This window comes from Stegostoma tigrinum, chromosome 14 (assembly GCF_030684315.1).
Source record: "Stegostoma tigrinum isolate sSteTig4 chromosome 14, sSteTig4.hap1, whole genome shotgun sequence".
Classification (NCBI taxonomy): Eukaryota; Metazoa; Chordata; class Chondrichthyes; order Orectolobiformes; family Stegostomatidae; genus Stegostoma; species Stegostoma tigrinum.
The window spans coordinates 68,343,251-68,487,429 of NC_081367.1; the positions used below are offsets into that span (position 1 = coordinate 68,343,251).

The 144,179-nt window shown below is 44.7% G+C and overlaps 2 protein-coding genes across 8 annotated transcripts in view; one reads left to right on the forward strand and one right to left on the reverse strand.

The window, feature by feature from the left end:
* Window positions 1–289: 289 nt before the first annotated feature.
* On the forward strand, window positions 290–84,133 carry hltf (helicase-like transcription factor). 7 transcript variants are annotated; one of them, XM_059651215.1, is made up of 25 exons: window positions 290–427; window positions 2,373–2,601; window positions 5,902–6,068; window positions 8,210–8,343; window positions 10,004–10,104; window positions 12,493–12,567; window positions 15,884–16,075; window positions 19,703–19,801; window positions 24,773–24,860; window positions 25,739–25,832; window positions 31,914–31,993; window positions 33,503–33,571; window positions 37,465–37,563; window positions 41,446–41,543; window positions 41,686–41,829; window positions 44,755–44,893; window positions 47,253–47,388; window positions 50,033–50,212; window positions 51,004–51,128; window positions 58,827–59,005; window positions 61,156–61,281; window positions 67,240–67,352; window positions 73,066–73,246; window positions 76,145–76,225; window positions 78,940–84,133. In XM_059651215.1, exons 1-25 carry the CDS (start codon window positions 384–386, stop codon window positions 79,084–79,086), a joined length of 3,120 nt encoding a protein of 1,039 aa, XP_059507198.1. In that variant the 5' UTR covers window positions 290–383; the 3' UTR covers window positions 79,087–84,133. The 7 variants fall into 7 exon arrangements, with proteins under 7 accessions (XP_059507198.1, XP_059507197.1, XP_059507202.1 ...); XM_059651214.1 differs by having other exon boundaries at window positions 9,992–10,104; window positions 78,940–84,132; XM_059651217.1 differs by lacking the exon at window positions 290–427 and adding an exon at window positions 436–542 and having other exon boundaries at window positions 9,992–10,104.
* A 10,706-nt stretch (window positions 84,134–94,839) lies between these two features.
* LOC125457393 (glycogenin-1-like) overlaps window positions 94,840–144,179 on the reverse strand; it is an 85,690-nt gene continuing 36,350 nt past the window's right edge. The window contains exons 5-7 of the mRNA XM_048541551.2: window positions 111,882–112,008; window positions 100,899–101,121; window positions 94,840–95,687 (exon numbers count right to left, since the gene is read on the reverse strand). Coding sequence (XP_048397508.1) covers window positions 95,523–95,687; window positions 100,899–101,121; window positions 111,882–112,008 — 515 coding nt within the window. The 3' untranslated portion in view covers window positions 94,840–95,522. The remainder of the gene's footprint in view (window positions 95,688–100,898; window positions 101,122–111,881; window positions 112,009–144,179) is intronic.

Below are 144,179 nucleotides of genomic sequence, written 5' to 3' on the forward strand. Positions count from 1 at the left end.
TTTTGGTTTTGAACCGGGGTAGACAAAGTCAGAAGTGACACGACACCAAGTTATAGTCCAACAAATCTACTTGAAACCACGGTGTGAGGCTGGATGAACACAGCAGGCCAAGCAGCATCAGAGGAGCAGGAAGGCTTGATGTTTCACGTCAGGACCCTTAAGACCCTTCAGTCCTGACCCGAAACGTCAGCTTTCCTGCTCCTCTGATACTGCTTGGCCTCCTGTGTTCATTCAGTTCTACACCTTGTTATCTCAGATTCTCCAGCATCAGCAGTTCCTACTCTCTCCATTTGAGATCACAAAGTTTGAAGCGCTGTTCCTTCGTCAGGTGAAGTCGGGGCAATGCCTCGAAAGCTTGCGATTTCGGATAAACCTGTTGGACCATGACCTGGTGTCGTGTGACTTCTGACTTTGCCCTGGCTCAGAGGTAGGGACACTGCCACTGCACCACCTGTACGAATAGTACCATGCTGTCTTCATGAATGGGGATCACTAGCTGGTCAGCCGCCACAATGTATCGAGAGGTTGTATCTCGTCCATGGGTGAGTGTCCCACCCACTCCTTGCCCTGATACGTTGCTGCCTGGTGAAGGGCTGCTCTGTGTGGCTGAGAGCCGTGTCAATCAGCAGGAACCGCGCCAGCCAGGGCGAAAGTGAAAGGAGCTGGGTTTGTGGAGTGGCCGGGCTTTATGTTTGGCCTTTGTTTTTATACGAAAGATACCCTTTGCAAGTCACTGGCAGGAGGGAAGATTTGATTTTGGTCTGAAGATTATTTGCAGAGGTAGAATAAAGCTTTTCTGCGCGCGTTGCGGTTTAAGAGCAGCAAAAGAAAAGTGTTTGGAGAAGGCTTTATTGCAGAGCTCTGCACAAAACCTAGAGCGCTGGCTAGAAATGCAGTGCTGGAAGCTCAAAGCAATCTGCCTTCACATCATGCCGTCCTATTTTTGCATAAAAGGTTTGTAGTCTCAGGTAAATGTCAGGAGCAGGGGCTGGCTGCAGGCGGCATGGAGAGAATGACTCACCAACAGCAAGCCTTGTTTTTGGGGCCTGACATACTCAGCCACAGCCAAGGGGAGATTTTGTTGTTGTGTTTTTTTCTTGAGTGCATGACAACATTTCCAGAAAAAACACCCACCAACACAGCGTTCATCGTCACTCCCAGCCTCAATATGTTGTTGCTTTTTAGTCAGGAGCCTTTTACTCCCCGGTCTGTTATCTGCATCAAATCCAGGCGCTGGGTCAAAGATGCAAATTCAAAGGGAACAAAATATACTGTTCAGGGAGGTCTCTGTTTAGCAAAAGTGTTCGAATCTGCTAACATTATCGGGTCCGTTTAGTGAAAAATAGTCAAGTAAAACTTGTGTTAACTAGTGATGGGTTTATGATAATCTGCTCCACGGTGGACCACCTACCTACATAACTTAAAAAAAACTGAAAGAACTGCGGATGCTGTAAATCAGGAACGAAAACAGAAATTGCTGGAAAAGCTCAGCAGATCTGGCAGCACCTGTGAAGGAAAAAGTCAGAGTTAACGTTTAGGGCCCGGTGACCCTTCCTACATAAGCTTTTCCGTGCCTAGGTATGTGAGGCACTAGTAAGACTGCCTGGCAAAATGGGTTTTATCTGCAGGATACCATGCTATGCCAAAACATGGCTGAATAATGGTTATGCAATCTGTGTAAACTACCTGCATGCTAAATTCTACATGCCAGTTCTGAAGATGGGTCACTGAACCCAAAATGTTAACTCTCTTTCTGTCTTCAGATGCTGCCAGACCTGCTGAGTTTCTCCACTATTTCTGTCTAATTACATCAATGTGCTAATTGTGTTCTAATGCTATTAGGGAGAGTGTAAGTAGGTAGCAGTTTCTTACTTGAAGTGCTAATTTTGAACGGCTGAATTTCACTCCATTAAGCAGTATAACAAAGACGTTTTTTAACCCTCCATTTTTCTTTCTTGGACGAAGTCAGAAGTCACACGACTCCAAGTTATAGTCCAACAGGTTTATTTGAAGTCACAGCAGAGCACCTTCGTTTATTTTTTCTCTTGTAAAGTGTAAAATGCTCTGTGCTTCCAGATGATGTGTAAAGCAAGACTAACTCAAGCTGTCAGATAGGTGCCACCACTTGCTGATTACAGTGTGTGCTCAGAGATGTCATTCTACTGTGAGGGATCATGCAGCATTTCCAAAGCAAACATATGTGGGAATCTGTTTCTTTAATCTTGCAGGAGCTCTTAAAACTGAGAGTTTATGATGGGCACAGCAACAAAGATTTGCTAGGCTCGAGGACAGAAGAGTTTTCCGTCAGTTTAAATACCTTGTCATTTCTCTCGAGGAGGGTTACAAATCATGGTTTTCTTTTGTTCCCGCAGCATGTTGTTCTGGCGGAATTGGACTAATTCCCAGTATCTGGGTGGACGAACTGCATCCCAGTTTTCTGATGGCAGTTTTCTATTTGCTCCGGATCCTGAAGAGTCATTATCTCAGATGATAAATCGTTCGTTAACAGATGACACTGCGTCACCAGATGAGGATCTGGATTCTGTTTTATTTGGAAACCTCCGTGGGAATGTGGTTGGGATGCGTTATTATACAGGAGTGGTAAGACTTGTCCCTCCAATCTAGCGTAATATTAAATAGCTGCGTTTAAATCTTCAATTTGCCATACCTTCAGTTACCTATTTATTATTGATTTAACAGTTGGGATTCAAAAACCTAAAAGTACATTTATATAATACCTCTCCCACAGCAAAAAGACCTAAGTTGCGTCGTGGGAGTATTTTAAAGATACTTAGCCCCATAAACCAACATAGGGCCAGATGACCAAAGCAGTAGATTTTAAGGAGTGTCTCAGTGGATGGAAGGGAAGAAGAGTAATGGGCAGGTTACTGAAGAAATGGTCAAACTTAGACAGCTAAAGGCACTTCTACCTATTGTGGACCAATTAAAATTGAGGGAGGAGGGGCTATGGTAGTGCAGCGATGGTGTCCTTTATCTCTGGTCGAGTCGACCCTGGTTCGAGTCCCACTTACTCCAGAGTACTGACATCTCCGAATAGGTTAAGTTTGAAAAGAAAGTATCACCATTTAAAATAATAGGTTCAAGAGGTCAGAAATAGATGAGTGCAGGTACACCAGAGGGTTGTGGGGCTGGAGTTGATGATAGAGATAGGGAGGGGCCAGGCCATGGAGATTCTTGAGAATTGCGATAAGAATTTTTAAGCGGCCATGTTGCTTGACCCGACATCCGTGCTTCCTGGAGTGATGGATGAGTGGGACTCTGTACGAATATGGATGGGGATAGCAGAATTTTGGACAATGTCAAGTTTGTGGAAAAGTAGAATATGGGAGGCCAGCTAAAATTGTGTTGGAAAAATCAAGACTAGGAGTAAAAACAGTGAAAAGGGTTTGAGCAACACAGGAGTTGAACTGGGGGCAAAGTCAGGCATTTCACAGGTAGATGGATTAGGTCCTTGTACTTACATGGACATGTGCCTGTGATCTCATCTCAGGATGAATTCTGTCTACCTGGGTTGCACCATCTGTTTTAGTCTTGGAAAATGCCAGGGAGAAGGATGGAACCAGGAGCAAGGGAACAGAGTTTGTGATGGGAACCAAAGAGGGTGCCTTCAGCCTTCCCAATATTTAACTTCATGAAAGGCATTGCTTATTAGACATTCCAGACAAATTGAAGATGTTGTGCATTTTGAAAAGTAAATGGGCTCAGTTGTCTGCTGTGAAATCTATAGTTTATTATTTGTGAACAATCTCACTGATCTGATTACAACTTTATAACGATAGGAACAGGGTCTTATTTTCCTTTTTCTTAGAAGACAATGATCTGTCCATTAATTCAATTTACTTACCTCTGATCCAGACCCCTGAATACTCAGACCTTTACATCTCAATCTAAACATTCCACCTACATTCCTTCAATTTCTCCAGTTTGTTTGTGCATGACGAGTGGGATGGGGAAGCCATGGGCCTCCTGCAGTGCCACAATGATGCCACCCGAAGGTTGCAGGAACAGCAACTCATATTCCGCTTGGGAACCCTGCAGCCTAATGGCATCAATGTGGACTTCACCAGCTTCAAAATCTCCCCTTCCCCCACTGCATCCCTAAACCAGCCCAGTTCGTCCCCTCCCCCCACTGCACCATACAACCAGCCCAGCTCTTCCCCTCCACCCACTGCATCCCAAAACCAGTCCAACCTGTCTCTGCCTCCCTAACCTGTTCTTCCTCTCACCCATCCCTTCCTCCCACCCCAAGCCGCACCTCCATCTCCTACCTACTAACCTCATCCCACCTCCTTGACCTGTCTGTCTTCCCTGGACTGACCTATCCCCTCCCTACCTCCCCACCTATACTCTCTCCACCTATCTTCTTTTCTCTCCATCTTCGGTCCGCCTCCCCCTCTCTCCCTATTTATTCCAGAACCCTCACCCCATCCCCCTCTCTGATGAAGGGTCTAGCCCCGAAACGTCAGCTTTTGTGCTCCTGAGATGCTGCTGGGCCTGCTGTGTTCATCCAGCCTCACATTTTATTAACCAAGTTTATGCGACCTGTCTTCCTAATTTAACTCAGAGTGAAGTGTCGTTCTGGTTAATCTACCCATGTCATCTCCCAGGCTGGTTTTTAATCTACCTGAGATGAAGTGTCCCACGTAGATTGCAGTGTCCCTGATGAGGTCAGAAGAAGTGTCTGGACAACTGTAGCACCCATTCCTTTATTTTTGAATTTCGGCCTCATTGCAATGAAAAGACCAACATTTTTATTCAAGATGTTTTTGTATGTGTGTCAATTTTTCATGAATGCAAAGAACTGGTGAGGACTTTGCTGTTCTGTGGAACCAGGTAACTTCTCAGACATCTGATGAAGGTATCAAAACAACCAATGAAGTACATTTTTAGTACATAAAATCAAGACTGCTCAGTTTATTTAATAATCGGCGTTTCTCGTGGATTCTGACTGTGCCCAGTGTAAATGGGTTATAGCCACTCGCTAAAATAGGTTAATTAGAAATATCTAGGCTGATGAATTCTATTTCAGAACTAATAAGGAGCGAGTCTCCTGTATGTTGCACCATGCTACGTATGGATCTTGCAGAGAACTTTTGTCAATTTTTCTTCCTTCCCGAAGCATGAAGGCATTATCAGAACTAATCTTCTCAGTCCGTGATAGTCTGGGAATAAATTGTGAATGAAATGGTGTGCTTTCAAAACAAGCAAAAACAGAGGTTGCTGGAGAACTGCAGCAGGTCTGTCAGCATCTGTGCTGACAAAGCAGAGCTCAGAACTGGACTCAAAAAGAACAGCATTTTCTGATTTATGGCACCTACAGTTCTTTCGGCTTTTAATCTTGAAAAGTTAACTGTGTTTACTCCATCCAGATGCTGCTGAGGTTCTCCAGTTATTACTGTTTTTGTTTATTTCAGATCTTCAGCATCTGCAGTTCTTTGCTTTATTTGAGGGCTTTGTAGTTTTTTTTTGGCTACACACTTTTGCTGGTGTAATTTCTGTGCTGATTGTTTGCTTGAAAATTAATTGCTTAAAGGGCAGTTTTAAATCATTCTTTGGAGATGTGTTGCGTCACAACTCTGGAGCAGATGGGACTTGAAACAAGGCCTCCAGGCCCAGAGGTGGGGAGACAACTGTTATGCCACACGAGTCCTGAGACTGGCTTTGAAAACAATGTGGTTAACTGTAAATGACTGTCCAATGCTGCCAACAAAAGCTGTGGTTATGAACCTCATTGTTTTTTGGTGGATCTCTTGTGTCGATGGTGTTGGGGCTTATAGATGCATGCCCTTGTAAAATGCATGTTCAGGGAGATACAACAATGTAACTGATCAATCTGGAAATGTCATTTCAGTAATAGTCAAATTTTAAAATTTGCGTCAGGTGAACAACAACGAAATGGTTGCCCTTCAGCGAGAACCGAACAATCCGTACGACAGGAATGCAGTGCAAGTAAACAATGTGAATGGGATTCAGGTGGGACATATCAAACGGGAATTAGCAGCCCCTCTGGCTTTTATCCTGGATAATAGACTTGCCAGAGTTGAAGGGTGAGTAGACATGCTGAGTTCTGAGCTGTCACAATGCTAAGAGTCATTGTTCCGAGTGAGCCTTTTGCAAATTCTAGTAAATGTGGGCTGTATTGAGCTTCAAATGTTAATTATAAGTTCTACTATCAAAGCTATGGAAGGGAGATTTATTAATCTGTACTGCTTAATTTGGAACTTAGAACTGTGGGTGCTGAGAGTTACTGAAGTAAACAATTGGGATTCTCTGTGCATTTCGTGCATCAATGTACTGCATTGTGAGTGATTAGATATTGGCAAGCTCCAAGATTTGCAAGTACAGGCTAGATATAAACTCGCTTTCTCACATACTGCCAGTTTGACTTCAGTTGTTATCTTCCTTTAGAATCAGAAAGAAATGTGTTCAGGATTTCATCAACTCATCGAGGCTGATCCTCCAGTTCAGGGTGTGCTGCACTGTTGCAGTGACTATACTTTTGATACAGTGTCACAGAGTCATGCAGCATGGAAACGGACCCTTTGGTCCAACCAGTCCATGCCAAACGTAAGCCGAAACTAGCCTAGTCCCACCTGCTTGCACATAGGCCATACCCCTGCCCCCAAACCTTCCCTATTTGTGTACTTAGAGAAGTGACTTTTACACATAATCGCACCTACATCCCCGGTTGGCGTTCATTCCACATGTGAACTACCCTCTGTGTAAAACAAAATAAAATTTACCCCCATGTCTTTTTTAAAATCTCTCTCTTCTCACCTTAAAAAATTTGCCCCCTGGCTTTGAAATCCCCCATCCTAGGGAAAAGACACCTAACGTTTAACCCTATTTATATCCCTCACAATTGTATGAACTTCTATAAGGTCACCTCTCAACCTCCTTTGCTCCAGTGAAAAAAGACCCAGCCTTTCTTTATAAGCCAAACCTCCCGTACCCGGCAGCGTCCTGCTTAATCTCTTGTGAACCCGCTCCAACTTAATAATATCTTTCCTAACCTTTTTAAGTGTTTTGTATGGGCATTTAAAGAGCATTACATTCTTACATAGTACACCCAATATTATTCCCTCAATTAAGAATAATGGAAAAGAACTAGTCATTGATCAGAGCTTTATCTCTGGAATCTTTCTGTGTGTAAAGTGTCAGCTGTGATTTCCTATATAACAGCACTGACCAAACTTCATGAATGCAACTTGTAAAGTGTTTGTGGACAGCTTGAGAAACATGCAGAGATGTTAAATGTGCAAGTTCCTTGCTTTAAGCAACACCGAAATGTTCCCCCAATATTTTTTGTCTGCCTTGTGCAATGAGATGACAAACACTATAAGATTTACAATCGATGCTCCTGAGTAAGTTGTTTGTCGACGTATTTTGCATGTTTTTCTGCAGCAGCTACTCTAAGTCTGGGCACCAGCCTCCGAAGTGCAATGTTTTCCCCTTCCTTAGCAACCGTCCATTGTAGCCTCTGTGAGTAGAGCTGCTTTATTAATGTTGCCTGGGCTATGTAATTACGGGCAAAATCTACTGTAGTTTAACGAGGGAAAGTTAAAGGGACAGGGGAAAAAAAAGAATAAACAAAGTGGTCTCCTGGAGGAAAAAAGACCAGAGTGGAGGCTGGGGGTGAATGTGAAAATGATCCTTAGTAAAAGCTCAAAAGGAGTCATAACTATTCGGCAATGTGATTTTTATTTAGTGAATCTAAGAAGAAATCAGGCTGGCTTTAAACAGGCTACTTATCTGCTATCTCAGTTCCTGTGCTGCGAGAAAATGATATGAATTAATACATTGGTTCAGGTCTGAATCTGGCAGTAAGTGACTGAGGTGCTGCTTTTTAGGTGCCAGAATAGACCAGTGACTTGTGATTCAAATGGGGGCTCATTACTCTAACATTCCCAGTCAGTCTGAGAAACATTTGAACTCCTGTATTGCAGTCTTGGTTTCAGGAGAGAGAGCATGGCCTGTCTGCTCTGTGGCTGCACTATGTTGTGCTAATGTCTCTCGCTCCTTAGGTGTCCAGGCCAGAAGTGGAATCAGTAGCTTTTCTAGGATGTGCCAGTGGTTTTGTATGCCTTTCATTTAAGTCTTGAAGGATCTGCACAGTTTCAGTTGCCATTGTGCTGCAGTGGGAGCACGGTCTGCGTCATTGCAGTGTCTGTATTTCTTTTCCAAATAGAGTGGTTCCTTACGGTGCTAACAACGTGTTCACCATGCCAGTGCAACTTTCATTCTGGGGCAGAGAAGAAAACCGTGATGCTGTCCTGGAAAGGTTAAAGAGACATGGGTTTAAACTGGCACCTCCCACAAAAGGTAAATTCAGGTTAACTTAAAAAGAGAACCAATTTTTTGTTTGAATAGAAAAAAAATGGACGGTTAAGCCATTTTGGGACGCTGTGACAAAGTTCTTTGCCTTCTCCAATCTCACTACCTTAAAGTACAATCAGCAGGGAGTCGTCAGTGTGGAGCAAGAGGACAGGATCCACAGTTTCGGTCGAAGCACAGACATTGTGGTTTAGATGAGAACTCATTGCCCCATACTGAAGATGCTTTTTCCCTCTCCCGGTCCTGCTTCCATTCACAGTGGAGTCGCTCCTACCACTAAGTCACATCTTCGTGTCCTTTCACACTCCAGGCACTTTCTCCCTCTGAGCAGCTTCTCCCTTACTGCCCTAATTCAGTTCTTAAGGTGGTCATAGGCACTGGATGGATCTCCAGAAACGATCAGCCTTCCAATCTTCCACTCTTGGTTCAGAAGAAAGAAAAAAAAAAGTGCATTCCTGTAGCACATTTCAGGGCGCTTTGCAGCCAGTAGAATTTTGTTTTTGAAGTCCGCTCCCTGATGTTGTTTGGGAAATATGCTAGTATTTGTATGCACAGGAACTTCCAGAAGCAACAATTAATTAATTGAGCAGTTGCTCAGTGATTAGCACTGCTCCCTCACAGCACCAGGGACTCGGGTTCGATTCCACCCTCGGGCGACTGTCTGTGTGGAGTTTGCACATTCTCCCTGTGTCTGCTTGGGTTCTCTCTGGGTGCTTCGGTTTCCTCCCACAGTCCAAAGATGTGCAGGTTAGGTGGATTGGCCATGCTGGTCCACGTGTCCAGGGATGTGTAGATTAGGTGTATTATAGGGCTATGGGTCTGGGTGGGATGCTCCAAGGGTCGGTGTGGACTTGTTGGGCCGAAGGGCCTGTTTCTACACTATATAGCGATTCTATGATGATAATTTGTTTCCAAGGATGAGAGATAAACAATAGACGTGACACTCCAGAAAACACCTCTTTTATTACTGGGAAAATTGCAGTGAGATCTCTTATTTCCCTTCTAAGAGGAACCTCACTTCAACATATTCAAAGGCTACACCCTCAGATTATACCAGTTCTGAAGAAGAGTCTTTGAACTCAGCGTTAACTCTGTTACACACTCCCTGTTGCCGCCAGACCTGCTGAGTTTCTCCAGCATTCTCTGTGTTTGTCTCAGATTTCCAGCGTCCGCAGTATTTTACATCAGACAATATGCTGCTTCCTCAGCACTGCACTGCCAGGTCGGGCTAGGTTATGTACGTGAGTCCCAGAGGTGGCTGTGTGTTTGGCAAACTTCTCGCCTCTTGCTTCCATTAAACCTTCGCCGTGATTACTCCTGTGCGTGGATCTGCCTTAGCATTGTTGGAGAGGCTTCAGCCATCTCGCCTGAACTCTCTGGACATAATGTCCCATTCAATCCGTTCTTACTTTCAAAAGCTCCATGTCAGCCACCTTCAGTGATTTCGATCATCACTGCAGCACATGTCCTCTGCTATATCCCTATATGAGAGTGGCACTTGACTGAAGCAGTTTGTGGAGCTGTTATACTGTCATAAAAATGTAAGTTGCTTTTGAATTGATAAAGTCCATGGTATGAACAATGTTGTATATGGTTGGTCTGAACAAGCCTCATTTATAGAGCAATTTGGTTGGAGGTTCCTTTTTAGGTGGTGGGATTGCTGAGGCGTGGTCTGGAATGAGATCTGCGAGACCTGGTCCCAGTTACAAAGCTCCTGTGCACACTGCTGTGCAGATGACAGTGGAACAGGTAAAGTGTTTTGTTAACTGCTTCGCTGCTAACCAGATAATTTCGTGCAGCACCTCTTTCAAACCCGCTGGCCATATCTAAATTGAATGAAAACGTATCTCTCTAGGTCGGAATTTCCGTGGAAGTTGTGAGTGGGTCAGAATTGTAAGGTGTTACCAGGTTTAGCGGATGCGTGTGCAATGGGGTAGCGAGATGAACGGAGTCTGGGTGTATGGTTCCTCAGGCACGGGGTACCTTGGTGCCAAGATCGATCCTGTGTGTCCCTGGATAGTGAGTGTCGGTGAAGTTTGTAGTGTGCATTGCAGATGAGCCTGTGTCTGACCCCTAGCTGACCCAACATTGGCCCAACAACCCAACCTCTGGATACAACGCATCATCCTCCGACACTTCCGCCATCTACAATCCGACCCCATCACCCAAGCCATTTTTCCATCCCCACCCCTGTCTGCCTTCTGGAGGGACCACTCTCTCCGTGACTCCCTTGTTCGCCCCAGACTTCCCAACCCCACCACATCCGGCACCTTCTCCTGCAACTGCAGGAAGTGCTACACTTGCCCCCACACCTCCTCCCTCACCCCTATCCCAGGCCCCAAGATGACTTTGCACATTAAGCAGATGTTCACCTGCAGTTCTGCCAATGTGGTATACTGTATCCACTGTACCCGGTGTGGCTTCCTCTACATTGGGGAAACCAAGCGGAGGCTTGGGGACCGCTTTGCAGAACACCTCCGCTCAGTCCGCAATAAACAACTGCACCTCCCAGTTGCGAACCACTTTAACTCCCCCTCCCATTCCTCAGATGACATGCCCATCATGGGCCTCCTGCAGTGCCATAATGATGCCACCCGAAGGTTGCAGGAACAGCAACTCATATTCCGCTTGGGAACCCTGCAGCCTAATGGTATCAATATGGACTTCACAAGCTTCAAAATCTCTCCTCCCCAACTGCATCCCAAAACCAGCCCAGTTCTTCCCCTCCCCCCTCTGCATCACAAAACCAGCCCAGCTCATCCCCTCCCCCCACTGCATCCCAAAACCAGCCCAGCCTGTCTCTGCCTCCCTAACCTGTTCTTCCTCTCACCCATACCTTCCTCTCACCCCAAGCCTCACCTCCATTTCCTACCTACCACCTCATCCCACCTCCTTGACCTGTCCGTCTTCCCTGGACTGACCTATCCCCTCCCTACCTCCCCACCTAACTCTCCTCTCCACCCATCTTCTTTTCTCTCCATCTTCAGTCCACCTCCCCCCCTCTCCCTATTTATTCCAGAACCCTCACCCCATCCCCCTCTCTGATGAAGGGGTCTATGCCCGAAATGTCAGCTTATGTGCTCCTGAGATGCTGCTGGGCCTGCTGTGTTCATCCAGCTTCACACTTTGTTATCTTGGATTCTCCAGCGACTGCAGTTCCTATTATCACTCACCCAAACAGGGAATGTTGATTTGGTGATCAACTGGCAGTTTGACTTTCTTTATATAAACTCCACTAATAACTTGTCCCTGGTGAGATCACAGATTTAGCAAGACGTTGCTGGGTACGGAAGGCTTGACTTATAAAGAAAGGCGCATAGTAGGTTGAGAGATGACCTTATAGAGGTTTGTAAAATCATGAGGGGTATAGATAGGGTTAATGATAAGTATCTTTTCCCGAGGATGGGATATTTCAAGACCGGGGGCACGTTTTTAAGGTGAGGGGAGAGAGATTTAGAAAAGACATAAGAGCAAATTTATTTTACGCAGAGGGTGGCTCGCATGTGGAATGAACTTCCTGAGGAAGTGGTGAATGAGGACACAATTACAACGTTTAAAAGACATTTGGATAAGAATGCGAATAGGAAAGGTTTGGAGGGATATGGGCAACGTGCAGGCAGGTAGGACTAGCTTAGTTTGAGATTATGTTCGACATGGACTGGTTGGCCCAAGGGGTCTCTTTCTGTGCTGTATTACTTTATAAAACTAATGATCGGATGAGGGATGTCCTAGACCCCAACTCAGTGTTAATGGCTCCTTTACCCCAAGGGTCCAGGGATAAAATAGAAAAGTATCATAATTAGAAAAGTTTGAGAACGCAAGTCTGTTTTCTACCTTCAGTGGGTTTTGTCCTACATAGAGCCATGGAAAGCAGGAGTAGGCCATTCAGCCCTGCACAATCATCCAATAAGATCATGGCTGATCATCCAACTCTGACTCCTGTTCCTGCTTTCTGCCCCATGCTCTTTGATGCTTTCAGCCTTAAGAAATTGGAATGAAAATTTAAGTTTACATTTAAAATGTATGTTGCGTAGTTTTCTGTACTTGTACGAATGTTAAAACTAGCGCAGTTCTGTCCCCACGGAAGCTTGCTAACTGCTCCGTCAGAAATAGAATGACAGATTTTTGTTCTTGCAGCTCAAGAATGAATTTGACAAGTTATTTGAAGATCTGAAAGAACATGACAAGACTCGGGAAATGGAACCAGCTGAGGTCAGATACACGAGTATTGCAGTGTAGCTTTTGGACAAGATTATGGGTCATATAGATCGTCAACAAACAAGCCAATGGGGAATTCAGGAACAGGCAACTTAGCAGCAGTGCTGTTAGATATGGAGTTCCAGGATTTTAATCCAAAGTGTATTTGTATTTCCGAGTCAGAATGGAGGGAAATGTGCACGTCATGGTGTTCTAGTATATCTACTAGCCTCGTCCTTCTAGAGGGTATTGCTTGTGAGTTTTCAACGTTCACTCTAAGGAGCTTTGGTATGTTATTGTAGTGCATCATGTCGGTGATATACACAGCTGCTGTTGTGCGTCAAGTTTCACTGGGGTAGTGAGATGTAAATCGAGCCCCACTGTACCCAAAGTCGTCGCAAAAGTTAAAGATTTTAAGAGAAATGCCCAAAATGCCCAAACTACCTGATTTTCAGACAGAGGATGATCAAAAGCATGGGCCAGGCATCTGTGTTTCACAATAAATCATTACTTACTACAAGCCATTAGGTTCTAGCTGTAAGTAAACAATTAAACTAAATTAAGCAAACACTACAAACCAAAAATCTAACCCCCTAATAAACTCCTCCTTTCACATACACAGACAAACCTGAGCTGGGGTTTAGGGAAACCTGGAAAAGCATTTCTGTAGTCTTTGTTCACAAAATCTATTGGATTGATTCTCGTTGATCTGAAATTTTCTCCTTGAATTTCCTTTTTCTGATTACCTCCACTGGTTTGCAGGAGGCACAGGGTGGCTGCTTTCCTTTTGAAATGTCTCTGATATGTGCATTCCAAATTCACAACTGACTTGAAGGAAAGGTAGACAGGTTTTCTTCAGATTTAAAGTGGCTTTCTACAGAGAACTGTGTTTTTTGGCTGCTGCAGATTTGTTATCTTCTGATCTGATAAAACTTCCCGCTATCTTGTTCAACTGTTGTGCTAATTGGCAACCTCATTATTGGATTTTTAAAAGTTTAATTAATTTATTCATTCACGGGATAAGGGGTGTTGCTGGATAGGCAGCATTTATTGCCTACCCCTAATTGTCCAGAAAGATTCAGCCACATTGCAGTGGGTCTGGGGTTACATACGCCAGACGAGATAAAGATAGCAGTTTCCTTCCGTAAAGGACATTCATGAACCAGATGGGTTTTTCCAATAATCGACAACGGACTCACGGCTATCATTAGATTCCTAATTCCAGATATTTATTGAATTCAAATTCTACTAGCTGCCATGGCAGGATTCGAAACCTAGGTCCCCAGAACATTATCTGGGTCGCTGGATGAACAGTCCAGCGATAATACCACGAAGCCCTCACCATTGGCCTTTAGTCAAATTGTCTTTAGTCTACAAACCACAAACAAGGTTCATAAAATGTTTCAAATACCTTACTTCCAAAACATGCAGCCACCTTTGTAAATCCCTGGGTTTCAAACCAATTCTTTCTCATTTCAGTTCACAATCTTAAAAAAAGCAAAAATGAAAAGACATGGCCTCTGTATGGTTGTCTGTGGTGCAGGAGTTGAATTTCTACTGTATATCTTGTTGATGGCGTGCACAACTGGTACTGAGTGTTGACGGTGGGGGGAGTGTATATTTGTGGATGTAGTGCCAATCGAGCGGGCTGCTTTGTCTGGGATAGTGCTTGTTGAGTGTTGTTGAAGGTACACCCATCCAGGCCAAGTGGGAGAGTTCCATTATACTTGTGACTTGTGCCTTGTAGATGGAGGACCAGCTTTGATGAAACAAGAGATGAATTAGTTGCTACAGGTTTCCTAGCCTCTGACCTGCTCTTGTGGCTGCTGTATTTATGGCTAGGCCAGTTCAATTTCTGGTCAATGGCAGTGTCCAGCTGTTGATGGAGTATTCAGCATGGTAAGAATATTAAATGTCAATGGACTGATGGTTAGACTTTCTCCTCAAAGGCTAGCCACCATCTACAAGGCAGGAGTGTGATGGAATGCTCCCCACTTGCCTCGATGGCTGCCACTACAACAACAGTTAAAAAGCTTGGCACTATCCGGGGCAAAGCAGCCCACTTGATTGGCACCACATCCAAAAACATCCACTCCCTCCACCGCCGACGCTCAGTAGCATCAGAATGCGCCATCTACAAGACGCACGGCAGCAATTCTTACAAGCTCTCCTTAGACAGCACCTCCCAAACCCATGATCACTGGCATTTAGATGGACGAGGGCAGCAGAGACACAGGAACACCACCACCTGCAAGTTCCCCTCCCAAGCTACTCTCCGTCCTCACTTGGGAACGTATCACGGTTCCTTCAGTGTCACCGGATCAAAATCCTGGAATTGCCACACTGGCATTGAGGGTGCACCTACAGCACGTGGACTGCAGCAGTTCAAGAAGGCAGCTCAGTGCCACCTTCCCAAGGGTTAGAAATGCTGGCCCAGCCAGTGGTGCCCACATCCCATGAGTCAATCAAAAAAGAATATAGACCTCGCTTTAAAGTGTCGTCTGAAAGGCAGACCCACAACAGCCTTTTATATGTAGTACAGTAGCACAATGTTTACCTAGATTATGGATTAGGATATAAATGAATGACTCTGTTATTTGGAGACTGGGGTCGAATACAACATCTTTTTGACTTTTATTGCTGTATTTTAAGCTTGAAAATCCTGTAGCTAGGTGATTGCAGACACAGAGAGTGGATGTAAATTTCTGAATTCTCCACCTGATTGAATCGCCATGATATACGTTTGAGAAAACTACACTGGCTTTGGTGTTGCTACAGACAATTGGCTTGTCTTTTCATGGGAGAAAAATGTTTGGGAAATTTCATGCATAGAGTTCAAAGAATCATACAATACATGAAAAGGCCCTTTGGCCCATTAAGTCTGTACTGCCAAAACTGCACTGAATCTACATTAGTCCCACTAGTTATAATTGTGGCATACAGATTTCCCCTTTTTCTTGTTTATCTGTCGGATTCTTGTTTTCGCTATCGCATGCCAATGTTTGGTTTCCCATGTGGACATATTAGGACTGACTTTTACAGTCAGCGCAGGGAGCATTTGGTGGGAATTTGCAGATCTTGGGCATATTTTCTGTGCGTACATTTAAAATATGATGCAGATGGACCTATGACATCCTCAGGAAGTACTGCTGCATTTGAGCACTGTTTGTGAGATTAGCCTTCAGAAAAGATTCAGCACCACGAGTGACCCGGAGTTTTGAGGGGTTGGCGCTGCGAACGTGTATTAGTGCTTCAAGATTCACAAAGGTGGCCTTTCCTCTCCTGAGCCATGGATTGAATGTTTGTAACAACTTGCTTTTTGTGTTGCCAGGCTGTCTGTACGCCCTTGCTCCCTCACCAGAAGCAGGCACTATCCTGGATGGTACTGAGAGAGAATAATGCGGATCTGCCTCCATTCTGGGAACAAAGGAATGACATGTATTATAACCTTCTGACAAACTTTGCAGAGAAGGAGAGACCCGAAAATGTTCGTGGAGGAATCCTGGCTGATGACATGGGCTTGGTAACTATATCTTTGTAAATGTAACTTAGGGCCTGCACGCTTCTTTAAAATTGTTATCCTATACCTGAATTGCCAAAGTGAATTCTCCCCCCCCCCCCCCCCACCACCACCACCACCACCCACACCACCATCCCGGTTGACAAAGCACAGGGAAGGAGAGAGCCATCCATTGACGGAAACAAGCGGGGCAGGAGATGTAGAAAGTTTGGATGGAGGGAAGGTGACTGTACTGAATGGGGAGAAAACGAAGTCTTAATAGTTTCAGTCAGCAAGTGATAATCTCTCCACAGTCAGGAGCAGCTGATTCTACAAATTAAGGAAGAAATACTTGTCTTTGTCTAAAAAAAAGTGGAAGCACTTCGCATTGAAATTTAATTCCACAAACACAGAAACAGGAGTAGCTAATCAATTCCTCCTGACTTGCTCTCCAATTTGGTGAGATCATGACCGCTTTGGTTTTTAGCTCATTTACAAATTCTGGCCCCCTTCTTTAAAACCGTTGCTGAAGAAAAGTAGTCAATTTCAGGGAGGCAGTGATGGTCTAGTAATATTGTTGCCAGACTGTTAATTCTGAGACCCAGGTAAATTTTCTGGGACTGGATTCGAAACCTACCACGGCAGATGGTGAAATTTGACTTCAATAAAAATCTGGTGTTTGGAGTCTAATGATGACCATGGAACCATTGTTGATTTGTTGGAAAAACCCATCTGGTTCACTGATGTCCTTTAGGGAAGGAAACTGCCATCCTTACCTGGTCTTGTCCACATGTGACTCCAGACCCACAGCAATGTGGTTGAATCTTTCTGGGCAGTTTGGGATGGGCATTAATTAATGGCCTAGCCAATGATCCCCTCATCCTAGGAATTAAGTTTTTAGAAAGTTTAGCAGTTTTCTATTGATTGAACCTCAATAATGTATTTTTGAGATGGAGTTCCGGAGTTCCATTAAGCTGTATGTGATGAAGTTTTATTTGGCATCACCCGTGACTGGCCTGGCTTTATTTTTAAGTTTATGCCTTCTCACTTTGGATTTTCCCACAATAAAGGAATTAGGTTGTCTTCTAAAAGATACTGGCAAGCTCGATAAACGTCATAAACATCTGAGGACAAGGGCAGCAGATCCATGGGAACACTGACACCTGCAAGTTCCCCTCCAAGTCACTCAGCATCTGGACTTGGTAATACATTGCCATTCCTTCACTGTCGCTGGATCATAACCTTCTCCCTAAGAGCCTTGTGGGTGAACTTGCAGCACATGGACTGCTGTAGCTCAATAAGCAACTCACCCTCACCTCTTCAAGAGTAACTAGGAATGGATGATCCATGTCGATCCAACCAGTACTGCCCATGTCCCACAAGTAAATTTTTAAAAAAAGCTATATCGCCTCTTAATATTCAGGGGAATATAAACCCAGTCTGTGCGATGTGCCTTGACAGTTCTAGCAATTTTAGCAGGGTTGTTTTCTGGTGAATCTGGTATGCTGATTTCAGGGCTAAATGATTTGTGTTTTCTTGACAGATGCTTCATGGCACGCTGAGTAATTTTCTTTTTTGGCCTGAACCTCCGTTTTGCATCTGGATATATAAACAGTATTTCTGTTATTCAGTTCTGTGGTCAGAATCATTCATAACCCAATGTCCTTTGAATGAATGGCTGACTACATTTGTCCAGGTTATTTTTAGAACTAGTGAATGGTTCTGGCTGTCTGTCAACCGGATTACAGAGTAATTTTTAGTCTTCACAACATGAGTTAAACGGATATCATTAGCTAGTACCTTTGAAGGGCTTTCTTTTGTAGATTTTTAATTCAGGAAAATAAAAGAGAGGCCCCAGATTCTTATGGGACTTGTCTGGATTGGTGTGGAAAGTATGTTTCCCCTTGTGGGAGAGTCGAGGACCAGAGGCTATCATCTCAGAAGAAGGTTTTGGGGAAAAGGCAGCGAAGTGGATTTGAGGATTATCAGATCAGCTATGATCTCATTGAATGGTGGAGCAGACTGTGATGAGCTGAATGGAGCAGAAGTTGGCCAGTGTCTTAATCTTTAACCCCATGTGCTATGAAGGTTCCGGCCTTGTGTGATGGTGTGCAGTTTGTACGTTCTCCCCGTGTCTGCATGAGTTTCCTCCAGTTGCACCGTTTTCTTCCCACAGTCCAAAGATGTGTAGGTTAGGTGGATTGACATTACTAAATTGCCCATAATGTCCAAGGATGTACAGGCTAGGTGTGTTAGCCACAGGAAATGCAGGATAACAGGATAGGATCAGGATGGTGTGTCTGTGTGGGCTACTCTTCGCAGCGTTGTTGTGGACTAGATGGGCCGAATGGTCTGCTTCCGCACTGGAGGGATTCTATGAAACATAATATCAGCCTTATTCCATTGTTAACACCTGTATAGGATGGGCTGAAGGGCTATAAGGTAATGGTGATATTCAACAACTGCATGAGAAAATAGATTGTACAGGATGGGCTAAAGGGTTAAAATTATGGATGACACTCGACAAGCTGCAAGGCCTTGAATGAGTCCTGTTAATATTGCTTTGTGAGCTGAAGATGATACCTGCAACTTGTTTTCCCATAGCTGCGTTTTGTGTACCAGCTAGCAGACTTTTTCTTTCAGCATCTGTTTTCTTTCTCTTGGCTGTTCGTTACACCGAGTAAGAGGGAGAGGGTTTCATTTCAAGTTGTTGGACTTAGCCTCGGCTCAGAATTGTGAACAGTGCCAGGGACGAACCTAAACCTCCAGACCAGCCATCAGTTGAGGGTTTCCCAACGGGCAGGGGGGAGTGAGACTTGTTCTTTTTCTAGAAGGGCATGAGATTTATCGCGATATTTTTTCCCCCATTTCTCTTCCATTTATTATTTATTATTACTGAATAAACATTCATGTTAAAGCAAATTGCTGTTAGAAGAGCCTTCTCTTATATTTAACCGAAACTGAAAAGAGCCGCTTGGATACATGCTGTGATCCAAGACAACACCACCATGAAAATTAGGAATTCCGAATGAAGAAAAGTCTGCCTGGTTTGTTACTTATCACCGAGGTAGTCACATGGGCCAGTGAGACTGGAAGTGCTGGGTTCTAGAGAGCTGAGCATCCAAATGGAAGTAGTGGATAACGCACAGTTCAAGAACGTGATTCTGACAGTGGGTCATTTGGGAAGAGTTCGAGCTGGTCAAAAATGGAGCGACTGTGCAGCCAGTCAGTGTTCCCTCTTTGGATGAGGTTGTGTAAAGCCATAAACAACCTGGGATGTACCACAGGCAGCAAACAGGCTACACTGAACCTGCCTCCAAGGTGCAGCATTGAACCGCAATGCCAGTGGAACAAACAGGCTAGATGTGAGCTAAGCAATTCAATGAAATATGGCAAGCAACCTCAATATCCTGTGGGACTGATTGCGTTCCAGAATGCAAGAGTCAGCCTCAGAAGTTCTGATGTTGTTTCTTCTGCCCCTTTTGGGTGAAGCTGCTTTCTTTTCATATCTCTGAATTGGAGGAAGAGTTGGATAGCAGCTTAATCACTGTGTTTTGATTCATGGCCACAGTTTGCTGATATTTGGGAGAAAAATCTTTGATAACGGTTTTCCATGTTGTAAAGCGGATTTTTCTTTCTTCACTTTTCTAGGGAAAAACACTGTCGACTATTGCAGTAATCCTTACAAATTTTCACCAGGGACAGCCACTCCCCACCGAAAAGTTCACACAAGGACCAGTGATAGAAGAGGTAAGAGTTAAAACAGATGCCATGTTTATATATATTTGCTTGATGAACAATTGTGGAGAAGAATTTTGCTTCTTTTTGCATGAATAATTTAGATGAATATTCATTAAGTTATGGTTAGCAACTACCAAACAGATTCATTAAACAATAAATGGGTCAGTGCTGTAGATTCTGCTGCTGTATCCCCTAGAATGGTGGGGGACAGGTCAATACACTGGTTCCTCCTGAAACACAGATAAATGTTTTTCCAACTGATTTGTCCCCTGTGATGGATCAGCTGTTTATTACATTTGATGGTTTGCAATCACTGTTCAACCTCCTTCAGTTGCAATCCAAGCTGGAGTGTAAGAGCATGTTCTGCTGTTTGTCTGATCTTTCATCAAACATTGTTTAAAAAAGGCTTGGACAGGCCTCTGGGACTGAGTGTGATGAATGCTCCTGAGTAACCAAAAGTGGACATTTCTCCTGTCTCGGACGAACAGGAGAATCTTGACCTCAGTACCTTTCTACAAAAGCTCAGTGGACTCGGTTGCTAATATTGTGTGACCTAACTGTCGTGTGTGTAGTTGCTGCACCTGAAACCCAGCCCACCTGTGTTCAACTACGAACCCTACCCCTTCCTGTCTCCTACTGCTACCCATTCCTGCCCTGGTGGGGTTGGGGAATTGGAGGACAGAGACACAGACAGAATTGAAGGTGAGACAGCTGAGAGTGGACAATGAGATATGTGCAGAGAGCAATACTACAGAACTGGCATGATTTACCAGCTTCCGAGATGTAGGAAACAGGACAATGGGGTCTATAAAATCATGAGAGGTATCAATATGGTAGGTAGGCAACAGCTTGTCCCCAGGGTACGAGAGCCTAAAACTAGAGGGCATTGGTTTAAGGTGAGGGGGAAAGGTGCACAAGGGTCCAGAGGGGCATTTCTCTCACATGGATGGTGATGAGCGTCTGAAATGGGATGCCACAGGTAGTGGTGGAGGCGAGTACAGTCTTGTCATTTAAGAAACATTTTGGACAGGTACAAAGATGGGATAGGTATGGAGGGATATGGGCTAAATGCACGCAAGTGGGACTAGTTTAATTGTGGAAACTGAGCAGCATGGTTAAGTTGGACCGAAGGGCCTGTTTTAGATGCTGTAAACCTTAATGACTCTGTTATCCGGGTAAGCGTGAGATGCTGCATTTTGGGAGATCAAATGCTAAGGAAAAGTATACTGTTAATGGCAGGACTCTGAACAGCATTGATGTACGGAAGGATCTTGGGGTTGAAGTCCGTAGCTCCCTGAAAGTGACCATGAAAGTCGAAAGGGTGGTGAAGAAGTTATATGGCATGCTTGCCTTTATCGGTCGGGGAACTGAGTACAAGAGTCAGGATGTCATGTTGCAGCTTTAATGAGCCTTTGGTTAGGCCACACTTAGAGTATTGTGTTCAATTCTGTTTGCCACATTACAGGAAGGATGTGGAGGCTTTGGAGAGGGTGCAGTAGAGATTTACCAAGATGCTGCCTGGGTGAGCTATAAGGAGAGGCTAGAAAAACAGGGGTTGTTTTCTCCTGCACAAAAACAAAGTTGCTGGAAAAGCTCAGCAGGGCAGCCAGCATTTGTGAAGAAAAAAATCAGAGTTAACGTTTTGGGCCCAGTGACCCTTCCTCAGAACTGGCTTCAACAAGTCCAGAACAATCCTCTGAGGAAGGGTCACCGGACCCGAAACATTAACTCTGATTTTTTTTCTTCACAGATGCTGGCAGATCTGCTGAGCTTTTCCAGCAACTTCTGTTCTTGTTCCTGATTTACAGCATCCTTCCTGTTGTTTTCTGTAGAGTGATGGAGACTGAGGGGAGACTTGATAGAAGCCTATAAATTTATGAGACGCACGGATAATGTTGATGGTGAGAATCTTTCTCTCAGAGTTGAAATGTCTAATACTGGGGGGCATACATTTAAAGTTAGAGGGAGAAAGTTCAAAGGAGACGTGAGAGGCAAGTTTTTTTACACAGAGAGTGGTAGGAGTCTGCAACATGCTGCCAGGGATGGCGGCGGAGGCAGATACCATAGGGAAATTAAGTCACTTTTAGATAAGCACACAAATGTGTAAGGAATGGAGGGATATGGACCAATGGCAAGCAAAAGGGATTAGTTTAATTTGTTATAACAAAGTGTGGAGCTGGATGAACACAGCAGGCCAAGCAGCATCTCAGGAGCACAAAAGCTGACATTTTGGGCCTAGACCCTTCTTCAGAGAGGGGGCTGGGGAGAGGGAACTGGAATAAATAGGGAGAGCGGGCATGGCGGATCGAAGATGGAGAGAAAAGAAGATAGGTGGAGAGGAGAGTATAGGTGGGGAGGCAGGGAGGGGATACGTCAGTCCAGGGAAGACGGACAGGTCAAGGAGGCGGGATGAGGTTAGTAGGTAGGAAATGGAGGTGCGGCTTGAGGTGGGAGGAAGGGATGGGTGAGAGGAAGAACAGGTTAGGGAAGTGGAGACAGGCTGGGCTGGTTGTGTGGTGCAGTGGGGGGAGGGGACGAACTGGGCTGGTTTTAGGATGCAGTGGGGGAAGGGGAGATTTTGAAGCTGGTGAAGTCCACATTGATACCATTGGGCTGCAGGGTTCCCAAGCGGAATTTGAGTTGCTGTTCTTGCAACCTTCGGGTGGCATCATTGTGGCACTGCAGGAGGCCCATGATGGACATGTCATCTAAAGAATGGGAGGGGGAGTGGAAATGGTTCACGACTGGTAGGAGCAGTTGTTTGTTGCAAACTGAGCGGAGGTGTTCTGCAAAGCGGCCCCCAAGCCTCTGCTTGGTTTCCCCAATGTAGAGGAAACCACACCGGGTACAGTGGATACAATATACCACATTGGCAAATGTGCAGGTGAACATCTGCTTGACATGGAAGGTCATCTTGGGGCCTGGGATGGGGGTGAGGGAGGAGGTGTGGGGGCAAGTGTAGCACTTACTGCGGTTGCAGGGGAAGGTGCTGGATGTGGTGGGGTTGCAGGAGAGTGTGGAGCGGACAAGGGAGTCACGGAGAGAGTGGTCTCTCCGGAAGGCAGACAAGGGTGGGGAAGGAAAAATGGCTTGGGTGGTGGGGTTGGATTGTAGATGGCGGAAGTGTCAGAGGATGATGCGTTGTATCCGGAGGTTGGTGGGGTGGTATGTGAGAACGAGGGGCTTCCTCTGGGGGTGGTTGTGGTGGGGGCAGGGTGTGAGGGATGTTTTGCGGGAAATGCGGGAGACGCGGTCAAGGGTGTTCTCGACCACCGCGGGGGGGAAAGTCGCGGTCCTTGAAGAACGTGGAGATCTGGGATGTGCGGGAGTGGAAAGCCTCATCCTGGGAGCAGATGCGGCGGAGGTGGAGGAATTGGGAATAGGGGATGGAATTTGTGCAGGAGGGTGGATGGGAGGAGGTGTATTCCAGGTAGCTGTGGGAGTCGGTGGGCTTGAAATGGACATCAGTTTCTAGCTGGTTACCCGAGATGGAATCTGAGAGGTCCAGGAAGGTGAGGGATGTGTTGGAGATGGCCCAGGTGAACTTGAGGTTCCACCCCATTCCTCAGACGACATGTCCATTATGGGCCTCCTGCAGTGCCACAATGATGCCACCCGAAGGTTGCAGGAACAGCAACTCATATTCCGCTTGGGAACCCTGCAGCCCAATGGTATCAATGTGAACTTCACCAGCTTCAAAATCTCCCCTTCCCCCACCGCATCCCAAAACCAGCCCAGTACGTCCCCTCCCCCCACTGCATCCCAAAACCAGCCCAGCTCTTCCCCTCCCCCCACTGCATCCCAAAACCAGCCCAGCCTGTCTCTGCCTCCCTAACCTGTTCTTCCCCTCACCCATCCCTTCTTCCCACCCCAAGCCGCACCTCCATCTCCTACCTACTAACCTCATCCTGCCTCCTTGACCTGTCCGTCTTCCCTGGACTGACCTATCCCCTCCCTACCTCCTCACCTATACTCTCCTCTCTACCTATCTTCTTTTCTCTCCATCTTCGGTCCGCCTCCCCCCTCTCCCTATTTATTCCAGTTCCCTCACCCCATCCCCCTCTCTGATGAAGGGTCTCGGCCCGAAACGTCAGCTTTTGTGCTCCTGAGATGCTGCTTGGCCTGCTGCGTTCATCCAGCTCCACACTTCGTTATCTTGGATTCTCCAGCATCTGCAGTTCCCATTATCACTTGTTTAATTTGTTGTCATGTTTATCACAACATTGTGGGCCAAGTGCTTTACAGTTCTATGTTTAATGTTCTCTTTTCACCACCGTTGCCATGATTGCTTTCCTGTAGTTAACACAGAAGAACAGAAGGCGACCCCTTGCAACAAAAATTGAAATTAATTTGTTCAGCCACACTCTGTATTTTGTTGGTTACAGCTCATGGATATGGTCCTGTATTCCAACAGTTTAGACATCCCCACCCACTGTCCCGTTTATGACTCACAAAACTGTTGAACTCCTTTTCATATGGTGGGCATTCTTTGACCCGCACCATATTTTGCACTGTGGCTTTGGCCACTGACAGGGTCAACGATACAAATCATCAGCATTCATGTCTGCCTTTTATAAACAGATGGACTAATCTTTTAAGAGTAGCCATTTTTCTAAGTTAGCCCGATCTGTGTACTTACGGGTTAGAGTATTTGGACAATGCAGTATGGCCACCATTCACATTGAGATGGGGTGGGACACCGGTGAGCTGTGGCAAACCCTGAAGTGCCTGCACCATCCTGCCTCAGTGGGGTCACATGCCCTGGGAAGGGACTTCAGCAGCAACATGTGCAGTCCCTCTGCCCACCTCCAGGTGGTGTCACCTTGACTGCTGCTCTTTTGTTGCTCTCCCCCAACTTCTGCCCAGCCATCTCTAACCATCACCCCTCCCTTCCTTTTCCTACCGGTCTGAGTAGCTGATGCGTTTTGACGGTGCCGGGATAAGCAAATGCTGAATTGTTTTCTATCCTTTTAAATGTAGGAACCACCTGGGTTAGCTGATGCTTTGGGGCAATCGTCTGCACATCAAGCTAACAAGGAGCTATCCGGTACTTTCAAAACACAAACAGGTAAATGTGTTGTCTTTACCACAGTCATGAAAGGTAGTTCCTCTTTGAAGTTGTTAGGGGTTTATTGATGTAGGAGACATGCTTTCTATGCACAGTCTTTGGTTCTTGTTGTAACATTCTCCTTGATAACAAGATGGTTGAGGAGCAGAGACACCTTGCACTCTATTATGCTGCCTCACAAGGTAACTCTGGTTGTAAATCTGTAAGGTCTTGTCATTTTTCTGCTGGGTGCAGGCCTTGGAGCCAAGTAAGGATTCTGTGAGCTGTGAAGTACGATATCATGATGGGTGTCTGGAAGTGGTTACAATGCTGTAGTCAGACTATTGATAAACTACAAAAATTCTGATCGAGACGTTCTCAGTTGTTAGCTAGACCCCTCTCATTAGTTTGTGTTTCTTTTTTTCTTACGGTTCATGGTTAAATGTAGTTGTTTAAAAAAGAAGTTGATACCCATTCATACGATCGGACAGTCATGGAGATAATAGACTCTGTACTTGTTAGTTCACTGACCAGGCAGCGAGGACTTTAAAGTGTTGACTTGAACTGTCATGTTTGAAGGAAATGAAAGGCTTTCTAGTAATGGTGTGCTTTGAGTGTCTTATTGGGAGTAGCTTCTCTCTTTGACTCCAGTACTGCAGAATACTCTGTGGATGTGAGTAAGTTCATTTGAGAGGCTTGTGAACTTGGGATTTGGGTGCATGTATGCCTGTCTTAGTGCGCTACAACTGCATTGTGCTACACCATCAATCTAGTGGTGATGTATGTCTTGATGGCAGGAAGGTCCCATCTCTGTGATGCAGTGCAGTTAGCCAGTGCAGTCCATTTCGACCTGAGAATGTTAAATATCTGTTCCCTTTTCATCATTGCAAATGATGTAGGTGCTGACAACAGGAACCCGGCCACTGTGATTAATACCACAGGAAACATTAATTCCTCGGGATCGAAACCGCTTGCATCTTCATATCCCAAAAGGTAATGGACTGTCATTTTAACCAACATCCTTGCTTCTTGCTACTTCGTTCTGCATTTGCATACTGAAGTTACAGCTTTTAATTTGCATAATTTTAAACAGTTTGTTTTTACATTTCACGGTTGTCTACCTTTTGTAAGGCAATTACTGGAACAAAAACGGAAGCTGCTCTAAAAGCTCAGCAGATCTAGCAGCATCTGTGAAGGGAATAAACAGAGTTAATGTTTCAGGTCCAGTGACCCTTCCTCAGAACTGGACCCGAAACATTAACCCCGTTTTTACCATTCACAGATGCTGCCGGATCTGCTGAGCTTTTCCAGCAACTTCTGTTTTTGTTCCTGACTTATAGCATCCTGGGTTCGCTCGGTTTTTATTAAGCTATTTACTGGAGGTGTGCTAGACAACAATCAACTCTGTTAAGCCTTTACATAATGTGAATGCTGGCGTCTGGAGAGCTGTCATACTGGACTGGGGACTGTTGAGTCTGTTTCCCTCTCCACAGATGCTGTCAGACCTGCTGAGTTTTTCCAGTAATTTGTGTTTTTATTTCTGTCCAAGCCTTTGTGTGCTGAATATCCTGGAAGTCCCCAAGCAACTTTCTTCCACACTCCTAAGAATGTAGACAATGAGGTGACTTTTTTGAAACATACAAGGTTTTTTGGGGACTTGACAGGTGATGTGGAGAGGTTGTTTTCCCTCCTGGGAGAGTCTCAGATCAGAGGGCATCATCTCGGAATAAGAGGTCACATGTTTAAGATAGTAATAGTGAGGGTTTTCTTCTCACAAAGGTTATGAATCTGTGGGACTCTTTACTGCAGAGAACTGTTGAGGCTGGGTCAGTAAGTATATTCCTAGGAGTCAGATTTTTAATCAGTAAGGGAATCAACAATTAAAAAGAAAAGGCAGGAAAGTGGGGTTGCCAATTCTCAGATCAGCCGTGATCTCATTGAATCCTCTCATTGAGGCCAGGCGACACAGTGGCTCACTAGTTAGCACTGTGGCCTGCCAGCGTGGGGGACCCAGGTTCAATTCTACCTTCTGGCGACTGTCTGTGTGGAGTTTGCATATTCTCCCCGTGTCTGCATGGGATTCCTCCGGGTGCTCCGGTTTCCCCTCTCAGTCCAAAGATGTGCAGGATGGGTGGATTGGCTGTGATAAATTGCCCGTAGTCCAGCAATGTTGGGAGTTTTCTATAGGCCTCCGAATAGTTCCAGAGATGTAGAGGAAAGGATAGCAAAGATGATTCTCAATAGGAGTGAGAGAGACAGGGTAGTTGTCATGGGGGACTTCAACTTTCCAAGTATTGACTGGGAACACTATAGTTCGAGTACTATAGATGGGTCAGTTTTTGTCCAGTGTGTGCAGGAGGGCTTCCTGACACAGTATGTAGATAGGTCAACAAGGGGCGAAGCCACATTAGATTTGGTACTGGGTAATGAGCCTGGCCAGGTGTTAGATTTGGAAGTAGGTGAGCACTTTGGTGATAGCGATCACAATTCTGTTATGTTTACTTTAGTGATGGAAAGGGATAGGTGTATACCACTGGGCAAGAGTTATAGCTGGGGGAAAGGCAATTACGATGAGATTAGGCAAGGTTTAGGGAGCATAGGATGGAGAAGGAAACTGCAGGGGATGGGCACATTAGAAATGTAGAGCTTATTCAAGGAAAAGCTCCTGTGTGTCCTAGATAAGTATGTACCTGTCAGGCAGGGAGGAAGCTGTAGAGTGCGGGAGCCGTGGTTTACGAAGGAGGTGGAATCTCTGGTCAAGAGGAAGAAGAAGGCTTTTGTTAGGATGAGATGTGAAGGCTCAGTTAGGGCGCTTGAGGGCTACGAGGTAGCCAGGAAAGACCTAAAGAGAGAGCTCAGAAGAGCCAGGAGGAGACACGAGAAGTTGTTGGTGGATAGGATCAGGGTAAACCCTAAGCCTTTCTATAGGTATTTAAGGAATAAAAGAATGACGAAAGTAAGATTAGGCCCAATCAAGGATAGTAGTGGTAATGGAGTCAGATGAGATCGGGGAAGCGCTAAATGAATATTTTTCAACAGTATTCACTCTAGAAAACGACAATGTTGTTGAGGAGGATACTGAAATACGGGCTACTAGACTAGGTGGGATTGAGGTTCACAAGGAAGAGGTATTAGAAATCCTACAGAGGGTGAAGATAGATAAGTCCCCTGGGCCGGATGGGATTTATCCTCGGATCCTCTGGGAAGCCAGGGAGGAGATTGCCGAGCCTTTGGCATTGATCTTTAACTCATCATTGTCTACAGGAATAGTGCCAGATACTGGAGGACAGCAAATGTGGTTCCCCTGTTCAAGAAGGGGAGTAGAGAAAACCCTGGTAATTATAGACCAGTGAGCCTTCCTTCAGTTGTTGGTAAAGCGTTGGAAAAGGTTATAAGGGGTAGGATTTATCATCATCTAGAAAATAATAAATTGATTAGGGATAGTCAGCACAGTTTTGTGAAGCGAGGGTCGTGCGTCACAAACCTTATTGAGTTCTTTGAGAAGGTGACCAGACAGGTAGATGAGAGTAAACCGGTTGATGTGGTGTATATGGATTTCAGCAAGGCGTTCAATAAGGCTCCCCACAATAGGCTATTGTACAAAATGCAGAGGAATGGAATTGTGGGAGATATAGCAGTTTGGATCGGAAATTGGCTTGCTGAAAGAAGACAGAGGGTGGTAGTTGATGGGAAATGTTCATCCTGGAGACCAGTTACTAGTGGTGTACCACAAGGGTCAGTGTTGGGTCCACTGCTGTTTGTCATTTTTATCAATGACCTGGATGAGGGCGTAGAAGGATGGGTTAGTAAATTTGCAGACGACACTAAGGTCGGTGGAGTTGTGGATAGTGACAAAGGATGCTGTAGGTTGCAGCGAGACATAGATAAGCTGCAGAGCTGGGCTGAGAGGTGGCAAATGGAGTTTAATGCAGACAAGTGTGAGGTGATGCACTTTGGTAGGAGTAACCGGAAGGCAAAGTACAGGGCTAATGGTAAGATTCTTGGTAGTGTAGATGAGCAGAGAGATCTCGGTGTCCATGTACACAGATCCTTGAAAGTTGCCACCCAGGTTGACAGGGCTGTTACGAAGGCATGCAGTGTTTTAGCTTTTATTAATAGAGGGATCAAGTTCCAGAACCAAGAGGTTATGGTGAAGCTGTACAAAACTCTGGTGCGGCCGCACTTGGAGTATTGCGTACAGTTCTGCATTATAAGAAGGATGTGGAACCTTTGGAAAGGGTGCAGAGGAGATTTACTATGATGTTGCCTGGTATGGAGGGAAGGTCTTTCAAGGAAAGGCTGAGGGACTTGAGGCTGTTTTCGTTCGAGAGAAGAAGGTTGAGAGGTGACTTAATTGAAACATATAAAATAATCAGAGTGTTAGATAGGGTGGATAGGGAGAGCCTTTTTCCTAGAATGGTGACGGCGAGCACAAGGGGGCATAGCTTTAAATTGAGGGGTGAAAGATATGGGACAGATGTCAGAGGTAGTTTCTTTATTCAGAGAGTAGTAAGGGAATGGAATGCTTTGCCTGCAACGGTAGTAGATTCGCCAACTTTAGGTACATTTAAGTCGTCATTGGATAAGCATATGGACGTGCATGGAATAGTGTAGGTTAGATGGGCTTGAGATCGGTATGACAGGTCGGCACAACATCGAGGGCCAAAGGGCCTGTACTGTGCTGTAATGTTCTATGTTCTATGTGCAAACTGGCTGGGTTAGCCTTGGGAAAGAATGTTCCAGATGTTGGGGAACTAGGGGCCACAATCTAAGAATAAGGGGTAAGCAGTTCAGGACTGAGATGAGCAAGAATTTCTTCGCTCAGAGTTGTGAACCTGTGGGGTTCTGTACCACAGAAAGCTGTTGGTCAAGAGGGAACCTGATGTGGCCCTTGTGGCCAAAGAGATCATGGGGAGAGGGTGGAATTGGGATACTGTGATTGCACGATCCTGGAGAATGTTAGTGCAGCCTTGGAGGGCCAATAGGCCTCCTGCACCTAATCCCTGTACTTAGGGGAATAGGGTGGAGGTGGTGGGTCTGGGTGGGGTGCTCTTTGGAGGGTCATTGTGGACTCAATGCGATGAATGGCCTGCTTCCACACAGTACAGATTCTGTGAATGGCAGAGCAGACTCGACTGGTTGCATGGCCTAGTTCTCCTATGTCTAGCGCTGCACAGGGAGTCACTCACATATGTATTAATGTGGAACATTTTCTACAGGTATCAAGCCATTTGAAGTTCAGAGCAAAGCCGAAACAAAACATTTACATTGTTTCCCAGCTGATCATTGCTTCAGATCTCTTCCCTTTACTCTGCAACACATCATGCCCATGACGTGTTTGCTTGAGTGCTAGAAAACTACTGACTCCCTCAGCCTGCATTACCATTCTCCCCTCTGTGTGCTTCACTTCCCATTCCAGAGAGTTGAGTACTAAACCCAGGCTGGCATTCCCAATACAAAACGGGGAAATGCTGCACTGTCAAAAGCACCATCTTTTGGATGAAATACTTCCCCAGGGCCAAGTGTCTTTTTTTTATTTCTTCACAGGATGTAAGTGCCCAACACTTACTACCCATCCCTAATTCACAAGAGGGTAGTTAGGAGTCAGCCACATCATTCTGGAGTCACATGTAGGCCAGGCCAGGTCAGAATGGTAGATTTCCATCCCTGAAGGATATTAGTGAACCCAGTCGGTTTTTCCATTAATCCACAGTAGTTTCTTTTAGGCAAGATTATTCCAGATTTTTATTGAATTCAAATTTTGCTATCTCATATAACTCAAATTCATTGGGATTCAAACTCATTTCCCAGAACATGAACTTAGGGCTCTGGATAAATGCCAGTCCAATGAAGTTACCACTAAGCTGCCCATCTCCCTTTGACAAGGTGTAGAGCTGGATGAACACAGCAGGCCGAGCAGCATCAGAGTAGCACGAAGGCTGACGTTTTGGGCCTAGACCTCCCTCCTTTTCTTCAGTTGCACCTTGTTATCTCAGATTCTCCAGCATCTGCAGTTCCTATTATCTCCCATTAACCCTACCTTGCACAGGTGAATGCCTAAGATCCCACTTTTTTTGACAAAGGGAAGAGAAATGGTTTTGATGTCCTAGCCAACTCTAATCCCTCAACCCAACACTTCACAGCAATATAATAAAATGTGAGGCTGGATGAACACAGCAGGCCAAGCAGCATCTCAGGAGCACAAAAGCTGACGTTTCGGGCCTAGACCCTTCATCAGAGAGGGTCTGATGAAGGGTCTAGGCCCGAAACGTCAGCTTTTGTGCTCCTGAGATGCTACTTGGCCTGCTGTGTTCATCCAGCCTCACATTTTATTATCTTGGAATCTCCAGCATCTGCAGTTCCCATTATCTCTGATACCACTTCACAGCAATATATTGTGAATTATTGTCTTGCTGTGCACAAGGCACAAGTTTACTCCATCGTGACAATACCTGCTGACTCCTTTGAAACTACTGCGTGAGCTATAAAGGATAGGACCTGAGTTCATTATGTATATAAATGCAAGTCTTAGTTTTTCTTTTCATTGTGTTGGAGGGCTTGAACTGTAAGAAAAGGCTGAATAGGCTGGGTCTATTTTCCCTGGAGTGTGGGAGGCTGAGGGGTGACCTTAAAGAAGTTTATAAAATCATGAGGAGCATGGATAGGGTGAACAGCCTTTTCCTTGGGGTGGCAGAGTCCAGAACTAGAGAGCATAGGTTTAAGGTGAGAGGAGAAAGATTTTAAAGCAACCTAAGGAGCAACTTTTTCACACAGAGGGTGGTGCGTGTATGGAATGAGCTGCCGGAGGAGGTGGTGGAGGCTGGTACAATTACAACATCAAAAGGCATCTGGATGGACACATGAATAGGAAGGGTTTAGAGGGATATGGGCCAAATGCTGACAAGTTTGACTAGATTAATTTAGGATATCTGGTCGGCCTGGACAAGTTGGACAGAAGGGTCTGTTTCCCTGACTTTTCCATAACTGTGATGGTTTCTGAAGTTTTTATACTCCTTTCTTTCTGCTTTTACTTTTTATATATGCATTATCAACTGGAGTGCTGTTTTTGTGCAGGAAGAAAACAGAGAATGTTAAATACACGTACAGCAGTGATTCTGAAAAGGATGAAGAATGTATCTCCACAAAAAAGAAAGGCAAGTCTGTGAGCACGGCTCCATTTCATTCACTAAATCTATTGGCCTTGTTTGTCAGGGCCCTAACTAAATGATTTAACCAACATGAACAACAGGTTATTAGGTCACTTTGTTGTTTACAGTGGGACTATGCTGTATGTAGCTTACTGTTTTCTGTTGTAGATTTTCAGTCCCATTTTTCCTGATCTGGCGGGTTTACTCTCGATATCACTAACCCAAGGTAGTTCTAACAGCGGAATATATCCTGTGTTGTTTATTGAAAGAAATTACACTATAAATGACACTGCATTATGCTTATCTGTACAGTGCTGATAATCCCACCTGAAGCCTTTCACATGGACTTAAAATTGTAGAGGTACACAGCAGACCATAGAGCTCTACACCTCCATGCTGAGACGTTACTAAACTGAGATAATAAAATGTGAGGCTGGATGAACACAGCAGGCCAAGCAGCATCTCAGGAGCACAAAAGCTGACGTTTCGGGCCTAGACCCTTCATCAGAGAGGTCTCTCTGATGAAGGGTCCAGGCCCGAAACGTCAGCTTTTGTGCTCCTGAGATGCTGCTTGGCCTGCTGTGTTCATCCAGCCTCACATTTTATTATCTTGGAATTCTCCAGCATCTGCAGTTCCCATTATCTCTGATACTAAACTGAACTCGTCCCGTTTGACTCATATCCCTCCAAACTGTTCCTATCCATGTACCTGTCAGGTGACCAGCTTACTCCGTCTCAAATCCCAGCTGTTGATCTGACCACTTCCTCAGCAAGTTAGTTTTACTGTGTGGCATTTTTAAAAAAGAAAACTACTCTTTCTGCATTAAGAAGTTATGTATCCAAACCTTGCACTACTCAGTCTCCAGCAAGTCATCAGTTTAACCACTGGCAAATATCACAAACATGTCATCTACCGTGGCCAGTCTAATTAATTAAGTAGGATTTTCTTGTGGTTCCTAGGAAAGAGTTTTTTTCTGTTGTTTTAATTAACTTTGGCTTTTACTTTTAACCACTTTAACGGCAGCCAGTCGACTGTATGGTATTTACACAGCACAATTCCATAACCATCACAGATTCAGCTGATAAATAGACACAGTATCTCATCTGATTCATTTCGAGAGTCCCTGTGACCACTCAGTCCATTCCTGCTGAGTTAAAGTGCTTGATGTTAAATCACCTTCATAGAATCAAAGAGCCATGGAGCTTGGAGGCTGACTTGGAGGTCCATTCCTTCGGCAAAACTCAGAAACAGTTTTAAACCAGCGACCTTTGAATCATTATGACATCACTAGTCTTCTTACATTTTCTCCACATTTAATTTGATTTTTATTTATCTTCATTTGGCTCAGCCAGAAAACTTTAGGCAAACAGCTGCACTGTGTTATAACAGTATTACAGCAACACCTATAAAAGTGTTTAATTTATTGTAAATGTATTTTGAAACATCCGAAGTTGTGAAAAGCACTCGTTAAGTGTTACAAGCTCTTTCAAAAGTTGTGGCTTTCATTTTTGCAGTGAAAACACAACAGAAAAGTGCAGCGGCTAAGCGAACAGAATGGAAACCCACAAGTAGCAGGAGAAAAGGTGAATCATTCAAAGTACAGCCTGATTAAAAAAGATATTTTGCACGTATTCATTGAAAATGATATCTCTTGTCGGAAAGATCTCCGAGTAAATTCTAAAGAGGGTAACTCCCTCTCTCTGTTTAGCTAAGATTTGAGAACCATTGAGCCTGTAGCACAGAAGAAGGCCCTTCGCCCCGTCAGATCCCAGCCAGTCAGAAGCAAGCATGGAATCCCTACAGTGTGGAAATGGGTCCTTCAGTACAACAAGTCCACACTGACCCTCAGAAGATCCCAACCAGACCCATCCCCCTATAACCCACCTAATCTACACATCCCTGAACACTGTGGGCAATTTATCATGGCCAATCCACCTCACCTGCACATCTTTGGACTGTGGGAGGAAAGCGGAGCATCTGGAGGAAACCCACATGGACACGGGGCGAATGTGCAATCTCCACACAGACAGTCACCTGAAGGGGAATCAAACGCATGCCCGTGGCATCGTGAGGCAGCAGCACTAACCACTGAGCCACCATGCCCCCTGTCCCTCTTCATCCAGGGTTCATTGGATTTGTTGGTCTCACCTTTTATGTTTATTGGAAGTTGTGAGAAGTATAAACCTGTTTTCATTCCTGGGGATAGGACCGTCCTCAGGGTGTCTATTGCTGACCTGTACTTGTCCTGAGAAGGTAGTGACGAGCTGTCAGTTTGCATTGCTGTGGTGTATGTGTGGGTCCTGTAGATGGACCAGGATCTGAAAGCTGGAAACTTCCCATCCCCTGAAAGGATGTGGACCCTGGAGGCTCAGTTGGTAAAGGCCACTCCTGAATGGTGGGAACTGAACAATGGGATACTCAACGCTGAGGGGAGACAAAAGTCCAGGTCTTCCACCCGAGTTTTAACAGTGAGACAGGAATCTTGCTAACCAATGGTGAGTGACCCATTTGCACGCATTAACATCTCCTCTTTAGTGAATCTCCCCTCATTAGTATGATGTTTGCTATTTTACCAAGCAGTGGAGAGAAACCAGATGATGACAGTCCCCAGAATGAAAGCTGAAGCAGGTACCTGTCTCTCCAGCGTACTCCTACAGCTATCCATCCTGGACAGTATTCCCCAACATCTTTTAAGGCACGCTCCATGACCCATAGCCTCCTGCAGTCTGCACTCTCAAGGTTGGCATTGGCAAAGTACCAGCCTCGCCACGTCACCAGGGCACATTGAGGGCTCTGTTCTGGTACATTTCAGCACTTTGGAGCACACTGACCCATTCCAATGCCACACTCCTGCCAGGAGCAGGCCACCTGTCTCATGCATTGGAACCAGGTGTATCACTGGACTCTTAGCAACTCACTTTGTGCCTGTTCACTTTGGATGCTCACAACATCGCTTTTTATCACAGGCAGGAGGCCTGGCAGCTTGCCGTGTTTGACAGCAATGAGTGGTCAAGTGAGCCTGTTGTCAGTCTCGGTGCTGGTCATTTGCCAGTCAGAAAGGGGGCTTCTGTATCTGGAGGAAACAGGAAGTGCCAAGGGCAGGGCGGGTTAGTAGATAGGTGGCGGTGGTGGTGGTGGGTGGATGAGGTAGTGGGGGGGCTATTGGATTAGTTGAGAAACGTAGAGAGAAGATGCTGCATGCAGTATTGAGCATGAACCTTTGCTGGGCCGTAAGTGCAGAAGCAGAGTCAGAGCGAATGTGAGGTTGCAGAGAGAAGATGGTGGGGGGCACCCACCCCTGTGGTAGTGTTTAAAAGTCATTTGGACAGATACGTGAATAGGAAAAGCTTAGAGGGATATGGGCCAAATGCAGGCAAATGGGACAGGGTTTATCTAGGATATCTGGAAGTGCACATACCTGGAAAGTCTTTAACCACCTTCTGGCATCACTGTGTGCTTCTCAAAACTATGGACATCGCACTGACAGTGGCTAATTCAGACCAGACCAGCAGTGTTTGATAGTGTACAGCAGGCAGTTGGTCATCCAGCACAGAAACGAGCCTTTCATTTCAATTCGTCCATGCTGACCAGATATACTAGATAACTCCAGTCTCACGAGTTTTGAGAAGATTTGTAGCTCAGGTTGAGTTTCTGGATGTGAGTTTGCTCGCTGAGCCGGAAGGTTAGTTTTCAGACGTTTCGTCACCATTCTAGGTAACATCATCAGTGAGCCTCCGATGAAGCTTCACTGATGATGTTACCTAGAATGGTGACGAAACGTCTGAAAACGAACCTTCCAGCTCAGCGAGCAAACTCACATCCAGAAACTTTAGTCTCATTTACCTGCATTTGTCCCATTTCCCTCTAAGCCTTTCCAATTCAGGAATCTGTCCAAATATCTTTCAAACATTGTATTGTACCAGCCTCCACCACTTCCTCTGGCAACTCATTCTGTACAGACACCACCCCCTGTGTGAATACATTGCCCCTAAGCCCCTTTTAAATCTTTCCCTCCTCGCCCCAAACCTATTCTGTCTAGTTTTGGACTACCCTACCCTGGGAAAAAGACTTTAGCTATCCGCATTACCTGTACCCCTCATGATTTTATAAACCTCTGTAAGGTCACTTCTCAGCCTCCGATGCTCCAGTGGAAAAGTCCCAGCCTATCCAGCCTTCCTTTATAACTCCTACCTTCCAGTCCCAATAACATCTTGTGAATCTTTTCTGCACCCTTTCCAGTTTGATAACTTCCTTCCTATAACGGGGTGACCAGAATTGTGCACAGCATGCCAGAAGGCCCTGAACCAAGGAGCGTTTCACTGTTGGAGAGGGTAAAAGCAGCTCTGGGGGTGTCTGATAAACGCTATTGAGGTGAGAGTGGGAATTGCATGAGGTGACTCACAGGAGCTCATAGTAGATGAAGTCCCCATGACATTCCTTAAGTTTGACTCTCAACTGATTTCTGGTAAATTGAAACATATTGAAACATAGAAAATAATCAGAGGGTTAGATAGGGTGGATAGGGAGAGCCTTTTTCCTAGGATGGTGACGGTGAGCACGAGGGGGCATAGCTTTAAATTGAGGGGTGAAAGATATAGGGCAGATGTCAGAGGTAGTTTCTTTACTCTGAGAGTAGTAAGGGAATGAAACGCTTTGCCTGCAACGGTAGTAGATTCGCCAACTTTAGGTACATTTAAGTTGTCATTGGATAAGCATATGGACGTACATGGAATAGTGTAGGTTAGATGGGCTTGAGATTGGTATGACAGGTCGGCACAACATCGAGGGCCGAAGGGCCTGTACTGTGCTGTAATGTTCTATGTTCTATGTTCTAAAATTCAGCCCATTTGATGTATTTTTCAATCCTGTTAATGTCATTCATAAACACTGGGCTTGAAACTTTAACCCTGCTTTGTCACCACAGATGATGCCACCCAGCTGGGTTTCTCCAGTGTTGTCTGTTTTTGTTAATGGCAGTCACAGATTTGAATTCATGGTTGTTTCAGGATGTGTAGTTTTTATTTTGTTGGCTACAATTTACAAAATACTACATAAAGTAGACGTGGAGAAGATGTTTCCACTAATAGGAGAGACTAGGGCCCCAGGGCACAGTCTCAGTGAAGAGATGACCCTTCAGAACTGAGATGAGGAGGAATTTTTTTCAGCCAGAGGGTGATGTATCTGTCATTCAATGTATTTAAGTCAGAGATAGTTAAGAAGGGAATCAAGGTTTTGGGGAGAATGCAGAAGAACGGTGTTGAGAAACATATCAGCAGATTCAGATTCAGTTCTGCTCCTGTATCTTGTGGTCTGATGGCTTTAGAGGGATGTGCTAGAGCAGATGGTTTCCTTGTAAACTGAAATCCCTTTTTATTATTGAAAGAATATTTGTGAAAAAGAAAGAAATAACTGGTCTCCTTGTAATAACTGCTTGTTGTAGTTTAAATGTAATTTTAAAATTTGCTCGGCATTACAGACAGCAAGTCGCAGTCTGGTTGTGGCCTAATGGACGATATTGATTTTGCGGCTGCTCTTGGTGGCGGGTCAAGTTCCACTTTAAAAAAGATCAAGAAAGGTAATATTTGTGGGGGTAACTTGCATTTATTTTTATCATCCTTTCCTTGACAATTCTTTAGTTGTGCGTAAATTACTACAAACTACCTTTAATTCAGCTAATCATTAAGAAATCTCACAAACAATCAAATACTGAAACAATTATTTAAACTTTACTGCATGAAGCAGCGAAATAAGACCTCTCCAGTGAGCAAGTTAAGCCTCGTAACCTAGTTTAGCAATTACCTGATTAATGGTAGAATTTAGCCTTGATCCTAACATACAATGTCTTGTCTTTGAATATGTCCGGGTTTCGATTTATGCAGAATGGCTCTCCACGTTTCTGCTGCTGAAGCTGAATTCATAAAGGCTTTTCTGCCTTGTTAAACTCGGAGTGTGATATTATTTCTGAAACTTCTGAAGTCTGTAGCTTGCTTGCTTTTTGGGAGTGAAAACCAGCTGTCCTCAACCTACTTCACTGTTCCTTGTTAAGTTCGATGTTCGGTTTCTGCTCAAAACATGACCTGTCCTGCTGTTAATTCCTTAAATTCATCTGCAAGGCAATCCATTTCATAGAATCCCTACTGTTTGGAAGCACGCCGTTCGGTCCACCGAGTCCACACCGACCCTCTGAATAGCATTCCAGTCAGACCCAGCCTCCTACCCTATCCCTACCAACCGTAGCTAATCAACCTAACATCCTAGGTGTGAAAATCCACCTTAACCTGCACATCTTCGGACTGTGGGAGGAAACCGGAGCACCCAGAGGAAACCCACACAGACACGGGGAGAATGTGCAAACTCCTTGCAGATGGCCGCCTGAGGGTGGAATCGAACCCGGGTCCCTGGTGCTGTGAGGCTGCAGTGCTAACCACAAATCACCAGGCATACTGGTGTAAGGCAGCCAGCGGTTGTTTTGTTCTTTTTACGAATCTATCTGCCTCTGCCTTAAAAATATTTACAGAGACAGCTATAATCCCACAGCTGCCCGGCTGGAGCTGTGCCTTAAGTCCCTGCTCCATGAGACTGGGTGTGGAGATTGAATATTGCTCAGTTCTTTATCACACGTGGCAAAGACTGTATTTGTGATACTCTTCTGCCATTTGTTCTGGAGTTTGGAAATAATAAATGTACCAGTGAGTACATGTTTGCTTTCTCCACTCATTTCTTCAGCCCTAAAATTGTTGCACTGTTTCCTCCCTCTTGTCTACATCCTTGAGAGTATTCCTTTAATTCTTTCCTTCCCAAAGCCTCCAAGTGATGCGACTGCAGAGATGCCCAGGTTGCCTTATAATGCTACTGTAAAGCATGTCTGCAGCTGTTAGGGGGAGACGGAGACCAGATGGTACAGGTGGCCCTGACTTATGAACACTACTGCTCATGAATGAGCATCTGTATTCCTATTAAATTTAAGGATCTGACATGCAATCGTTTAGTTGTATTACGTTCTGACTTGCGTACAAACTGACTGGCAGACTCACTGAGGAACGGAACCTGTTCATAACCCAGGGACAGCTTTGTGGCTCAGTGGTTAACATTGCTACCTCACAGCACCAGGGATCCGGGTTCAGTTCCGCACTTGCGTAACTCTCCCTGTTTCTGCGTGGGTTTCCTCTTGGCACTCCGGTTTCCTCCCACGGTCCAAGGATGTGCAGGTTAGCTGGATTGGCCCTGGGAAATTGCCCATAGTGTCCAGGGTTGGCCAGTTAGGTTAGCCATGTGACATACAGGGATAGGGTAGGGGGATAGTATAGCCTGGGTGGGATGCTCTTTGAAGGGTTAGTGTGGACTTGTTGGGCCAAATGGCCTGTGTATGGATTCTTTGGACAGCTTGTAATTCACTAGACTGGTAACACAGAGGGCTAGGTTAATGATGTAATGTTCAAACCCTATGATGTCATCTGGCGGGGTCTAAATCTGTTTTGTACAAACGTTGAATTGAAAGCTGATCTAAGTCACGCTGACCATGAAACTATTATCAATTGCCGTCATAACCCATCTTGTTTGCTCGTGCCCTTTCAGACCAACCTTAATCTAGTCTGACTTGCACGTGGCTCCAGTCTAGAGTAGCATGGTTGGCACTTAACAACGTCTTGAGAGTACCTGGCCAGTCATTTAGTTATACTTAACAACATAGCACACCTATCAGTTCCCTGAGGGCAGCTAGTGATGGATAATGGATGTCGGCACTGACAGCATCGTTTGAAAGACCAAATAAAATGGAAACATACAGCTCAGAAAGAGACGTGTTTAGCCCCTCATGACTCTGCTAGTTTTTTTTTATCCATTTATGGGATGAGGGTACCACTGGCTTGGCCAGCATTAATACCCATCCCTAATAGGGCAATTAAGAGTCAACCATATTGCTGTCAGACTGGAGTCACTTGTAGGCCAGACCATATAAGGACAGCAGTTTCTTTGCCTGAACGACATCAGTGAGCCAGATGGGTTTTTCCCAACAATTCACAGTAGATTCATGGTCATCGTTAAACTCTTAATTCCAGATTGTTTTAAAATTGAATACCATCATCTGCTGTGGCAGGATTCGAACTCAGAACCTCAGAGTATTCGCTGGGTCTCTGGATTAACAGCTCAGCAATAATATAAGTAGGCCATCACTTCTCCCAATTATTCATTTGATTACAAATTCCCTGACCCTACAAATTTTTAGTTCTATCCGATTTCATTGAAAATTGCTGTTTAAATCTGTGATTAGCCATCTTTTCATTCTAGATCCTAACTCGCCACATAAAATAAAGGATCCTCTTGAGCCCTTTTTTTCCCCTCTACTCCATATCCTTTTGCAACCTAACTGGAATGTCTTATTTTCCTTTGTAGATTTCCTACAAGCTTCATGTTACAAAGTTCTCAATATTTGCTGATATTCTCAATTATGATGGGACAATGTCTCAGAAGAAAAGTTAACATGTGCAATATTTTCAGTACCTTTAGATGGAGCTAGTGGAGCATTCACAAATTCCATTTTCCAATACCCCATGTTTCCCTGCATTTCTAAAGTGCTCTTAATAAGCAGCAAGATGTATTTAAGTCCTTAGACTGAGGATGACCATACAGTGAATGTTGAGCTATGGGTTTGAGTGAAGATTGGTGGTCAGGGTAGGAGATTAAACGAATGAGTGAATGAATGCCAAGGATACTTTAGAAACAAGGTGACAAAGTGGAGTGAACTGGTCATGTTATAAAGCCATAGTTTTATAATGAATACTCAATAATGTATGGTAACAGAAAATTGATGTTGGACAGAAATATTGCTGTCTTTTTAAGCCTTTTTTTTCAAAATCTTCAGTTTAATTCATAAGACACTTAAAATAGTAAAATGTTGTAAGGTGCCTCACAGCAGTTGTTGAGCAAAAATCAACAGTGTGCTACATAATGAAATATTAGGGCGAGTGATGAGAAGCTCGGTTAAAGAGGTAGATTTTAAAGCTGTTTAAGCATAGAGGGGATTAATTCCAAAGACTGAAGCCCAGGCAGCTAAAGGGAAGGCCATCAAACCCAAGTAATGATAACATTATTTTATGCTGAATCTGCTTCCTAACTTATAGATGTCATCAGACTTTGAAAAACTAGTTTGTTAAAATGTATTCTAATGTTTTAAAAGAAAATACTGGAAACACTTAGTAGCTTAGGCAGCATATGTATAGAATGAAAGTTGCTCATGTTTTCAGTTCAAAAACTGTTCACATTTATGGCTGTTGAAATTTATTGTTGTTTGATCATGCTAAAGCCTGTTTTTATGTTGCCTTTCTTTCCTGAACTCTGAAGGAAGCCCATCAGCTTGAAATGCTAGCCCTACTTCCTCTCTTCAGTGGATGCTGTCTGACTTGCTAAACATTCTTGCAGATTTTCAGCACTCACAGTATTTCAATTTTGTCTGTTTTAGGCTGTCCAAGCACACAGACCAGCACTATTACAGCAGCTAATATAAAGGCGAGATCGACCCTGATTGTGTGTCCTCTCTCTGTGCTCAGTAACTGGATTGTAAGTACACTGTGGCAAGTTTGAATCTCTCCCTACAAATCTGGTTGACGTCTCTGTCAATTTCTTCCTTTTATGGTAACCAGTCCAGAAGGGACAATGACCGAACAATTGAAATAACTTCAAGTGCAAATCTATCTTTCAGGACCAGTTTGAGCGTCATTTATGCCCTGATGTGAAATTGAATATGTATCTTTATTACGGCTCTGAGAGAAATAAGTCTGCATCATTCCTTGCTGAACAGGATATTGTACTGACCACCTACAATACGCTAACAGTTGATTATGGGGTAGGTTGTGAATATTCATTGGTGAGTTGTGAAATCCATTGCTGTACTGGTCTGTGTGCTTTTTGTGCTTATCAAGTCAAAAGCCTCAGAACTTAAGAATGTTACCTTTTGCTTTTTGGACTGTTGAGCGGTCCTGGATTCTGAAATGTTCCTTTACAAATCCCCTCTGTCGGTAGCCTTCGGAGGTGTGACTGTTTCTGCTGTTTCACACACAGCAGAAACCACTTTTTCATACAGCAGTTTGCATTTTTAATGCGACTTTGTGTGGCATGATCTGCCTGCACTGCATGCAGAACAAAACTTTTCCCTGTGCCTAGACACGTGTGACAATAATAAATCAAATTCAGGAAGGAGGGCCAGAAGGAGTTAGGAATGGAGTTCTGGAGGGCAGGACCTAGGCAGCTGAATGCCCACATGCTGAGGGCAATAAGAGGAAAGCATGAGAGGAGTTTGCATATTGGAGAGGCTGTGTCAATAAAGCATGGGATTTGGTTGAGAGACGGTAGGGCTGGCAGAATGATGTGGAGGGGTAGGTAAATGGAGGGAATTGAAGACCAAGTTATTTTACATTTGAGGCAATGGTTTGGAGCCTAATCGTATTTCAGATTGGGTGGTGGGCAGGTTTGACAGGTTCTGGGATAAGACGGGGAGAGTTTTTGGCTGAACAGCCATTGGAGTTGAACGTAGCACATGGTGCTGAAGGAATTGAAGGATAGGGGGAAAAAGTAGGAACAGTCTTGGTATTGGATGATTTGCCAGATTCATAATGAGTAGTGGAGCAGGCTTGAAAGGTTTAAATAGCCTGCTCCTGCTCCTGTTTTCTAAGTCGGGGGCAGGTTACAATAGATTCAACAGCATGAAATATTGTTATAATGTGATAATCAACAGATTTACTGTACAGAAAATGTGGTGTTGGAATCTTGGCTTCGGTCAAAGAGGTCATTCAGCAAACAGATTGTATTCGTGTTAAAGGTGAGCAGGAAGTAGCATTGTTTTCCCTACCCACTCCTCCTTGACAAAGGAGTTCCTGTTAATTGTGTTGGGTATCTCTGCATCACAGGGTTTATATGACCAAAAGAGACTTACTGATATAATAGCAGGAAAATTGAGAATCTGTGGGGTGTATTTGAGGAAGTTAGCACAGCAAAAGCAATAGGAACTGACATTAACTGCAGGTCAGGAATATTTTAATGATTTCCGCATGGGTTATGATAATGCAGTACTTCAACTGAATTAATAATGCAAGAGGTCTGCAATCAAAGTAGTTTCCATTATGCTGTGCTTCACAATGTTCAGGTAGGGGAGAGTTACACATTCAAAATGAGGATTGACCTGCTATACAACATGATGTTTAAAAGCTTGAAGCAGCATTGTTTCTAATAGATAATTAAACACTCTGTGCAAATAAAAACCAAAAGAACTGTGGATGCTGTAAATCAGAAACAAAAACAGAAGTTGCTGCAATAGCTCAGCAGGTCTGGCAGAATCTGTGAAGTCAGAGTTAACGTTTCGGATCTGGTGACCCTTCCTCAGAAGTGTGTGTGTGTGTGCGCGTGTGTGCGCGCACTCTTTAAAAATATCATATTGGCTGCTTTGGGATAACCTGAGGCCATGAACAGCCCTATATAAATACAGTTTGTTCTTTAAGAACAGCCACAAAATTAATTCCAAGCGTAGTTGAGTTTACCCATAGCAAAGGGCTAAAGTTTATTCAAAGCTTTGGCAATGGTCAGTACCTAGGGTTGTGGATGACATTGTTGGCTTGCTCGCTGAGCTGGCTTGTTCTCAACCAGCCCTGCGTGCAAGTCAGCAACCTCACGATTAAAGCTTATGTCCAGAGGGGAAGTTTATAGGAGACACCTTTGATGTAGCTAACTGAATCGTTCACTGTCCTTCAAAGCATCAATGACAATAATGTGCTATTTTAATAATGACCAAGTAACACTGAGTATCCTGTTCCACCTGTCTGATGTAATTGTGACTTTTCAAAGTTACAGAATCTGACAAAATGTTGGGATCGATTTCACTGTTGCACGGGTGTACAAGCGTAGATGAACTGCTTGTTATACAAACAGCTGGGTTTCATTTCTCGCAGTTTGTACCACAATTAAAATGGAGTGGTCTGTACACTTGGTGACCAGACCACTACCCCAGGTGGCAAGTGGGAAATTTAACCTTTAGATGCTGCGGGCTTGAAGATTAAAACTTCAACTTTGTTGCTTTACGTAAATATGACTTGTACAATTAATCATGTAATCATGGAATTCTGGATCTTAAATTCCAATTAAATCTTTATTTGAGTGTAACAGGAATTAGGAAGGACTGGGCATTATATATATGATTGGGATGACTTGGATAGCAAACAGTAAGCATAACATAAGATTGCGTTACATTAGTAAATCTAGAAGACAACTTGAATTAGTTTAAACGTAAGTTTGAAGTGACACTTAAAGTTTTGAATACCTGTTTAGAATAGTGGGTTGGGGAAGACGGAGACTGGGGTAGCTAAAACATACCTGAAAGCTGCTGAGAGAGTTAAGGTACTAAGAGCTGGCTTTAATGTATTTTTATTTAAACGCATCAAAACAAGACTAGCCTTGCTCATTCCAGTGTTAGTAAAATATTAAGTGTGTTGAGTCTCAGTTACGGAGCTGTTAAAAATGTTCTAAACTGTTTTAGAGCACTTCAGTCTCGACAGTGCTGAACAATTCAGGCATCTAGAGTAAAGGTGCCCCCTATAACCTTCCCTATGGACATGAGGCCTGTCCTTCAATTTCAGTTTTTTAAAAAATCCCAATGCCGCATTGGTGCAGGGGGTTTGTCTGAATGCATGATGTAGCTGTGCAGTTGTGGAGTGTGAGAGAGTTGCACTGGATTTTTATTTTCTATCACCCCACAGTGATTGTGCTAAACTTGCCCTTACAGAGTGGGAGTGCCAGCCCCCTGCATAAAGTGAGCTGGCTCCGTGTGGTATTGGACGAGGGCCACACCATACGCAATCCAAACGCCCAGCAGACCAAAGCTGCGCTCACTTTGACTGCTGAAAGGCGATGGGTCTTAACAGGTAAGACTGAGAGATGTGTATCGCACTGACCTGGGCTGGACTTTGTGGTGGAATGGTTGTGAGCCTATGGCTGTTGGTGTTTGCTGTGTTTCGAATACCAGACAGACCAGAAGTTTTGGCCACTGTACATAATGCAGTTACATATGCACATGGCAAAATTACTACCTTCTTGTCCAAAAGCCAGCATTGGCATCTTGCAGGGAGACAAGGTTTGTATGGGGCGGTTGGAACATAGGTGCAATATTCCCCATGATCAGGGACTGCAGACTATGGCGGGGGGGGGTTACAGTTTCAGGGTACAGGGAAGGCCATTTTAGTCTGAGATGAGGAGAAATTGGTTCACCTAGAGAGTGTTGCTGCTGTAGCGTTCTCTGCCACGGAAAACGGCTGAGGCCAAAATCATAGAATTGAATCCCTGCAGTGCTGGTGCAGGCCATTTGGCCCAGCAAACCTGCACTGACCCTCTGAACAGCATCCCATCCCCCACCAAGCCTATCCATGTTAACTCTGCGTTTCCCATGGCTAACTCACCTAGCCTGCACGTCCTTGAGCACTGGGCAATTTAGCACGGCGAATCTGCATGGCATGCACATCTTTGGACTCAGTTTTTTCAAAATTCATTGGATGAGGCATCATTGGTTAGGCCAGCATTTATAGCACCGAAGGGTCAACCACATTGCTGTGGCTCTGGAGTCCCATGTAGGCCAGACCAGGTAAGGTTGGCAGTTTCCTTCCCTAAAGGGTGGGTATTTCTGACAATCAACGTTAGACTCTTAATTGCATTTTTAAAAATTGAATTCAACATTGATTCAAACCCAGGTCCCCAGAACATTAAAAAAACTGAAAGAACTGAGAATGCTGTAAATCAGGAACAAAAACAGAAGTTGCTGGAAAAGCTCAGCAGGCCTGGCAGCATCTGTGAAGTAAAAAACGAGTTAATGTTTTGGGTCTGGTGACCTTTCCTCAGAATTAAGTTCAGTGACCCTTCCTCAGAACTCGGACCCGAAACATGAAGTCTGTCTTTTCCTTCACAGATGCTGTCAGACATGCTGAGCTTTTCCAGCAACTTTGTTTTTTCCCCAGAACATTGCCTGGATCTCTGGATTTACAGTACAGCGTTAAGACCACTAGGCCATCACTTCCACATGAGTTAATCAGAGCAGCCGGAGGAAATCCACACAGACGCAGGGAGAATGTGCAAACTCCACACAGACAGTCGCCCGAGGTTGAAATTGAACCCAGGTCCCAGGGGCTGTGAGGCAGCAGCATTAACTGCTGAGTCACTGTTTTACCCCTCTGAGTGTTTTCAAGAGAGAGTTCTTAGGGCTGAAGAGATCAAAGGGGTGTGCAGGAACAAGGTACTGGGTTGGTTAATCAGCTGTGATTATATTGAGTGGCGGAACAGTCTAGAAGGGCTGAATGGCCTATTCCTGTGCCTATTTTCTGTGTGTTGGACCGGACCTGTCTGACATCTGTACACTAGGCTTACTCATCACCTTGCTCATTCCAGTGTTAGTAAAACATTACATGTGTTGAGTCTCAGTTGCTGAGCTGTTAAAAATGTTGTTGAGGGAGCTGCTTGTGTGTTCACAGTAGCCGCTAGTTTATTTGTGGTTTTTTTATCAATGCTGCAATTCCTGAAGCTGTCACTAATCAGATGCGTTGTTTTGCAGAAAGCCTTTCATTTGATCTCCATTGTGTCACTGAGCACAACATCGTCTGAGGGGCACCAACACCACCTCTGTGTGGCTCAGCTGGTGGTGGACACAGCTTCCAACCATAAGTTTCCAGGATCAAATGCTGCTCCGGAGAGTTGGGACAGACTGGAGATGTGCTGGCCAAGTGATGCTGCCACTGGGCTAGTAATCCAGAACCTTTGATTAATGTTCTGGGAATAAGGTTTCAAATCCTACCTGTGCACTATCATTGTTACAGGTGTAAGGCACTGTGTGTTTGCCAGTCCATGCATCTTCAGGATGATTTTCCTCAGATCTTGGTTGTCCCCCTTCTTCGTTTGTCGCGACAGCAGTCTGCGCTCAAACCTTGCAGCACGTCAGGATCCACATATTCGAAACTGAGACTTGTCTGTGAACATGACTGACCTGGGTCAAGAGTCAGTTAGCACAGTTGGCTGGATTGGCAGGTTTGCAGTGCAAAGTGAAGCCAACAGCATTGTTTCAAACCCCGCCCCGACTGACATTACTCCCCCCAGGCAGGGTCACCCTGGGATAAACCACCACAGTGCCCTCTCTCTAATGTGAAACTTCACCTGTGGTGGGCTGACCTTTTAACCACCTTGAAAACAACTTTAGATTAATTTGAAATATGTAGCTATTCAATTGATATGATTCTGCTGCAGGCACACCAATTCAAAACTCCTTGAAGGATCTTTGGTCCGTCCTTTCGTTTCTGAAGTTGAAACCATTCACAGACAGACAGTGGTGGCATCGGACGATCCAGCGGCCTGTAACCATGGGGGACCAACACGGTCTCAAGTAGGTATCTTTGAACTTGAATGTTGCTGAAAAAGAATTGTTTCTTCGAAGCATTTCATCTTCCACTCATCAGGACAATTTGCAAGAAATACTGACGTACAGGGGTGGGACATTTTTCTACAGTAAAAGAGCGTGCTTTTTGATTGACAGGTGGACTGCAGTCAAAGCAGTGCCCTGATGAATAAATTAGAAAACAGCAGAAGCGTCGTATCAAACTTGAAACCTTAACTCTGTTTCTTTCTGTCCAAAGATACTGCCAGACCTCCCAAGTTTGTCCAGCGTTCTGCGTTTGTTTCTGACTTTCAGAACCCGCAGTGTTTAGCTTTTATTTTAGCCAAAGGAAGTATCTCCTGGAGAGGTTTCAAAGTGCTTGGCGAGCAATACATTACTTCATTGTCAGGCACTGCTGGGCATGAAATCATAGCTGCCATTTTGCATGCAACTAGAGTTGTTCGAAAAGACAAGACCCCTGTTTTTAGTGATGATAAGGGAAAGGAATGTTTCTTATGACACTGGGAGAACTCTACTGTCCTTCAAGTTGTGTCTTGGGATTTGTCCATCCATCTGTATTATTGAAGTGGCCCACACTGCTTCTGATTGATTTATTGTTGTCTTGTGCATAAAGATACAGTGAAAAGTGTTGTTTTGTGTGCTATACAACCAGATAGACCTCTAAAGTACAGTTCAGAAGTCTGAAAACAGCGGGGAAGAAGCTGGTCTTGAGCCTATTCAAACTTTTGTATCTTCTGCCCGATGGAAGAGAGTGTAACTGGGGTTGAAGGGGTCCTTATGGATTTCACTAAGGCCTTTGGTAAGGTTCCACATGGTAGGCTGCTCTGGAAGATTAGATCACATGGAATCCAGGGACAGCTGGCAAATTGGATACACAGTTGGCTTGATGGTAGCAAACAGAGGGTAATAGTGGAAGGATGCTTGTCAGACTGGAGGCCTCTGACTAGTGGTCTGCCTCAGGAGTGGGTGCTGGACTCATTGCTGTTTGTTGTCTATAATCAATGATTTGGATGAGAATGTGCAAGGCATGATACAGTATCGTGGACAGTGAGGAAGGTTATCGGAAACTGCAGCAGGATCTTGATCTGATGGAGAAGTGGGCTGAAAACGGCAAATAGAGTTTAACATAGATAAGCGTGAGGTGTTGCATTTTGGCAAGGTAAACCCAGGTAGGAGTTTCATGGTAAATGGTAGAGCCTTAAGGAGTGTAGTGGTGTTCAGGTGCACGGTTCTCTGAGAATGGAGTCACAGGTAGACAGGGCAGTGAAGAAAGCTTTTGGCACACTGGCCTTCATCAGTCAGGGCATTGAGTATAGAAGTTGGGAAGTTATGTTGCAGTTGTACAGGACATTGGTGAAGCTACACTTGGAGAATTATGGTAACAAGATGTAAAGCTGGATGAACACAGCAGGCCAAGCAGCATCAGAGGAGCAGGAAAGCTGATGTTTCGGGTCTGGACCCTTCTTCAGAAATGGGGGAGAGGAAGGGGATTCTGAAATAAATGGAGACAGAGGGGGAGATGGATGGAGAGAAGGTGCTGGGGTTGCTCAACGGTTTTGGTTATCAGTCGTGGTTTGACCTGGTGAGAGGATGTTTCTGCTTTGGGACAATTCAGAACCCAAAGCCAAAAATACAAGATACTGACAAATTAGTCCAGAAATTGTAGGAGGAACTTAGGAGGAGGTCCAATTTTCTTTTCTCAGAGGCAGGCTGGAAAATTGGATCTTACTGCTTCATTGCTCTTAAACACCAGGTGAACAGTGTGTTTGCCTTTGAGGTGTGCTGGATAAACAAATGAAGGTAATACCATTAGAAAGCTGTGGTGATGTGAACAGTCAGTGAGTATAATCTTGGAATAGTCACATTCAGCAGAATGTACATTCCACACAGACACACTTTTAATCAGTAAGGGAATCAAGGGTTATGGGAAGAGGCGGAAAACTGGAGTTGAGGATTATCAGAGCAGCCATGGAGTCACTGAATGATGCAGTAGATTAATGGGCCGAATGGCCTACTTCTGCTGCCTCCTAGAGACGTACAACACAGAAACACACCCTTCGTACAACTCATCTATGCGACCAGATACCCTAAATTAATCTAGTTCCATTCGCCAGCATTTGGCCCATATCCCTCTAAACCCTTCTTATTCATGTACCAATTCAGATGCCTTTTAAATGCTGTAATTGTACCCACCTCCACCTCTTCCTCTGGCAGCTCGTTCTATACACGCACCACCCTCTGTATGAAGAAGTTACCCCTCAAGACCCTTTTAAATCTTTCCCCTCTCACCTGAAACCTCTACTGTCTCCGTTTGGACTCCCCATAACCTGATAAAAAGACCATGGCTATTCACCCTATCTGTGCCCATCATGATTTTGTGAGCCTCTACTAGGTCAACACTCAGCCTCAAAGGCCCAGGGAAACCCACAGCCTATGCACCCTCTCAGCCCCGACAGCATCCTTGTAAATCCTTTCTGTACCCTTTCAAGTTTGTCGACGTCTTATGGTCAGATGGCTTATTGTTGCTAGTGTGACTGTAGTAATAAATTTTGCGCTGGTGACATGTCAACGATAGCGTAACTATTGCATTCCGTGTGAAGCTGCAGGACTTTAACACCTTTTTGTTCCTCAGACGGCTGCAAGCGCTAATAAAAAACATTACCTTGCGAAGGACCAAAACCAGCAAGGTAAATGGTAAACCTGTAATTGAGCTCCCTGAGCGCACGGTTTTTGTGCAACATATAACCCTATCCGATGAAGAAAAACAAATCTACGAGTCTGTGAAGAATGAAGGCCGGGCCATCATTGGCAGGTGAGAATCCAGAGAAACACTCAGTCTCCAGTTCAGAAAGTGGAGACTCTGCAATATTATCTCATTGTGCGTGGAACAATATGTGACAATTTTATTATTAAATGGATGTTTTATTTGTGTAGTAGTGACAACTATGTGGGAGCCACAAAGAGACAATTCAGTATGTAGAAAAAGACCCAGTAATACTTGGAAATGAATGTACTGGTTGCATTGGAGCACTGATCTAAAATATACAAGACAAGAGGGACCAGTATGCATCATTTACCAGTTTTACTGGTGTTTTCCTCCTGAGATTGTTCCTGAATAAGCGCCTTATTTTGATAGGTTTGATAGAGTGATTTTGATTGCTTAATTATTTAATCAGGTAAATCAGAATGCTTGAATGGAAGATTGATTTTAATGGGCAGAAAACCATGGGTTTGAGATCAGTCATTTCTCCGTGTGGGTACTTGGCAGAGATAAACATTTCATCTTAAATTTTTTACTGAAGCTGGACTTCATATTTTTAAAGATGTACTTCAGCTTCAGTGGCAGTGCTCATGGATTTAAAAAAAAACAACCTCGCTCTCCTGCAATTGTCTGAAATTCTCAATCACTGATCTCTCTCGTTCAGTCCTGCTGTTCTCTCAGTGCCGTTTTGTTGAGCACTTTGGGAAGGCTGCAGTTTGGCAGCTGCCTCGCCTCGCTACATGTAGACACTGGAGACACTGCACTGACTGAACATGTCATTTTGCTGCTTTGAAACATAAGTCCACCATTTAACGCTCACCCCATGTTCCAACATTTTTCAGATATTTCAGTGAAGGATCCATTTTCACACATTATGCAGATGTCCTCGCCATCCTCGTCTGGCTGAGACAGTTGTGTTGTCATCCTCGTCTGTTTGCAAATTCTTCAGCTGTGATGGGTTCCTCAGGTATGTCGGAGCCTCTGTCATTACCCTTGTGTCAGTAAAACAGGAGATTGTTTGTTTCAGAAGCTTTCTATTCACGATTGGAGTTCATGAAATTGAAGGGATAGTGGCAGAGTGAGTACAAAATGAGCCAACAGTTTTCCAGCCGTTGGATGGTGACTGTTCATAGTTGTGTGCCCCAGAGGTCTTTTGGAATTGAGTGATTTATTGTCGCGCATACCTAGGGAGATACGGTGACAAGTGTTCTGTCGCCATAATCCGATGCCATTTCAAGTTACAAAGGAATAAAAAGAAAGTATTTAAGTAGAGTTCAACTTCGTCGTCCCAAACGCAGCTCCATGGGCGACACGGTGCCTCAGTGATTAACGCTGCTGCCTCACAGCACCAGGGACGCGGGTGCTCCTTCCGAAAATTTTACTTGCATCCAAGCAACTTTGTGTTTCTTCAGTATGGGCATTTTCATTTGACACAACATTTCACTATTTTAAGGCATTTTCCAAATTCATTCATAACTCTGCTGTCAACAGAAAATATGAAACAAAGTTTTGGGGATTATTTTCTCATAAGACAATAAGGTCCCATAGAAGAGATTAGCACGTAAAAATTAAAGTGCATGAGATTGGAGCATTATCCTGACATAGATGGAGAACTGGTTGGTAGACAGCAAACAAAGAGTAGGTATAAACAGGAATTTTTGCAAATAGCAGGCAGTGACTAGTGGGTTACCAGAGGGATCAGCACTTGGACCTATTCACAGTACCCATTGATGACTTAAAAGAGGAAACAGATTGTAACATCTCCAAGTTTGTAGATGACACAAAACTGATTGGGAGGGTGAACTGTGAGTCAGATGCAGAGATGCTTCGTTGTGATTTAGACGCATTGAGTGACTGTACAAATGCATGACAGATGAAGGATAATGTGGATAAATGTGAGGTTCTCTGTTACATTCCAAGAAGGAGCACAAGGCCAAGTGTTAAAACAGTTGCTCTATTACAGAGATATTTGCTCTACAGGTCAAGTTAGACCAAGACGTTCCCCACCCAAAATGGCTGATAACATCGTCATTACGTCATGTGATCAGACTCAAATTGATAGTCCACCATACTTCCACCCTCTGGCAACTATCAGTGTGGAGTTTGCACATTCTCCCTGTGTCTGCGTGAGTTTCCTCTGAGTGCTCCCCAAAGATGTGCAGGCTTGGTGGATTGGTTATTCTAAATTGCCCGTAGTATCCAAGGACATGTAGATGGGTTAGCTATGGAAATGCAGGATTGTAGAGATGATGGGAATGTAACTGGGTGGGATGCTCTTCAGAGGGTGTGGACCTGTTGGGCTGAATGGTCTATTTACACACTGTCAGGATTCTGTTCGATAGCTTCCGCAGTGTCTCTACAAGGAGGACAGCAATGATGACGCCAGTGCCTCAGGAGTTCCTGGCTCGTTATGACATCACCAGAAGCTCCTGCTTCGCGCCTGCCAAAGCCAGGAGTCCCTGTTCTAGCCACCAGGACTGCCTCCGTCAACAACCTGAGACCACTGCCAAGAGTTTTTTACTAGGACTACACTGCTTTCACACATCTTACTGATCTGGATTTCAGAACGTAGCACAGAACTATGAAATTTATAGATGAGCAGAAACACTTGGAACAGTCGTCAACAGCAGTGAGAATTGTAGATTTCAGCATACAGACCAGTAAAGTGGGCAGATATATAAATGGCAGGTGAAATTTGTCTGAAAATGTGAAATGCATTATGCCTCTCTTCATCCTTCCAATGTGCAAGGATTAGAATAACGATACCTGGACTCAAAGGGTTCAGATCTGAGGAGGGATGAGACAAATTAGCCCTGTTTTTCTCTAGAATTTAGAAGGTGCAAGGGGTTGGTCTGATTGAAGTCTTCAAGATATCAACAGGAAAAGACAGGATAGGTAAAGATAAACTATTTCCACTGTTCGGGGATGCTAGAATTAGAGCGCATAGCCTGAGAATTAGATTGATTCCCTACAGTGTGGAAACAGGCCCTTTGGCCCAACAAGTCCACACCACTCCTTGAAGCTTCCCACCCTTACCCAGCCCCTTTAACCCACACATCCCTGAACACTACGGGCAATTTAGCATGGCCAATCCACCTAGCCTGCACATCTTTGGACTGTGGGAGGAAACCGGAGCACCCGGAGGAAACCCACGCAGACACGGGGAGAATGTGCAAACTCCACACAGATAGTTGCCCGAGGCCGGAATTGAACCTGGTCCCTGGTGCTGTGAGGCTGCAGTGCTATCCACTGAGCCACCGTGCCACCCTAAGGCGCCACGTTGCTCAGGAGAGAGATTGGGAAGCATTTCTACTCAGAATGCTGTAGATATTTGGAACTCTTCCACAAACAGGAGTGGATACTGGATAGTTTTAAATCTGAGTTAGATACAAGTCATTAATGGATATGGGCCAAAGGATGTGGAGTGAGATCACAGATCAGCCAGGATCTAATTGAATGTTGGAACTAATGAGCAGTTGAATGGCACACTCCTCTTCCTACATATCGTATAATTTTTAAAAAGGGGTTGTGGGAACAGTGTGGCCTGGGGAGTTTGCAGGTAGAAATCCTTTTTAAGGTAGTTGAGAAAATAAATTGTGGTCTTCTGGTACAGTGGGTAACATCCCTGCCTCTGGACCAAAAGCTTCAGGTTCAAGACCCACTCCAGGACTCAGTGGTCAAGGAAAGTGCATTTGTAATCTGACACAGCAGTTTCTAGAACATAGAACATTACAGCACAGTACAGGCCCTTCGGCCCTCGATGTTGTGCCGAAGTTCTGTATCAACTTGTAAATCCCTTGAGTGTATACCAACGGCAGGAGGTAAGGATGGGCGATATTCCTGGCCAGCCATGTGGTGGAAGGTCACGAGATCCAATACCACTGGATTCTCAAATGGCTGGACCAGCTTTTCCGGGTATTCCCTTACCTCCCACCGGCTCACGAAGGGGTCATGCCAAAATTCGAGCCTCAAAGTGGAACCCCTGTAGGAAAAGGTTTGGGACGCAGTACCCTAGGGTCCTGACCCAAAACGTCAGCTTTCCTGCTCCTCTGATACTGCCTGGCCTGCTGCGTTCTTCCAGCTCCATACTGTGATATATCCTACAATCACCATTCTTAGCTACAAGAGTGTGAAAGTATGTGTTGTCATGACAATGTGAACTCCACGTAAGGGCCAGTTCATCAGTGGCTAAAGGAGTGGCGGGGTGGTGGGGGGGGGGGGGGGGGGGAGTGGGGGTGGTCGGCCAAATTGGTACAGGCTGGGGGGCAGCCCCAATTCCATTTGGGGTACATCTAGGAATTGCTTCTTTGCCCTGCCCCTGGGTTGGAGCAGCCTTTGGGTTAAGGACTCAGGAAGACTGAGAAGATACTGGTCAGCCATGGCGTTAACGCCCCACTCCTGTTCCTGAGGTTGAATTGAAGAGATATTTTTAATGAAAAGAACAGAATTTTGGGATTTATAAGTAGAAGCACAGAGTACAAAAAGCAGGCAGTGACGGTAATCTTTTATGGTGTCCTAATTAGACCCATGTTGAAGGATTGGGTCCAGTTTTGTGTGCCATGCTTACAGAAGAATATCAGGGCCTTGGAGAGGTCAGGCAGCATCTACACAGAGAGAAGCAGAGTTAATGTTTCAAATCCAGTATGACTCCTTTTTGGAACTAGGGTGCATGATAAAAGTTATCTTTTGTATTGTTGATAAAGGGGAAGGAGATGCAAGGCAAAGGGATGGTGAGAGTGCCCAGAGTAAAAGACATGGGGAATATTAATGGCACTATTAATCTAGACGAAGAATGGTGTTAATGGTAAGTGTGAAGAGAAAACACATGCTAACACATGCATAGCAGAGGAGGGAAGAGGAGGAGGAGGTATGGGGTGTAATCAGAATGGTGGACAGTATAGACAATAGACAGACAATAGACAATAGGTGCTGGAATAGGTCATTCAGCCCTTTGAGCCAGCACCACCATTCATTATGTTCATGGCTGATCATCCACAATTAGTATCCTGTTCCTGCCTTATCCCCATAACCCTTGATTCCTCTATCTTTAAGAGCTCTATCTATCACTTTCTTAAAAGCATCCAGAGAGTTGGCCTCCACTGCCTTCTGGGGCAGAGCATTCCATATATCCATCACTCTCTGGGTGAAGAAGTTTTTCCTCAACTCTGTTCTAAATGGCCTACCCCTTATTTTTAAACTGTGTCCTCTGGTTCTGGACTCACGCATCAGCGGAAACATGCTCCTTGCCTCCAGAGTGTCCAATCTCTTAATAATCTTATACGCCTCAATCAGATCCCCTCTCACCCTTCTAAACTCAAGTGTATACAAGCCCAGTCGCTCCAATCTTTACAGTGGGTACATGGGTTTGAGTTGTTGAACTCAGTGTTGTGTCCTGAAGGTTGCAAAGTGCTGAAGTAGAAAATTGGATGCAATTTCTCCAGCTTCACTGCAGCAGGCCTAGGACAGGAATGCTAACGTGAGAGTTAGGTGATGTATTGAAGTAGAAAACAATTGGAAGGCCTGGCACACAGTGAGGAATAGCGCCACGTACAGAGGATTGCAATCATGTGGAATAACTGAGCTTGTCATTTTTTGAGCAAAGAAGGTTGTAGGTTTTATAGTGTTATTATAGATTTTAGATCATTGTAGATTTTATAGTATCTTTCAAGTGTTTGTAAGCAGAGGGCGGAAATTTGAAGAGTTCTGAGCCGAGGTAAGGAGAATTTGTTTGGGGTACGATGAATTTTCAGGATCTTGGACGTCTTGCCTGAAGAAATGGTGGAATCCGATCTACTTGTAACTTGCAAATGTGAATTACTTACTTGAAGGGGTGGAATTCCTCATGGGAGAGGAAATTCAGGGACTATCGCTTGGCCCTTTAAGAACTGATAAGGTATGACTAACCAAATGGTCTGGGTGTGATGTTCTTTGACCATCAGGTGCCACATTTTACAGGCAGATTCACTGTGAAATGCCAGAAGACTTTGAAACTGCTGTGCATATAAATAAACAGCAAAACAACTTGCAGATGCAATAAATTTGAAACAACACCAGAAAATATCAGAAACATTTCACAGATCTGCCAGAATCTTTGGAGAGAATAAAGGAGCTCTATGCACGGATGCTGTTTTGAGTTGCTGAATGTTTTAGGCATTTCCTATTGTGGTAGGAGTGTACTTTCATTAGGCGAATAAAGATTCTGTGACAGTGTTTGTTCATGAGCTGAGGATTCCGATTCTGACCAGCCCCAATCAGCTGATTGTTCAGTCAAACACTGCTTGTGGACTCCTGCTGTGTGCAACATGGTTGGTACATTTTCTACATCTGTAGGAAATGCTTTAATATGTTTACAGACAAGGTGAAGAGCTATCTAAGTGTTAGTTGTACAAAGTCTTGATTTCGGTGCCCCAATCCTGATACAGTGTGTTCCTCTGAGAAAATTGCAACCCTACCAATGTTGATTTTGGTTTTTAATTGCCACTGCTTGTCTGCAGACACCTTCAAGAATGGGTTCCCAATTAGTTATCCTTACCTTATGCCGATGAAGCCACTAGGCAAATGAGTGTAATTTCTAGCCAAGTTCAGCTAATTCAACACAGACACCGAGATCTAGCTTATCTGGGGTGCTCTGTCTTGTACTCACAAATAATACACAGTGACTTTTTTTTTCCAAAATAAGAACCAAAAGAATTGCGGATGCTGTAAATCCAGAACAAAAACAAAGTCGCTAGAAAAGCTCAGCAGGTCTGGCAGCATCTGTGGAGGAGAAAAAAAAAGTTAACTTTTCGGGTATGGTGACCCTTTCCTTTTTTTTCAAGGTGTTTCCCAACCCTCTTAAGAAAAGCAAAGAGAGAGTCGAAAGGGTGACTAAAGCTGTGGTGGGATTTAAAGGAGCTCTTGAAGGGAAACAGCCCGGCATCTGAATTTCGGGTGGGGTTTGAGAGTGTAGGACCTGGGCGACATTTTGATGCAGTCAATGGGATGGTAACAGGAGGGTGACGTGTGGTCTGGTTTTGTCGGAGGAAAGTCTAGAATTTTGGCGTGGCGGGAAAGGTCTAAGAATATTTTTTAAAAATATTGCTCATGGGTGAGTGGACGTTGATGTGAGAGAATCCAGACAACAGACCCTTTACACATAGATCAGGTTAAAGTTTATGGGAGGTAGAGGATAGGTTAGAGTAATTCATGCGTTTACTTAGCAATCGCAGAGATAAGAAGCATCATAAAGATAAGCATCGGAGAGTTCTGGAGATTTTTCCTTTTAAAATGTAAAATAAATTTCAAGACTATTGACTATGTAACTAGTTAATATAAAAAAGCAGGTTTGACAACATCAATACAGAGAGAAAAGAGTTAGCATTTTGAATCTGGTATCACTCCTTTTTGGAAATAGAGGGGGAGGAAAAAAGTTTTCTTCTTTTGTGTTGTTGAGAAGCGGGGAGGAAATGCAAACAAAGTGATGGTCAGAGTGCCCAGAGCAAAAGACAAGGGGACTATTAATGGCAGTAGAGAAGCAATCTAGATGAAGAATAGGTATTAATGATTAGACTAGATTCCCTACAGTGTTGAAACAGGCCCTTTGGCCCAACAAGTCCACACTGCCCCTTGAAGCATCCCACCCGGACCGATTCCCCTATAATCCACACACCCCTGGACACTAGGGGCAATTTAGCATGGCCGAGCCACCTAGCCTGCAAATCTTTGGACTGTGGGAGGAAACCGGAGCACCCGCAGGAAACCCACGCAGACACAGGGAGAACTTGCAAACTCCACACAGACCGTTACACGAGGCTGGAGTTGAACCTGGGCCCCTGGTGCTGTGAGGCTGCAGTGCTAACCACTGAGCCACTGTGCCGCCCCAGATGAAAAATGAACATGAGATGATTGGTCAGCACTGCTAAAACACTTGCTAACACACCATGTAGCAGGGGAGAGAAGAGAAGGAGGCAGTCAGGGCTATAATCAATATAGGCCAGTGTACAGTGGGTACATGGGCTGGAGTAGTTGAACTCAATGTTGAGTTCTGAAGGTTGTAAAGTGCCCAAGTAGAAAGTTAGATGCTATTTCTCCAGCTTCACTGCAGAAGGCCTAGGACAAGAATGTTAGCACGAGAGTTAGATGGTGTATTGAAGGAGAAAACAATTGGAAGGCCTGGCTCACAGTGAGGAGGACGGGGCAGCAGAACACCCCGAGCTGCAAGTCCCCATCCAAGCCACTCACCATCCTGCCTTGGAAATATACCGCGGTTGCTTCACTGTCACTGAGTCAAGTTCTTTGAATTCCCTCCCGAACGGCATTGTGTGGCTAAGTCCACAGCAAATGGACTGCAGTGGTTCAAGGAGGCAGCTCACCTCCACCTTTTAGGGCAACTAGGGACAGGCAGTAGATACTGGCCCAGCCAACAGCATCTACATCCCATAAGTGAATACAGGTAGATAGTAACCAAATTAAATGCTGATCCAAACAAGATCATTTTGTAAACTGATAAAAGATTATAGCAACTGACTGTGCTGTGATGGAAAAAGTGAGCTGCCTGATTGTGCAGATGATTTAAATTGGGATGGTAGGTGATTCCGTTCAAAGATCAAGGAGCATTTCTGTCCCATTGTGTCTGTGTGTGTCTCTCTTTTTCTTTCTCTCTCTCATTTTATTTCTCTCTCTCCAGACAATGCCACACCTGACGAACTGCGGGAGAAACTGCTGAACAAAATGAAACTGGTTTTGAGTTGTGGCTCTGATGAAGAGTGTGCCATCTGCCTGGAATCACTGACCTTTCCTGTGATTACCCACTGTGCCCACGTTTACTGCAGACCGTGTATCTGTCAGGTCATTCAGAGTGAGCAGGTCAGTTATGCAGACTCGTCTTTCGTTCCTGAATTTCAAAGGTTTCTGTGAATGTTTGTGTTGACCTTAGGGTTTGGAATTTGTTTGGAGATCCTCTTGATTGGCTGTTTGGAATCCCCGTGAAGCCTCCATTCATATGCGTATCTGTAGAGGTTTGTTTGAGTGTTTTTATTTCATTCGCAGGATAAGGGCATCACTGGCTGGGACAGCGTTTATTGCCCATCCCTCATTGACAAGATTCAGCCACATTGCTGTGGGTCTGGAGTCACATGTAGTCCAGACCAGGTGAGGATGGCAGTTTCCTTCCCTAAAGGACATTAGTGCACCAGATGAGTTTTTCCAACAATCGACAATGGATTCGTGATCATCATTAATTCCAGATTTTAATGAGTACCGAGTCCACTATCTGCTCTGGTGGGATTTGAACCTGGATCCCCAGAACATTATAATAAAATGTGAGGCTGGATGAACACAGCAGGCCAAGCAGCATCTCAGGAGCACAAAAGGGTCTAGGCCCGAAACGTCAGCTTTTGTGCTCCTGAGATGCTGCTTGGCCTGCTGTGTTCATCCAGCCTCACATTTTATTATCTTGGAATCTCCAACATCTGCAGTTCCCATTATCCCCAGAACATTACCTGGGTCTCTGGATTAATAGTCTAGTGATAATTCCACTGGTTGTCTTCCCCTGAGTGTTATCTGCATTAGGCTTGGCTGTTTTGATACTGCTTTTTCGTAGCTTTGCACACAGTAGCTCTGTTTCATGCTGGTTTTAAGTAAAGTTGTCATATGTTCCCTTTTTTATTTGTTCCTGAGTTAGGTGGTTGTTTCTGACATTACGGATATGATGGGTCAAAGGATCTTTCTCTGTGCTATAGATCTCCATGACTTTAATACTGCTCAAGCGTTTGCTTCTGCGGTGCACCATAAAAACCTTAAAAGGTTTAACAAATTTTCATTAAAGCTCTGTAAAGGGAGCTATTTGTGAGGTTGCTCCTACTTTGCTCTGTGTGTTAGAAAGGCCTTACTATTGAACTGTATGCTCGCCAAAGAATTTATATTGCAGTGTTCATGCTGCAGTATTTAAAAAATGATAGTCTTGATGCATCTGGCTGAAAAATTTTCTCAGACGTTGATGTGTGCCACAAGAAGGAGACAAGATTTGTCTACAGCATGGAAAAGGACCTGTCAGCCCCACATGTCCATGTCAGTTCTCAGGATTGTATCCTTTCTTATTCCATTTTCCAGTATTTGGCCCATAGCCTTGTTTCAGATAGTGATCTAAATACTTTTGAATGTTTTGAGGGTTGTCGCCTTAACCACCCTTTTAAAGCAATGAGTTTCAGAGGCGCCACACCCCCATCCTCTGGGGAACTTGTTTTGCTTTATACCGTTTCTGTCAACCCACTCCATACCTTGAAACTGTGCCCATTGGTTGTTGAGCCCTCTACTGAGAGGAGAGGCTTCTCCATCCTCCTACCCTGTCTATGCCCTCAGAACTTTGTACACTTCAATCAGACTCCAACCCTATCTAAGCCTTCTCTCTGCTCTGAAGAGAACAGCCCCAGTCTCCATTGACATTGACCAAAAAGGGAAACGTAGCAAAGTTTTTATTAAATGGGATGAGCGTGCCAGTCGATAAATATTCCAGATAAACCAGAGGTTACGCATAACTGCAGTAAACCCTGAGCAAGTGAAAGTTTTGAGACATCCAGCTTCCCTAAAAAAAATCGATGTGAAAACATCAACATACCACCTAAAATCAATGTCAAAAACATGTGGGAAGTAGCAGAATCGTAATACAGGGGTACTTTATTTACAGCATAAACACTTGGACATTGCAGTCAATTGTGGTATTTGAAGTGTATAATTTTGACAGAGTGCTTTGATAAGATGGTAGTTAAAACAAAGATCGGTTTCTTAAACAGCAGTGTTGACCCAATCATTAAACACTGGAGTGTGTGCTGTGCTGTTCTGTTGCTTCTGCTGTCTGGTGTAAGTGATGAATCTTAAGGCAGTTTATAGGTTTGGTGAAAGCCGTTTATTAGTGTACGGATGACAGCCTTGACTTCTGTGTGTAAATTAAGTGTGTCTGATCTTTGGCTATGTCCTGTTATATTTGCCTCCTGATCTGTTTTTCTTGTCGGCGCTAGCCCACTGCCAGGTGCCCCTTGTGCAGGGCAGAGATTCGAGTCGAACAGCTGGTGGAATGCCCCCCTGGAGAGACAGACGTCACGGCACCTGACAAATCCCAGCAGGCCTGGGTCTCCAGTTCAAAGGTCAGCCAGCAGCCCTTGTTTCTTAAAAAGCCTCTCCATTTGTGGGCAGGAGAAACACAGACATCAGGGAAGGGGAGATTCTGTGAGAGCACGGATATTATCCGTGGAATGTCAGCCTGCAGACATTCGCAAAAAATCCAGCAGCTGCAACATGTATGGGCAGTCTGCATCCATTCAGTAGGAAAAGAGGGATTGAATTGTTTACAAAGTGTGGGGCTGGATGAACACAGGGTCTAGGGTCTAGGCCTGAAACGTCAGCTTTTGTGCACCTAAGATGCTGCTTGGCCTGCTGTGTTTTCCAGCTCTACACTTTGTTATCTTGGATTCTCCAGCATCTGCAGTTCCCATTATCTCTGATTGAATTGTTTACGGTTAGTTTTAAAGTGACCAGCCATGAGAGAGGATTTTTCTTTCACGTCACTTTTTTGAAAAGGAGGAGGGACTTGATTCCACACAAACGGGGTGAAATTTTACAGTTACAGCTGAGTTTCTAAGTTTTATTCAAAACATCGAAGGCAGGAAATGCCTGAAGTGTTTTGAGTCGAGTACTAACTTTGATATAATTGCATAACTCATTTTATGAGTTCAGAGGAGATTTACCCAGTTGTTGCTGGGTATAGAAGGTTTGAGTTATAAAGAAAGGCTGGGACTCTTTTTTTCATGGTAGCGTAGGAGGTTGGGAGGTGACCTTAGCAGATTATAAAATCATGAGGGGCATGGATAGGGTTAATGGTAGGTGTCTTTTCCCTCAGGTTGGGGGTTTCAAGATTGGGATATGTTTTCAAACAGATTTTGAAAAAGGACGTGGGGGCAGTTTTTTTAACACAGAGGGCTGTTCTTGTGTGGAATGAACTTCCCGAGAAAGTGATGGGTGTGGGCACAATTGCAATGATTAAAAGACACTTGGATAAGTTCATGAAAAGGAAAGGTTTGAAGGGATATGGGCCTGGAGCAAGCAGGTGGGACCAGTTTAGTTTGAGATTATGTTTGGCATATGGGTCTGTTTCTGCACTGTATGACTCTATGACTGGCACTTGCCTGCTCTTAAGATTCAGCCGATTTAGGTTTGTGGGAACGAAATGGAAATTTCTGAAGAAAACTGCACTCCAAAACTTTTGCTTTTATTTGGAAGCCAGCTTTATCCCCCACTTGCTCATTGTTCTGCATTGGGAACAGAGAGCGATTGGGGATAAAAAGAAACTCTTTCCATTTATTGTATTCTCTTCATTGCTTTGACTTCATTTATTTTGATAATTGAAGAAAGGTTATGAATTGCAGGCATGAAATTGCTAGAAAAAGCTGCAAGCCCGAGGATTGGCAATATTTTAGCATTTAAAGAGGATGAAAAGTTTGATAAAGAATGTGAAAATAGAATATGAGAGTTAAATTGTGAAGAGTGTTTATAATATTTATAAATATGTAAAGAGAAAGAGATTACTGAAGACAAATGTCAGAAGTTGGGAAATGATAATGGGGGACAAAAAAAAATTGAACCCATACTTTAGTTCTGTTATCACAGAAGGCAGCACCTGTGAAATGTTAGGGAGCCAAGAATCTCGTGCGAATGGAGAATTGAAGGAAATCAGGATGAGTAAGAAAACGGTCCCAAGGAAAGTGATGGGTTGAAGGCTGACCAACCAACAGGACCTGATAATCTAAATCCCCAGAGTGCTAAAGGATGTGACCCTGGCAATATTGGATGCACTTTTGGTCATTTTTCAAAATTCTGCAGACTCTGGAGAAGTTCCTACAGATTGTAAGTTGGTAAACGTAACCCCAATAGTTTAATACGAAAGAGTAAGAGAGGGACAATTGGAGAATTACAGACCAGTTAGTCTGACATCAGTAGTGGGGAATGTGTGCGAGTCCATTCTAAAAGACATGATTGCAGAATTTTGGGAAGCATGAACTAAATCGGACAAGGCCAGCATGAGTTCATGAAAAGCCACTTGTGTGTGACAAATCCACGAGAGTTTTTTGAGGATGTAACCAGTGGGTGAGAGGTATTTGGATTTTCAGAAAGCTTTTGATGAGATCCCTCATGAATGGGTGGTTAGTGGGGAGAATTAAAGCACATGCGACGGGATGGGAAGTAATACTATTGAGAATTGGGTGACAGAAAGGAAACAGAGTGGGAATAAATGGGTCGGTTTTCTGGTGGCTGGGTGTGACTAGTGGTGATCCGCAGGGATTAATGATTGAGTCCCAGCTATTCAGCTTTTATATAAATTACCTGGATAAGGGAACTGAATGCAACATTTCTGAAACAAAAAACAGAAATTGCTGGAGAAAGTCAGCAAGTCTGGCAGCATCTGTGGAAGAGACAAACAGAGTTAATATTTTGGGCTTGGTGACCCTGCTTCAGAACATTTCTAAGTTTGCTTATGAGACAGAACTTACGAGTTGTGAGGAGAATGCAAAGGGAGCTTCAAGGTGACTTAGACAAGTTGAGTGAGTGGGAAACGCCTGGCAATTACACTGCAGTGTAGCTAGATGTGTTGTTGTACATCTTGGTGTAAAAAACAGAGGCAGAATATTATTTATTGGGAAATGTAGATATACAGAAGGTTCTGGGTATCCTTGTACAATAGTCAATGAAAGTAGATAGGCATGTGCAATAGGCACAAAAAGTTGCTAGAAAAACTCAGCAGCTCTGGCGGCATCTGTGAAGAAAAAAATCAGAGTTAATGTTTCGGGTCCAGTGACCCTTCCTCAGAACTGGTAAAATCCACATTTAGGCCAAAATCGCCTCATCCCCTGTCCAGCCCTCCCCCTCATCCCCACCTCCTTGACCTGACACAACCCGTCCATATTCTCTCACACCTATCCACTCCTCCCACCTCACTGACCAATCCCCACCACTCCCTATCTGCACTCACCTATCACCATCCCACCTACCTTCCTCAGCCACACCCCTCCTCTGTGTATTTATTTTTGAGCACCCTCCCCCGTTCCCATTTCTGAAGAAGAGTCCTGACTCAAAACATCAACTTTCCTGTTCCTCTGATGCTGCCTGGCCCGCTATGTTCCTCCAGCTCCATACTGTGTTTTCTCTGGTATATTGGAATTCATTACAAGAGGATTTGAGTTCCAAAGTCTTACGGCAATTAAACAGGGTCTTGTTGAGACCACATCTGGAATGATGCATGTAGTTTTGTTCATCTTCCTTATGATGTACTTGGCATAGCGGGACTGCAGCAAAGATTCACTTGGCTGATACTGGCAATGGGCAACACTGTCCTATGAGGAGAGATTACCTTGAATGGGCTTGCAGTCTTCTTTGTTTGTGAAGGTTAGTGGGTCGTTGGGGAATGGAAATACTGAATGAGTGGTCCTGCAGTAACTGTTCGTAATGAGATTTAGTTTGAGTTAAATCTGAAAGGCCCAATGATCGTAGAATTATAAAGCAAACAGGAGAGCATTCCACCCATAGTGCCTGTGCTTAATCTTTACAAAAGCTGCCCGTTTGGTTCCACTGCCCTGCTGTTGTCCCATAGCTTTGTAAATCTTTCTGCTTTTGAGTATTTATTCATTTTCTGCTGGCAAGTTACTACCAAATCCTTCAATATTCTGCCAGGCAGTTCATTCCAACTTGCATACAAAATCTGCATTTGAAAAAAAATCTCTCTCATCTCCCCTCTGATGATTTTGGAGAGTAAATAGGATCTCTGTCTCCTGTTCCCGGATTCTTCTGCCAGTAGAGCATTGTGTGTTAACTGCCCTATTGAAAACCCTGATACTTTTACAGGTTGCCCGTTTGCCTTCTCTGCAGTAAAGAGACCAATCCATTTATGCACTATCTCTACATAACATGAGGAAGAGCAAAATGGGATTGAGAACAAAGTGGCACAGATTGTTACAAGACATGGGAGTAGAAGTAGGCCATTCAGCCCTTCAAGTCTGCTCTTCTGTTCATTGAGGCCATGGCTGATCTGATCATCTTCAACACCACTTCCTGCCTTTCCCGAATAACCCTTGATTGCCTTTCTTGACCAAAAATCTGTCTGTCTCAGTCTTGAATATACTGAATGACCCAACCCCTACAGCCCTCTGCCTAAAGGATTCACTATACTCCGAGAGACAAAATTCCTCTTCATCTCTGTTAAGTGTGTAACTCCATATTCTGCGATTATGCCCTCTGATCCTAAACTCTCAAACAAGGGGAAACACCCTGTTAAGTCTCTAAGAATCTTGTATGTTTCAATAACGTTGCTTCTCCTTGTATATTTCAATGAGTACAGGCTCAACCTACTCCACCTCTCTGCAAAGGACAGTCCCTCCACACCTGGGATCAGCCTAGTGAACCTTCTGTCGACTGCCTCTAATGCCAGTATGGCCTTTCTTAGATAAAGGAACCAAACTGTACAGTGTTTCTGCTGTGGCCTGACTAGTGTTCTGTATAGTTTAAGCTACACCCTTTACTTCACTGTAAGTTATATGAAGGTAACTGGAAGAGATGAAATATCTGGCCCTGCCTCGCCAACTGCTTAGCCTACAAGAAGGAACAAGTGTGAAAGGTGCAAATATCTATTTCAGAAGAAAAGGGGACACTATTATGACACCTCCATGATGTTGTGTATAGATCGGTACTGTACATGAACTTAAATAGTACTCTTATTGTAATGAAATGTTCCAAGCACTTCCAGAACTCTTAAAAACAAGACTTGACACACAGCTGCATATGACAAAAGATGGCCAAAGGAGTAGGTTTTGTGGAATGTCTTACTGAGGATAGAAAGGAAGAGAGACTTGGTGTGGGATTTCCAGAACTTTGAACCTCAGCTCCTGAAAAGGAACTGATTGAGTACTTATGATTAAAATCAGGGATGCTCACAAGGCCAGAGTTAGATCTGTGCAAATAATGCAGAGGTTTACTGGGCCGGGGGAGATCATAGGTAAGAAATATCCCAAGTTTGGAAAAACTTGAAAGCGAGGCTGAGCCTTTTTTTAAAATTTGAGGCATTGTTTGAACGGGAAGCAGTGGAGGTGAGCAAGGTACAGGATGATGGGTAAATAGGACTTGGTGAGATTGAGGCCACAAACAGTAGAGTTTTAGTTGACTTGAAGCTTAGAGAGTTGACTGTGGGAGACCATCCAAGTTTAGCTTGGATTAATTAAATTTAGAGGCTTTTGAGGGAAAAAAAAGGATGAGGTTAGTATGTTAGGAAGCAGAAAAGGAATTAGCCAAGATACCAATAACTTGTCTTTATGACGTTATAGTGATGCGTCACCTGGTCACATTGAGATCAAACATGGCACCAGATTGACTACAGCCTGGTTCAGCCTCAGATTATTACCCCTGCAGAGGAATGGTGTCAGGAGCCAGGGAATAGAGTTTCCAGCATGACCAAAGACAACGGCTTTGGCCTTCCCGATATTTAGTCGGAAATGTTTCCTCATACGGCACCAGATGTCAGTCGAGCATTCTGATAATTTAAAACTTTGATAGACATGGCGATGAGACAGGTCTGGGTGCTGACAGTGGACACTTGGAAACTCTGTTGTGTTTTTAGATATTATCTCTGAGGAATAGCACACATGAGAAATTGTAAGGGGTTGAAGGAGAGCTGTTGGGGATTACCAGCAATAATGGCGAAGGAACAGGAAGACAAGCTGTTACAAGCAATACACTGATCATAGTAAAACCAGAGGAGAATGTAACTTGTGGGTACTGTTTTGTTTTGATTAATTCCTGGGACACGGGCATCAGTGGCTGGGTTAGCATTTACTGTCAATCTGTAGTTGCCCATGAGGAGGCGATGATGAGCTGTCATCTTAAGTTGCTGCAGCCTATTTGGTGTAAGTGAACCCACACAGTCGTTAGGATGTGAACATTTAGATATGTGGTAATTAAAAGGAAGTGCTGCTCCGAAAGAACACAATCTGTACATCTTCAGGAAAGTATCTCAACTAGCCAGCTGCTACTGACCTGTATAATGTTGTCGTGTGTAATTACAGGTCGATGCCTTGATGCATTCTTTGATTGAGCTTCGAAAGCAGGATCCCACCGTCAAGAGTTTAGTAGTCTCTCAGTTCACAGCTTTTCTTACTCTTATAGAAACTCCACTCCGGTAGGTACAGACCCACGTATGCTCCGTGTTTATTTTTCCCTTGTGTTTCCTTGAATTGAAACTGCTGGTATTGTTACATTGGGAAGTCAGGCAGCCTAGTACTGAAGGGTAGATTCCCTAGCTACTCAGTAATCATGAGTACTGCAGTTTTAATAAATGAAAGTGTTGGAAGAGATGCTATCATTTCGGGAAAGGCAGGTGAATAGCCCATTGCAGCTCAATGAGAAGTAAAAATCCCAAACAGTAAATGGCATGGCACCCAGAGCGAATAGGTGGCACAAGTGAAATTGTCAGTCTCTAGTTGCCCATGAGGAGGCGATGATGAGCTGTCATCTTGAAATACTACAGCCCCGTTGGTGTAAGTGAACCCACAAAGCTGTGGGGATATGAACATTCAGATATGTGGCAATTAAAACGCCTTGTCCAGCAACAATGTCTTGGTGATTGTTTTTTGAGCAGCTTTGTTCTTCATGTAGTGTTGTGTTGGGCCTTTGGCATCATTTCAGGAGGTTTAGTTGGGTGCTGAGCCATGTACAGCAGAGATTTGTGTCTTGCTTAAACATTTCTGAAGACTTTGGTGACTCTACAAATCAGAGCCCAGATTGGTGCCTGGTTTAAACGATAAGATTAATGCTTCCCAACTGTTTTCTTTCCCATAGTGACCTCAGTTTAAGGTTTGGAAATGGGTCCTGCCCACAGAGCCGGGTTGGGGGTAGGCAGGAGTGGGGACTGGTGGGTGGATGGGTGGGAGGGAGAAGAGTGACAAGGGGAGGAGGGGCAAGTAATGACCTCAGAGTGGGGCATAGAGTTGGTTGGGGAGGGGGCTGTTTAGATACAAGGGTCTTCAAGCAAACAACACGTACATTGCTATAACGTGAAACTCCTAGTTACAATCAGAGGGATGCTGCTTTAAGACGAGGGAGAAACGAAAGGTCTTAGAAGGGAGGGGATGTTGCTTTGAAGGGAGGGGGGAAGGGTTGGGTGAAAGTGAAGAATGGATTAGTAGGGGACGGACAGGTGGTAGGTAGGGACATGTAGGGGAGGGGGAGGTGCCATGTAGAGGTGGGTGGGGGGTGCCGTGTAGGGGAGGGGCAGGTTGTTGGTGGGGGGTGGCATCTAGGTGTGGGAGAGGTCGGTGGGGGTTGGCATGTAGGCATAGGAGAGGTCTGGGGGGTTTAGACATGTAGGAGTGGGAGAGCTGGGCTGGGGGTCCAGGTGGAGGGTCATATGGAGGGGGGCCGCCAAGTAGGGGATGTAGAGGTGGCGGTGGTGGTGGGCCGTGTAGGGGAGGGAGAGGTGGTGGGGGAGTGTAGGAGCCATGTAAGGGAGGGAGAGGTGGTTGGGCTGGGGGGAAGGGTGGGTGTCTGTGTAGGGGAGGGAGAGGAGGCGGGGCGGCGTCGTTTAGGGGAGGAAGAGGTGGTGGGGGTAGCCATGTAGGGGTAGGAGAGGTGGGCGGGGGGATCTGTGTAGGGGAGGGAGAGTTGGTGGGGGTAGACATGTAGGGGTAGGAGAGGTGGGCGGGGGGGCCGTGTAGGGGTGAGAGTGGAGGGGCGTATGGGTGGGGCACCATGTAACGGAGAGAGGTGGGGTGGTGGTCTGTGTAGAGAAGGCAGAGGTGGTGGCGGGGATGGGCCATGTAGGGGTGGGAGAGGTGGTGGGGGGTAGTGGGAGCCGTGTAGGGGATGGAGAGGTGGTGGGTGGGGCCTGTGTAGGGGAGGAAGAGGTGGTGGGGTGGCACCATGTAGGGGAGGGAGAGGTGGTGGGTAGGTCCATGTGGGGGAGGGTGCGGTGAAGGGTTGGGGGTGGAGTTGGAAGGGCGCCGTGTAGGGGAGGGAGAGGTGGTGGCGTTAGCAGTGTAGGGGAGGGACAGGTGGTGGGGTTAGCCGCGTAGGGGAGGGAGAGGTGTTGGGGTCTGGGAGCCATGTAGGGGAAGGAAGGTGGGTGGGGCCTGTGTAGGGGAAGGAGAGGTGGCGGAGGGTGTCCACATGGGGGAGGGTGAGGTGAAGGGTGGGGGTGGGTTTGGAGAGGTGCCATGTAGGGGAGGGACTGGTGGTGGGATTAGCCGTGTAGGGGAGGGAGAGGTGGTGGGGGGTCATGTAGGAGAGGGTGAGTTAAGGGGTGGGGTTGGAGGGCCGTTCTGTAGGGGAGGGAGAGGTGGTGGGGGTGGGGTTGGAGGGGTGCCGTGTAGGGGAAGGAGAGGTGATGGGGTTGGGCGGGCGTGTAGGGGAAGGAGAAGTGGTGGGGTTAGCTGTGTAGGGAGGGAGATGTGGTGGCTGGACTGCTGGGGGTCGGGTGGCCCGTCCAGGGGAAGAATGCTACTGTGAGCAGGAATTGACCCTCAAAGTTTGGCCAGCTGGTGCACACCCACTATTTAATTTTAAAATGCAGTGCAGGGATTTTAAGGGGCCTGGCAGCTGTTATGAGCTCCAAATACTAACCCAGTCATTTCAGCTAGTCACTCCACTTTGCGATGCCTTGCCCTACACAAAACGTGTCCAGTTTTAAAGTGAATGAAATAAAGAACAAACAGCACAGGAGCAGACCTTCGGCCCTCGAAGCCAGTGCTGCCACATTTTGCCCTTTCATACTGAAACTCTCTTCACTTGCAGGATCTGTATCCCTCTATTCCCTCTCTATTCGTGTATCCGTGCAGGTGCATCTTGAATGTTACTGTTGTGTTTGCTTTCACCACCTCCTCTGGCAACCCGTTCCAGGCACTCACCACCCTTTGTGTGAAAAAACATGCCTCGCACATCTCCTTTAGACTCCCTGCCCTGCCCCTTGAACCTGTGTCCCTAGTAATTGACCTCTCCACCCTGGGGAAAAAGCCTCATACTTTCAACTCTATCCATGCCAATCATAACTTTATAAACTTCTATCAGGTCCCCCCTCACACCTGCGTTCAGTGAAAACAAGCCCAGTCTATCCAACCTATTTTGTATGTGTATACACAGCCTTGGGATTCTTCTTAATCCTGTTTGCTAACAACTTTCCATGTCCTTGTTTAGCCCTTCTAATTCCTTATTTAAATTCTTTACTACTTATATGCTTCAAGGGCTTCATCAGCTCCCATCCTCCTAGACCTTATGTATGCTTCCTTTTTCTTTTTGACCATGATCATCACAGCCCTGGTCATCCACGTTCACATAACTTGCCATACCTACCCTTTATTCTCGCAGGAATGGGCATCTCAGGAACTCTGATCAACTGCTGTTCGGAATACTCCCCAATATCCGATTCGGGTTTACCCTCAATCAGCGCCTCCAATCAACATTATCTAGTTCCTGCCTAATATTGTTGTAGCTCGCCTTCCCCCAATTTAACACTTTGACCTGAGGACAGCTGTTACTCCTACCCATGGGTCTCTTAAAACTTAAGGTATTATGGTGACTCGTCCCGAAATGCGTCCCCGCTGAAACCTCACTCACCTGGCCGGGCTCATTTCTTGAAACCTGGTCCAGTGCACTGTGAGAAGCTGGGAGCTGACGCTGTTTTAACGTTAGAGTGTTGCCTCAGAAGATGTTGAAACTTGTCTTGCAGCTACCTAGGCTGAAATAGACCATGAATAACACCATCGGATGTTACAGGCTGCTGTTACTTTGTAGTTTTAGGCTGAACGCACTTTAGGAATCTGTGGAGTGGAATTGGCTCCACAGTATAAGTACTGTAGGTGCTTGTATCAAGCACTTCTGCAATACTTTGTTGAAACCGCTTAGTAACTTTTGCCAGACTTTATTATGCCGAATTGGATCTTTGGGTACCATGGGACAGATTCGGTGACATTCATGAACGGCGGAGTGTGAGATTCGTTTTGGAGCACTTTCTCTTTGGTTAGTGAATGGGAAGAAAACAATTAGGGCTTCTCCATCCACTGGGATCCATCCGTCCATGCACAGTTAGTGTACAAACAAGACCAGGCCACTGGGCCCTTCCAGCCTACTCCAACATTCAATAAGATCATGGCTGTTTGGATTTTATCCTCAGCTCCACATTACTGCATACCCCCGGTAATCTTCATCCCCTCGGTGGTCAACAACCTGTCTACCTCTGCCTTAAGAGTCTTTATAGATTCTGCATTAACTTATTTTCAGCAAGGAAATTCCAAACTCACTCAATCTTCCGAGACATATTTCCTCATCTCTGCCTTAAATAGGTGACCTCTTATTTTTAAGCTATGACCCCCCAGTTTTAGATTCTTCTGCAAGAAGAAACATCTTTTCCCCATCCACCCGGCAAAACTTCTCAGGATCTTGTGTTTCAACAAAGTCACCTCTGATTCCTCTAAACTCCAAAGGATACAGACCGAGCTGTCCAGCTTTTCCCTGTTAGGCAGTCTGCTTTGTTTAGTCAACCTACTCTGAACTGGTTCTACTGCATTAATATTCTGTTAAGTACAGTGACCAGTACTGTACAAAGTACTCCAGATGTGGTCTCACTATTGAAGCATAACTCTTGCATTCAGTTCCCCTTGCAATAAAAAAAATGACATGCTATGAGCTTTCCTGATTACTTGCTGTACTTGCACACTGATCTTCTTTAATTCATGCATTAGGGCACCCAGATCTCTCAGCATCTCAGAGCTCTGCAACCTCTCCCTGTTGCCATATAAGCTTCTTTAATTCATGCATTAGGGCACCCAGATCTCTCAGCATCTCAGAGCTCTGCAACCTCTCCCTGTTGCCATATAAGCTTCTTTAATTCATGCATTAGGGCACCCAGATCTCTCAGCATCTCAGAGCTCTGCAACCTCTCCCTGTTGCCATATAAGCTTCTTTAATTCATGCATTAGGGCACCCAGATCTCTCAGCATCTCGGAGCTCTGCAACCTCTCCCTGTTGCCATATAACCTTCTTTTCCCCTTCTACCAGTGAACAATTTCACACTTACCCACATTGTATTCTGTTTGGCTGATCTTTGTCCACTTATTAAAATTTATGACTTTTATTTAGAATCATAGAATCCCTGCAGTGCAGGCAGAGGCCACTGGGCTCATCAAGTCTGCATTGACCCTCTCAACAGCTTCCCACCTTACCCTCTAACCCCACCTTTACCATAGTTAATCCACCCAGCCTGCTTAACGTTATGGGGCAATTTAGCATGGCCAACCTGCATGCCTTTGGACTGTGGGAGGAAACCGGTGCACCTGGCAGAAACCCACCCACGCAGACACGGGGAGAGTGTGCAAACTCCACACAGACAGTCGCCCGAGAGTGGTATCGAACCTGGGTCCCTGGTGCTGTGAGGCAGCCGTGCTGACCGCTGAGCCAGCCATGCTTGGCTTGTGCGGCTTCCTCCTTGCTAAATGGAGGAAGTTCAGTCAGTCAGCATTTTTGGGCTGTAAGGCCAAGCTGATAACTGTCTCACTGCAGTCCCTGCGTAACTCTGAAGCACATGCTGTGATCAGCATGGCAGTGCTAGTTTAGGTCTTGATTCACAACTCACTGATAGATAATTGTTGGATGTTGGATCAAGTTTTACAATGTTGCTGGGAGATGGCCCTACAGCGTAAAGAATGTGTAAATAGTTAGTGTTTTTTTAATCTAGTAAAGCTGATTGTTTACAGATTGACCTTTATATTTATTTCTGTGTTATCAGCAACAGCATGGTTCACAAACTATTAAGAATGGGGCTGTCCTTTGTCGTCATTCACCCGAGGTCTAACTGAGGGATAATCTGCCTACAGTGCGGTTCTGCCTTTGTTTTCATTTTGTAGACAAGAAGGCTTTGCATTTACACGCTTGGATGGCTCGATGCCACAGAAGCGGCGGATTAATGCCATTGAGTCCTTCCAGAGCAGTGAGCCAGGCTCCCCGACCATCATGCTGCTGTCGCTGAAAGCCGGTGGAGTTGGTTTGAATTTGACAGCAGCTTCTCGCGTGTTTCTCATGGACCCTGTGAGTATTGATGCTGAACCTCTGGACCTGCTAAATGTGAGGAGTTTGCGCAGCTGTCACCAGCACCACTTCTTCTGTTTCTGCAGAATCTGTGTTTGATGCATATTCTGTTCTGCTTTATTAAGTAGACACTAAATAAAAGCAGTGTTGTCTAATGTTCCAAATCCATCTATCTCTCCCTGAACTAGATATAACATGGATTCCATTTATTAAAACACATATAACCACATACCCTAAATTAACTTAGTTTTATTTACTTGTGGGATGTGTACTTGGATCTATTTGGAATACTGCATACAGTTCTGGTCGCCACATTACCAAAAGGATGTGGATGCTTTAGAGAGGGTGCAGAAGAGGTTCACCAGGATGTTGCCTGGTATGGAGGGCACTAGCTATGAAGAGAGGTTGAGTAGATGAGGATTATTTACATTAGAAAGACGGAGGTTGACGGGGGAGCCTGATTGAGGTCTACAAAATCATGAGGGGTATAGACAGGGTGGATAGCAAGACGCTTTTTCCAAGAGTGGGGGACTCAATTACTAGGGGTCACGATTTGAAGGTGAGAGGGGAGAAGTTTAAGGGAGATATGTGTGGAAAGTTCTTCACGCAGACGGTGGTGGGTGCCTGGAACACGTTGCTAGAGGGGGTGGTAGAGGCGGGCGCGATAGCGTCATTTAAGATGTATCTAGGCAGATACATGAATGGGCAGGGAGCAGAGGGATACAGATCCTTGGAAAATAGGTGACAAGTTTAGATAGAGGATCTGGATCGGCGCAGGCTTGGAGGGCCGAAGGGCCTGTTCCTGTGCTGTAATTTTCTTTGTTTTTTCGTTCTTTGTGTACGTTGCTGGCGGGACCAGCATTTCTTGCCCATCCCTAGTTGCCCCTGAGAAGGTGGTGACGAGCCTTCTTGAACTGCTGCAGTCTGTGTACTGTGAGTAGATCCATAATGCTCTTAGGGAGGGAATTCCAGGACTGTGAACCAGCAACAGTCAAGGAATAGTGGTATATTTCCAAGTCAGGGTGGTGAGTAATTTAGAGGGGAACTTGGAGGTGGTGGTGTTCCCATATGTCTGCTGCCCTTGTTCTTGTAGATGGAAGTGCTGTCTGAGGATCCTTGGTGAATTTCTGAAATTCTGCATCTTGTAAACAATACACACTACTGCTACAGAGCATCTGGGGTGGAGAGAGTGGATGTTTGTGCCAATCAAGCTGGCTGCTTTGTCCTGGGTGGTGTCAAGCTTCTAGTGTGGTTGGGGCTGCACTCATCCAGGCAAGTGGCCAGTCATTCCATCACATTCTTGACTTGTGCCTTGTAGATGGTGGACAGGCTTTGAGGAGTCAGGGTGTGAGTTACTCACTGGAGTATGCCTAGCGTTTGACCTCTGCTCTTGTAATCACTGTGGTGAGTCTACTTGAGCTTCTGGTTAAACCTCCGTAGTGTTGATAATGGGAGGATTCAGTGATGGCAGTGCCACTGAATGTCAAGGAGCAGTGGTTAGATTGTCTCTCACTGGAGACGGTTATTTCCTGGCATTTATGTGAACATGACTTGCCACTTGCCATCCCAGCCCTGGATATTGTCCACATCTTTTTGCATTTGAACATAGACTGCTTCAGGATCTGAGGAGCTGCAAATGGTGCTGAAAATCCGGCAGTCATTGGCGAACTTCTGACCTTCTAATAGAGGGAAGATGACAGAAGAAATCTGGAAAAATGGATTGCCATCTTTTCCCGAAGTGGAGTTGGATGAAGAATGTCCTGCAGCTTGTTTGTACCCCTGGCCTCCAAAATACTACTATTGCCATTTTTCCATGACGGTGTACAGTGGGAAAGTGACAAGTGACAATGAGGTCAATGACCAGTCACGGCCTAACTGAGTGGGGGAAGCAGGCTGAATGGGCTGAAGGGCCTGCTCCTGTTGCTTTATTACTTAACATCCAAACTCCCACTTGTGTCACAATAAAACTTGCATTCAGTTTCCCCAGATCTCATACATCAGATCACCAGTAAAATGTGGTACTTGATATTGTTTGTCTTAACAGAATAGAAGTCTGAGATTTTTAACCAATAAACAAAAATCACCTGATTTTATTTTCATGGGCGGGCAAAACATGTCACTACTTGCTCCCTCCTCGAACGGCTGTTAACAAAGTGATACTGGTCACGTAGACAGGAAATCCTCTTCATGCGAATGACTGATTAGATTTTTAAAGTGAAATGAGCAGCAATGACACTACCAGTAAACTCTTAATGAAGGGAAAACTCACAATGATTAAAATCTGACTTCCACCAATGCAATTGTAGGATCTGAGCGGTGTAAATTAGATGTCCAGGGTCTTGCTTCAAAATCTACTGACTGCACTCGTTTCTGTATCTTGTACAAAGATTTGAAGATGACTTTTGGGTGAATTTTCTTTTATAGCAAAGTGAGCTTACGATGTTATTGTGTTTGACTGGGCAAAACCTGTGTTTTGTGGTTGTGTTCACTTTGTGCAGGCATAGTCCCGTGGCATGTTTATAGAATGATACAGTAGAGGCCTTTTGGCCCATTGAGCCAAAGCAACTCTAAATCTACACTAGTCGTACTTTTCCTGCATTAGGCTCATAGCCTTGAGAGGTATGATAGTTCAGATGCTCATGTGAGTACCTTTTTAAACGTTGAGATTACCCGAATCAACTACTCTCGCAGTCAGTTTATTCAAGACCCCTATCACCCACTAGGTGAACTCCTCAAACCCCACCCCTCTTGAACTTCCTGCCTTTCACCTTTAAACTGATCTTCGCTGGCTTGGCTCGTTTACCGAGCAGATTATGTCATGCACAGTGTGTCGTGTTGTGCACGCTTGTGATATGGTGCTGTTCCCGCAGTGCTGTAACTGTTCTTTTTGTGTGTCAGGCCTGGAATCCAGCCGCTGAGGACCAATGCTTTGACAGATGCCACAGGCTGGGTCAGACCAGGGATGTCATAATCACCAAGGTAAGTCATTAGCACAACTCGAAAGAGCTGACAGCTAAATATTTATTCATAAGAGCAGCTTAGTTTTTTTCTGTGTAGCATTGGACTGCAACAAAAACAGAAGTTACTGGAAAAGCAGAATGACAGCATCCACAGTTCTTTCCGTTTTTATTTAGCATTGGACTACACTCCAGTGAATGCAGTCAATGGGATTTGTGATAATATTGGCTTCACATGCAGTGTTATAGACTCATAACTACTGTCACCATTTACACGCCACCTCTATTCAACCTTTGTCTCAAAGTACTCTATTATCCCGATGATGGGAGAGAAGCTGCAATGTAAAGGGTCGTGGAGGTACTTGCACGCGCAATGCAGAAAGCTGGCATCTCGCACCACTAGGCCATTGAACTTGCAACTGTTTAAATAAGACAAAAGAACTGCAGATGCTGGAGATCTGAAACAGCACTTCACGTATTTACTCATCCCTGTTCACTCTTTTGTATTTATCTCTCCATGCCTTTGTGCCCCCTTTTCATCTTTATAAAATCCATTTTGTGTTGCTTGTTAGACATAATCATTTAGATTTGCTTTAACACTTAAAAGATACTCACCTGAGGAACAGAAAAGGCATATGAAACAGAGAAACTTTGAGGTGTTAGAGAAACCAGAACACAGCGATTCCAGAAGGAGTGACAAATGAGAGCTTAGTGACAAGAGACAGCGTTAAAGCTTCTGGAGAGAAAGGCCGACTGAAGGCAGGAGTGAGCAGTGGGAGACAAAAAAATGAGAAAAGAGAGACAAGAAGGATGAAAGTTCTGTATTTATTTCTAGAAACTGAACATTTAATCAGCTCCATTTGCCAATTATTTTCACAAAATAAACACTACTTTGCATGTGAAATAGCCCTGTTGATTTCAAAAGCTTGAATTCCCTGTCTCTCTCATCCTCATATAGACCATCTTATATGCCAGAACTTGAACTTGTAGCCATTTCATAGACATGTCTTTCTGCCAACAGAAAGGGGAGGAGAAAGTTAACAATTGAGCATATCGGCACAACATTGTGGGCTGAAGGGCCTGTTCTGTGCTGTACTGTTCTATGTTCTATAAACTAAATGGAAAAGTGCTGATTTAATAAAGCACTCCAAGTCTAGCCAATACAGTCAGACTCTATCTTCATCTCCATCTATGTTGGCAGGTTAATTTGGACTTGGTACTGTTAGATTCCTTCTTGGCCGCTTCCTCAGTGATGAACAGTGTCATATTTTTCTGTACAAAGTCTCTCACCGTCTGCTCTCCCTTGTCTCATTTTCAATATATCTATTAACCCTTCAGTTTTTTTCACTGGACATCAAACTCCTTACGTAATTTGGTGTCAAATATTGTTCAAAACTGGTCCTTCAGATATTTTATATTTTCAAAGGTGCCATATAAATGCAAGCTGTTATGGTGTGAGAGATGCTACATGGTTAGAGTTTTAGGCTTCCAGGGTGCAGAGCTTGTCTCAGCTCAGCTATCCAGCAAGGGGTTGGAACAAATTTAAGCATGGGTGGGGTGAAAGCAGATTGCTCCTACTTGGACCAGAACAAGCAGAAAAGAAATGTGTGGACCAGAACAAGCAGAAAAGAAATGTGTGGACCAGAACAAGCAGAAAAGAAATGTGGTGAGCCTAAGCATTTGTAGATTTGACTACTGTTCCTCAGGCAGGCTGACTGGGTGAGAGGGCAGGAAGTGGGGGGAAAACAGAAAGCAGAAAGCTGCAGACAGATTACGTGAGAGAGCAAAAACTTAGATGGCATATGGGGAAATGTGAGTTGTGCTCTTGGGCCGGAAGAATAAAAGAGATGAATAGTATTTAAATGGGAAAGGACTGCAGAAAGCTCAGAAACCAAGGGAATTGGGGCTCCTAATGCATGAATCACAAAAAGCCAGTATCCAAGTTCAGCAAGTAATAGGGAAGGCAAAAAGAATGTTGGCCTTTATTTTGAAAGGAATGGAGTATAAAAGTAGGGAGTATCGCTGAAATTATATTAGGCATTAGTCAGATCTCAGCTGGAATACTATGAAAGGGTTTGGCCCCTTTAGTCTAAAGAAGCATATATCGGCATTGGAGGAGCGAGTCCAGAGAGGGTTCACTAGGCTGATAGCAGGCCTGGAGGGATTTTCTTATGAGGAGAGATTGAGCAGTTTGGGCTTGTACTCATTGGAGTTTAGAAGAATGGAAGGAGACCTATTCAAATATAGAAGATTCTTAGGCCGAATAGGCACAGCGATTGTTTCCACTTGTCCACTTGTGGGTGTGTCTAGGACCAGAGACCATAATCTCAGACTAAGGAGTCACGAATTTAAGACTAGACTGTGGAATATTCCTTCCTTTTCAAGGCGAACATGAATCTTTTGGAATTCTTTACCATAGGTAAAACTCAACACTGGGTCATTGAGTATATTCAAGGCTGATGTAGATTTCTAATCGAGGGGTATGGAGATAAAGCAGGGAAGTGGAGTTGAGGATTATCAGACCAGCCGCAATCTCATTGAATGGTAGAGTGGTCTCGATGGGCCAAATGGCCTACTTCTACTCCCATGCACTTACTGTCTTATTCCTCGTTTAATCTTGCTTGATATCCTTGTGGCAAGGAGCGGAGACTGTGTACGCCTGATGCTGCCATTTTGTGATTTACAAGTGGTTTTGACAGCATCCAATAAACCTCCATTGCCTGTCTACCTCTGTAGTTTATTGTGAAAAACTCCGTGGAGGAAAATATGATCAAGATTCAGAACAAGAAGCGAGAACTTGCAGCAGGGGCTTTTGGAACAAAAAGACAGCGCGAGATAAAGCAAAGCCGGATTGAAGAGATCAAGATTCTGATCGACGTGTAACACTGGTTTTTGGCATCGGTTCTGCTTTTATTTTTGCTTTCTAACCCTCCCAAATGTATGAGCTTATTGAAATTTTGAAACTTTTGAATACTGTAATGGGACAGATAAATGGGAAGTAATTTGTAAACCAAATACAAATTTATATGAGATGGTAACTTTTAATGCAGAATGTTTGAATTTTGTGAATCAAAATGTAGAAAACAAATTGTCTGTGTAATATAGCTTCGAAACTGCTGCAGTTGGAAAGTGCATCCCTGAGTTGAGATATTGAGACATTGCTCAATGTGCCTGTTCCAGTTGTTAGGTGCGTATTTAACAGCCCCGTGGTAATACTCAGATTCAGAGTGTTCTGCCAGTCTCCTGACGAATGTTTTACCCTCAGCCTACACCAACTAAATCAGATTTGCTGGTATCTCATCTTAACATTATTTGTGGATGTTTGTGTGAGAATTTTGTGTTTGCCTGAGTGACCATTTACTGTATTTCCAGCACTCAGTGCGTGACGGGGATCGAGATATTTTACAGATGTGGTGGAATGCTTCGTAAAGGCAAGGTTTTTTAAAAAAAAAAATTGTCCTGCTTTGTTATTCAGCTAAGGACTTTTACAATCATTAAACTTGACAATTCTTGTCGAGCTTTATTACTTTTCCTTTTACAAAAAACAGAAACTTCAGTAAAATCCTGCTGGTTTGTGTTCCTCAAAACATTTGCAAATGGTGATTCTTACAAATGATGAATGTGGCAGGCTGCATGGGTGCTATACAGGCGGACCCCGATTTACAGATTTACACTTAGAACGCTTACAAACTCGATCCTGTACAGAGCTGTAATTTTAAAGATCTGATGTATGAACATTCCGAGTACATATGAGTAGCCAATTTGTTTCGTTCTGCATTGTCTTCCAACTTGTGTAAGAATCAACTTGAGAATGGAACCCATGAGCAGCCCAGTGTCTCCTCGTGTGAGAGACTTTCTAATCCAGGGCTTTCTAATCAGTTTTCACCCCAGAGGGTGGTGAATATCTGGTGGTGAATATCTGGAACGCGCTGCATGAAAGGCTGGTAGAGACGGGGACCCTCGGCATTTTAAGAATTATCTGGGTGAGCACTTCAATCACCACAGCATACACAGCTATAGGCCAAATGTTGGAAAATGGGATTAGAATAGACAGATGTAAGTTACCAGTGCAGACATGATGGGCTGAAGGGTGTCTTCCATGCGGTAAAAATAGTTTTCCCTTTAAAATTGCACATAAACTAAGATTAACCTTGCAGTGATTAAAAAGGTGTGCAATAGTTATTATGCAGAGAAGTGAATTTAAAAAGGGCAGACTTAGGATCTATGGGATTTGACTACAGTCAGGTTTTGGGCCTCTACAAGGTGAGAAATCACCATAGTTGTACCAGGGCATAGGGCTGCGATCTCATCAGAGAGAGGGAGAGATGACTAGTGCTAGTTTAACCTGAGAGTCACCAGGCCTCAAGGCAACCGTCCGTGTAGAGTTTGTATGTTCTCCGCATGTCTGTGTGTGTTTCCACTGGATGCTCTGGTTTCCTCCCACAGCCCAAAGACGTGCAGGTTGGATGGATCGGCGGTGCTAAACTGCCCAAAGTGGCCAGGGATGTACATGCTACACAGGTTAGACATGGGGAAATTCAGGGTTACAGGGATAGGAAAGAAAGGGGGAAGTCTGGGTGGGATGCTCTTCATGATGGGCTGTGGTGATGGTATAGTGTGGGAATATTGAGTCCCTGCTGTTGAAGTCATTCTGCATCGCAAGCCAGCTATCCAGCCAACTGAGCTAACTAGTCGCTTCTCTGCAACGACTGCATAGTGGTCCTTGTGATGGAAATCAAGTCTTGCTTTTCCACTGAAGATACCATCTGCTTTGATGCTTTGTGATCTAGGTTTAAGAAAGATTCTAGCCATTGAAACCAGCCTGTAAATTTATGACTCTGCATATCTCTTCTTCCATCACCATCAAGCTAGGTCACTGGTGCTGGTTCACTGGGAGCTAACTGCAACCTCCTTTGCCAGAGGGTATCAGAAGCGATGAGTGGAGGATGATCCTTGTCCCAGTCATCACCAGTGCCAATCGTTGTGCAATTTGATTCACTCCACATACTCTCAGGAAGCAGCTATGTGTACAGGACCCAGCCAAGGCAGTGGGCCCCAAGAACAGCCCTGTTGCATTGTTGGAGACCTGTGCTCCCTGAGCCTGCTCCAAGCTCCCAACCTGGCCAATCCAGAAACTCAAAACAGTCCACGACTTAAACTCGGTGATCTAGCTAATCAAACAGATGATTGGTTACAGATTGTTCAGCAAGAATGGCTGACATCCAGATCTCACTTTTTCCAACTGCCCCACAAAGGGCCAGAGGCAATGCACTTGCATGCTCTCCACTTACTCAGATCGTGCTGTTGGACTAACATTCCAGCTTCAAACTATCTAGCATAAAGTAATCCACCTGTTCGATTGGGAGGAGAATTGTGGAATGTTTAGTTTGCAGCTAACAAAGGCCTAGGTGAAGGCTTCGGCAACAAATGGCTTTCTGGAGGTGTGATGTTATAGAAGTGGAAGTGTATGTTCTAATTGGATGATCGAACCAGCTTGCCTATTCAAAAGCTCCCTGTGGGTGTACTTTCTGTTTGCTGACAGATTTCTGGTAGTTGCCTTCTGTACCAGGAAGGCCCCACAGCACATTCCATCTGAAACGGTTTGCTACTAAGCAAATAAGCAGTGAGAACTGTGGCTCATTGTTTTACCCTCATCCAGAGGCGTGGACAGCAGTGGTGCCCTGTCTCAAATAAGCCATAATCATGGACTAGAAACATTCCCAGAGCTCTGCAGATCTGCATAGGACAGTGCAGCTTTGATGAGCAATAGAAGCAGCTTTCTTTCCACAGTAAGTACCGTCTGTACACTACTCATTGTGATTAACGCCTTGGAACATTCAAACAGAAACATTTCATTCCAATTTGTCATAATCTGAATACCCTGCTGTTTAGCACATAGTAAAATGTCACATCTAAGTGGTAAGAAGGAAGCACATTTTGATTGTGGATATAATTTCAGTCATTTATAAATTTAGAATTCAGCACATTTTGGATTTCAGATCAGCAACTGTGTGTGTTACATGGAGGTTACCCTCCTGCGTTCTTAAACATGAAGCCTAGTTTATATTAGTAACACTGGGTCTGCACCTCTCTGCCACAAGAGGAGATGAATCAGTCTTCAAGGAATGTCACGTGAAGAGGGATTCTGTGTACACAACTGCTTGTAAATCTTCTTCATGGCCAACCCTCTGACATGGCGTGATTGTGCCTGCCACCTGTCATGTCAAATAAAACTTGGTGCTTTCATGCTTGTAGCTTCCCACAGGCCAGTTAGTTTGGTTACATTGACAGTGCAGATTCAGTTCCTCAGCTCAGAACTGGATGTCACTTGATGAGACTGATTCTGCTGAGGACTATTGGGGAAGAGAAGAATTCATTTCATTGGCCTGGAAGGTTTTGGGGTATCCTGAAAATACAATTAGCGCTATTATTCTGAACTTGTTATCTTTTTATTTTTCTAATTTATTACAATGATTTTGTACTTTTAAAGGTCTGTAATGCTGGACTTTTAATTTCTTTATTTTCTAATTTTTTTTCCCTAAGAATTTGTACACAAGAACATGTATCTAGGTTCCTTTGAACCTAAGATGACACCATAAGTGGCGACTTGTGAACTTTTCACTGTACTCACATGAGTACATGTGCCAAGAAACCTAATACAATTCAATTCACAGATACAAATCTCTTGTGGCACAGTGACTGTGTCCCTCTCTCAGTCTTGGGTTCAAGTCCCACCTGCTCCAGAGATGCGTCTGAACAGATTGATTAAAAATATCCCTAAGTGTAAATATTTCACTATTTGTTGATTCCTGGTGGGAATATGAAGTAAGAACAGGGCTACATTTTGATGAATAGTGAGTAGTGGATGGTTTCAGAGAGTAACCATTCAGCTATCAACCTCGCTGGGAGTGGCAATGATGCACTAGATTTACAAATGGAGGATACACCAAGGAATGCTGCCAGTTCTTGAGTTGCACAAATGAACTAGCTGAACAATACAAAAACAGTCATCCTGAAACAGATAACAACAAGGTGTAGAGCTGGATGAACACAGCAGGCCAAGCAGCATCAGAGGAGCAGGAAAGTTTGATGTTTCGGGTCGGGACCCTTCAGAAACCGAGTTAGTAATCAGTTGTCTGGTGAATCGCAGGTCAGCTTGTTTTTACCGTGTTCATGGTAGGTATTAGGATCCTGTTAGTGTCCTTGTCCAGTAGAAAGAGGGAGCCAAAATCGAAACAATAGCTCAACTACATTTTAACTCATTGTTGACCCCAGTGCCCAGAGCCATAGGGAAAGCTTTTACAAATGCACCATAGAATGCTTTCTATCTGGCTGCATAACAGCCTGGCACTGCAACTATCTGTCCAGGACTGTAAGAAACTACAGAAGGTTGTGTGTACAGCCCAGAGCCTCATGAAAGCCAATGTACCACGTATGGATAATAAAGTGTGAAGCTGGATGAACACAGCAGGCCAAGCAGCATCTCAGGAGCACAAAAGCTGACGCTTCGGGCCTTGACCCTTCATCAGCTTCACACTTTGTTATCTTGGATTCTCCAGCATCTGCAGTTCCCATTATCTCTGTACCATCTATGGACTCCATTTTCACTTCTCAGTGCTGCGGAAAGGTTACAAACATCATCAAAGACCCCTCCCACCCCAGAAATGCTCTCCTGTACCTCTCATGAACAGCTTCTTCCCTGCCGTTATCGGACTGATGAACAGACACTTTAATTTCAAATAATGTTGATCTTGTTCATGTTGACCTTGCTTTGCCATCTCCTATGCAGTGTAACCTTGTATGCCTCACCCTGTCTAAGCCGCCTATGATTTGTATGTACTTGTTTTGCTATGATCCGCCTGTACTGCTTGCAGAATAAAGCTTTTCACTGTACTTAGGTACATGCGACTGCAATAAATCGAATCGAATCAGAGGATGAATATTGTGTGGCATCTTATCGAAGGTTGCATTTACAAGAATCTCTGGGATTTTATGGGCAGACTTTTATTGAACACGTTAACTGAACAGAATCACTTCTGATGGCTGTTGGCCATTGCTGGCAAAAAGAACATTACAACACCTGAGAATCACTGATCTCTTGTGTCTGAATAATACATGTCTTTTTAAATTATATATAACTCAAGGACTTTCGTTTGTATTTTGAGGGTAAAATCATTCATCTGGGGTTGGTTAGGTTGATGTGACTGAGTGAAGGATGGGTTTTCATGGAGTTGTACCCGGAAGTTGTTTTATTCTGAGGCATCACAGCCACTCTTAGTGGTAAAATACATCACTGGAAAAGTGCCTGAGAATTCCTGATACGCACATCGCTGCGGGTGGATGTAAGAACTCCACACACTAACGAAGAGCAAGAATTCTCCCAGCAGCCTGGCCGATGTTTATCTCCCTTCCCACATTACTTGTTGCTATGAAGAAACCCTCACATACCTGTGCAGCAAACGATGTCTTTTCATGCCAATACACCTGTCCTTCATGGAGGTAAGAATTTGTCAATTGTGTTTTCAAAAAGAAATAGGTTAATAAAAATGACAGTGGGTAGGATAATATATTGTATCAGAGATAATAGGAACTGCAGATGCTTTGCATAGAGGATTGGCTCAAAAGGCTGGCAGATCTAAAGTACAAATCAGCAGGAGTTGCTTCTCTACAGAGAGCAGGAGACACTACAACACTGAATAAATTTAAGCAGGAGGTAGATTATTTAATTAGTAACAAGTTGAGGGGTTGCGAAAAATGGGCAGGAATGAGATTGAGACGAGATCAAGAAGGCATTTGGTACGCTTGCCTTTATTGTTCAGACTATTGAGTATAGAAGTTTGGACGTCATACTGAGGTCATACAGGATGCTGGTGAAGCCATTTTCAGTGTACTGCGTACAGTGTAGGAAGGATATTATTAAATTGCAGAGGGTTCAGAGAAGACTTACAACGATGTTGGTGGGACTGGAGGGTTTGAATTGTATGGCTAGGTTGGGGCTTTTATTGACTGGAGCATAAAAGGTTGAGGGGTGACCAAAAAGAGGTTTATAATGGGGTATAACCAAGGTCTTTGCCCCAGAGGGAGGTTCAAAACTAGGGAGGATATTTTTAAGATGAGAGGAGAAAGATTTAAAAGGGACCCAAAAGGCATATGGAGAATGGTTCGTATGTGGAATGAACTGCCAGAGGAAGTGGTAGATGTGGGTACAGTTACAACATTTAAAAGACATTTGGACAGGTATATGAAAAGAAGGCTCACTGGATGCAAAGCGTTACCTCTGCTTTTCTGTCTATAGATGCTGCCAGACCTGCAGAGTTTTTACAGCAATTTCTGATGTTTTTTTCTCTACTTGTTCCTACATTGTATGTCCTTTTCGATTAGTCCTGTCTTAAAAGCTATAGTGGCACCTTGCCTGAATATTAGATATTACGAAGGCAAAAGATCAGCAGATAACGCCACTCTCTTAAGACTTTCCACTATATTTTTAGCTTCTGAGTTGTTCTGTCCAAACTATTGCATGAGCATGTCCTGAGAACATTAGAAATGCATTCCAGTTGGTATCATTTAACATGCCAGCAGTCTTAGTTAAGTCAGCTGATTGCAAATGGCATTCTGTCAATTTCATCCATTGGTTTATTTCCACCACCCCCATGTTGGCACTATTATACCTCTCCACCCAACTGAGAAAAACAATGTCAAAAGTCTTGCTTCCAGCAGTCCAGCCTTTCTTACTATTTAACTGCAACTGACCCCCTTAGCTGAATACTTTCAGGAACTTACATCGGAGACGTTGGTTTTGGTAAAGTCTTAGTCGAAAGCTGTAAAGTGACTTGGATAGCCAATTGTTGTGAATGTAAAACTTAAAAAGTTGGGCGTTGAGGCTCTGTGTGACCCATTGAATAGATACAAGAGCCATTTGTTCCATCGCAAACAAAAGGTTTTTAAAGGAATATTAATGAACCAGACTTTTTAAAATGAAAATCAATGATAGTCTCAGTAATAGGGACCATGATAACTAAATTTCAGTTCCACATTTATTTTTATAAGAACTAGGAGCAGGAGTAGACCATCTGGTCCCTCGAGCCTGCCCCGCTATTTAATAAGATCATGGCTGATCGTTTTGAGACTCAGCTCCACTTACTTGCCCACTCACCATAACCCTTAATTCCTTTAATGTTCTAAAATTTCAACCGCTTACTGGGCAAGGAATTCCACAGATTCTCAACCCTTTGGGTGAAGATGTTCCTCCTGACCTCAGTCCTACATCTGCTTCCCTTTATTTTGAGGCAATGCCCCCTAGTTCTAGTTTCACCTGCTAGCGGAAATAACCTCCCTGCCTCCACCTTAATTATTTCCTTCATAATCTTATATGTTTCTATAAGATGTCCCCTTCATTCTTTTGAATTCCAATGAGTATAATCCTAGTCTACTCAGTCTCTCCTCATAATCCAACCCTCTCAACTCTGGAATCAACTGAGTGAATCTCCTCTGCACCCCCTCCAGTGTTAGTATCTCCCGTCTCAAGTAAGGAGACCAAAACTGCACACAGTACTCCAGGTGTGGCCTCACCAGAAACCTATACAGCTGCAGCATAGCCTCCTGGTTTTTAAACTCCAACCCTCTAGCAATGGCAGACAAAATTCCATTTGCCTTTTTAATCACCTGCTGCACCTACGATCCTACTTTTGGCAATTCATGCACAAGGACACCCAAGTCCCTCTGCACAGCAGTGTTCTGCAATTTTTCACCATTTAAAACATAGTCCATTTTGCCGTTATAGAACATAGAACATAGAAAAGTACAGCACAGTACAGGCCCTTCGGTCCACGATGTTGCGCCGTGGAATAATCCTAATCCAAAAATAAAATAACCTAACCTACATTCCCCTCAATTCACTGCTGTCCATGTGCATGTCCAGCAGTCACTTAAATGTCACTAATGACTCCGCTTCCACGACTACCACTGGCAAACTATTCCATGCACTCACAACTCTCTGGGTGAAGAACCTCCCTCTGACGTCTCCTCTATACCTTCCTCCTAACACCTTAAAAACTATGACCCCTCGTGGCAGTCAATCCTGCCCTGGGGAAAAGTCTCTGGCTATCGACTCTATCCATGCCTCTCATTACCTTGTACACCTCGATCAGGTCACCTCTCTTCCTCCTTCTCTCCAGAGAGAAAAGTCCGAGCTCAGTCAACCGCTCCTCGTAAGACAAGCCCTCCAGTCCAGGCAGCATCCTGGTAAACCTCCTTTGCACCCTCTCCAAAGCCTCCACATCTTTCCTGTAATAGGGCGACCAGGACTGGACACAATATTCCAAGTGTGGTCTCACCAGGGTTTTGTAGAGCTGCAGCATAACCTCACGACTCTTAAACTCGATCCCCTATTAATGAAAGCCAAAACACCATATGCTTTCTTAACAACCTTATCCACCTGGTTGACAACTTTGAGGGAGCTATGCACTTGAACACCAAGATCCTGCTGTTCCTCCACACTGCCGAGAATCCTGCCTTTAATCCTATATTCAGCATTTAAGTTCGACCTTCCAAAATGCATCACTTCACATTTATCCAGGTTGAACTCCATCTGCCATTTCTCAGCCCAGCTCTGCATTCTGTCAGTCTTGCTGAAGCCTGCAATAGCCCTCGATACTATCAACGGCACCTCCAACCTTTGTGTCATCAGCAAACATACTAACCCACCCCTCAACCTCCACATCCAAGTCATTTATAAAAACTACAAAGAGCAGAGGCCCAAGAACAGAGCCCTGTGGTACTCCACTCAGCACTGACCTCCAGGCAGAATACTTACCATCTACAACCACTCTCTGCCTCCTGTCAGCCAACCAATTCTGAATCCAGACAGCCAAATCACCCTGTATCCCATACCTCCTGACATAATGAATGAGCCTGCCATGGGGAACCTTATCAAATGCCTTGCTGAAGTCCATGTACACCACATCCACTGCTCGACCCTTGTCAACCTGTCTTGTGACTTCCTCAAAGAACTCAAGAAGATTTGTAAGGCATGACCTGCCCCTCACAAAGCCATGCTGACTCCTTTTAATCACGCTATGCTTTTCCAAATAGTCATAAATCCTATCCCTCAGAATTTTTTCCAAAACCTTGCTGACCACAGATGTAAGACTGACTGGTCTGTAATTTCCAGGGATTTCCCTATTCCCTTTCTTGAAAAGAGGAACAACATTTGCCTCCCTTTGTTGTGGACAAATTGGCTACTGCATGTTTCCTTAATTACAGATGTCATCCTCCAGATACTTTCCATGACAGTCAATCACAAAATGTTTATTTGGACATGGAACTGCTGGGCAATTCCCAGCCCTTCATCCCTGTTTGAGGGTTTTTCCCTTGTATTTCATCATTAGGCTGATGGAATCCAGGATGTTGGTAGGGCCACTTTTGGAGTACTGTGTCCAGTTCTGTTCGCCCCGCTATAGGAAGGGTGTTATTGAATTGGAGAGGGTTAAGAAAAGATTCACGAGGATGTTGCAGGGACTGGAGAGTTTGAATTATTAACTGGATAGGCTGGGATTTTCTCCCCGGAGTTATGCCTACCAAAATGGATGATCTCACACTTATCAACATTGTACTCCATCTGCCAGACCTTTGCCAACTCTCTTAGACTATCTATATCCCTCTGCAGGCTTTCAGTGTCTTCTGCACACTTTGCTCTACCACTCACCTTAGTGTCATCTACAAATTTTGACACACCACATTTATTCCCCAACTCCAAATCATCTGTGTAAATTGTAAACAATTGCCGTCCCAACACTGATCCCTGAGGCACACCACTAGCCACTGACCGCCAACCAGGAAAACACCCATTTACAGAGAAAGTGGAACTGCCGATGCTGGAGAATTTGAGATAACACAGTGTGAAGCTGGATGAACACAGCAGGCCAAGCAGCATCTGAAGAAGGGCCTTGACCCGAAACGTCAAGCTTTCCTGCTCCTCTCATGCTGCTTGGTTTGCTGTGTTCATCCAGCTTCACACCGTGTTATCTCAAATACCCATTTACCCCTACTCTTTGCTTTCTTCTGATCAAACAATCCTCTATCCATGCCAACACATTACCTGTAATACCATGCAACTTTATATTATGTAGCAGCCTTTGGTGTGGCGCCTTGTCAAATGCCTTCTGGAAATCCAGATATACCACATCAACAGGTTCCCCATTGTCCACCATGCAAGTAATGTCCTCAAAGAATTCCACCAAATTAGTTAAACATAACCCTATCCTTCAGGAACCCATGCTGGGCATTCTCAATGGGATGATTTATATCCAGATATCTTGCTATTTCTTCTTTAATGATAGATTCAAGCATTTTTCACACTACCGAAGTTAAGCTAACTGGCCTATAGTTACCTGCTTCTTGTCTACTTTTTTTAAATAGTAGTGTCACATTAGCTGTTTTCCAATCTACGAGAACCACCCCAGAGTCCAATGAACTTTGGTAAATAATTACTAGTGCACTTTGTTACCTTAGTGATAATGATAGTTTCTTGGTCCTCATCTGCTGTAACCTTCTTGTTATTAGTTTTCGGCATGTTATTTGTGTCTTCCACAATGAAGACCAACACAAAATAACTGTTTAATCTCTCAGAGATAATGGGAACTGCAGATGCTGGAGAATCCAAGATAATAAAGTGTGAAGCTGGATGAACACAGCAGGCCAAGCAGCATCTCAGGAGCACAAAAGCTGACGTTTCGGGCCTAGACCCTTCATCAGAGAGGGGGATGGGGGGAGGGAACTGGAATAAATAGGGAGAGAGGGGGAGGCGGACCGAAGATGGAGAGTAAAGAAGATAGGTGGAGAGGGTGTAGGTGGGGAGGTAGGGAGGGGATAGGTCAGTCCAGGGAAGACGGACAGGTCAAGGAGGTGGGATGAGGTTAGTAGGTAGCTGGGGGTGCGGCTTGGGGTGGGAGGAAGGGATGGGTGAGAGGAAGAACCGGTTAGGGAAGCAGAGACAGGTTGGACTGGTTTTGGGATGCAGTGGGTGGGGGGGAAGAGCTGGGCTGGTTGTGTGGTGCAGTGGGGGGAGGGGATGAACTGGGCTGGTTTAGGGATGCAGTGGGGGAAGGGGAGATTTTGAAACTGGTGAAGTCCACATTGATACCATATGGCTGCAGGGTTCCCAGGCGGAATATGAGTTGCTGTTCCTGCAACCTTCGGGTGGCATCATTGTGGCAGTGCAGGAGGCCCATGATGGACATGTCATCAAGAGAATGGGAGGGGGAGTGGAAATGGTTTGCGACTGGGAGGTGCAGTTGTTTGTTGCGAACTGAGCGGAGGTGTTCTGCAAAGCGGTCCCCAAGCCTCCGCTTGGTTTCCCCAATGTAGAGAAAGCCGCACCGGGTACAGTGGATGCAGTATACCACATTGGCAGATGTGCAGGTGAACCTCTGCTTAATGTGGAATGTCATCTTGGGGCCTGGGATGGGGGTGAGGGAGGAGGTGTGGGGACAAGTGTAGCATTTCCTGCGGTTGCAGGGGAAGGTGCCGGGTGTGGTGGGGTTGGAGGGCAGTGTGGAGCGAACAAGGGAGTCACGGAGAGAGTGGTCTCTCCGGAAAGCAGACAGGGGTGGGGATGGAAAAATGTCTTGGGTGGTGGGGTCGGATTGTAAATGGCGGAAGTGTCGGAGGATAATGCGTTGTATCTGGAGGTTGGTAGGGTGGTGTGTGAGAACGAGGGGGATCCTCTTGGGGCGGTTGTGGCGGGGGCGCGGTGTGAGGGATGTGTCGCGGGAAATGCGGGAGACGCGGTCAAGGGCGTTCTCAATCACCGTGGGGGGGAAGTTGCGGTCCTTAAAGAACTTGGACATCTGGGATGTGCGGGAGTGGAATGTCTTATCGTGGGAGCAGATGCGGCGGAGGCGGAGGAATTGGGAATAGGGGATGGAATTTTTGCAGGAGGGTGGGTGGGAGGAGGTGTATTCTAGGTAGCTGTGGGAGTCGGTGGGCTTGAAATGGACATCAGTTACAAGCTGGTTGCCTGAGATGGAGACTGAGAGGTCCAGGAAGGTGAGGGAACATACAGTGATCACTCCTTCTGAAAGGATCCCTAACTGTGAGATCATTAATTATTCCTGCCTCATTTCACAGGATGAGATCTCGGAAAGCTTGCTCCCTCATAGGTTCCATTACATATTGTTCAGGGAAATTATCACAGATGCATTCTATGAACGCCTCCTCAAGGCTGCCATGACCGACCTGGTTTGACCAATTGATATGTAGATTAAAATCCCCCGCGATAATAGCTGTACCATTTTTATATGCATTAGCGATTTCGATGTTTATTGCCTGCCCCACCACAATGTCATTTATTTGGTGGCCTATAGACCACACCTATCAGTGACTTCTCCGTGCTATTCCTAATTTCCACCCAAATGGATTCAATGTTTTGTTCAGTAGAACCTATATCATCATCTCGCTACCGCCCTGATATCATCCCTAAAAATCAGAGCAACACCTCAGTTACCTTCCTGTCTGTCCTTCCGAACAGTTTGATACCCCTGGATATTTAACTCCCAGCCATGACCATCCTGTAGCCATGTCTCTGTGATGACCACTAAATCAGACCCATTTGCCATGATTTGCACCGTCAACTCATCCACCTTGTTTTGAATGCTCCGAGCATTCATATAAAGTGCCCTTATGCCTTCTTTTTGGGTCCTGTTACCTCCCTTACTAACTGCTCTTGAGTTCTCCTTCCCATTAACTTTTTACCTGATTTTCCTAAATTGAATTGAAATACGAATTGTATTGGAGTTTCACCAGTTGGTATTGTGGAATTTGAACACACACTCCTATAGTATAGCAAACGAATCTGTGACATTACTATCTTGTCACTGTCTGCATAATTGAAATGTCATATCAAATTTGGCCACTGTGCATGCCATGCACTAATATGGTAGGATGCATTTCAAATTTCAGGAATGTGAAGGCAGTACTAGAATACTGGCCTGAGCATTTTGAATAGGATTCCAACCTTATATGGGATTTAAGTTTCATAATGAAAGCTTTTATTACTGTGCAGCACAGAGAGTAAAGTAGGGCAGGTACAAACTTTAGGACTGGAATTTCTTCAGCCAGAGCGTGAGAGCCTGTGAAATTCTCTGCCACAGAAAGCAACTGAAGGCGAAACAGTGAATGTTTCAAAAAAAAAGTTAGGTACGGTTCTGAGGGCTAAAGGAATCAAGGGAGAGAAAACGGGAACAAAATATTGAGTTAGATGATCAACTATGATCATTTTGAATGGTGGTGCAGGTTTGGAGGGGCTGAATGGCCAACTCCTATTTTTACGTTTCCAAAATTTGAGGAAACTTCATTGGTAGTAATTCAATTTTGTGTTAATTATTCCTTTATGGGATGTGGGAATCATTGGCCAGACCAGCATTTGTTGCCCATCCCTAATTTCTGAGAAAATTGAATAGAACCAAGTGTTTTGCTAGGCCATTTCAGAGCACAGTTAAGAGTTAACCATTTGTTGTGGGTCTGGAGTCACATGTAGGCCAGCACAGGCAAAGATGGCAGATTTCCTTCCCTAAGGGGCATCAGTGAACCAGGTGGTTTATTTTATGGAAATTGATGGTAGTTTCATGGTCACCATGACTGAGACTTGATTTCAATTCCAGCTAAATTAATTGATTAATTATTTGGGATTTGAACCATAAACCAGTAACTCTTTGATGTAAGAGCAAACAACATAGTAAGGTCAAAAAGGTTATGTCAAGAAGGAGGAAGCTATTCAATGTGATGACTGGAACATGGGGTCAATACTGTAGATACTTTATTGATTGGTTTATGGGATGTGATTTATCACTAATTGTTGCAGAGGGCAGTTAAGCATCAAACACATGACTGTGGGTCTGGAATCACATATAGGCCAGACTGGGGAAGGCAATCTGCTAACCTTACTTGAACTGTGAAGAGGACAGTGTGAAACTTCAAAGAGACATTGAAATAGTTGGTGAGGTGGGCAGACAGATCGCAGATGAGGTTCAAAGCGGAGAAGTGTGAAGTTTTGTCAGAAGAACATTGAGAGTCAATGTGAAATAGGGGTACCATTCTAAATGGGGTGCAGGAGCAGACGGCCCTGGATGTTTATGTGTGCACAGATCATTGAAGGAGACAAGACAGGGGCAGAGAGCAGTCAGTAGAGCATACAGTGTTCCCAGCTTTATTAATAGGTGCGTAGAGTACATGTGTAAAGAGGTGATATTGAACTTGTAAAAGATACTCGTCAGGTTTGAGCTGGAGTATTGTGTACAACTGTGGACACTACATTGAATTCCTAGTGTGAAAGCAGGCCATTCAGCCCATTGAGTCCTTACTAACCCTCTGAAAGACATGCCACCCAGACTTACCCCCTACCTTCTATCCCTGTAACCCTGCATTTCCTATGGCTAATCCACCATCCCCGGAAACTATAGCAATTTAGCGTGGCCAGTTCACCTAACCTGCATGATTTGTACTGTGGGAGGAAACCCACGTAGACACAGGGAGAATGTGCAAACTCCACACAGCCAGTCGCCCGAGGGTGGGGTTGAATGCAGGTACTGGTACTGTGAAGCAGCAGCACTAACCACTCAGCCACCCACTGTATGAAAGACATGAATGCATCAAAGAGAGCGCAGAAGTCATTTACAAGAACGGTTCCAGGAATGAGAGACTTCACTGATGAGAATAGATTGAACACGAGAGACTGGATAGGCTGAGTTTGGTCTCCTTGGAGCAGAGGAGGCTGAGATCGAACCTTATTGAGGTACACAAAGTTATGAGAGGCATTGACAAAGTAGATTGTGAGAATGTTTTCCCCACAGCAGGTGTGTCTAAGGCCAAAGTTTAAGGTGAGGAGTAGGTGGTTTGGAGGGGATCTGAGGCAAGACTTTTTCCACATAGAGGATGACAGATGTCTTCACCCTCTCCGGCAGCACTTTCTATACAAGTATCCTTGCAATTTAAGATGAGGATTTAAAATCCCAGGGCACAATAGTCTACAGAACAAGTGCAGATAAATAGAATTAGTGTAGATTTCTATTTGTTGTTAGGCATGATGGGCTGAAGGGCCTGTTTCCATTCTGTATGACCCTAAGGGCATTAGTCCTGAGATCATGAAAGGTGGTATACAAATGCAAGCCTTTGTTTTTTGCATCCATTCTCCTTTATTCATTCACGGGATGAAGGCATCGCAGGCAAAGCCAGCATTTATTGCCCATTCCTAATTCCCCTAGAGAGCAGTTAAGAGTCAGCCACATTGCTGTGGGTCTGGAGTTACATGTAGGTCAGACCAGGTAAGGCTGGCAGTTTCCTTCCCTGAAGAGGATTAGTGAATCAGATGGGTTTTTCCTGACACTTGGCAATGGATTCACAGTTATCATTAGATTGTTAATTCCAGATATTTTATTGAATTCAAATTCCACCACCTGCCGTGGCGGGATTTGAACCCCAGAACATTATTTAGGTCTTTGGATTAATAGTCCAGCGACAATACCACTAGGCCGTCGTCTCCTGCAGCTTTTAAGCTTTGCTGATGTCGATCTGAAATTTTATGTAGTACAGTTGGGAATGCAAGATAATTAAACCCACAAGATGATGCATTAAACAAATAAATTCAACAACTTCAAACCAGTGTTTATTTTCATGGGTAAAGTGCTATGAGACACATAGAAATTGATGGTCAGCAGGTTAATTACATCACAAATACCATAATAGGTGGAAAAAGGTCTTCTGTTCTATGTACCAATGTTTTAAGGTATGGGTTAGGTACAGTGCCCAGAAATTCAATCAAAGACAGAAATTACTTTTTTTTCTCTCAGTGGAAAAGGAGTGCAATGTTTTCTTTGTAAAGCCATGGGTGCTGGTGTTGGGGGGAGGCAGTAGTTTATTGGCCTTCATGCATGTGAAGCTACTTAAAACATATGGAAAATACTGCGAGCACTGTGAAACTCAGTGTCTATAACACAGTTCAAAAGTTAAGTCTGTTTTACTAAGTTAAGCAAAAAGCCTTCTGGAGGAACATTACAGTAGTAGGCAGTATGTCAATGTGCAAAATATTGAATACTGGGAGGAGATTTACTTCAGGTCTTTGAAAGATGATGTTCACTGCCCTTTGCCTTATTCTTACTACAGACACTCATTGCTGAGGTGACAGCCTGATAGCAACACCCCTTTCAAACCATGCCACTAATAGCTTACGTACAAACCAGCCATGCACTGAACTCCAGACTAGATGCTATAGACCTTCTGTATTCAGTCCTCGCTGGTAGCCACGTGGGGATTGCAGTCACCTGCCGTTAGTTCAAGTAAGCATCCAGCTTCTTTTGAATGTTCTGGAAGGAATCTACTCCCATGTAATCAACTTGACCCTGTTCCCACTTCTTCCTGCGCTCTTCCGAGGAGTCCACTGGATCAGGCTGAGTGAATGAAAGCTGGGAGACAGCTTCACTCAACTTATCCTCCTGTAAGTTTTTAAAACAGAAAGGTCAAACTGTAAGCTTTTAAACCACTGTAAAGGCGCAATGGAATATCTCTGTACATTATTTTAATAGATAGTGTAGGGGGATGGGCTTAAATTAGCTCATTGGTCGGCGCAACATTGAGGGCCGAAGAGCCTGTTCTGCGCTGTATTGATCTATATTAATAATGACTGCAATGTTGAATTATATAACATGAAGACGCATCAGCTAATTAATGCGTCTTTCTTTATCTGATCAGCAGTCTATTTTTGTATTGATTGTTATTAAGCAATAAACAAAATGCAAATAGAAAATTCTCCCATGCACATGTCTGGAGCTGAGACATCGCCTTTTAACTAAGAAGTCACGTACTGCACTCGCACAATCTTAAAACAGCACTCACGTCAATACTATTGAGTTAGCAAATATTTCCCCCTGATAACAATGTTAATTAACCAAGAGGAACAAAAAGTTGAATGAGAACTGATTGTAGGGACAGGGACCTTTGAAGTTGAGCATACCTTCCTACAGAATGACAAGCCACAAGTGAAAGCCAGTGCATAGACCAAGCATGACAGCTGTAAGGTTGCCAGACATATTTGTGAAGACAGAGAAAAAAAGTCAATGTGGGAACTTTCACATATCAGTTTACTGCATACAATAATGGCTTCTCATCTCGACCGCCTTCCAGAGATCTAACAAACTGGGAATTAAACTTGGACACAACAGCCGAATGTTGAGGAGGCTGCCCAGAGCCGGAGGTCTGAATTTTCCTGGTAGGAGAAGGTTGAGACAATGACATTGAACCACACTGCTTGGGAGTGAGTGCTGAAGGAGCGTTCCCATTTCCTGAGGAAGGCAGCGTACATCCTCTGTCTCGTATTTGGTCAGGACTGGAGGAAGTGGGTGAGGGGGAGGTGGCAGAGTGGGTTGTGCTGGAAGGCGATGCGAGGGGAGGGTGGGTACACAATCGCGTCGGCAGCACCTCAGACTTTTTCTCAAGGTATCAAAGAGGCACCCTGACTTCTAGACCAAAAAAAAAGTTACATATTTCTTCACGGCTTTCTTATTGTGAGCAGCCTCCAGTAGGCCCTTTAAAGACCACTAGTGGCCTAAGGCTTGGTCCACCCAGGAGAAGCATGCTTGGTGCAATTCTGCTAATTTGCACTTTGAATTTCAATCAGAGAACTCCATCCAGCTACAGATGCACAGCTTTTAAGAGCTGCCTTATTCCTCTATCAGGTGCCTCGGCCGCTTTTGCTTTTACAGGCTTGCCCGAATATCATTATCCAGGTGGCCTTTCAGCTTCAAAGGGGTGATATTCCACTCATGGCCCCATGCACACATGCTGCCCCACCTCCCCCAACCACCGCTCCCCCACCTCAACTCTGGCCACCAGTTTTACTGATATTGAAATTTGTCCCAGTTGTGTTTTTTCTCCCCCGCCACCGCGCCCTCCCCCCCCCCCCCCCCCCCCCCCCAACCCACACACACACACAAAAGAGGGTTGTGGGAGATGATGCCTCAATTTGCTCGATGAAGCAAATATCTAGGGCTGGCATGGTTTGCCCGAGCTAAGACTGCAGTGTGCCCTTTTGTATAGCTAATTTAGTTGAAGGAGACACATATCTATGTGACACAGAGCAGAGATCAAGCATCAGGCAGAAACTGGGCTTATCATTTCTTTTTCATTGTCTCGAATGATCAACGAAGTGAGAGCTGAGTCCTCAATCATCACTTTGAAAGCTTACAATAAATAAATTAAAAGGTGATTTAATTCCTACTCAGATTTTGGGAGTAATTTGTTTAACTAAGGGTGCTGCTTCCCAAGCTAATGTATGTACGGCCCTTGGGAGTACGTTGGAAGAGAAACTGTCTTGATGTTTTCCTAAACAACCTGTTCAGAGATGCAGTAACACACCGTGTGGGGCAGGTGGGACTTGAGCAGGCTTCTTGGCCCAGAGGTAGGGGCATTATCACTGCACCACAAGAGCCCTATCTAAGAGAAAGTGTCTGGTGATCTATCAATTTTTACTCCTCGTTATTAGCCCATTAGCCCAGAAGGCTGCATAGAGTTTGATAAGAGGTTTTCAAAATTATAAGTGGGCTGGACAGAGTAGCGAGAGAGGAGCTGTTTTCAGTTGTAAAAAAACAAAAGAATGAGAGGGCATAGACTTAAAGGGATGTGCGAAAGATGCAAATGTGGTGGGATTCAAATATATTTTCACACAGTGAGTGGTTAGGGTATGGAATGCACTGCATGGAAATGTGTTGGAGGCGGGTCCAACTGAGGTATTCAAGAGGGTATTGGAAGTTTATTTGGATTGAAATGATGTGCAAGCATATGGGAGGGGGAAGGCAGGAGATTGGTATTCAGGGATAGAACTAGAGTGGTTATGATGGACTGAATGGCCTTCTTTGCCATAACAATTTTGGGATTCTGAGCCTGCTTCCTTCAAGATTCCATTGCTGCTGATCAACATAAAGACACTGGGAGGCGCTGGGAGGGTTTCTGGTGCCATGTAATACAGGACAGGAACAGCACCAATTTCGCCCATCGTGTCCAAGGGGTGGCATGATGGCTCAGTGGTTAGCAATGCTGCCTCACAGCACCAGGGACCTGGGTAAGATTCCACCCTCGAACAACTGTGTGTGGAGTTTGCACATTCTCTCTGTGTCTGCGTGGGTTTCTTCTGGGTGCTCCGGTTTCCTCCCACAGGCCAGTGATGTGCATTTTAGGTAGCTAACAAAGTGTGGAGCTGGATGAACACAGCAGGCCAAGCAGCATCTCAGGAGCACAATAGCTGACGTTTTGGGCCTAGACCCTTCATCAGAGAGGGGGATGGGGTGAGGGTTCTGGAATAAATAGGGAGGGGGAGGCGGACCAAAGATGGATAGAGGAGAAGATAGGTGGAGAGGAGGCAGACAAATTAAAGGGGCAGGGATGGAGCCTGTAGAGGTGGGGAGGTAGGGAGGGGATAAGTCAGTCCAGGGAGGACGGACAGGTCAAGGGGGCGGGATGAGGTTAATAGGTAAGAAATGAAGGTGGGGCTTAAGGTGGGAGGAGGGGATGGGTGAGAGGAAGAACAGGTTAGGGAGGCGGGGATGAACTGGGCTGGTTTTGGAATGCAGTGGGGCGAGGGGAGATTTTGAAGCTTGTAAAATCCACATTGATACCATTGGGCTGCAGGGTTCCCAAGTGGAATATGAATTGCTGTTCCTGCAACCTTCGGGTGGCATCGTTGTGGCACTGCAGGAGGCCCAGGATCGACATGTCGTCCAAGGAATGAGAGGGGGAGTTGAAATCATTCACGACTGGGAGGTGCAGTTGTTAATTGCAAACCCGAGCTTAGGTGTTCTGCAAAGCGGTCCCCAAGCCTCCACTTGGTTTCCCTGATGAAGAGGAAGCCACAACGGGTACAGCTGAAGCAGTATACCACACTGGTAGTTTAGCCGTACTAAATTGCCCATTGTGTCCAAGGATATGCAGGCTAGATGTATCAACCATGGGAAATGCAGGGTTGTAGGGTTACTGGGATAGGGTGTGGGGTGGGTCTGGGTGGGTTGCTCTTCAGATTGTCAGTGTGGACTTGATGAGCCAAATGGCCTGCTTCCACACTGTAGGAATTCTAATTTCAAAAGTTCAATACCTTTGTCAAAACGTTAACTTCTGATGTCACAGAATCAGAAAGTATCATTCCATACATCATTGAATTAATGTGTCATTTCCTTTTTCTATAAGTGAATGTATGCACTTATGTTGATGAAAAAGTAGTTCGGCAGATTTCTATGCGCAGCCAACTCAATAATCTGAATTGCAAATTCAAACAGGAAGGTTGCAAACACACAAAACCTAACAAAGAAAAACACTCCAATGGTGTTCCATTCACCAAGGAAAGGTGACAGTGAGTTGTGGAGGGAGAGTTTAATCTGGGCTGATCAAAATCTGGCCAAAATGATGGCTTTTGGAAACAGTCCTAAAGAAGAGGAGACTAGCAGACACGCAGTAGTAGTTCAGGAAGACCGTACAGAAACTATCATAACATTATATAACTATCATAACATTATATAACTATCGTAACATTAGCCCCAAATTGTGCAGTTGAGGTGATAACAAGGTGTGTAGCTGGATGAACACAGCAGGCCAAGCAGCATCTCAGGAGCACAAAAGCTGATGTTTCGGGCCTAGACCCTCACTTCTGATGAAAGGTCTAGGGCCAAAACGTCAGCTTTTATGCTCCTAACATGCTGCTTGGCCTGCTGTGTTCATCCAGCTCCACACCTTGTTATCTCAGATTCTCCAGCGTCTGCAGTTCCCACTATCTCTGCGCAGTTTAGGTGGTTTGGCAAGGCTAAATTGTCCATAGTGTCCAGGGATGTTACAAGCGAGGTGGGTTAGCCATGGGAAATGCAGGGTTACAGGCTTAGGGTGATCTGGGTGGAATATTCTTCGGAAGGTCAATGTGAACCCGTAGTGCCGAATGGCCTGCTTCCACACTGTAGGGGATTCTATGATTCTATCAACAGCTGGTGAAGTAATATCTGGAGAGGAAAAAAAAGGGCCATGGAGTGCAGGATAACTGAGGAAGTCATTTAAGACTGAGGGTGTTGGAGAGAAAAGATGCAGAAAGGCCGGAAGAATTTGATGAGTAGTTTATATTGAAGACAATGTAGGACAGAGGCCAGAGTATGTCAACGATGGATGAATGAGAGGTGCTGCAGAATAGGATACAGGTTACCATGTGTTGCACAGCTTGGGGCTTGTAACTTTGTGACAAGCCTTGGAGGCAACAAAAAATGGGGGAAAAAACCGTTTCATTAGCAGGGCTGGGGATGCTACCCAGGTAGAAATAGATGGTGTTGGTGAGGGTTGTCTGGACACCCAGCAAGGAGGTGGAACGAGATGGTCCACTGGTATCTGTGGAAAAGCAGTATGCAATGGGAAAAATTTGGGATCCTCTGAACAAGACCATTAGCGTACAGTAGACGCCAAATATGTGCATTTAATTAATAAATTTATTCATTTCAAAAATTATTTCAGCTGATTTCCAGAAAATATCTACAAATCACATTGTTAAACGGGGCCAATTTTGTTTTTTATAGCCGCTTTGTCTACGTGTTAGTTGATCTCCAACATGTCAAGAAAAATGTCCCATCCAACGTGCCTGTCAGCGTTTCAGCATGCTTAAGTCTACATTTCTCAGGGCAACGTACCTCTTGCGTACCAGAACTGGTCTCCTTTGAGATACCGTACTCTGTAAGCAATGGTAAGACAGATGTTGTGAAGGTGTCCCACCAAATGTTGAGGAATTCAGGGTGAATAATGGTGGAATAATCGTCACTATCTCGTATCACACATCTCGTTGTTGGGTCGTAGGAGTAGTTCCAAGGTTTGACGTTACCAAGAAAGTGGGCTACCTTGGCATCAGCACCATACCTAGGATTTCACAGATTTCACACAATTAATGTTCCAGTCGAAATCATCACTCAGATAAATATAGTAGCCCTCCCAAAGTTAATGTTCATTGTGAACCAAAGAATATGCTTTTGGTAAGGACAGGTAAGTTATAATAGATCATGGAGATTCTACGCTATCACACAGTATAAGATCATGACTCTGTGTAAAGCGCAGTGTGGGCAGAAAAAAAAGATACTAGGAGGAGGCTGTTTGGCCTTCAAGCCTACTACCCCTTTCAACACATCATGGCTGATTATGCAACTCAGTACCTGTTCCTGCTTTCACCCTAAAGATAATGCACAATGCAGAATAAGCGCAAAATATATCGTGTGAAGGAGTGTACTAAGGAGTGTGCATTCGAGCACTGAATATGCCTTAAAAGGTAGACTATCTTTGCAACATAACATATAGTGATAGGCATCATTCAGTGTTACTCCACAGTGCAATGTCATTCCTTCTATGAATCATAGAGCTAAGGCAAGCAACTATATTAAACAGGTAACATACTTTCAACCCAGCAACAGAAACCAGGTCTGAGTGCTTGCTTTAAATGATGAGGTTGGTGCACAGATGTCAATCATCGCAAACAACTTCAAAGGGGCTTTGAAATGACACCAGTTTCCCTGGTCGCGTTGGCTTTGATTGTAGCCGCTAACACTTGTTCCACTGCGGAGAAAGCCTCTCAGTGTCAGATATGAGATCGCTCAGAGTAATAACCTCAACAGATTAGTAATGTTGTCAGTGAGGCTTATTGGTTATCCCTTCAGCTTGAGAAGGAATAAACGGTAAAAAGTAATGTCACCATAGTCCAACCAGTCCATACGGCTGCTCTCTCATTACAGACAGAGAGGGACAACTGGTGCTGGTTTAAGCGGAGGGTCGCTGTGCCTCAGGTGAGGGAAGAGGTTGAGAAGAACTGCCCACCATCGCAATCTCAGCCGGTATGGGAATTTAACCCATGCTGTTGGCATCACACTGCCTGGTAAAACAGCCATGCAGCCAATGAAGGAGAAGAGATAACCCATTCTGCTAAGGAGGTTCAAAGCATTAGTCCAGACAACCGTCATGAGCATTTTCTCTGAGGAATACCTTCCTACTGGGACAAAGTTGAGTAAAGGGCACTAGAGGTGGGTTCTGGGTCTAGGTCGGGGAGAGGAATTATGAGACCTGGTGTTTCTCCTGTTTCACAGCCCCTTATTTATCCCTCCCCCACCCAACTCCCTTTAACAGTCCCTTCATTTCACTTCAGAGTTAGCAACAGCGATGAAAGTATTTTTTATCCCCCGAGGATGTTTCCTGAGATTTTCTCAAGGGCTATATTTCGATTTTCAATGTCTGTTTTTTCTTTCTCAATAACTCATTTGTTGCAATCAAATAATGGCCACATTTATATTTGTGTTGACATATAGGTTATTTGGGATTGAGGCAGAAGCAGCATTAGAATAATTCATCACTATCCTCAATTATTGTCTTTTTCTTTAATCACTCATAGGATGAGGGCGTCTCTTGCTAGGCAGCATTTATTGCCCATCCCTAATTGCCCAGAGGGCAGTTAAGAGTCAACCACATTGCTGTGGGTCTGGAGTCACATGTAGGCCAGACCAGGTAAGGATGGCAGTTTCCTTCCCTAAAGGAAGCAAAATGGGCAATTAATAAACTTTAAGACCTCAAGAGCATAAGTAGGCCATTCGGCCCATTGCCTCAATCAATTAGGTCAGGGCTGAACGCATATTCTGTCAAGTCCACTTTCCTGCCTTTACCCCATCACCCTTGATTCCCTTCCTGATGAAAAACTCTCTCGTCCTTGTATCTCCTTAATGACCCAGCGTCTACAGTCTTTTGTGGTAAAGAATCCCACAGTTACACTCTCCCCAAGAGAAAATAAGTCACAATGACTGTCTTAAAGGGCAACCCTTTGCTCTGAGATTGTACCCTCTGGTCCTAGACTATCCCACATATGGAAAGAATCTCTTTGTATAGCCCCCTAAGAACCTCATAATTTTCAGTAAGGCTGCCTCTCATTCCTCTCAACTCCAATGTGTACCCAACGTTTCTTCATAAAATAACACCTCTATACTCGGGATCAACTTAGTGAACATTCTCTGGACAGCCAGTATATCTTTCCTTGGGTGAGGGGAGCAAAACTGTTCACAGTATTCCAGCTATGGTCCAACTGGTGCTTCCTGTAGTATCAGAAAGACATCTCTGTTTTGTACTTTTCCTCTGAGCTGCAAAGTTCTGCAGTCTTTCCTCATTTAAATAATGTTCAATTATCACGTTTTCCTGTCGAAATGTTCAACCTTACATTTTATCACATTATATTCCATCTGCCCATCTGACTTATGTCTATTTCCCGTTTGTAGACCCTTGTGTCATCCTCACCACTTGCCTTCTCAGTTTTAAGTCACTACTCAAAAACCCAATGAAATCATTAACTAGCTGTAACCACAGCATGTAAATTAGCACAAGACAACAGGCATAAGAACAAAAAGTTTTTTTGCAAAATGACTGACACTTCTCCATGCTAAAAACATCACCGTAACCACACAGGTCACAGCCAATACCATTTCCATCATGAATGTACAAAGCTGAAAGATTTTAGCCAGGCAGTTCCTAATGTTTTCAGTGCATCATAATCTCAGAATTAAGTTTAACATTTGATGATGTATGTTACAACCACATCCAGTACATTCCCCATACCCCACTTGTCCATAGTCCCTGTGGTAAATCCTGAACTCATTCAGCCTTAAGCTAGAGATTTCATGTTAATGTTCAAGGAATTCACTGCCTCAGCAATTTACACATTTCCTGGCTCTCAGGTGGAAGAAGCTCTTTGTTTTTAATTTGCTTCATCTAAAACTGTTCACTTTCTTTACAAGATAATAAAATGTGAGGCTGGATGAACACAGCAGGCCAAGCAGCATCTCAGGAGCACTTTCTTTACAGACTCCTTTCCTTTTCCCCAACTTTCATCCCTCTCATCAAACCTTTGCAGCCTCCCTGGCTCTCCCTTTTTTCCTTGTAGCTTCCCTTTTTGATCTTGCCTCCTTCCCTGTTCTCAGCCTCCTTCTCTCCCCTCTTGCAACCTCTCCTCCCTCTCTCTCTTCCTCCTCAATTTTTCTCAGCATTTTTTTCTCTCTCTTTCCACATCTAACCCTTACAGTATTCCCCTCTCTGTTCATTCCCAATGCTCAGTGACCTTATCTCTCCTCTTTCCCCTCCTGCAAACTGCCCCTTCTGTCTTCCCATCAACTGCAAACTCCTCCTCAATCTTGCTCTCCTCTTGCCCCATAACCCCCAAAGGTGCCAAGTATCTGATCTGATCTGATCTGCCAATCACAGGCAGGGCCAGCCTCATGCTTTCCCCTAATAGGATCAGTCATGAGCCTATCACTAGAAAGCATGGAAGACATTGAGCCTATGAGTGAAGGGATGAGAGGTATGGTTATAAGTTTGCAGGTGACACCAAACTTGGAGGTGTAGTGGACAGCGAAGAAGGTTATCTCAGAGTACAATGGGATCTTCACCAGATGGGCCAATGGACTGAGGAGTGGCAGATGGAGTTTAATTTAGATTAATGTGAGATGCTGCATTTTGGAAAGACAAATCAACTTAATGGTAAGGTCCTGGGGGGTTGCTGAACAAAGACACCTTGGAGCGCAGGTTCATAGTTCCTTGAAAGTGGAGTTACAGGTAGATAGGATAGAGAAGAAGGCATTTGATTTGCTTGCCTTTATTGGTCAGTGCATTGAGTATAGGAGTTGGGAGGGTCATGTTGCATGCTGTACAGGACATTGGTTAGGCCACTACTGGAATACTGCATGTAATTCTGGTTTGCCTCCTATAGGAAGGATGTTGTGAAACTGGAAAGGGTTCAGAAAAGATTTACAAGGGTGTTGCCAGGGTTGGAGAGAGTTTGAACTATAGGGAGAGGTTGAATAGGTTAGGGTAACTTCACAGAGGTTTATAAAATCATGAGGGGGGTGAATAGGCAAGGTTTTTTCTTTGGGGTGGGAGAGTTGAAAACGAGAGGGCATAGGTTTAAGTTGAGAGGGATGAGATTTAAAAGGGCCCTGAGGGGTAACTTTTTCACACAGAAGGTGGTGTGAGTATGGAATGAGTTGCTAGAGGAAGTGGTGGAGACTGGTAGAATTACAATATTTAAAAGGCATCTGGATGGGTATATGAATAGGAAGGGTTTAGAGGAATACAGGCCAAATGGGTCTAGATTTATATAGGATCTGTTCGGCATGGATGAGTTGGACCAAGGGGTCTGTTTCCATTCTGTATACCTCTAGGACACTGTGAGTAGCTCATCATAGGTTCTGTCTTTTCAATTTCCAACTCCCACTGATTTTCCCAGGTATTTTAGGGACAAATTTGCCTTCTGCTCCTTTGTGTTGTGAGGGCTGATTCAGGACCATTGATCCCAAGCTCCGTCAGAGCTTGATGAAGAAATGGGCGACATGTGAACTGACTCTCTAGAAAAAAGCTCACTGTGTCTTAGTACAATCATGTAGTTTGGAAGATAGCAGCAAGTCTTTGATTGAGTAGCTTTAGTCCACACTTGCTGAAGTTTAGAAGAATGAGAGGGTTTAAGCAGGTAAATAAGATACTGGAGGGCCTAGCAAAGTAGGTCAGTCAATAGAGCAGATGTTTCCACTTTGGGCAATCTAAAATGAGAGGTCATAGTTTTCGATGAGCTTTTAAGTTTAGTGAAAACTCTTGGAAGAGTGTAGCTTGATTTCCAGTGCTCTAGTCTACCCCAATGAGGCATAACCTACCAAACAATGGGACTAGTCTATGACTTGTTAATTGTTCTGGGACAAGAAATATATGGGTCTCTACTTTTGGCTGAGTGGATAACGCGATGGGTTAGAAATCCATTGGAATGTCACCGTGCGGGTTTGGATCTTGCTGACTACGTTTTCTGATCTTGTATATTTTCAGGGTAGTTCAGTGGTTAGCACTGCTACCTCACAGTGCCAGGGACCCGGGCGCGATTCCACCCTCGGGCGACCGTCTGTGTGGAGTTTGCGCATTCTCCCTGTGTCTGTGTGGGTTTCCTCCGGGTGCACCGGTTTCCTCCCACAGTTCAAAGACGTGCAGGCTAGGTGGATTGGCCATGCTAAATTGCCCGTAGTGTGCAGGCTAGGTGGGTTAGCCAAGGAAATGCAGTGTTAGGGGAGAGGATGGGGGTGAGTCTGGGTGGGATGCTCTTTGGAGGGTCTGTGTGCACTTGATGGGCCAAATGGCTTGCTTCCATACAGTAGGGATTCTATGATAAGGACAGGGCCCAGTGTACTTGAGGCATTTTGCTCCTGAAGTGAAGGTGATGTGTACACAAAAAAAATGATGCCACTGTGACAGCTTGGTGATTTGGGGCAAGGTTCCTGTAGGCCAAACTGGAAATTGAAGGTACACCTTTGTTTAGCATCATCATCAAGAGCTTCATTCACAGCATGATCTATAAATAAGCTTGCTATTTTTAATGTGCTCTCTCAGTGGATCCATGGAAGTTGTTGACTTCAGCTTTAGCTCTCACCATTGTGGGATAACATTTTCAGGCAGCATTAATCCAGTCAAACATAAGAAAGGCTTGAAAACTGTGGCTCAGCAAAAGCTACACTAGATCTGCCACTTCCAAAAGCTCAAGTTAATCCGTGTCCTAAACAACTGATTTCACATGCAAATCCAATTCTCACTATTTAAATGAACAACATTGCCAGAGCTCAGTAACGGTGTCATGAATCTATCATCGGTTGTTGTAAAAACCCATCCGGTTCACTCAATTTCTCCAGGGAAGGGAATCTGTCATCCTTACCTGCACTGGCCTACATGTGACTCCACACCCATAGCAATGTGGCTCTCTTGAGCGTCCCCTGAAATAGTCGAGGAAGTCACTCAACTCAAGTGCAATTGGAACAGGAAACAAACGTAAGCTTTACCAGCGATACCCACATCCCATGAAAGAATAAACACAGAAACATAGGAAAGAGGACCAAGAGTAGGTCATTCAGCCCTTTGGGCCTCTTCCATCATTCAATATGGCCATGGCTGACCATCCAACTCTGTACCCTCTTCCTGCTTTCTCACCACACCCTTTGATTCCTTTAGCCCTAAGAGCCATATCTAACGCCACTTGAAAATATCTAATCATTTTGCACTCAGCCACTTTGTGGCAGAGAATTCCACAGGCTCATCACTCTCTTTGGATAGATCATGCCTCATAAACCTTACTGAATTTTTTGAAGAGGTGACCAAACACGGGGATGAAGGTAGAGCAGTGGATGTGGTATACATGGATTTAAGTAAGGCATTTGATAAGGTTCCCCAAGGTAGGCTCATGCAGAAATTAAGGAGGCTTGGGACAGGGTGGAAATGTGGCAGATTGGATTCAGAATTGGCTGACCCTTAGAAAACCCTTAGAAGACAAAGGGTGGTAGTAGATGGAAAATATTCAACATGGTGCTCAGTTATGAGAGGTGTACCACAAGGATCTGTCTTGGGTTCTCTTCTATTTGTGATTTTTGTAAATGATTTGGATGGAGTGGAAGGTTGGATTAGCAATACTAAGGTGGGTCACGTTGTGGATAGTGCGGAGGGCTGTTCTAGGTTACAAAGGGACAGTGGTCGAATGCGGAGCTGGGCTGAGAAGTGGCAGATGGAGTTTAAACCTGAAAAGTGTGAGGTGATTCATTTTGAAAGGACAAACTTGAAAGCAGAATGTAGGGTTAACACAAAGATTCTTGGCAGTGTGGAGGAGCAGAAGGATATTGGGGTTCATGTTCACAGTTCCCTGAAAGCTGCCACCCAGGTGGATAGAGTTGTTAAGAAGGCGTATGGTGTGTTAGCTTTCACTAATAACGAGATCGAGTTCAAGTGCGTTGAAGGTATTCAAAAGCCTGGTTTGGCCACATCTAGAGTATTATGTCCAGTTCTGGTCGCCTCATTACAGGAAACATGTGGGAGCGTTGGAAAAGGTACAGAGGAGACTTAGCAGGATGTTGCCTGGAATGGAGGGAAGGTCTTATGAGGAAAGGTTGAGAGAGCTAGGGCTTTTCTCTTTAGAACGACGAAGGATGAGAGATGACTTGATAGAAGTGTACAAAATGATCAGCGGTATAGATAGAGTGGACAGCCAGAGACATTTTCCTTGGGTTGAGGTAGTTCTTATGAGGGGGCATAGTTTTAAAGTGACTGGAGGTAGATATAGGGGAGATGTCAGAGGTAGGCTCTTTACTGAGAGTGGTTGGGGCATGGAATGCATTCCTGGAGAGGGTAGTCGAGTTGGCCTCATTAGGAGCATTTAAGTGGCTATTAGATAGGCATTTGGATGATAGTATAAGGTAGGGGTAGAGGTTAGATAGGCCTTAGGATTAGGGTAAAAGCTTGGCACAACATTGTGGGCCGAAGGGCCTGTCCTGTGTTCTATATGTTCTATGTTCTCTGGCTAAAGAGGTTTCTCTTTATGGAACAATACAGCACAGTCCACGATATTGTGCCAATCTATTATCCTACAAAGATCAAACTACCCTGCATACCCTACATTATACTATCATCCATGTGCCTATCCAAGAGTTACTTAAATGTCGCTAAAGTATCTGACTCCACTACCACTGCCGGCAGCACATTCCCCGCGCCCACCTCAGCTCAGTGAAAAAAGGCCTGCTGCTTATTCTTAGACTGTGACCCTGGTTCTAGACTCCCTGGTCATGAGAAACATCTCTCCTGTGTTTATCCTGTCTAGCCATCTCAGAACTTTACAGGTTTAAGGAAGAAAAAAACAATTAGTCACATTGGAATATTAATTTACATCACATTATACCAGACATGCGTTCAGTGGATTGAGTCTTTTCCTTAAATTCTCCACTTCCACTTTCAAATTGCTTAGTTTCGAATCTTTCCCAACCTACGACCGTTGTACCTGAAGACACATCTACACAAGTGAATTGAAGAACTCCCCACCTACGTCCGTGACACCACCCATGCCCTCCACCTCCTCCAGGACTTCCAATTCCCTGGCCCCCAACACCTCATATTCACCATGGACGTCCAGTCCCTATACACCTGCATTCCGCATGCAGATGGCCTCAAGGCCCTCCGCTTCTTCCTGTCCCGCAGGCCCGACCAGTCCCCCTCCACCGACACTCTCATCCGCCTAGCTGAACTCGTCCTCACCCTCAACAACTTCTCTTTTGACTCCTCCCACTTCCTACAGACTAAGGGGGTGGCCATGGGCACCCGCATGGGCCCCAGCTATGCCTGCCTCTTTGTAGGTTACGTGGAACAGTCCCTCTTCCGCACCTACACAGGCCCCAAACCCCACCTCTTCCTCCGGTACATTGATGACTGTATTGGCGCCGCCTCTTGCTCCCCAGAGGAGCTCGAACAGTTCATCCACTTCACCAACACCTTCCACCCCAACCTTCAGTTCACCTGGGCCATCTCCAGCACATCCCTCACCTTCCTGGACCTCTCAGTCTCTATCTCAGGCAACTATCATCAGGTAACTGATGTCCATTTCAAGCCCACCGACTCCCACAGCTACCTAGAATACACCTCCTCCCACCCACGCTCCTGCAAAAATTCCATCCCCTATTCCCAATTCCTCCGCCTCCGCCGCATCTGCTCCCACGATAAGACATTCTACTCCCGCACATCCCAGATGTCCAAGTTCTTTAAGAACCGCAACTTTTCCCCCCACAGTGATCGAGAACGCCCTTGACCGCGTCTCCCGTATTTCCCGCAACACATCCCTCACAACCCGCCCCCGCCACAACCGCCCTAAGAGGATCCCCCTCGTTCTCACACACCACCCTACCAACCTCCGGATACGACGCATCATCCTCCGACACTTCCGCCATCTACAATCCGACCCCACCACCCAAGACATTTTTCCATCCCCACCCCTGTCTGCTTTCCGGAGAGACCACTCTCTCCGTGACTCCCTTGTTCGCTCCACACTGCCCTCCAACTCCACCACACCCGGCACCTTCCCCTGCAACCGCAGGAAATGCTACACTTGCCCCCACACCTCCTCCCTCACCCCTATCCCAGGCCCCAAGATGACTTTCCACATTAAGCAGTGGTTCACCTGCACATCTGCCAATGTGGGATACTGCATCCATTGTACCCGGTGCGGCTTCCTCTACATTGGGGAAACCAAGCGGAGGCTTGGAGACCGCTTTGCAGAACACCTCCGCTCAGTTCGCAACAAACAACTGCACCTCCCAGTCGCAAACCATTTCCACTCCCCCTCCCATTCTTTCGATGACATGTCCATCATGGGCCTCCTGCACTGCCACAATGATGCCACCCGAAGGTTGCAGGAACAGCAACTCATATTCCGCCTGGGAACCCTGCAGCCTAATGGTATCAATGTGGACTTCACCAGTTTCAAAATCTCCCCTTCCCCTACTGCATCCCTAAACCAGCCCAGTTCGTCCCCTCCCCCCACCGCACCACACAACCAGCCCAGCTCTTCCCCCCCACCCACTGCATCCCAAAACCAGTCCAACCTGTCTCTGCCTCCCTAACCGGTTCTTCCTCTCACCCATCCCTTCCTCCCACCCCAAGCCGCACCCCCATCTACCTACTAACCTCATCCCACCTCCTTGACCTGTCCGTCTTCCCTGGACTGACCTATCCCCTCCCTACCTCCCCACCTATACTCTCTCCACCTATCTTCTTTACTCTCCATCTTCGGTCTGCCTCCCCCTCTCTCCCTATTTATTCCAGTTCCCTCTCCCCATCCCCCTCTCTGATGAAGGGTCTAGGCCCGAAACGTCAGCTTTTGTGCTCCTGAGATGCTGCTTGGCCTGCTGTGTTCATCCAGCCTCACATTTTATTATCTTGAAGAACAAACCTAGCCGGTGTCCCAATATTAACAAATTCCGCATTCCACTTTAAAAGAATTCTTACTGTCATAATGTTATTCCTAATTTAAGGTCAGTAAGAATCGAATACCTCCAGTAACAATGTCAGGACAGACTGATGCAGTTCAATCTGTTTCCTCTCCATTGTAATATCCATGATTTTAGGACAGGAGCAGGGATCTCATCCTGAGGTCACAAAAGGCACTAAACAAATGCAAATCATTCCATCCCTGTATCAGACAAAACTGTTGTTCCCGGGCTAGAGAGACGGAGGGTCTTCGGTTGTGGAGGTTAAACGGCAGATTAGTAAAGGGAGGGGTCACTGTTTTAGGACAAGGATTCTGATCACTTCCGAATGGGATGTGAATTTCTAGATGGCTGTGCATGCTGTCACTGAATATGTTTAAGGCTGGGACAGAGAGATTTCTGGTCTCTCAGGGAATTGAGGAGAATGGGAAATGGGCAGCAGTTGGAGCTGAATGTCATGTCATGGTCATATTGAATGGTATAGGAGTCTCAACGCATCACATGATGCACTTTTGCCCATTCTTTCAGGATTCTAAATGGAGTGGATTTTATAATCTGTGACCAAGAGAGGGATCCAGGGCTTAACAGCAAGTGGCTCTCTCCATACAAAGAACAATTATTCTTGCCAAACAACTGAAATATAGAGATATAAAGAAGGATGCTGATTGGCTCATTCAGCCTCTATGCAAAAGCAGTATAGCTAGCCCTACCCTTTCCCCGTCACGCTGCAAATATTGCCCTCTTTTTCCTATATGGATCTCTTTATAAAGCTATCATTGAGTCCACCATCATGTTTGAGTTTTCTTTCGAAGACAATACTCTGTACGTACTTACTGTTTGAAAGCAGGAAGGTAAGAATAGACTGCGACAGTGCTGAGGTTGTAAATGAAAGGTAGGTGCTTATTGATGTCTGCTGTTGCCCAGTTGCTGTAGAAGCTGTTCAATAAACCCTGGTCCCCACCTAAATTAAAACAAAACTTCGAAGTGTTAAGATGATACACATCATTCTTTTAACGACAAATCACATTTATTGTATTCACACTTGTGTAATGATGGCTGTGTTCAGGGTTTCAAACGAACAGGGTTGCAAAACAGGGGCGAATGTTTGGTGACAGGAGATTTAGAAATCTAAAGAGAAAGACTGAGGCATTCCACTGTAGGTAAAACCATGTAGGAAGGGAGAGAATACTTGACCAAAAGAAGAGTACCATGAACAGAACTGAAAAAGTTCAAATGTGAGGTTCTTTTGAATGTTTGAAGCATCTGCGATAAGATAGAGGGAACAAATGGTAAAAACTGATATAGATGGAATTACCATTGTCAAGGCATGATTACAAGGGACAAAGTCAGAAGTCGCACAACACCAGGTTATAGTCCAACAGATTTATTTCAAATCACAAACTCTCTTAGTGCACCTGACAAAGGGGCTATGGTCCGAAACCTCATGATTTCAAATAAACCTGTTGGACTATAACCTGGTGTCATGTAACTTCTGACTTCGTCCAACCCAGTCCAACACTGGCACGTCCACATCATAATCACGAGCGGATAAAAGTTTGGAAAAGAAACACTCCAGAGTATAAAATATTTCAGTATGATAGAAAAAACGTCAAAAGAGGGGGGTGGGCTTGGTAGGAAAGTATGATAAAAAAAGATGTAAGCATGTTACCATCTTGCTTCAGAAGATCATGGAGTAGAATCAGTATTGAGAGAATCTGAATCAAGAAAACATTGGTGGATGTCATTTACAGGCTGCTGAACAGTAATTATTGGATTCCAAGTCATTCATGGGATAAGGGTGTCACTGGTCAGGCCATCATTAAATGGTACCCAAGTTGACCGGCGCATTTAAGAGTTTACCCTATTGCTGTGGACCTGGAATCTCCATTTAGGCCACACTGGGTAATAAGAGCAGATTTCCTTCTCTTAACAGATGCCATTTTTTAACAACAATCAACATGACTACCACTGGCTAACTCTTTATTCCAGATTTTTATTGATTTCAAATTTCACCAGCTGCCACCGTGGGATTTAAACCTCTGTCCCCAGAACATTAACCCAGGGTTCTGAATCGCTAGTCCAATGACGCGACCGCTATGCCATTGCTTTCCCCATTATTCTACTGGACAGAGCATTAAACAAGAAATAATTGGACATTGTGAAAAAAAGGCAATGTAATAATTATGGGAGACTTTAATCTTCATGTACAATTGCAGTGGGGCTAGAATCACAAGTAGGTAGTTTCCTTCCCGAAAGGACATTAGTGAAGTAGATGGGTCTTTGCAACAATGGGTTTATAGTCAGAATTAGGTGTAATCATTTCAGAATTTTAAAAAAAAGTTGTCTTTGAATCTGCTGTGATAGGATCTAAACCAGGTCCCTAGAACATCACTTGGATTCCAGCAACAATACTCTGCTAGGCAGTGGCTCACCTAGAAATCAAAACAGTGATACAGTAATGGAAAATCAGGGATATTGGAGGAGATTTAAGGAGTGCGTGAGGCCATGGGAATATTCAAAAACAACGATGAGCATGTTAAAACCGAGGGGTTACCAATCATCAGAACAATTGAGTGTTGACAATAGTTCACAAATATCTGGCAGCCTCAGCTGTCATCCTACTAAAACAGGACACTAAATCCGATATTAAAATCTTGCTGCGTTGAATCTGCCAAAAACTGCCTGAGTGGAATGAGAGTGGGCCTAACTGCAAAGGGTGAGCAGTACTGAACCAAACGCTTGAGCTGAAAATGGAGTTTGGCAATAGTTTGTTTACATTCTTGAAAAATTCCTCAATAACACAATCGTCACTAGAATGTTGAATGTCCCATTAAACTCAAGATCTAAATGGTCCATTTGCCTTTTAACTGAGCTGGGTGGGTCTGTTTACCCTTTGCATTTAACAATGCAGCAGAAAGGTAAAATGGTCTGGCTCCCTTCTCCATCTCAGCTAAATTATAAAACGAACGTTGCACTCCCCACTTTTAAAGTGTAGGTGAGGTTATAATGTGTAAGCCTGGGACACTTTATCTCAAATTCCTACAGGGAATGTTTTTACTTTCGGCTGTTCTGCACCATACATGGTGAGGTTGTCCAGCATTTGCCCTGCAGTTTTCAAAATGCACTCCCACAAATACGGAGTTCACTTCAGCAAGAAATATTTGTGACAACTTTTAGTCTCACAGAAACACATTCAGAACATTCTCTCCCCTATCCCCAAATGTTAAAAAGAATCTGGATAACTTGATACAGTTACAAAGATCTTGTTACAACAAAGCACTTATATTCAACTCTCACAAGGTATGAGAGTCTGTGGCTCTTGGAAATTTATTTTTAAGGTTGAGATGAGTGCTGCCAATGCCTGGAATCCTGAATCCTTCCCATTTTGACACCCAAAGCAGTAACAAATACTCTCATCCTAACATAGAATCGAGGGTAAAACTGGCTGTTATAACAACGTGGATTAGTCAGGAGTATTCTCGTCCCTGGGTGAAAATATTATGTGGTTCCAGCATCTAATCTAAAGGCATTTCATAGTGACATTCAGTCTTAATGCAGGAACTAAAGTACAAGGCATAAACTGACAATATATTGCAGCACTGGGGCAGTACTCTGCTGCTTGGAGCCACACCTGGTACAAAAGATGATGCTTAAGTGGTTGGAGGTCGATCATCTCAGCTCCAGGACATCTCTGCAGGAGTTCCTCAGAGTAGTGTCCTAGGTCTAATCATCTTCAGGTGCTTCATCACTGACCCTCCATCCATGATAATGTCTGAAGTATGTACGCTTGCTGATAATTACACAACTTTCAGCACCATTCAAGACTCCTGAGATATTGAAGAAGTCCATGCCAAGTGTAGCAGGACCCAGACAATGTTCAGGTTTGGGCTGATGAGTGGCAAGTAACATTCTTGCCACACAAATGCCAGGTTATGACCATCTACCAGAGAGAATTGGCCCTTGTCATTCAATGGCATCACCATCCCTAAACTCCCATGAATCGACATACTTGGGATTCCCATAGACCAAAGAGTGAACTGGACTACCTTAGATTTTTCCAAATGCTTAATAATCAATTCTAACACCTTCCCCACAACTGACATTAAGCTAACTGGCTCATAGTTTCCTGTTTTCTGCCTCACTTCCTTGATTGGAGGGGCTTTACAGATAAGCAGCTGGAGGTGCCACAAAATACTATGGCAACAACAGCAGGTTAGAACCAAAAACTCCTGCAGTGAGTAATGCACCTCCTGACCCTCAAACCTGGTGCACCACCTACAGAACACAAGTCAGGGGTGTAATGGAATACTCTCCACTTGCCTGGATGTAACTCAAGACTCTGGACTGACACCACGTGGACTGTAATGGTGCAAAAAGGTAACTCACCACCACCTTTCCAAGGGATGCCCATATTTCATGAATGAATTTTTAAAAATTGCTACTTTCTAGTCTAATGGAACCTTTCTTAGATTGAGTGAATTTTGGGAAGTTAACGCCAATGCATATATTACCTCATCAGGCAACTCTTTTAAGACTCTAGGATGAAGTCCAACAGGCCCTGGACAGTAGACTTCAATAAAGTTCCTTCAACCTCCCGATTTATAGGGTATTACTTGGATTTTTTTGTATCTGCTATGGTGAAGACAGAAGCACAATTCTATGCATTACATCTACCACTTCCTTGATGTTGTTGACTTGTTCGCCGAGCTGGCTTATTCTCATTCAACGTCACTTAGCATGGTGTCAAAATATCAGTGCAGCCTCCGATGAAGCGATGTTATTCTACTCTGTTCGGAATTTATACTGTTTGGTCCTTTATGGCAAGTAGTGTCATTCCCAGTTTTGATCTGCATGGGTTTGTATATGGGGTCCAATTCTACGTGTTTGTTGATTGCAATATAGGTGGAGAACCATGCCTCTAGGAATTCCCGTGCGTGTCTATGTCTGGCTTGGGCTACAATGGTTATGTTGTCCCAGTTAAACTGATGGCCTTCATTGTCTGAATCACCGATATTAAGCAGAGTTCATCATGCTGTTTTGCTTCTAGTTGGTGTTAGTGTATTCTGATGGCTAGTTTCCTTCCTGTCTGTCCGGTATAATGTTTGTGGCAGTCGTTGCATGGTATTTTGTAAACCACATTGGTTCTGCATGTTGTGGGAATGGGGTCTTTAATCCTTGCAAGTCCTTGTCATAGAGTGGCTGTGGACCACCATGATTGCTAGTGGTCTTAGAAGTCTTGTTCTTGTTCTCCAATATGTTCTTGCTGTAGGGCAGTGTGGCCAGTGTGTTAGGGTGTACTGTGTCCTCCTGTTGTTGTCCGTTGAGTAGGCATCTGCAGACAGTAGCCCAAGCCCAACATCGACACGCACGGCAATTCCTAGGGGCATGGCTCTCCACCCATAATGCAATCAACAACACCATATACAAACGCATGCAGATCAAAACCAGAAATGGCAGTACTTACTATAACAGACCAGACAAATCCCAAGCGGAGTAGAATAACATCGCTTCATCAGAGGCTCTACTGATGATGTCAGCATGGTGACAAAATGTCTGAACGATAACTGTACTGTTCTATGTTCTATGTTCTATAACAAGCCAGCTCGGTGAGCAAGTCAACAAACTCACCCACAATCCGAGCCACAGATCTTTGCCAAAGCTTTGAACTACCATTTCCTTATTATATATTCGTAACTCCCTGTCTAGAGAACCAATGTTCACCTCACTTACTCTTTTCCCATTTAATACCAATAGAAAACCTTGCTATCTGTTTTTAGATATCTAGTCAGCTTCATCTCATGTTCAAATTTATTTGTCTTCATTAACCTTTAAGTCATTTTCTGTTGTTCTTTGAACTTAGATGAGTTAATTGAGCTTCCGCTAATCTATGCTCAATTATATCTTTCTTCCTTAAAATTGATGCTTTCCTTAACATCTTTTGTTAAGCATGAATGGTGGTTTGTCTCTTTGGAAGATTTCTTTGCAGTGAGAATTACATTTTCTGAGCATTCTGGCATATCCCTTGAACTATATGCCATTGCTTCTCCAATCATTTCTCTCCTAGCCTCATATCACAATTCACTTCAACTAGCTCAGCATTACAGGCCCAAATAACTGCTCACATTTAAGCTTAAATACTAGTCTTACACCCATTCTTCTCTTCATACTGAACGTAAATTTAAATCACTTTTATGGTCAGTGGTGCCTTTACTCAAACACACAATACAGCACAACAATTCCTCAACTAAGGAGATTCTGAATCCCCTGTTTATATCTATTGGCCAGGGCTTTCTGATTGGCCCAGATTAACAGCCCCAATTAAGGATCTCATAGATGTGCCTGGTTCCAGACACTACATCAAGTTTACCACAGCTGGATCTAAACTGCGTTGCTTTATTTTTTTATTCATTCATAGGATGCGGACACATGCTGGCTAGGTGGCATTTATTGCCCATCCCTGACTGCTGTAGGGTCTGGAGTTCACATGTAGGCCAGACCAGGTAAGGATGGCAGTTTCCTTCCTTAAAGGGCATTAGTGAACCAGATGGGTTTTTCCTACAATCAATTCACAGTCATCATTAAATCCTTAATTCCAGATATTTTTATTGTATTCAAATTCCACCATCTGCTGTGGTAGGATTTGAACCTCGGTCCCCAGAACATTATCTGGGTTAACAGTCCAGCGATAATACCACTAGGCCGTAGCTGCCCCAGAGGGAACTATCTTGAAAGCAGTGTAAAAACTCCTTAATGACTATTACAAGAACATGTCTCCAGTTTACTTGTAGATTAAACACAAGAATAGGTCAATTCATTTGCATTAATGATGGATGTGAGATTTTTGATCAAGTTTCAGACTCTTGCGATACGTGAAAAAGCTATAAACTAGAATGTAGCAATGTCTGATTTTCTAATCAGTTCCGTGCTTTCTCTTGTTTGTTCATACCTACTGGTGTTGCTGCATTTAGCAGCCTGAAGGGAACACTATATATACATTGTAACTTTGAAACAATTTTGCAATACATCAGACTGGAACACTAAGGGTGGAAACCCACGGCTGCCAACCTGTCACCAGAAATCAGACCACCCATTCTATACAGGCTGTGTATATCCAGGTCAGTGGATTTTCATTTGTTCTGCTACTTCACCAAATAACACAACTTTCTACAACTGTTCAAAACTCTCCCGGTGTTCATCTGTATGGGTGGCTCAGTGGTTAGCAATGCTGCCTCACAGCGCTAGGGATCCAGGTTTGATTCCACCCTCTGGCAACTGTGTGGAGTTTGCACATTCTCCCTGTGTCTGCGCGGTGCTCCGGTTTCCTCCCACAGTCCAAAGATGTGCAGATTAGGTGGAGTGGCCGTGCTAAGTTGCCCATAGTGTCCAGGGGTGTGTAGATTTGGTGGGTTATAAGGGGATGAATCTGGGTGGGACGCTCTGAGGGTCGGAGTGGACTTGTTGGGCCGAAGGGCCTGTTTCCACACTGTAGGGATTCTATGGACATTTCTATATTCTTGCCAGAAATATAGGAAATCCATCAAGCTCAGCTCAGTAAAATCTTTCATTATATTTTTAATTCAGGGCAATTTACTTGAAAGTAAAAAGGCAACAAATTAAAAATAAAGCTCACAGTAAGGAACTGGAAATATTATGCAAAAAAGGGTATCAAAGTGTACCCTCCGTGCTGGGCTCACTCTCCACCGCGTTGGGCCCCCTCCCATCTGCACTGTGCCCACTTGAGGTCCATGCTGGGCCTACTCTCCTCCGCACTAGGCCCACTCAAGGTCCACCTTAGGCCCACTCTCCTCCACGATGGGCCCACTCCCCTCTGCGCTGGACCCACTCAAGGTCCGCGCTGGGCACATTCTCCTCCGCACTGGGCCCACTCTCCTCCACGCTGGGCTCGCTCTCCTCCGTGCTGGGCCCACTCTCCTCCGCGCTGGGCCCACTCTCCTCCGCGCTGTGCCCGCTTGAGGTGCCTGCTGGGCCCAGTGAAGGTCCGCGCTGGGATTGCTCTCCTCCGTGCTGGGCCCACTCGAGGTCCGTGTGCTGGGCTTGCTTGAGGTCCGTCGTTTGTTCAGATTGGTAAGGGGGTGTTTGAAAACAAAGGATGGAGGCAATGCTGGTCCAGGGTCCAATAATGGCTGGCAGCACAGGGGTGATGGATGAATAGAACCTGGTATCCCAGATCAAGAAAATTAAATAAATTTGTGTCATCATCTGATAGGAACCAGAAGCAGAAAGATGGCAGAAAACTGCAGAGCGGAGGAATTTTCAGAACTTTCATGCATAAATTAACAGGGAAACCAGCAAACAGGCTCAGCAGGTAATAGGGAAGGAGATGGAATGTTGGGCTTATTTTTAAGGGTATTGAGTATAAAAACAGGGAGCTTTTGCTAAAACTGTATAAGGCACTAGTCAGACAGCTGGAATACTGTGTGCAATTTTGGGCTCCTTATCCAAGAAAATATATAGTGATGTTGGAGGCGGTCCAGGGAAGGTTCATTAGGCTGATACCAGGTCTTATGAGGAGAGGTTTGAGTTGTTTGGGCCTGTACTCGTTGGAATTTATAAGAATGAGAGGCAAATTTACTGAAACATACAAGAATTCTTGAGGGGCTTGTCAAAGTGGCATTTTTTTATTCCGTGTGGAAGATTCTGGGACCAGACAGCATAATCCTAGACTACAGGGTTCTGGAGTTAGGATGGCGATGAGGAGGAATTTCTTCTCTCAGAAGGCAGTGAATTTGTGGAATTCTTTACTGCAGACAGATGTTGAGGTTGCGTCATTACATATAGTCAAGGCTGAGGTAGACAGATTTTTAATCAGGGAAGGAAGTAAGGGTTATGGGGAAAATGGCAGAGAAGTGGTGTTGAAATGATCAGGTCAGGCATGATCTCATTGAAGAGGCGAGGAGACCCGATAGGCCAAATGATCTAATTCTGCTCCTACATCTGGGTTATCAGTGTGGAAGTTTACACTCTCGGAAGAACTTAGTTACTACTTCTCAACAAGTGGTGAAATTGCCCAGAAAAGTTGCAAAACACCCTTCTTGCCTTGCTTTCACTAATTAATCTCATTGATGAAACACAGCTGTAATGTTAAGTCACTTCCTCAGTATTCATTAAAACTGACAGCTCAATGAGCCAACATTAAACTGTAATCTAGCTCACTAAGGCTGAAAAATTATGCAAGAATAGTGTTGTAATGTCAATGCCTGCTCTTCTAATTAGGATTCTATACTTAAAGCTGCAAAACTAGTGAAGATTTTCAGAACTACAACCGTCAATTCACAGCAATGAAGTAATAACAGTTAGTCAGGGAGGAACTCAGCAGATCTTGCAGCATATGAGGAAGAAGAAACAATACTGACATTTCGATTCCAAACTGGCTTTTCATAAAACTGACTCCTTTTGAAGTCTAAGCCACACAGCTGCAGCATCAAAGGTGGCTACAGGTCAGCACTGGTAGGCAATATGCTCAGAATTAGAGATAACACCGTGTGGAACTGGAGGAGTCCAGCTAGCCAGGCAGCATCAGAGGAAAAGGTTATTTTGTTAGGCTCCAGATCGAGCACCTCACACTATCCCCATATTTAAGCTTGGCCAATCCACCTAACTGCACATCTTTGGACTGTCAGAGGAAACCTGAGCACGCAGACACAGAGAAAATGTGCAAACTCTACACAGGCAGTTGCCCAAGGGTAGGGTTGAACCCAGGTTTCTGGTGCTATGAGGCAGAAAGGCTAACCACTGAGCCACTCTGCCACCCTTAACTGAATAACTTAGCAGTAATTCAGAATCCTAATGTCCTTTAAGGAAAGAAAATGTGTCATTCTTATCCATCATCTTACTGTGCCAAAGCAGATGTGATGGGCTGAATGGCCTATTTCTGCTCCTACACTCTGTGTCACATCCCCACAACAGTCCAGGCTGCTGATACTTCTTTAACTGTCTCTCAACGTCGGCAAAACTGAAGAGCTGAACATTGACTTTCGACCTACATCAACGGAACTGAGGTTGAGAGGGTGAAGAGCATCAAGTTCCTTGGAGTGTTGACAAATGACAATCTGTCCTGATTTCCTCCGTAGATACGACAGTCAAGAAGACACAATAATGCCTCTTCTTCCTCAGGCAGCTCAGGAAATTTGACATGTCTGTAAGGTCCCTCACCGACTTCTACACTGCACCCCTGAGAGCATACTGTCCATGTGCATAATGGCATGGTATGGCAACTGCTTTGCCCAGGACCATAAGAAACTACGGAAGGTGGTGTGCACAACCCAAACCATCATGGAAACCAACCATCCTTCCATCCATGGACTCCATTTACACGGCTCGCTGCCACGGAAAGGCTGCCAACATCATCAAAGACCCATCACTCCCCAGTAACACTCTCCTACATCCTCTTCCATCAGGCAGAGGATACAGAAGCCTGAACACAGGCACCAGCAGGTTCAGAAACAGCTTCTTTCTGGCCACTATCAGACTGACAAATAGACTCTTGCCTCAAATAGTGTAACCTGCGATGTGACCTGTATGCCTCTACATAGAACAGAACAGGACAGTACAGGAATGGGCCTTCAGCCCACCATGTCTGTGCAGACCATGATGCCACTCTAAACTAATCCCATCTTCCTGAATATGGTCCATATTCCTCTATTCCCCACTTGTTCATGACTCTATCTAATTAGGCCTTAAACCTTGCTATTGTATCTTGTTCTACCACTTCCCCTGCAGGCCCCTATCACCATCTGTGTAAAAAAACATTCATCAAACATCTCCTTATCTCCCCTCTCACCTTAAACCTATGCGCCCCCCCCCACCCTATTTGACATTTCCACCCTGAGAAAAAGACTCTGAGCACCCAAACCATCCATAACTCCCATAATTTTATATACTTCTATCGAGTAGCCCCTCAGCCTCCGATGCTCTAGCAAAAACAATCTAAGTTCATCTCACTTCTTCTAACAGCTGATACACTCCAATGTAGGCAACATCCTGGTAACAGATAGTAAGAACTGCCAATGCTGGAGCCAGAGATAACACAGTGTGGAACTGGAGGTACACAGCAGGCCAGGCAGCATCAGAGGAGCAGGAAACATCCTGGTATACCACTTTTGCACCCTCTTCAAAGCCTCCACATCATTCCTATTGTGTGGTGATTAGAACTGCACATGATACTCTAAATGTGGCCTTGCTAAAGTTTTATATAGCTGCAACATGACTTGCCAACTTTTATACTCAAAGCCCTGACCAACGAAGGCAAGGATTATGTTTTCATTCTCTTTCTCTCTCTCCACAGATGATGCCAGACCTGCTGAGTTCCTCCAGCACTTTTTGTGTTTGTTTCAGATTTTCAGCAGCCACAGTATTTTGCTTTAAATAAAGCCCTCACTGGGGGAGTCTAGATCCAGGGGCCACAATTTAAAAATAAAGGGGACGCCACTTAGGTCTGAGAGGAGGAGTAATTATTTTACTCAGAGGGTTGTGAATTTGGAATTCTCTACTGGAGAGGGCTGTAGGAGGCTACAGTATGTTCAGTATATTTACGGTAGAGGTTAATGGAATTCTGATTACCGGTGGTGTACAGGGTTATGAGGATGGGGTGGGTGGAAGATATTGAAGTGTTTGATCAGCCCTGCTTGCGTAGAAGGGCAGGGCAAGCTTTGTGGGCTGAATGGCCTACGCTTGCTCCTACATTCCTAAACTTTTGAGAGCATACAGTGTAGGTTCACTGGGAATAACACCAGGTATGGAACCTCTAGATCAGAGGACAGGAATGAGATGCTCAAGCTAATTCCACCAGAGCACAAATGGCTGAGAATAAATCAATTGTTAAATTATTGAAGAGCTTTAATGGAGTCCATAGACTCTTTGCTCCAGCTGGGGAGTCAGTGATGAAGGAGTCATGAATCTCAATTTGTCACGATAAGTGAGGAAAGAAGTTTAAAATTAATCTTGACAGAGGGCTGTTGGAGCATTAAACAGTTAACAGCAGTGGCGTAAGAGACAAAATACATAGCTAACTTGGACTGTGAGACTACACGGACAGCATAACAGCCTGGCATTCATTTTTCTCCGACACAGTTCTGGCACAAACTCAAAGAGCTAGATGTTCTTCTCTTGTGCTCTGAGCTTGTACAGTTCTAAAAGGGATCACACAATTGTTATCCACTATACTAGTGATGCACTTGTCAATATGAGTAGGGTGTCTGGTTTACCATGAATTAACATGTCAATTTAAGGTTCGACATGTTGACCTCAATAACAACAAGCCCGACAACAGCAAATCCTAATTTGGTTTAGAGCAAATGTACAATGCGTAAAGTATATACTCTAACCCTTAAATTAAGCCCAATGATAGAACTGAACCTTTAGGTGGAAAATTCTACGGAGAAGTGAAAGCTAATTCTATTCTCTTCAATGTTCATCTGAACAGGCAGGGTTAGAGACTGGTTACATGTCAGAACATATCATGTGCCAGAAAAATAGAGATTTGTTATAGTGACTGAAATGTACCGTATTTCAAAGAAATGTACTACTCAATGAGGACAACAGATTGCGTCTGAACCTTACATCTTTTAATCTATCTTCAGAGACGATGGGTCATGATTTGTATGTCTTATAGCTTCAGTACATCCAGCTGGCTTACAGGAGTGTGAAACCATTACTTATTCAATAGAAACCTTTTCATGCAGCAAGTTTGTAAAGGGTAGCACGGTGGTTCAGTGGTTAGCACTGCAGCCTCACAGCGTCAGGGACCTGGGATAGATTCCACGCTCGGGCAACTGTCTGTGTGGAGTTTGCATATTGTCCCTGTGTCTGCGTGGGTTTCCTCCGGGTGCTCCGGTTTCTTCCCACAGTCCAAAGATGCGCGGGCTAGGTGGATTGGCCAAGCTACATTGCCCATAGTGTCTCGAGATATGCAGGGACATGTTAGGGGCTAGGTCTAGGTGGGATGCTCTTCGGAGGGTCAGTATGGACTTGAAAGGCGAAATGACCTGCTTCCACACTGTAGAGATTCTAAGCAGTTAGAGTGTGGAATGCACTACCTGGAAATGTGGTGGTGGCAGGTAAAATTGAGGCATTCAAGGGGGCAGTGGGTACCTGTGTGGATAGAAACAGTGCCCCAGGGGATGGGGATAAGTAGAAAATTACCAAGAGCCAATGATGGTCATTGGAATAGTTGGTTCAGATGCAATGGATCAAATAGCTTCTCCCTGTACTGGAACACTTCTGTGATTCATTCCCCCTTTAAGCAGCTCAGAAGTTGAACATCGCAGAAACAGTTTGTAGCTTGGGTACAAAGAAGATTTGTAGCTCGGGTTGTGGAGGAGGTTGTTGACATGCTGACCAAGCTGGTGGGTTTGGATGCAAACGTTTCGTCACCCTGCTAGGTAACATCGTCAGTGTGCCTCCGGTGAAGTGTCGGTGTTCTGTCCCGCTTGTTATTTATATGCCTCGGTTTGCTGGGGTGGTTGGCATCACTTCTGGTTCTGTTTCTCAGTGGTTTGTACACAAGCCAAACAGAGACACGCCAGAGAATTCCTGGAGGCTTGGTATTCCACAACGCCATCAATAAACACACTGGATTAGACCCTGTGTACAAACCACTGAGAAACAGAACAGGAAGTGATGCCAACCACCCCAGCAAACTTAGGCATATAAATAACAAGTGGGAATAATAACCGGAGACGCTTAGCCAATGTTATCTAGCAGGGTGACGAAACGTCTGTAATCAAACCCACCGGCTCAGTGAGCAAGTCTACAACCTTGTTGCAGAAACAATCACTTATATTACTCCGATCCCTTTAATTTTTAGAACTACCGCTTAATTACAAAATGAAACCAAATGAACTGTGGGTGCCGAAAATCGGAAACAAAGCCAGAAATTGCTGGAGAAACTCAGCAGGTCCGGCAGAATTTGTGGAGAGAAAGCAGAGTCAACGTTTCGGGCCAGGTGACCCTTCTTCAGAGCTTAACTACAGTAATTTCCGAGGCTCTCAGAATGTGCAGGGTGTGTCATTTAATATCTCAACTAAAAGACAGATTCTGCCAGAAGGCAGAATGCCTGCAGTATTGGAAATGCTAGCCTAGATTATCTGCTTTTATTTCAATGAAATGATAATTAATCACCCACAATAATGACGTCTGAGCTGCAAGGCGAGTAAGATGGTTAGGAACACCCCAGTTAAACAATCTTTCAACTCTTGCCACTGCTGTTCCAACTGAACTTATCATTCACTTACTTTTAAAAAAAAATCCATACTGTGCAAAAATCTGCCAATAATTATTAGGTGCATCTGACCTCAAGTCATAAAGGACAAAGCAATGGATTAACCTGAGCTGACATTTTAATTGCATCTGAAACACACCAGTAAACTTTTGACAATGCACCAAGAACATCGACAGCACAGCCTGAAGGAGCATGTCATTCCAATTTAAAAAGAATCAATGAGAAGTATTGTGAGCTGTGAGGAGGACACAGACAGGCTGGGAGAATGGGTGCACAAGCAGCAGATGGAATTGAACGCAGAGAAGTGTGAAGTGAATCATTTTGGGTAGAAAATGAGAAGAAACTAAAGGTTATTCTGAGGACGTGCAGGAACAAAGGAACTTGGTGTATTAGTAAAGGACAGATTGAGATGCAGAATAGAAGGCAGATAGTCTTAATAAATAGTGATGACGTATAAAAGCAATAAAGTATGTTAAACTTTTACAGAACACTCATTCAGCCTCAACGAGAGTATTATATTTGGTTCTGGTACCACACTTAAGGAAAGGCTTTAGAGGGTGCAGAAATGATTTCCAGGAATGGTTTCAGGGGTGATGAGGTTTTGGTTGGAGGATAGATGAGTGAAGTTGGGGTTCATCTCCTTGGAGCAGGTAAGGTTGAAATGAGATTGTGGTACTCAAATTTATGAGGTGCCTGGAGACAATAGTTAATGAGAAACCGTTTCCATAAACACAGAGGTCAAGAATAGAGGACTCAATTTAAGATGATGCATGAAAGACATTGTATCATGAGTAAGATCCTTTATCATATGGTTAAGATTGGAATAAACTGCCTGAGTGTGTAGCGGAGGCAGCTTTAATTGTAGCTGTCAGAAGTGTATTGGATAATTATTTAGAGATGGAATTTTTGGGGTTCAGGGAATGGTAAGGGGTCGAGAGACTAACCAAGTTGCTGTTACGATGGGCTGGGTGGTCTCCTGTGCTAGTCAGTGTAAGTGCATTGGATGCAATCCTGAGAAGGTTTACTAGACTAATGCCTAGAATGAAAGGGTTGGCTCATGAGAAAAGGTTGGACAGTATATGCTCCAGTATCCATTAGAGCTTGGAAGAGTAAGGAGTGACTTATTGATCGGTTGTCGGGTGGGGGCGGGTCACTGTTCAAATGGAAGGGGCAACTGTTTACGATAGAGATAAGGAGAAATTTCTTTTCTGTCAGAGGTTTGTCAGTCTTCAGAATTTTCTTCCTCCAAAGGTGATGGAAATAGAGATGTTCAACGTTTCTAAGGTAGCAATAGAGAGATTCCTGACAAACAGGGGGGTGAGAGGTTATTGGGGTAGATGGGAATGTGGAATTGAGTTTAAAATCAGACCAGTCACATTGAATGGCACAGCAGGCTCAAGGGGCTGAGTGGCCTACTTCTTCTCCTAATTCCCATGTTTGTACCATATATGAGTGAACTGAGAAGAAACAAGCTGTACACCTGGAATTTTAGCCCCTTTCTAAGACGCTGCACCATTAACAATATATTGATTCTTAACTAAAGTACTTCCTGGGATTATTATTTTCACATTCAATTTTGAGGTAGTGTAAACCCAGGCCTAGATCATTTCTGGATCAAGGAGTAATTTGGAGATAAATTGATAATGTAATTAATGATGATATAAACCTGTTACTTGTTACTTGATCAAAATCATTAGTTTGTTTGCATGATGTATTGCTACTATAAGGAGTTTCAATAACTGTTAGTATAGTAACGACAAAAATGGAGACTGTCACAAATACATCCCCACCAGAGATCTTTCCTTCTCAACAGCATCCAAACTGAGAGTTCTCCCAAACCCACCTCTACCTTTCCCAAGAACTACAAGCATGTCTCCAGTCGTGGAGATATCATCTCAACCTTTTCTTGTCCCATGTAGTGTACTTCTGTTCACCTCAACGTAACTTTTTCTCAAGACGTTCAGTTTCCACGTCACCAAATTCACATTTCTTCCAACGGTCACTCTCACTGTGAGACTAGTCTGAATGTAAATGTCTCTTTTACAGGCAGTCCCTCTCCTGGCACCTCACTAAGACTGTCTGCAGGCTTCTACATTTTGTCCCGAATTAGAAAATTTCATTAAATTGGCTTCCAATTTCCAAATCTCCCTCATTTTCAAATGATGCATCGGCAACTCTTCCTTTTCCTTTCTCAAATTCTCTACTCCTGTTTGATCTAATGTCCACAGCAAGCCCATTAACTTCTGCAGCTATGTTACTTATCCTTCCTTTCACTCGTCCTTCTGCAAGGACTAGACTCCTTTCTCACATCAGTTCTGACAGTGCCATTTCTCACAATCATCCTTTCAGTATGGATTCCTTATACTTCAACTGAACAATCCACTCAACTCTGATTGGCAGGGGCCTTCATTGTTTCTGAGCTGTTGCCACACTGCTGACCCCCTAACTTCCCATTCCCTTTTCTTATTCAGACACACGATGGGAGCATCGCATGAAATGCATACCCTCAAAAACAATGATAGGGGCGGCACGGTGACTCACTGGTTAGCACTGCTGCCTCACAGCACCTGGATCCACGTTCAATTCTCAGCCTCAGGTGACTGTCTGTGTGGAGTTTGCACGTTCTCTCTGTGTCTCTGTGGGTTTCCTCTGGGTGCTTCGGTTTCCTCCCACAGTCTAAAAATGTGCATGTTAGGTGGATTGGCCATGCTAAACTGACCATAGTATTCAGCGGTGTGTAGGTTAGGTGCGTTAGCCATGGGAAATATAGGGGAGGGTCTGGATGGGATGGTCTTCTGAAGGTCTGTGTGGACTAGTTGGGCCAAATGGCCTGTTTCCACACTGTGGCATTCTTTGAAACATAGGAGTAGGCCAATTGATCAACATGATTTTGGTTAATCCTCCAACTCCATTTCCTAATCCCGCTTTCTTCCCATTCTCTTTAGTCCTAAGAATGATGGTAGATGATTGAAAGGCTCCTTTGGCCACAATTTCTAAACCATCAGCATCCACGTTCAATGGATAAGTCTCTACCAGTTCTGCTCGTTTATGCCACCAACAACCCTGAGTGACAACGGTCATCAGCAGTGGAGCAATTAAAATTGGGATGTAAAGAATTAAAGGATTGCAAATATCTTGGAGGACTGTCAAGCTAGAGACTACAGGAGAAATGGAGAAAGTTGAAAACGAAGGCTAAGAATTTCTTTCTTTAGTATGAGAATGGTAACAGCTTTCAGTACTGACTAACCCAACCTTTCTACACATTTTCTTAATACAGTATCTACTTCTTGAATGTCAGGGAAGGCAATGACCTGGTGGTATTATCACTGGATTGTTAATCCAGAGGCCTGGTAATGTTCCGGGGACCTGGGTTCAAATCCTACCATGGCAGATGCTGGAATTCGAATTCAATAAATATCTGGAAATAAGAATCTAATGATGACGATGAATCAATTGATGATTGTTGGGGGAAAACCCATCTGTTTCACTAATGTCCTTTAGGGATGGAAACTGCCATCCTTACTTGGTCTGGCCTACATGTGACTCCAAACCCACAGCAATGTGGTTGACTCATAACTACCCTCTGGGCAATTACGGATGGGCAGTAAATGCTGCCTGGCCGGCGACACCCTCATCCCGTGTATGAATAAAGGAAAAAATGTCCTGATAAAACATTCTTTGACTGGTTAACATTTTTTAAGCCAATGCAATTTCAAGACTAGGGGGCATATTTAATGAGAGAGAAGAGAGATTGGGAAAGGTTTGGAGGGATATGGGTCAGGAGCAGGCAGGTGGGACTTCTTTTAGGATTATGTTCGTCACGGTCTGGTTGAACTGAGGGGTCTGTTTCCATGCTGTACGACTCTATGATTTGATACATGACAGGCTTTTTATTTAAAGTTTCACAAGAAGACCAGAAGGATCCAACTTTGCTCAAATATCCTAATCTTTGTAGATCCTAAATTCCACCACAGATCAAACCGAACAACCATTTAAAGGCAAAGAAATCTGAACAAAGTGCATGTATTGAGATCCGGAATTGCCATTGTTTATGAGATATCCTTTAAGAGGCAAATGTGGCTTAGAGCCAACAAGTCAAAATGTTCTGTTTAAACTATTTAGTACAGGGGGAAATGACGTAGGTGGTAAAGCAGATTAAAGGGATGTGTATTCTCCTTAATTGTGCCATAATTTCCTTACTGGTACATCTCAGTCACTCTGTCACAATATGCTATGGTAGTGAAAGGGAATAATTCTAATACAGAACCCATCAATCACCATTCAAGTGGCAGGCAATGGTCATTGCCACCAAGAGAGAATCTAACCATCACTCCTTGAGAGTCAATAAAATTGCCATCATTTAATCCCCCACTATGAGCACCCTGGGGACTAGGATTGTCCAGAAACTGAGCTGGACTAGCCATGGAAAGTGTGGTTACAAGAGCAGGTCATGGGCCAAGACTCTTGTGGTGAGCCTTGTCCATCATCTACAAAGCAGGAAAATGATGGAATACCCCCACTTGCCTGGATGAGTGCAGTGCTAACAACACTTAAGAAACTTAATAACACCATCCAGGACAAAGCAGCCCACTTCATTGACATCACATCCCACAAACTTTCACTCCTTTCACCACCAATGCTGAGCAGCAGCAGGAAATACCATCTACCATCAACAAATTCCAGGGCGGCACGGTGGCTCAGTGATTAGCACTGCTGCCTAACAGCAGCAGGGACCTGGGTTTGATTCCAAACTAGGCCAACTGTCTGTGCGGAGTTTCCACATTCTCCCCGAGTCTGTGTGGATTTGCTCCAGGTGCTCCGGTTTCCTCCCACAGTCCTAAGATGTGCAGGCTAGGGTGGATTGGCCATGCTAAATTTGCCTACAGTGTCCAAGGATGGATAGGTTAGGTGGATTAGCCATGGGAAATGCAGCGTTACAGGGATGGGGTGGGTCTGGGGTGGGATGTTTTTTGGAAGGTTGGTGTTGATGCGATGGGCTGAATGGCCTGCTTCCACACTGTAGAGATTCCATGATTCTATCCAGAAGTCAAAGGCGTCAGCTACAAGAGAATGCCACCACCTGCAAGTTCCCCTCCAAGTTCCCTCACTCTCGCTGGGCCAAAATCCTTGAACTCCCTCCCCACTGGCATTGTAGGTGGATTTACGCTAAATAGGCTGCGGTGGTTCAAGGAATCAGCTCACTACTCTCTTCTCAGGGGCAATTAGGGATAAGCAATAAATGCTGGCCCAGCCACTGATGCTCACATCTCCTGAATAAGTTTAAAAATATCTTGTTTAGCTTTATCACTTCATGGGTGGGAAAAGGGTCCCACACTCAGGCTCCTGGGTGGCTTCAAGGTAAAAATTTGCAGACAAAAACCCACAGCAATGTAATCAAATAGAAACATCACAAAGTAAAACAAAAATTAATTACCAGACATTGGAATGTGGGGTGTTGGAGAGAGGGGTAAAAGGAGATGTCCTATAGCAAAGTTTACAGATTGAAACAAATGATTTTCATTGGTAATCAATGAAGGGAAGTCTTTAAAGATGAAATTGTTTAATTGTGCTTTGAGTAAGGTGGGTTGCTCACTCAAACCTTCAGTACATCTCGTTGGTTCATTGGGAGTCATTCATTCAATTGCAATTTAAACAGATACACAGCCCTAAGACAGCACGGATAATAATCTATTTTCTTTAGACCGCTTTCATTATTGAGCTTAATTACAACTCTTGCAGAGTAAAAAGCTTTTCGCAAGATAAGCTGTGTCATGTACTCAGCAGTACAAGAAAATGAAACAACTGATTCGGTGGACCAGTCCTACAGCAAACAAATTAATCCAACAAATCGAGATGTTCCTCGTAAACAATCACTGTTAATGCTCAATGGTACTGGCCACAGTTAGAATGCCTCACTGTTCCTCAGATGTATTGATCCTTCAGAACAAAGTGCTACTTGCATAATCTAGCAAGCAAAAACGACAACCACATTGTAAAGTGTAAATTTCTTCTTCAAGCGAACATTAATGAAAATGGCACTTTCTGGCTCCTCCAAAGCAATTAAAGGATTGTGTTATTTCCTGCAATTATTTTGAACTATGTCTGCCAATGTTATGTCCTTTGCTACCATGACAAGCATCAATTAACAACAAACATTTCAAAGTCCCAAGGCAAAAACAAAAGATTTTTTGGAATTAATGTCGGTGGACAAGGAAAAGGATTGGAACAGAAATCCTATCGGAGAGTTAAGCAGAACTTCTTCAAGGTGGGCATACTTAAAAGAGATGTGACAGTGAGTTAACTACGAAATAAAAACTGATGGAACTGCAGATGCTGTAAATCAGAAACAAGAACTGAAATTGTTGGAAGAGCTCAGCAGATCTGGCCAGCATCTGTGGGGAGAAATCAGAGTTAACATTTCAGGTAAAGTCAAGTTCTGAGGACTCGACTCGAAACATTAACTCTGATTTCTTTCCACAGACGCTGCCAGACCTGCTGAGCTCTTCCAACAAATTCTATTTTTTGAGTTTGATTTGCAGCATCCGCAGTTCTTTCGGTTTTTACCGGAAGATTTCTGTCTACTGACACTGAAGTGTGGAATGGTTAAGCCTCCATTGTTCCTAAGGTCTATCAAGACCACAAAGCCTACTCTTGCTAGAGTCTGATGCAATGACACAACCTTGTGGCCACGGCATCTACCTCTGATGATGGAAGCAACGTTGCAACACTTCCTCCACACATTCAAGTTTCACCTGGAATGCGCTGCCATGTGTTTCAAAGTAAGCCCGTGGGCTTGAGAGGTTATTGGGGCCAAGGCTGAGATCCAGCGGATGGTTTAATGAGCTCCAACTCCATTTGATTAGGAGAAGAGCTCACATCTTCACCTTGACCTTGTTGACTGAGAGGGAAGCACAAATACAACCTTGAGTGTCACAACATTCTAAGACCAGTGAAACAACAACGAATGCCCAGCAAGGGAGAAAGGAAGGTGAGAGAGAGGAACAGCTGGTAAAGTTCATGCAGCCTACGGGAATATCCTTTGTAATAAAATGTGCTCTGGGTCAGCACCGGAGTTCTATACAATGTGTTACCCAAGGTACAAATGGAGGCCAGCAATTCCTCACATGAACATTGAATTGACCTGGACATTCTGTTGTGTTACAATAAGCCATGCTCTGTGCTAATGCCAAGTGACTTGGTCGCTCAGCTTAAGAAAAATCATATAATTTCTGTGTCGATTGAGTACTGAAATTACTTCACACCCTGGTTGTTCAATATTCTGTGCAAGTTGTAATTGTACTCCCCTGCCTGGTGGAATCAAACCACTAGATCCTCTGGTTGTCTGTAATCACTAGAGTACAGGCTGTACCAGCCCAAGCTGAACAGCTGGTACCATGTGCTGGCAGCACTGTGCGCATTAGGCTTTCAGCACAGGACTGTGTGTGATGGTAAACAGAAGCAATGATTATGCAGTCTGAGTCCTGGTGAGCATTTCCGGCATTTTCTGTTTCTGACAGAATTGTTATGGCACATAAAATCATACGGCCTGCCGTACTTGTGCCAGGTCTTCAAACAGCCATTATTACCCAGTGCCAGTCTCCTGCCTTTCCTCCTGTACCTTGCACACAATTTCTAATCAAACAACCATCTAATGCCCCATTGTACTGTTCCCACCACATTTCCAGGCAGTGCATTCCACACCCTGATCACTCATGTGAAAAAGCTTTTCTCACAATGTCCTCGCTCATTTTGCATGGCACTTTAAAACTGTGCCCTCTCATTCCTGCTCTTTTTACGAGCAGGAACAGCTTCACCCCACCTGCTCTATCCAGCCTGCTCATGATTTTGCAAACTTGTCTCAAATCTCTTCTCAACCTTCTTCTCTCCAAGAAGAACAGTCCTCCACTTCTTCAATCCATCCTCATCACTAAAGTTTTCTCATTCCTGGAATCGTGCTTCTGCAGTCTCTCCAGTGCATTCACATCTTTCATATCATGTGATGATGAGACACATATAGGGTGGATAATCAGAGACTTTTTCCCAGGGTGGAAATGACTATTACGAGGGGGCATAATTTTAAGGTGATTGGAGGAAGGTACAGGGGAGATGTCAGAGGTAGGTTCTTCACACAGAGAGTGGTGGGCGAGTGTAATGTGCCCTGGCGGTGGTAGTGGAGTCAGATACTTTAAAAACTTTTAAATGACTCTTGGATAGGCACATGGCGGATATTAAAATGTAGAGTATGCAGGGTAGATTGATCTTAGTAGGATAATAGGTCGGCATAACATCGCGGGTCAAAGGGCCTGTACTGTGCTGTACAGTTCTACGTTCTATGTGGTGCCCAGAATTCTATATAATACTCCAATTGAAGTCTGTTGAGTATCTTATACAAGTTTGACATCACCTTCTTGCTCCAGTAATCCAGACCACTATTAATAAAGCTGGGAACGCTGTATGCTTTATCAACTGCTCTGTTGACCTATCATACCTTCTTCAGTGATCTGTGTGTGCGCACATGCACGCAGGTGTCTCTGCCCCTTCACCCACCCCCTTAAGAATAGTCCTCCCTTTCTGCACTGCCTTTCAATGTTCTTCTGACCAAAGTACATCACTTCACACTTCTCTGCAGTGAACCTCATCAGCAATCTACCTGCCCACTCCACCAGCTTGTCAATATCCTTTTGGACATTCACAGTTTACATTTCTTCCCAAGTTTTTATTTCATTTGAGAATCATTGAGAAAATGAAAATGATGAAATGTTGCGCAATTACTGAGAATTTCTCTTCTTGTACTTGCGACCTCATTGAACATGTCACTTAATGTTCCTGAATGTTTCTTCACGGTTTTGTTCTGGCATCTGTCCAGGCCTCAAGCCCTATATATCTGTGTGGCCAGTTCACTGCCGTGATCCAGGCCCGTCTACCAGAAGGAATGTGAATTGGGAAACAGAGGTGAGGCTTACAGATTCGGGGCGGGGGGGGGGGGGGGGGGGGTGGTGTGGTTGTAAGTGTAGAATTTGCCATCAGGCCTTTTTAACTGGTTTCTAGCCTGAACAAGAACTTGCAAGGATATTGGCTGTTATTTGAAGGGGATTAGAATATAAGAGTAGGGAAATCTTACCACAGTTGTAAAAGATGCTGGTGAGACCACATCTGGGTATTGCATGCAGTTTTGGTCCCCTAATTTAAGGAAAGATATCATTTTGTTGGAGGCAGCTCAGAGAAGTTTCACTTGGGTGATACCTGGTCTGGACTGATAGTCTTACAGGCAAAGGCTAAACAGGTTAGGACTCTACATACTGCAGTTTGGAAAAATGAGAGGTGAATGAATGATTTTGTTGTTACATATATCTGGAAGATGCAGTGAAAAGTGTGAGGTTTCCACAGTCAGGCACCATTTTGAGTTATAATAAGGATGAGAAGAAATTTCTTAAAGAAGAGTTCACCTTCTGTTCAAACTGGGTCTCAAGCATAGCTCCAGGGCTTCTGCAAGGTCTCTGGTTCCACTCCTCAAGAAGTCCTGCTCCGGGAATAGCAAAGACAACACAAATGCCCCAGGAGACCCCGGCTCTGTGCTGTTCACAGTCCATGCTCCTGGCACTGCCAACAACAGGAGTCCAGGATCCAGGCCTACCGCTGCCAGGAGTTCTCGCTTGGAGTACCACCACCACCAAGAGTCTAGGTTCCGGGCCTACTGCTGTCAGGAATCCAGGCTCTGAGCACCACCACCAGGAGTCCTGACCCACGCCACCAACGCTGCAGACACTGGCCTGGAGCAGACATGCTCCGACAAGACCGAACATTCCCTACCATGCCACCGCTGCCATCTTTGATCTCAACGAAACATATGGGGTCCTTAAAGGGCTTGGCAGGGTAAATGCTGACAGATTGTTTCCCTTCATGGGGGAGTCTAGGTCTAGAGGGCATAGTCTCAGAGTAAAGGGGCGCCAATTTAAGACTGAGATAAGAAGGAATTTCTTCTCTCAGAGGGTTGAGTGTCTTTGGAACTTCTTACCACAGTAAGCTATGGGGGTACAGTCCCTGTGTATATTTAAGGCCTGGATACACAGATTCCTGGGGAATTAAGGATTCTGGGGAAAGGAGAGGAAGCGGATGTGAGGAATGACGGATCAGCCACGACCCAACTGAATGTCAGGGATTCTCAAGGGGCCAAACAGCCCACGCCTGTTCCTAATTCTGATGAAGTGGAGGTGCCAGGGTTGGACATGGTCAGAGATCACATGATAGTCCAACAGGTTTATCTGAAAATCATGAGCTTTCAGAGCATAGCCCTTTTGTCAGGTGAAGTGAGAGAGTAGCACAAAGGAACAGAGAATTTATAAGTTAGAGAGAGGTCAAAGGCAGAGAGATCAAAAGATAATACAAATGATGTGAGTGGAGTTTCAACAGGCCGAATACTAAGTCCCTGCAGGTGATCCAAACTGTCAGAATGTGTGAGTAAAGTGTCAACAGCTGAATAACAAGTGAGGGGATGACCTATAATCTGATCAAATGAGACAGAAAGATACTTACAAAAAATTAAAAATAAGGTGGTGCTGGGCACAAACCAAATGGTTAAAAATAACCAGTTATCAAGATGACGGTGTCAAAACTGGACACTAAGGAAGATTCTGCAGATACAGAACAGCGTGGTGGGGTCACACATAGGGTGCCATAAATCCAAAATCCTGGTTGAGGCTGTCTTCATGGGTATGGAACTTGGTCATCAGTTTCTGCGTGGTGATTCTGTGTTGTTGTGTATCTCTTGGAGGATGCTTACCTAAACATCGAAGGCCAAATGTCCTTAGCCACTGAGGTGTTCCCTGACTGGGAGGGAACATTCCTGTCCAGCGGTGGTCACCCGGTGCTGCAGCGTCTGCATGGTTTCGCCAATATACCATACCTCGAGGTATCCTTGCCAGTAGCATATGAGGTAGACATCATTGGCCAAGTGTCATGAATATTTGTCATGTATGTAGTCGGTGGTGTTGGATGGATTCTGTGTTGGATGGATTCATGGAATCCCTGAGATGTACAGATGTGATGGCAGTGTCCAAGTTGATGATTTGGCAAAGGTTGCCAAGATGGGGTTGTGTGGTGTTGTGGTCAATGCTGTCCTGAAGGCTGGGTGGTTTACTGCGAACCTTAGTCTGTTTAAGGTCTGGCAGTTGTTTGAAGATGAGAACTGGAGGCATAAGGATGATCTTGGCGAGATGCTCATTGTCATGTTGAAGGCTGCAAAGAGCATGGTGTAGTCTCTCTGGTCCAGGGAAGTACTGGATGATGAAGGATATCTAACAGTTGTACCCTGCGTCTGTCTTCTGAGGACGTCATTGTGGTTTTTCTCCGTGGCACATCAGAACTGGCAATCGATGAGTTCAGCATTGTATCCTGTGAGGGTGTCCTTCAAAATCTTTCGGTGTCTGTTGTGTTCCCCTGCATCTGAGCAGATTCTGTGTATGCGCGGGTCTTATCCGCAGAGGCTTCATTAACATGTTAAGGTGGAAGCTAGAGAAGTGCAGCATTGTGAGCTTATCCATGGGCTTGCAGTAGAGTGAGGTATTGAGATGTGCGTCCTTGATGGAGATGTGCGTGTCCAAGACTGAGACTGATTCAAAAGAGTAGTCCATGGTAAGTCTGATGGAGGGATGAAACTTGTTGATATTGCTTTGTAGTCATTTCAGTGATTCCTCCCCCGAGTCCAAAGGAAGAAAATGCCATCAATGTATCTCGTGTATAGTGTTGGTTGGAGGTCGCAAAGAAGTCTTGATTGAATTTATGCATGAAAACATCGGCATACTGGGGAGCAAATCTGGTTGCCGTGGCTGTCCCATGTATCTGGATAAAGAACTGATTGTTAAAGGTGAAGACGTTGTGTTCAAGGATGAAGCAGATGAGTTGTAAGATGGCGCCTGGAAATTGGCAGTTGTTGCTATTGATTATTGAGGCTGTTGCCACGGGCGATGCTGGTGTAGCGTACTGAAACATCCATTGTGGCAAGGAGTGTTCCTGTTCAACTGGGCCATGGGGGCTGAGTTTCTGTCAGAAATCGGTCATGTCGTGAAGAAGATGGGGGTTCTTTGTACAATGGGTTTTAAGATGCCCTCCACATAGCCAGACAGCTTCTCATGCAGGGTCCCATTGCCTGATATGATGGGACGTCCAGGTCTGTTGACTTCATGTGTATTGGGTTCAAGTCGTGCTACATGTGACCCCACCACACTGTTCTCTATCTGTAAAATCTTCCTTACTGTCCTGTTTTGATAGTCATCACCTTGCTAAATTGTGATGATCTCTCTACCTTAATTAGTTTGTACAGTTTTGAATTACTCATTACTTCGCATGCGACTCTTATACCGAACACGTTATTCCAGCCATTTGGTTTGTCTCCAGCACCATCTCATTTTAAATTTTTTGTAATTATCTCTGGCTCATTTGACCGGATTATGGGTCATCCCTTTGCTTGTTATTCAGCTGTTGACACTTCACTAACACCGTCTGACAGTTTGGATCACCTGCAGGGACTTAGTATTCGGCCTGATGAAAATCTACTCACATCATTTGTATGGTCTTTTGATCTCTCTCTGCCCATAAATTCTGTGTTCCTTTGTGCGACTCTCTCACTTCACCTGACAAAGGGAGTATGCTCCGAAAGCTTGTCATTTCAAATAAAAAACCTGTTGGTTCAAAATTCAAAACCTGTTGGACTATTGTGTGACTTCTGACTGTTTCTTATGATGTATAGGCCTTAAGACATGTGCGGTCTGTGCCTTTTAAAGACTGTCTGGGCTTGTGCCGGTTTCTTCAAAACACTTACTTGAGGTGCTCAAGCATGAGGCTTAATGCCAGATTTTTCACGCGACTCTGAATATGGGTGCCCTTGCAGCCTTGAATTGAAAATCGGGAATTGTAGTCCCACCACTGCAGGCTCTGTGCATCTCAGGGATTCCATGAATCCATCCAACACAGAAGAGACTCAGTATAACTAACAACTCCACAACACCTGGGAAGCAGAGAATTTCTAGGAAAGGTGCAGGGTAAATGAAAGACACTGACAGACAGAGAGATTGATAGAGAGAGGGATCAGAGAGCAACAGTGAACGACAGGATGACTGATGAATACAGTAAAAGAGAGATGGAGAGTCCAACAGCAAAGATAGAGCTACTGAGACACAGTTGTAACATCCACTGTATTCACAAGTCATGAAATAGATGTTTATGTTTCTTAAACTTTTAGAACTTCACTATTTACTGTGTCTTTATATATTTGGCCATATTAAGTTGCCACTGCACATTTCCTTATATAGAAGAAGGAGTTTGTTATAATCGGAAGGAGGTCTGGTCAATCTTCTTTATATAGTTACGGCTGGGCCATGATAAGCTCTGGGAACTCACTGCCTTATTCACAACTTTATTTATAGTTAGTCCTACATAGAGTTTATTCAGGTGCCTGTAGCATTTTCATCGTGAAACCAATTGTGCCTGTGGGATGATATCGAAAAACTGTATTAATAGACTTGGCAGCAGTGCCACCATAATGCAGGTCACCAAGAGGTCGAGTTCATATTTGTGTCTTTTCCATCCCCACCCCTGTCTGCTTTCGGGAGAGACCACTCTCTCTGTGACTCCCTTGTTCGCTCCACACTGCCCTCCAACTCCACCACACCCGGTACCTTCCCCTGCAACCGCAGGAAATGCTACACTTGTCCCCACACCTCCTCCCTCAACCCCATCCCAGGCCCCAAGATGACTTTCCATATTAAGCAGAGGTTCACCTGCACATCTGTCAATGTGGTATACTGTATCCACTGTACCCGGTGTGGCTTCCTCTACATTGGGGAAACCGAGCGGAGGCTTGGGGACCGCTTTGCAGAACACCTCTGCTCGGTTCGCAATAGACAACTGCACCTCCCAGTCGTGAACCATTTCAACTCCCCCTCCCATTCTTTAGATGACATGTCCATCATGGGCCTCCTGCAGTGCCACAATGATGCCACCCGAATGTTGCAGGAACAGTAACTCATATTCCGCCTGGGAACCCAGCAGCCTAATGGTATCAATGTGGACTTCACCAGCTTCAAAATCTCCCCTTCCCCCACCGCATCATAAAACCAGCCCAGTTCGTCCCCTCCCCCCACTGCACCACACAACCAGCCCAGCTCTTCCCCTCCCCCCACTGCATCCCAAAACCAGCCCAGCCTGTCTCTGCCTCCCTAACCTGTTCTTCCTCTCACCCATCCCTTCCTCCCACCCCAAGCCGCACCTCCATTTCCTACCTACTAACCTCATCCCACCTCCTTGACCTGTCAGTCTTCCCTGGACTGACCTATCCCCTCCCTACCTCCCCACCTATACTCTCCTCTCCACCTATCTTCTTTTCTCTCCATCTTCGGTCCGCCTCCTCCTCTCTCCCTATTTATTCCAGAACCCTCACCCCATCTCCCTCTCTGATGAAGGGTCTAGGCCCGAAACGTCAGCTTTTGTGCTCCTGAGATGCTGCTTGGCCTGCTGTGTTCATCCAGCTTCACACTTTATTAACCAAGAGGTCGAGTTCACATTTGTGTCAAGCTTGTCTTTCAAACACAAGGGATGCCTCAAATAATTAACACTTCATGGGACCAAATTTTTAATTGATTGAAAGTTCTTATTATCTTTTCAATTCAAATCAGGACCATTAAACTAGCGATGTGTCCACCTGACAGGGGAGCCAATTGGAATTTTACAGCCAACCCCACATCATTCTCTGGTTGTGATGAAAACAGAATATTTGTGGGTCTGTTTCGTCAGGTATCAAAAATTGTGCTCCCTGGAATTCCGTGTTGTTTGCACTTTTCCAGCAAAGAGCCTGCACAATGCATGTCTCTATGCCATCAAGACTGATCACACAGGAAGTATGTCTCAAACTGCCTGGGGAATCATTTAGGGTTAAAATATTACCAAAGTTTTGTTTTGTGCCTGGAGTCATGCTGCAATATTAACCAAGTCCCTTAATCCTACCAGTTACGACCAAGAAGATCAAAGGCAGTAAGATACAAGGGAAACCATCGCTTCCAATTTCCTCTTTGTGACTTGAAAAACACTTAATCATTTCGTCAGGGTTACTGGATGCAAATCCTGCAATTTCCCCTCATCTGCTCCTGAGATGGAGTGTACTGGCTCCTGCTTTCTCGAATGAACTGCAGCGGTAAAACCTTTCAGCCGCTGCCCGCCCCCCCCAACCAACTTCGTGCAATAACATCCCCCCACAACCAGTTCTCCTCTCCATCACACAGTCTCTCCCAACCTTCTCACTGGACCTCAGTGCAGTGAGCTGGAGGAACACAGCAGGTCAGGCAGCATCAGACAAGCAGGAGAGTTGATGTTTTGGGCCTAGACCCTTCATCAGGTCTGGGGAGGGGTGAGGGCCTGGGAAATAAATAGAGGGAAGAGAGGTGGGGCTAGGGGAAGGTAGGTGGGATGGTGATAGATAGATGAAGGTAGGGAGTAATGGGGATTAGTCAGTGAGAGAGTGAGACAGATATGTGGGGAAGGAGATGGACAGGTCAAGGAGTTGGGGATGAGAGGAAGAGTCGAACGTGAGATGAGGCCGGGGTGGGGAGATTTTAAAACTGGTGAATTCTATGTTCAGGCCATCAGCCGTAGGCTCCTGAGGTGGAGTATGAGCAGTTGTTTCTCCAGCTTGCGTGTGGCGTCATTGTGACACTGGTGGAGGCCCAGGATGGACATGTCACCCAGGGAGTGGGGGGGGAGGTAGTCAAAATGGTTAGTGACGGGAAGTTGTTGTTGATTATAGCGTACAGAGCACAGATGCTCTGCAAATCTGTCACCGAGTCTGTATTTGGTCTCACCGAAGTAGAGGAGGCCCCATTGAGAGGGATGGATACAGCAGACCAGGTCAGAGGATGTACTAGGTGAACCCCTGTCTGATAAGGAAAGTTTGTCTTTGGCCTTGGATGGATGTGAGGGGGTAAGTGGAGGTGCAGGTGTAACACTTCCTGAGGTTACAGGGAAAGGTGCTGGAGGTGGTGGGGTTAGTGGGAAGTGTGGAGCAGACGAGGGAGTCGCAGAGAGAGTGGTCCCTATGAAAGGCAAATAGAGGTGGTGAGGGAAATATATCTTTAGCTATGGGGTTGTATTTTAGGTGGTGGAGAATGGTATATTGCATGCGGAGGTTGATCGGGTGATAAGTCAGGACAAGAGGGTTCTGTTTTCGTTTTTGTTGGGGGAAGGGGGTTTGATGACAGAGGTGCAGGAAACGCAAGAAATGTGGTTGAGGGCATTTTCGATCAACAGAGGGGCAAGTTGTGGTCCTTGAAGTAAGAGAACATCTGGGATGTCTGGGAGTGGTACACTCCATCTCAGGAGCAGATGAGGCAGAGGAATTGGGAGTGGGGAATCACATTCTTGCAGGAGGATGGGCGAGAGGAGCCTCGTCAAGGTAGCTGTGGGAGTCGGTGGGTTTGAAATACATATCAGTGCTTAGACGGTTACCACATATGGAGACAGAGAGGTCCAGGGAGGGGAGGGAGGTATCGGAGACAGTCCAGGTGAATTTGAGGTTGGGGTGAGAACTGTTAGTAAAGTTGATGAAGTGTTCAAGCTCCTCATGAGAGCATGAGGCAGCAACGATGCAGTCATCGATGTTGTGGAAGAAGAGGTGCGGGGTAGTGTTGTTGTAACAGCAGAAAAGGGACTGTTCCACATATCCTCTGAAGAGGCAGGCATAGCTCAGACCCATACAGGTGCCCATAGCCACCCCTTTAGTTTGTAGAACGTGGGAGGAGTTAAAGGAGAAGTTGTTAAGGCTAAGTACAAGTTCTGTAAAGCAGATGAGGGTGTCAGTTGAGGGGGACTAATTGGGCCTGTGGGACAGGAAGCAGCGGAGGGCTTTTGGGGGGTTTGGATAGCCATAGTGGAGATGAGGTATTGGGGAGGCTGGGGAATTGAAAGTCCTGGGGGAGGCGGAAGGCAGATACAGATAGGGAGTTCCTGCAGCAGTGGGAAAAAGATAAAGCCAAGGTAAGTTTAGGGGAGTTCAGTGGTGCAGGAGCAGGCAGAGACAATGGGTCAGCCGAGACAGTCAGGTTTATGGATTTTGGGAAGGAGATAGAAGTCGTACAAGGTTAGTAGGTCGATGAGGTTGGAGGCTGTGGATGGGAGGTCTCCTGGGGTGATAAGGTTATGCATGGTCCGAGAGACAACGGTCTGGTGATCAGGAATGGGATCGTAATTGAGGGGGCAGTAGGAGGAGGAGTCAGAGAGTTGGCACCTGACCTCTGCCATATAAAGGTCAGTGCCCTATACCACGATGGTGTTCCCCCTCCCCCTTATCTGCGGGTTTGCTGGGGAGGTTGGGGTTGGAGTGGAGGGCTGCGTGTTCCATAGGGGAGTGGTTGGGTCTAGGCCCAAAACATTGAGTCTCCTGCTCCTCTGATGCTGCCTGACACACTGTGTTCCTCCAGCTCCACAATCTATTGACTCTGACTCCAGCATCTGCAGCTCTTGCTATCGCTGAGTGACTTCTCGTTGGACGTACCAGTCCAGTTTAACTGCAGCTTTATGGAGTCAGCTTTGCAGCTGGGTAAACAGCCAAGCTGTCAATCAGAATAAAATTTAAATTTAAACACAGGCTTCCGGGATTCCCAGTCTCAAAGAGCTCCCCAGCTCCTTCTCGGGTCCCTGAACTCAAACCCATGGCAACTCCTTTCTCTTCAGCCTTAGTTCCATCACCCTCGAGCACTGGGTAGAACAGAAATGTGGTTTTCTAAATGACACATACACACATTCGATGTTCAAGCTGGTTTGAAACGCCAATTTTGAATACCATGTTAACATCTCCTGAAGTCAATCTGGGATTAAGACCTCTTGCACAATGCTGCAATACATCCTGATTGCACAGCATTCCTTCAGGGCAACTAAAGATGGTCAACAATTACTGGCTTTGGTGGCAAAACTTAATACTGCATGAAAGATATTAGGAACTGCAGATACTGGAGAATCCGAGATAACAAAGTATACAGCTGGATGAACACAGCAGGCCAGGCAGCATCTTAGGAGCAGAAAAGCTGATGTTTCGGGCCTAGACCTTTCATCAGACATGCAAGTATTAATGATGTGGATGAGGGGATTGAAGGATGGGTCAGCAAGTTTGCAGACGACACAAAGGTCGGAGGTGTCGTTGACAGTGTAGAGGGCTGTTGTAGGCTGCAGCGGGACATTGACAGGATGCAGAGATGGGCTGAGAGGTGGCAGATGGAGTTCAACCTGGATAAATGCGAGGTGATGCATTTTGGAAGGTCGAATTTGAAAGCTGAGTACAGGATTAAGGATAGGATTCTTGGCAGCGTGGAGGAACAGAGGGATCTTGGTGTGCAGATACATAGATCCCTTAAAATGGCCACCCAAGTGGACAGGGTTGTTAAGAAAGCATATGGTGTTTTGGCTTTCATTAACAGGGGGATTGAGTTTAAGAGTCGTGAGATCTTGTTGCAGCTCTATAAAACTTTGGTTAGACCGCACTTGGAATACTGCGTCCAGTTCTGGTCGTCCTATTATAGGAAAGATGTGGATGCTTTGGAGAGGGTTCAGAGGAGGTTTACCAGGATGCTGCCTGGACTGGAGGGCTTACCTTATGAAGAGAGGTTGACTGAGCTTGGTGTCTTTTCATTGGAGAAAAGGAGGAGGAGAGGGGACCTAATTGAGGTATACAAGATAATGAGAGACATAGATAGAGTTGATAGCCAGAGACTATTTCCCAGGGCAGGAATGGCTAGCACGAGGGGTCATAGTTTTAAGCTGGTTGGTGGAAAGTATCGAGGGGATGTCAGAGGCAGGTTCTTTACACAGAGAGTTGTGAGAGCATGGAATGCGTTGCCAGCAGCAGTTGTGGAAGC

Coding starts and splice junctions, on each gene's coding strand:
- hltf (XM_059651214.1), top strand. CDS start 384: ATGACCTGGTGTCGTGTGACTTCTGACTTTGCCCTGGCTCAGAG. Junction 16,076..19,702: donor TGGCTGATGACATGGGCTTG/GTAACTATATCT, acceptor TCACTTTTCTAG/GGAAAAACACTGTCGACTAT. Junction 59,006..61,155: donor AGGTCATTCAGAGTGAGCAG/GTCAGTTATGCA, acceptor TGTCGGCGCTAG/CCCACTGCCAGGTGCCCCTT.